This window comes from Ascidiella aspersa, chromosome 1 (assembly GCF_963924565.1).
Source record: "Ascidiella aspersa chromosome 1, kaAscAspe10.2, whole genome shotgun sequence".
In the NCBI taxonomy this organism is placed as follows: domain Eukaryota; kingdom Metazoa; phylum Chordata; class Ascidiacea; order Phlebobranchia; family Ascidiidae; genus Ascidiella; species Ascidiella aspersa.
The window spans coordinates 34,893,515-35,021,031 of NC_139447.1; the positions used below are offsets into that span (position 1 = coordinate 34,893,515).

The 127,517-nt window shown below is 36.5% G+C and overlaps 9 protein-coding genes and 1 non-coding gene across 13 annotated transcripts in view; 2 read left to right on the forward strand and 8 right to left on the reverse strand.

The window, feature by feature from the left end:
* The window catches only part of LOC146170235 (flotillin-2-like), a 13,313-nt gene extending 11,125 nt beyond the window's left edge, over window positions 1–2,188 (reverse strand). Inside the window, exons 1-3 of the mRNA XM_083392212.1 lie at window positions 1,308–2,188; window positions 589–670; window positions 129–219 (exon numbers count right to left, since the gene is read on the reverse strand). Of these exons, the coding sequence (XP_083248338.1) occupies window positions 129–219; window positions 589–670; window positions 1,308–1,356 (222 nt within the window). The 5' untranslated portion in view covers window positions 1,357–2,188. The remainder of the gene's footprint in view (window positions 1–128; window positions 220–588; window positions 671–1,307) is intronic.
* Window positions 2,189–9,559: 7,371 nt separating this feature from the next.
* LOC146170236 (choline-phosphate cytidylyltransferase B-like) lies at window positions 9,560–18,937 on the reverse strand. The gene is made up of 9 exons (XM_083392364.1): window positions 18,752–18,937; window positions 18,394–18,487; window positions 17,208–17,324; window positions 16,733–16,884; window positions 16,126–16,204; window positions 15,653–15,795; window positions 13,233–13,412; window positions 11,796–11,896; window positions 9,560–10,587 (listed from the first exon to the last, which is right to left on the reverse strand). The coding sequence occupies exons 1-9, from the start codon at window positions 18,884–18,886 to the stop codon at window positions 10,515–10,517; spliced, it is 1,074 nt and encodes a 357-aa protein (XP_083248490.1). The 5' UTR covers window positions 18,887–18,937; the 3' UTR covers window positions 9,560–10,514.
* A 2,229-nt stretch (window positions 18,938–21,166) lies between these two features.
* Window positions 21,167–39,934, reverse strand: LOC146170237 (ATP-dependent RNA helicase DDX3Y-like). Of its 4 annotated transcripts, none has more exons than XM_083389197.1 (18): window positions 39,810–39,934; window positions 39,025–39,079; window positions 38,417–38,554; window positions 37,902–38,087; window positions 37,250–37,399; window positions 36,547–36,615; window positions 35,704–35,845; window positions 34,599–34,698; window positions 31,802–31,937; window positions 30,942–31,102; window positions 30,232–30,413; window positions 28,847–28,941; window positions 28,308–28,502; window positions 27,829–27,904; window positions 27,035–27,140; window positions 26,201–26,318; window positions 25,446–25,707; window positions 21,167–24,166 (listed from the first exon to the last, which is right to left on the reverse strand). In XM_083389197.1, exons 1-18 carry the CDS (start codon window positions 39,843–39,845, stop codon window positions 24,052–24,054), a joined length of 2,322 nt encoding a protein of 773 aa, XP_083245323.1. In that variant the 5' UTR covers window positions 39,846–39,934; the 3' UTR covers window positions 21,167–24,051. The 4 variants fall into 4 exon arrangements, with proteins under 4 accessions (XP_083245323.1, XP_083245322.1, XP_083245321.1 ...); XM_083389196.1 differs by having other exon boundaries at window positions 36,547–36,624; XM_083389195.1 differs by having other exon boundaries at window positions 36,547–36,624; window positions 37,250–37,405.
* A 2,457-nt stretch (window positions 39,935–42,391) lies between these two features.
* LOC146170238 (gamma-tubulin complex component 3 homolog) lies at window positions 42,392–61,015 on the reverse strand. Its single transcript, XM_083383292.1, has 19 exons — window positions 60,876–61,015; window positions 60,144–60,254; window positions 57,162–57,298; window positions 55,964–56,108; window positions 54,489–54,653; window positions 54,040–54,110; window positions 53,614–53,721; window positions 52,943–53,068; window positions 52,177–52,369; window positions 51,079–51,245; window positions 50,373–50,601; window positions 49,612–49,795; window positions 47,809–48,013; window positions 46,733–46,880; window positions 46,162–46,241; window positions 45,732–45,862; window positions 44,673–44,814; window positions 43,746–43,865; window positions 42,392–42,786 (listed from the first exon to the last, which is right to left on the reverse strand). The coding sequence occupies exons 1-19, from the start codon at window positions 60,946–60,948 to the stop codon at window positions 42,637–42,639; spliced, it is 2,685 nt and encodes an 894-aa protein (XP_083239418.1). The 5' UTR covers window positions 60,949–61,015; the 3' UTR covers window positions 42,392–42,636.
* On the reverse strand, window positions 50,862–50,935 carry Trnat-ggu (transfer RNA threonine (anticodon GGU)). Its single transcript has one exon. It is a non-coding gene; the product is annotated as a tRNA-Thr (tRNA).
* Window positions 61,016–78,440: 17,425 nt separating the features above from the next.
* Window positions 78,441–79,409, forward strand: LOC146170240 (uncharacterized). Its single transcript, XM_083390791.1, has one exon. It carries the CDS (start codon window positions 78,484–78,486, stop codon window positions 79,207–79,209), a length of 726 nt encoding a protein of 241 aa, XP_083246917.1. The 5' UTR covers window positions 78,441–78,483; the 3' UTR covers window positions 79,210–79,409.
* Window positions 79,410–79,561: 152 nt separating this feature from the next.
* On the forward strand, window positions 79,562–80,707 carry LOC146170241 (peptidyl-prolyl cis-trans isomerase-like). Its single transcript, XM_083389250.1, has 2 exons — window positions 79,562–79,999; window positions 80,404–80,707. The coding sequence occupies exons 1-2, from the start codon at window positions 79,581–79,583 to the stop codon at window positions 80,531–80,533; spliced, it is 549 nt and encodes a 182-aa protein (XP_083245376.1). The 5' UTR covers window positions 79,562–79,580; the 3' UTR covers window positions 80,534–80,707.
* Window positions 80,708–83,076: 2,369 nt separating this feature from the next.
* On the reverse strand, window positions 83,077–90,287 carry LOC146170242 (uncharacterized). The gene is made up of 13 exons (XM_083389249.1): window positions 89,988–90,287; window positions 89,228–89,800; window positions 89,026–89,136; window positions 88,706–88,841; window positions 88,386–88,495; window positions 87,886–88,142; window positions 86,874–87,070; window positions 86,223–86,339; window positions 85,982–86,119; window positions 85,701–85,820; window positions 85,034–85,267; window positions 83,628–84,527; window positions 83,077–83,338 (listed from the first exon to the last, which is right to left on the reverse strand). The coding sequence occupies exons 1-13, from the start codon at window positions 90,285–90,287 to the stop codon at window positions 83,082–83,084; spliced, it is 3,450 nt and encodes a 1,149-aa protein (XP_083245375.1). The 3' UTR covers window positions 83,077–83,081.
* Window positions 90,288–95,439: 5,152 nt separating this feature from the next.
* On the reverse strand, window positions 95,440–102,770 carry LOC146170243 (translation initiation factor eIF2B subunit gamma-like). The gene is made up of 11 exons (XM_083389026.1): window positions 101,836–102,770; window positions 100,967–101,115; window positions 100,528–100,684; window positions 100,347–100,438; window positions 99,312–99,439; window positions 98,806–98,924; window positions 98,160–98,335; window positions 97,894–97,971; window positions 96,800–96,948; window positions 96,016–96,119; window positions 95,440–95,640 (listed from the first exon to the last, which is right to left on the reverse strand). Exons 1-11 carry the CDS (start codon window positions 101,981–101,983, stop codon window positions 95,585–95,587), a joined length of 1,356 nt encoding a protein of 451 aa, XP_083245152.1. The 5' UTR covers window positions 101,984–102,770; the 3' UTR covers window positions 95,440–95,584.
* A 962-nt stretch (window positions 102,771–103,732) lies between these two features.
* LOC146170244 (ATP-dependent RNA helicase DDX54-like) lies at window positions 103,733–119,233 on the reverse strand. The gene is made up of 17 exons (XM_083383922.1): window positions 119,048–119,233; window positions 118,517–118,587; window positions 117,319–117,507; window positions 116,250–116,437; window positions 115,546–115,729; window positions 115,054–115,185; window positions 113,794–114,004; window positions 113,142–113,276; window positions 111,069–111,192; window positions 110,145–110,242; window positions 109,436–109,509; window positions 107,813–107,946; window positions 107,136–107,199; window positions 106,196–106,335; window positions 105,637–105,721; window positions 104,404–104,638; window positions 103,733–103,925 (listed from the first exon to the last, which is right to left on the reverse strand). The coding sequence occupies exons 1-17, from the start codon at window positions 119,205–119,207 to the stop codon at window positions 103,762–103,764; spliced, it is 2,388 nt and encodes a 795-aa protein (XP_083240048.1). The 5' UTR covers window positions 119,208–119,233; the 3' UTR covers window positions 103,733–103,761.
* Between the last annotated feature and the right edge of the window lie 8,284 nt (window positions 119,234–127,517).

Sequence of the window (127,517 nt, forward strand, 5' to 3'; positions counted from 1 at the left end):
TTTTAAAATAGGTAAACACCAAAAGTTAAACGGTTTACTTAAAAATGTCATGTAGTACTATACTTTTAAATTATACTGTTATAAATCAAAGAAAATAATAATGTTGCTATATATGTAAGTGTTTTAACCTGTGCAACTCCAGTAACTGTAAGTGGGACACCTTGAGCAGTTTCCACATTATCACATTTCGGATTCAATGTCATCACCTCCAATGAAAGACTAGAAAAAGTAAAATACAAAAGTGTTATTTGACTAAAAAGTTTAACAAAACTATTTAAGTAAAATTACTTATAAAAACTAATAGGAATGCTACTAGTCTAGAATTAGTAATTAAAAAAATAAAATTGCGCTTTGCAAAATTTGCAATATAAAAAAGTGATAAACAATGATGAAGTAACAAGCTAAATCCACACTTTGTAACAGACAGTTATTAACTGAAGCATAATGTAGCACATGTCTAGAGAAACTTGACAATAACAAGAAAAGGTTTTATCAAAATTGCGCCTGGTTTAAAATTGAACTTGGTGGGCCATTCTTTGAATTCAATAAAATTTGTAACACATGTTTCTGAACCAAGAGTTTACTTACAATTGTACTTCAGTGACACAGCACCAAGCCCAGGCCCAGCCTCCGATCACATACTTCTTACCATCAGCTCCACAGCATCCACCTATACAGAGGCAAAAAAAATTAAACTTGGCAACATGGTCATAAGCTAATTTCTCTGCCAACATGATTAACTTTTGTGAAAATTTGGGCGTGAATTAAGATTCTGTAGATATCTTGTTAATTTTAGGAAAATCTTCAAGCATGGACTATCAAAAAAAACTAAAATACTACTTTAGGAATAAATGACTTTTTAAGAGGCTACATGTGTTTTAAAATTGAAACAGTGTGTATTATTACGCACATTATATATGTATCTACACAAAAATGAATTGTGTTAAAAAGAGCAATAGGATCTAAAATAAAAAAAAATGTTTTTTAGGCTAAAACCAATGAAAAATAGTATTTTAATAAGATTTAAAAATTAATGGATCCGAACAAGATATAACATAAAATTATTAGGACCATGAAAAGGCCAGTAAAGAATTGAAAGGTTAAACAATGGTATGGTAATTGGGGTCTATTACAAAACTAACAATAGGAACAATGCCCAATTGAAACTGAAGTGTGGGTACACAAGCAATAACTATAAAAAAAAAATAAAAAACCAAACGATCATATCGACCTGTAGAAAATACCCCAAACCAACTTTCTACATAATTTTTGACATAGATTTACAAAAGTTAAAAAATGTAGTTTACCAGAAACAACGAGAGCTTGATTAGGTCCAACTGTATGGCAGTTTCCCATTGTGAATGTAAAAGTGTATTTAACAGTTCTAGCACAGAACAAAATGTGCAATAAGTAATCTGCAAAAGTTATTAACCAGTTGTAAATGGAATAACTACTGATTAAAAAATAACTAGTGGAACATTGCGGAAAAATAGATGAATCAGTGTAACTAAATGATAGTTGTCTTTCATGATTTGCATTTTATTAGTGAATAAAAGTAGAAAGGTCGCTGGCCTAAAATCCTACCACAACGAATAATATTTGGGTTAGGATGCCGGTTACCTTTAGGGTTTGGGTGGGTTAAGCATTATTTTGAAATAATAATACTTTACCAACCCTCACACAAACACTATAACCCACACCCTAACCCATATATTGTGCGCTTTTTTAAATAGTTGTTATGCGCCGAAAATTATATTGCACAACATATGTGAGATAATTACAATTTAAAACAGTATTATATGTGTTTATATTGTGTGCAAAACAAGTAACAGTAATGTGGAGCAAAAACTTTGAAATACAACACTGAACACATTAAGCCAGTTGGTCAACGACCATCAGTCGACAAGACGTACTGCATGTTAAGTTAACAAATAGTTAACTAAAACGATTGACGCTTTAACGTTTTTACTGCCATAGCGAACATTTCGCCCAGAGCAAAAACAATAAACAGCATTTACATTATGCAAACTATACTAGCTTAGCAAAAAAGTAAGCAAAAGTTGACAAGGTAAAACTAAATTGTAGTAAGCATTAGTCAGCTATCTATAGCAACGTAAACAAGCTGGAATTTGCACGCATTCTTTACGAGAGAAATAAAAACCGTCACAGAGTAGTTGCACTTCGATTGGCAAACATGGCCAACTTAAAATGTCAGACGCGGCCTGGGTACGAGTGAATTCACGTGACGCTTCGCTCCACCCTGAAGCAGTCACGTGACCACGTTGCGATACCGCCGATGGAAAATTCTTGGCAATGTTTTCGGGTTTTCTTTTTCGTAATGAATCTCGTGATTTGTTTGTCGCTAATCTTGTGATTTTGGTGCACGTTTATTGATACTGAATGACGACTGTTTATTTCGTGAATATACTCTTAAAAAATAATTTGTTTGTGATGTGAGTAATTTGTTAAACAAACCGTTTATCGGAACGCAGGGCCAAGTGAGGTTATAACTCTTGTTTCAAAAATGGTAATATTCGGTTTAAAAGTACTGGCTTGTATTGATAAATGGGCTTTCAGTTGGTGAAACGAGTCTAATTTAAAACCTAATTCCAAGTTCAACCAGGGCAAGGTAATCATTACGAAATGGTTGAAAAAAACATTTTGTAACAGCAGTTTTCAAGTAACGCCCCTCTCCAATTCTTAAACGTGTTGTGTAACAAGGTTCGTTTGGGGGTGGGGTCATAGAAAAATTGGGGTGGGTTTCATTGGGGTGGGTCAGAGCAGAGGCGTAGCTAGGGGGGTGCGGGGGGGTACATATGTCCCCGGGCGCCAAGGTAGAGGGGCGCCAAAATGAGGCTTACACATTTTTCACAACAAGGGTAAAAAACGACCACAAGCAAGATAGCACCAGCGGCTGTGGCAGACGTCATCTGATACGACACCAAGACCAAGACTGATACTGTTGCCAGCCATCACAGCAGCCAACATACTGATTCTGCGTGCAGCTGGTTTCGTCTAGCTAAGTGATTCTTAACCTTTATTAAACCGCGCCCCCTTTTGGTAATTGTCCTGCGCTTTGCGTCCCCTACGAAAAGCAATTCGGTATTTTGGAATTACATATTAGTTGGACAACATAAAAAAGAGTAAATGTGTATCGTTGGTCGCAAGTAGCGCGAAAAAGTTCTGTTAAACATGCAATGGTACTCACAGAGACTTTGTGCTAAATACAACTGTCAACAAAACAGAAAAAAAACGAGAAAATAAACGAGAACTTTTTTGAAGTTTCAATCGTTAAGTTGGGCAAAAAACCGAGTTTGTACAGGCGTAATAGTGGTGCCCAACCAAATTGCACAACTATACCGTATAATTGTTCCGACTAAACATAGCCCTAATTAAATCGGTCGTAAAAGTAGCAATTATAGTCCAACAACTGAAAAACTATTAAAAATTAGTAGCAAAGATCGCAAATCGCAAATCCATGAACTATGTCTTCAGTCACCTACACTTGTAATTTCAATGTAAAGTATAGGTCTATAGGACATCATAAAAATCAGAATGAACACAAAACTAAACCATTAAAATCACTATAAAAGCCAAGACTCATTTCGTGATGGTTTAAGCCAAGTTGCTGTAACAGGCTAAAACAAAACAATCGACCTGGGGATTGGGGTGGACAAAAGATTCAGGCGACGTAAGAGAATGCCTAGAGAACTGGCAAGAGATGCAGGGCTTTCATCAGAAGAAGAAATTGTGCGCGTAATAGAGAATGTATTTGATTGGCTTCAACATGAGATGTCAACACGTTTTTTCACTACTAAAAGACCTGAACAATAAATTTGGATATTTGCTGGACGTTAAAGACTCTTCTATCTGACACACATGAGGATGCAACGCGTCGAAATTGTGAATATTTTGCAAATTTTTACGACACGGACATCAATGGCAACGATCTTTTCATTGAAATTGCTGATTGCTGAATGCTGCTCAGTAACTGAACTGAAGCGCTACCAAAAACTCCTTTGGAGTATCTTGGTTTTATTGTGTTTTATTGAGATGGCGTATTTCCAAATATGCAAATTCCGCTACAAATTCTGTTAACAATAGCAATTTCAATTGCAAGCTGTGAGCGGTCGTTCAGCAAATTGAAACTTGTTTTGTCTTATCTGCGTGCATCAATGGGTCAGGATCGTCTCAGTAATCTTGCTATTCTTAGCGTTGAACGAGAAACATTGGAAACAACAGATTTCGATGACGTAATTAACCAGTTTGTGACAGTGAAATCAAAAAAAATTAATCTATAGTTGTAAATCATTCATGTTTGACAGTGACGAAGTGAGTCATACGTGTAGTTTGCATAACCAAAACGCTTCTTCTATAAATACATTGTTTCTACTATTTTGAACCGTATAATTAAGTACGGTATATTATGTTAATCAATAAAAAATGTGATTAAACATGGAAGAGGGGGCGCCAAATTTATAGTTTGTCCCCGGGCGCAAAATACCCTCGCTACGCCTCTGGGTCAGAGAAAAAATCCTGTTTGGGTTAGGTTCGACTCCTTGCTGGTTATAAAAAGGTGAATGTATACTTTTGGAGAGTATCAATTGAATCAAAAGCGAGTTGTTGTTTGACACACACCTCTCATATTAAATAGCTGTTTCGTGTCACGTACGCACCTAGTGTAGGTTAATGTACTGTAGTAACCGTTTTTTGGAAACTTTTGTAGACTGTATTTTCTTTCGAAATTTTAACTTACATTAAAAAATAATTAATATAAAATGTATTTCTTTGTTTAGATATTTTGCCAAACAATAAGAAAAATCGGGACAAAATGGCATCCTTTTTGAAAAGACATGTCCTGCTAAATTTGGTAAAGCTTTAACAAATAATGTTATTTAAAAATACAGGAACACGATGTTTAGGGGAAACATGTTTACTCTAGTCTACTCGTACAACATATAAAAAGGCTAACTGTAAACTGTTCGCCATAAATGACAATTACTTTGAACTGTTTGCGGGTTAAAAACAGACAACTTATTCTATAGTGCGCAAGAGGGCAGAAAAGAGCTTGTAGCATTGCTGTCTTGAATGGACACCAAGAAAGCGTTTTTGATTTGTTTTGTAAGGATTGTGTGCTAAGCAGTGTTTTAAAAAGTCATTTTGAAACGACTTACGTCCAAGTCAAGTATTTTGCTAAAATAGCAAGCCAAGTCTCAGTCCAAGTCATCAGATGCCCAAGTCAGGTCATTTTGAAAGCAAGTCAACTTCAAGTCATGACAAAATAAAATATATTAAACGTTTAACTATTAAAATTGGCAAACTCGTTCGACTGTGAGCAATAACTCAACTAAAATTAATAAAAACGCAATATACAGGTAGCAAATTTTTCGACGTGTAAAAATGAAGATAAATAACCAAATTTTATTGAAAAAAAATTATTGAAAACACTTAATTTAAACCCAAGTTATTTAACACAATGACTTAAGTCCAAGTCAGGCCATTTGTACCAAAGACTTAAACCAAGTCAAGTCATTTTGGTCAAAAGACTCAAGACAGTCAATTGAAAAAATTGATTAAAGTGCACTTAAGTCAAGTCATTGACCTAAGTCATTACAACACTGGTGATAAGCATTGCAAAATAGAATGCCGAAATAAATTACATGAGGTAGACCAGTGGTTCCCAACCATATATTTCCTATCTACGGCACGCCCCGAAAATGTTGCAACACCCCTACTAGAATTCACATTAATCAGTTTACTAGAATGTGTTTCAATTACTTAAACTAAACTGGAACAACAAAGTCAACTCATACGCAATGTAGGAAAGTATCATTTGATTTACTGTATTCCAACCGTGGACAAAGAGTTACTTCGAGGCTTACCAATAAATCAAAAGTCAGACTAAAAAAAAACTTCCAAATATCTTTTGGCACCCTTAAGTGGGGCTGCGAAACCGAACTCTGGAGTCGACGAAGTTGGTTTGTTTTTCTGAATTCAGACTCGAGTAGGACAACGTAAGACTGACCGATTCCCGAGTCCGATGTGCGCACCAAATTTCGAAATTAATAAGGCAACAAACTGTAAATGTGTAATAGCAAATGTTGCAATATTTTCCAACCATGTATTGTGGTCGGATGAACTATATATAATAAATTAATAACCCTATGAGTGGATTGCTTAATATCCACGTTATTTTAGTTACGTAAATAGGTGAAACGCTGGCGTGAGAGTCAGAGCCGGACTCGGGACTTGATGAAATCGCGCATTTAGCATTTTATTTTAAAATTAGGCTGTAAATAATTTCAAGTCTTGAACGTAAAGCGATTAGATTGCGTGCTTTTCTTGACTTTAATCAGTGCTCATAAGTCGAATAAGTTTACATAACGCGTTGCCAGCGTTAACGGCAAATTTCCCCGCTTCTAACCGAAAGCGTCAAATTTGAAATATTTCAACTTTCCCGCAACCGAAAGCGTTTTTTAAAAACGTTTTACGTTAACGCTAGACGCGTCTGTTGTGAACCAGCCTTAACAATTTTAATGGTTTATCGTTTTTTTATTATAGCTGTGATTTTACTTGAAGATTACTTGAATTGGGTAACTGATATCTTGGACTGCGACTTGTCATTTTTTTAAGACTTTAAGTTATTTCACAAATGACGTATTTACAACATGCCAACGTCTCGCTGTAAACTATAGTATACCGCAGGCGGCACTAAAAGAATATGTTGCGGCAACCCTTGGATTTAGTAGCATTGTACCCCATAAAAATAAAGTACTATTTTAACTATAGCCAGTGGGATTAACTCGACGCTCAGGAAATTATTAGATGTTTAACTTTACCAGATATTTCTAACTTTACTACATTTTAACCTCACACAGTTTGTGTTAACAAGCCGCCAGCTTGTTTTAAACTCCATCCTGCTGAAATTGCCTAAAAAGTATTAAAGCAATATTCTTTACGCATCAGGCTCCAATTTTTTTTATAGGACAGCAATCTGTGGGCACTATAATTTTAATTTCCAAAACTCACTAAAAAAGTCGCGCCCAGAATCAACGAAAGCACGGTCAGCAACAATACGACTCTTTAATTATATCATTCGAAGCCACAGCGTCGAGCATTGCACGGTGGAAAGGGGTAGCGTGGAAGAAGTGGAAGTCTGTATGTACAAGAGAAGCGATGAAGAAATCAATTTCGCAAGATTTAAAGGGCGCACTGTGCTGAAACCAATTTTCCAGACTTCAGTTTTAAACTGCTAAGGCTTTTGAAAATCCGTAGACGATAAAAAATTAATGTGTTTACTGTACAAAAACGCTCGGGAGTCAGTTGTGATGTTATAGCGTGCTGACTACGTAGGATGTTTAAAAATATGGCGTCGGAGCTCATACCGGATGCTAAGCGATAGTGTCGGTATTAATGTGATAGTAAGGTGGTGTCAGTGCCTTTTCGACGCCCAATTAATTTTAAACAAGGTTTGCGGTCAGTAAGCTTTTTCTCCTTAAAAAATAATTTCAGTACGTTTTAATTTATCTACGCTTCACATTTTTTAGTATAGGCGTCACTTGGATCAGATCGTACTTTAGCCTAAATATATGGTTCAGTAGAAATTAAAATTCTAGTACCGTAATATACGCAAAAGGCGCCGAAAATACTTAATTAATGCAAATCTTGAAGTCGGTTTAAAGCATCGTCAATAAAAAGCAAGCTAAATAGACATAAGTTCTTCAAAACATCAAAAAATATCTAAGGGGCCTTGGGTAAATTGCAATATGCATCATAGTGTAATAACTCTACTTGCGTAACGCCTTGGGACAAGAGTAAACCATAGCAACACTACAAAAACGCAAATACGCACATTTGGTGTTGGACGGTTGAAATTGCAACAACAACGCAGCATTTAATCGCTTCAAATGCTGTTTATACTTGTTCGTAAAAAAATTTAGGAAGAAGGCTTATTCGTTGTTTTGATTTATAAAAGTTAATCACCAATCTGAAGATCGCAGATTAAACAAAATAAACAAAACATAGTAGGGAATTCGATGGTGGAGGTTATTGGTGCGTCCCAATTGATTTATGGCATTTCAGTTTCAATGTTTGTCAAAATGACGTGTTATTAGTACAAAGTGTGCGGTATTGCGCAACGTCACACAAGCACAACAGTATTACTGTGAATAACAACGGTAAATTGAAGCAGACAAAGAAATATAGGATATATGGATAATATACAGAAGCGCCAGAACATTCGGCAAGGGTTCACAAAACTGCACTTAAAACTCAAAACACGCACGAATACGTATAATACAGGCGAAAAAGCTTATAAAGCGAGGTGCGCAGGAATAGAAAGTTTTGCAGGTTTTACGAAGACAGGGACAGAAAATTTGTTTTTGAATGCCCAAGGCTTAACGGCAAAAATATAGCAATTTTAGTTTCCTAAAACTTCAGTAAATGTAGCATGAGGTCCCAAAAAGTGCAGCACTTAAAATCTCAAAGAAAAAAATTAGGCATCTCATTCCGAAAAAAAGCTGTCCAATCCTAAACACGCCATGTTCGAAGTCCAGCCAAATAAACAAACTTTATCCCCTGTGGCGGCATCGAATAAAAAATAAAGTTTTTTGCACCCGGACCCGAAAGTGGCGATCGAAACAACAGCAGGGACTTTGGTCTGATCTCAAAGGTACAAAGGTGCCCTGAAGTGACGAGACTGATTTACAAGGCGGACTTTGCACATTGGCCACGTGCAATGAAACTTTGTCGGAGCCGATCAGTTACTTATTACACGCCTCTACGTGCCGGCGATTTGTTAAACCATGTATTACGGACAAAAGAGCATGAAGCTCTAATTTTTCGGCGTCTACGCGTCGCTATTCGAGCCCGGACATATAGTCAAACAAGCCAAATCCATTGCAAAACAATCTGGCGCGGATCACGGATTTTTTTTTGGGGGGGGACATGAATGTTTTTTTCAGGTATGATGTAAGTTACGCCACAACATGAAAAAACGTTTTAGGTTGGAGAGGTGCGATTAAGGACGGACTTAAAGTGGTAGTATATATCAGTTTAACAGTTGTGTGGCAAACTACCGGAGTGTGCTTCGCCATCAATGCAACTTATCTCATTGTAAATGACACCTATCAGAAATTTTCGGTTAATTTTATTGATGTCTATAACTTGGTAAAATGGCCCCATTACATTGGACGCACGCATTAGAAAACAAATGGTAATATTACTATGTTGGCTTTGGTTGAACGTCTAGGCGTCGCCCGAAACTGGAGACCTTAAACTGTAATGATGGGTTACTGTGTCTGCAAGCAGTGAAGGCTGCTTATTTGCTTATATTGGTTTCGATGTTCGTTTCAGGATAATGGCAAGTCCGTGCAGTAAAACAGCCCTAGGAGGCTGGGAAGTACCTCTCTTTAACTTTGGGCATGTCTCTAATTTAGTACCCCGTTGTTTCAGGATATGTTTTTTTCTTCGGAATTTCCGCCCAAAAAAAATTAGGCGAGACCAAGAAAGGAAGATTTCACATGCCGCGCTACTGCTTCGATTAATATTGTTTTTTTCTTCTTAGCGGGTTGTCTAAAGACGCATTTTTAATAGAGCGAAGCGATGAATAATTTGCCGAAAATCTGCAACAGTCTGAATATTACTAAGTACAACGCAAAGCAACGCATTTGGTACTAAAAAGTATAGTGGTGGTAATATACGCTACGCGTAAGTGAAGTCAAAAATATAAATATGGGTTTAATACGAATGAATACCAATCATTCCTATGGGATTTGTGTCGAAACGGTATAAAATATGGATTTCGATTTTCTTTTTAAAAGCGGAGTCACCTCAAAAAAAGCTCAGTTTGGTGACAGTCTTAAAAGTGTTTGTAAATGCAGAATGCAACTAATATACATCTTGAGTAAATATGATCAGCACCCCAAAAACATACAAAATAATCGAACGTGGGTATTTCACAAATAAACGTATGTAGGCCTATACAATCCGACGAAAAAATATTTTTTACAGACAGTATAGCATTGCAAGTTCTACATTACTTAGCAGGTAAAGCAGTAATACCTTAAGTTCGCTTCATCAGTAAAAATGGGTAGATCAATGCGTTCCAAGGGGAAAAAATTCATTTAAATACGCTGAATATTGAAAAGCGCGATGAGCAAACTTATGCGCGTTTAATCAAGGTAAAAAACAGCAAAAAACACACTCTCTTGAAACGTACAGAACAGTCGTTATACCCGGGTTTCGTCACACAAACACAGTTTCGGTGGCAGTGCGCCACATTGCGTTACGCGAGTACGTCACACAGTATTACGTCACAGTTTGTTACGTACGTAGGCGCGTACTTGGTACGCAGGCGGTTGCCGCGTAGTCAATCCTTGAAAAACGGATGGTAACGCAGCTAGGCGTAAATACAGTATACTATGTTGCGCGCGTAATCGCGTGCGTAAGGCGACGTACTGCCTGCGTAAGCCATTCAACGTAGTTTTACGCAGGTGCCTGTAGTCCTTCTATTTCTATTCGTCCTCGTCCGTAATTTCCAACATCGCCCTTGCTGCCTCCTTTACAACGAAACTAGGGGAGCTGGGACTGGAAATTGTAAAATATACCGGTATTAGAAAATTGAGCTGAAAATCAATAAAACTACTGTCTGGTAGACTAGGCGATATTGCTTTTAAAATCATAAAAAGCACCACATTAAACTAATGGGACTATGACTTCAATACAGCGCGATGGTTCAGTAAAATGAATGTAGATGATCGTTTTGAAACTGGGCGAGATGAGGCTTAAAACAGTGTTACAAAAGTTTGGTTAGCAAAATAAAAAACTGACGTTCAAAAAACATAAAGACTAAAAAAAAAATTGAAAAAATGTAAACTAGTGAAAGGAAACATTAAATTACAATAATATAAAAATGAATACATAAACTAGGGGAGGTTAACGCCAAAAGTGGCTATTTCATTAAATTTTTAGCGAAAACTTTTACGGGATATGACTCTATTTAATCAGCTTGGTTATTATTTTTTACGAAGGTGTATGACAGATTACAGATAGAAATGCGGTGTAATACCTGTTATTAAATAAAAAAAATAATTCCTTACAATAATTAATTAGTCCTTGTTTAATTTATTTTATATATATTTTCAGTTTGCCCCACAAACTTGAAAAGATTTCCTGAACAGGAGGCTTCCTTTAAATAATAAAGCCAACCTGCAATTTTACGACATTTTACCCATATAACACACATGATTTGAATTTTCAATTGCTTGCATACACTACTACTTCAAAAAACAATCCCTAATTATTACCAACATAAAATAGTATTCACCAAAATTAGTTTGAAACAGTCTTACGGAGTAGCTAAAAACTTGAAACAGTCTTACTAAGTAGCTAAAAAAACACAGAAAAGGACCTTCAGCAAATGTTTGCATGAACTTTGGTGGAGGCCAACAGCAGACTTTTGTTAAAAATAACTTGGGCAAATAAAAGCTGGACTTTGCCCATTAAAGAAGAAGGTTGTACAAATTAGTTTTGCTAAACAATTGAGAAATTCAAGCAGTGGGTCATTAAAGGTGGATTCGAAAATCTCAGATAAAAAATAGGAGGCTTGTGCCACATAATGAATTTATAAGGCGTTCATGTAAAACTTTATATAAAGTGTTATTTTTTTCTAGTCTAGAACTTTTTAAATTATCAAAAAAAAATATGTTATAACAGTAGGTAAATTAAAGGAACATAGCAATGAGGGATATAAGGCAGATTGAAAAACTAGGTAAAATGTTTTAATAGTTATTTACTTGTAATCGAAAGCATTCTCTGGGATTCCATCGCTACCATCAGGATCTGGACTAACACGTCCAGGTGAAATTGCTTCAAATATTTGCTCCTTGTATTGATTCTGGCGATTAAAAAATAAACTTTTACAACTGTAGGACTTTGAAACAGCAAATAATAAATTTAACACAAAATACTAAGGATATTATTATTTTTAATATTCTGGTAATTAACGAAAAAAAATTAAAAACATTTATGTAAAAAAATAAAACAAATGGTAATAGATTTGATAAATATAAAACGATAAAGAATTTGGCTTTATATATATATAAGTCATTCCACAATGATATGGTTATGGTAGTTGTGAATACAACTTAATAATTTCAACAGCAGGCACCATATGTTGAGAATAGCCTAGAACAGATTTGATCACACCATTCAATAAATTATTGATTTTCGTTCACTTAAATGGGTTGTAATAATGAAAATTTTCTTTGTAGACTGCTACATTATTCAAATAACAATGAAGAAAATGTGGCAGTGCATGCCTGAAGGCTAAATATACATTGGTCAAGTGACTTTTCTCTGACAATCCGCAAAGGAAATATGTCTTCTTTTTAAATGTACAGTAACTTCGCTCCATGTTAGTTACCCTTAAGTGTTGACAATAAACATCTTATTAGCATATATATAACATGCCTTTCTTTAGAGTAAACACAATTAAGTAATATTACAAAAAGTCGTTTTTGTTTTATGTTTTCTAGTCACGGGCAAAAGATAAATCAATTAAAAGGCTTGACAAGCTGTAAGAAATTTAACTAACAAGCTCTGTTAAAACATGTACTTCAGAAGCTTTTTTTAACTGTTACAATAGCTTTAGTTAATCTGCAGTAAGCATAAGATAGTTTCAATTAAAAAGTTTCAATTGAAGGAAGTAAACTGTTCGAGCAAAAAAGTGTGAAAAGAATGGGTATGTGTGCCTTGAAATGTTAGTCACATGGCATCATCCATTGTGAAAGGCAAAATAAAGAAAATCATTCATCAGACTTTATTGTGTAATTTGAATAGGGCTGTTAAATTTATGATATTAAGTTCGTAATTAAAAAAGTAATTAGTCCTACTAGCAGTAAATTTCATTTAGCCATACTAGGTTGGCAAAACTCAAATTGTTATTGCTCCCAGGGCATACACTGTGTGCCCTTAAGCTAAAAAGATTGACTCAAACCGCAAGCATGTAGATGAAAGCCGAAAATTTTGTAGTAACTCAGTTGGCTAATATTATGTTACATGACATTGTGCACAGCTGGCAAGAGGTGTCTGATGGAATGATTTACATGGGCATGCCACATTGACCTGTGGGCCTTAGGTTGACGACTCCCTGTTTAACCTAACATACAATCCAAGCCCTTCAGTCTCTACCTTTTCTCTAAAGAGTAAAAACACAGAAAAACTCCACCCACCATCGTTCCATACATCTCAATGAAATTCCTGACAAATTCGTTTGACCTTTCCTTCCACTTATCCAGCATCTCGTGACTGCGATCCTCGATTCGACCGACAAACTCCTTGTATTTCTCCCCCATGTCCTTCAGTCGATCCTTAACTGTGTCGACAGTGTTCTGAACCTTAAAGGTTTTCTCCTGAAAAAGATTTTGAAATTTGAAAATGAATAAAGAGGTATTCGTAACTTTCAAAATGATAGCCACTTCTGTATGGGCTTTGATATTCTTATTACGTCTTACTACAACCTCCAACCTTTATTCTCCAAAATTTCTCAAATATTTAAAACAAATTTTTTATATATATACATATAGGTTTGGTGTCAAACTTTTAGCAGAGGTTATAAACAGCTGCCTTCAATTATGGATTGGTTATGTTCTGTTCTGTTTCAGTTATAGCTTGAGCTACAGCTGTGACTTGTCATTTAACTAGGCACAGAAAAAAACATGGACCCAACAGTTTGTTTTTTTAACACCTCAGTTTTTTTAACAAACACAGAGGATTTAGTTGGATTTGGCTGGGCAATTTAGCAACCAGTTGAATATAAGTCAGTATGGCAGAATGCTGGCGACTTGTTGCAACAAAATAATTTTATTAAAAAGAAAATTACATTTTATAAAAACATATTACACCAAGATCACTATTAATTACATTGCTACTTTAAAAATATTTTAACTCTTAGATAACTGATGCCTAAATGTTTTCTTGTTCATTGCCTAAACATGACAAGGTTTATTCATATGTTAGGCTAACACAGTATTTAACTTTAGGGGACAAAAACTAAAATTGGGCGAAAAACGCTTGTCAAAAGAAGGCTGACAAGATTCTGCCAGCCTAAGTAAGTTATTCATTGGTTGGTTTAGTTCTGTATAGGTATTGGGATTTTACTTCAGCTACATCTAGAAAATAAATCTATGCTTCCAAAAAAAGGTAAGTGTTCACAAGCAAGTCATGGCACAGCAAAGGTAACAGAAAAAGTAGAGTTGTTTTGTTGTGTGTTGTATGATTTATTTGTTGTTGTATGAGTTTTGTAATGAGTACCAACAGTCATCATGTTTTGCTAAGTACAAAACTGGTTAGATAGTCCAAGTGGAATAGATAAGCTACTAAAAGGAAAGATGACCGGAGAACAAAATACAAAAGTCCAAAAATAAAAACTGAAACGCTTCTATTGCAATGATGAACCAAACCAGTTTAACAAGTGGCCGAGGACTATTAAAAGCTTTTTTCAAATGCCAACAGCATATTAATTTTATTACAATTAACAACAAATGTTACACTCAGGAAAACTTCTTGAATAAACATGGCATTAATTTTCCTCCTGTTCATCACGTTACTAGATGAATTCCTGTGTGGAACATTTACCAAATGTATAATAAACAAATGATTTACCACACAGAGTAAACAGCTTCACTCACATCAACACAAGGGCACAATTAGTCCTTTGGGACTTAAAATTGAACAATTTGTCCTCACTTTAAAATCGGTTAAGTTACGTTTATAGAAATACTTTCTTAAAGTGATCAGTGTTATATTAAACAAGTGACAGTAATGGAATATGTTGATTTAGAACAGAATGTTAGTTCACTACAAATTTTGTATGCAAAAATCTATTATACTTTTAAATATATTCTGTCAAACAGTACAATCCACACTGCCAATACCAGTAAGAGAGAAAAATAGGAAGTTGTTATAAATCCATCCCAATGAGGTTTTATATTTAGGATCAATAGCACCAAGGGACATTGCATGACCCGAAAAACTGTCTGGTTTATAATGACAATGATATTGTAGCCTAGACTTTTCTGCTTGACAAACTGCAGACATGGAAGTATAGCAGACCTGGGCAAACTACATCCGGACTTACTTTTTATAAAAACTTTTTAGGTAAAAATAGGCATGTAGGTTTTTTTTATTAATTGAAACATTCATATACACAATGTGTATAATCTGTGTTTAAGTGTTTATTTTAAATTTTAGAGAATTTTTTAAATAAATTACACTTGCAAGGAATCCCAACTTATTTATAGCACTTCCAGCTTGCCAAAACTCGGGATTATTTTCTTTACAAATAAATAACACTTTATTATGTGTATTTCAGATATCCTCTTTTGTTCAGTCCAGTAAAGACAATTTCTGTTTCTTATGCGACCCCCTGTCAAAAATAATCGGCCACCGCTGATTTACAGTTAAGGTTTAATGTGACATGAAAGAGCATCACAGTATTAAAAACAAGTAAATTAACATAATGGTAAACAAAATTGGTTTACCATGTCCTGAATAGAACAAATTAACTTCAATTCTAACCTTTCTTTTTTTTAATAATGCCCAATGCCCACATTGAATGTAGGTGCAAACAGTTAAGACTTAAATAAACTACCTTGATGAAACCAAGATTGAGTTCCTTCGCAGAGTAACCTCTCTGAAGGTTGCGTCTGACATACATGTCATAATCCTTTACTATCCTGGTGATGACATCTGACGTGGAAATACCCTCGGTACGTTGAGTGGCACAAAACATGCCTGGAATCATAGGCAACAGATTAAGTTGATAGCATCTGTTAAAAGCTTTTAAGCAGGAAAACAAACATATAAGTATTGACAGTAGATATGTATAAACGAATATATGTGCAAGTATGTTAGAAAAATATATATGCAAGAATCCATTTAGCATTTGTAATAATTTCAAATTGAAAAAAAAAAATACTTAAAACAATACAGAAATAAATTTCACTGTTTTAAAAAACTTTTATCATTTAGGCAAATTAGAAAGTGACTCCACAGTAACTGGACTACATTTAAACAAAAAATACTATTTGTCAATTTATTTTAAAATTGTAAATAATTTCGGACCTTTTGCCTTGATATGTTTGTAAACATCATCTGAAGAAGTGCTAGCATAGGGAAGGTCGTCGTGTGCCACAAAATCAATCTGAAAATTATAGATTAAAATTGATTACATAGATTAAAACTTGATTGTCAACATTGGGTCTGGTTTGGTGCTTTTTAACCCTATCCTTTTTATGCTACCAGGCTTAGGATCAATTTTTTTGGCACTTTTTCTAACCAACAACTTTACAAAAGTATGCCCACATTTATAAATACTAGTCGGGTATAAAATGCCCTTCAAATACAATTAAAAATGCTTGAATTTAAAATGAAAAAAATTCTGATTCAAAAACTGTTGCCTTATGAGTTCACATTAATTTAAAAACAAAGTATGTTTAGTTTTATTGTACTCGTGGACCAATGTAACATTTTTAAGGACCACTGGTTGATCAATAACTGCGAAAAAACAATATTGTATTAAAAAGACTCAATTATATGGCATAACAAATAAAAACATTCAATCAGAAAAAAAAATCAGGTCAAGGGAAGTTTAAACTTGCCAAACCAGCCAAAACAAATCCAAAGTGCATTGCAAAGCAGCTTTATCTTAATGAGGTTAACTCGTAAACACCTTATGTTTGTCCAAAAACTCTTCGTCTAAAGTCCAAGGTGCATCTGTAATGACTTCGTCCACATATCTGCAATGTAGGACTGCTTCATATCGTTCCCTGTCCGTCATAACTGTTCTGCCCTTTAGCCGATGAGTCAGTTCATCATTGCACACTGGGTGGGGAAAAAGACATTTACAAAATTTTACACAAATTTAATCATATTGAAAAAAAGCTTTTTTTAGAGTCTTTTTGTTTTGAATGTGTATTACAAGCTCATGTAACATATTTTGATAAGACATTTTTTACATTATGCTTTCGTCATAAATATGCATACACAATATAGACCGCACTAATAATATTCTTAGGTACGTTTTTTTTTCTTGTTTAAAAATTAATGGGGTCCTCCGTTATTCCAATGTACCAAAACGGGACAAAAAAGTTGACAACAAATGGAACAGAAAACACATGTCGGGTCTACAAAGGACAAACACCTACTTCCAACCATAAGATGAGTGTTGGGAAAGAGGTTTTTGGCCTGCATCAGTGCCCTGGCGTGACCCGAGTGAAACATGTCGTAAATTCCATCTGCGTAAACCCTCGCTGGCCTCGAGTCTGCAGAAACAAAAACAACAGTTAAACTTTAAACCTGATTTATACGTTGTTGTGCACAATGTTTATAGGCCTTTTGCACAAGTTTACTACTTAACACACACTGTAGGACTAAAAGAAAAACTAAAAAAATCGTAAAAAAAATAAAATCTGCAGAAACAATACAACAGTTAAACTTTAAATATAATTTATATGTTGTTGTTGTGCACAATGACTTTGATTGGCCTTTTTTACAAGTTTACCATTTAACACACACTGTTCCTCTAAATAAAAATAACAATAAAACCGTAAAAGTATAAAACACAAAATATAAATTTCTTTTTTTACTAAGCAGAACCTCTACTTCTACTACCATTCTACTGGCATTAACCATATTTAAACAACAAATGAATGTTTTTAATTAATGTTGTGATTTCATCCCAAACGTTGATATTTACATTCACAAATGTGAGTTTATTACAAATAATTTGTGAAATGAGGAGTTTCGTATGTCAATTTCCACAATTTAATTAAAATTTTCCAGCCCACTATTTAGTAGTGTTGACCATTTACTGCTTATACATATGAAAGTCAACCGCCTAATGATTTCCTGGTGTTTATAAGTTCAGTGGAAAAAAACAAACATGCTCATTCCTAATGAAGTGGGGTTGATGGGCCATATGGCTCATGTGGTAAACAAATTTTCGTAAATTATCTACTCTTATATCAAACCTTATTATGACAGATTGGTAAATAGGGATACAAGCTTATTTATACCCAGGGCAAGTGCAAATATTAAACATGTATAGTTAATTATAAGTGCTAAAACACCAATCAATAAAAAATATTGACTTTTTATTAAGTAGTCTGGTTGAATCTCTGTATACATGACAGTTCAATCGACAAGGTTAACTCAAGGTTGTTTCAAAGACATAGTACTTCCTTAAGCAAAAACAAATTGGACAACATAAAATTGAAAACACAAAAAACAAAAAGAATGATTGATGCTAATGCATGTTGTCAAAAAAGACAAACAATATCTACAAAGCCCAATTATTGCTAAGAGGAATTGTAAGAATGCATTTAATCTTACTTCCAAGTCTTGCTTCTTCTTTAGTTAATCGAACATATTTTCCAGCAAACAAACTTCCTTCAGCTGGTGCAAATACAGCTGGTTTGTACAAAGCCTGAGACACAAAATATTTATATTTATATATTATTGTTCCACCTCTTAGAACATTAAAAGGCCTTGTGAATGTACACAGTGCAACCATACAACATATGGGAAAATCAGGGCACATATTCAATTTTTATGGGGTACCGTTTTTCCCTTTAAAAAACCTTTCCTGAACACTTTCCCTACTTTCCACAGTGGTAGTTGCATAAAACTTTAACAGGTAGTTATTAAAATATAAATTATTTGGGAAGTTTTTTTTAAATAGTTGATTTACCGTTTCTCGAGTTGCATCAGCTGACAATTTGCGAAGTTTCGGTTTCTCAGACAAGTCGTCGAATCCTTCACCATTGCTTGCATGATTGATTTCATTTGGCAATGGCCTCTTTCTTGACTCAACCTGTGTGGACATTATAAACCGGTCACCTTCTCAAGTTGCCAGTACTTCTTAAAATTACTGTAAACCTATACCTGAATAAAAAAAGAGTTAAAATCAACCATGCTGTTGTTGTAATTATCCCATGACAATAGTTGTTACACTTACAGCATGGTAATTAATTCTCTTTAACAAATCTAAAAAGGTCAATTCCACTACACCTTGGCGGCGCTGGTCTAGAATCCTACAACATTTTCATACATAGGTTATATTGCAAATATTATTTGGGTTACGGTGTAAGTTAGCACTTGGGTTTGGCTGGCTCAAATATTATTGCTAGATTTATTTTTCCATATTTACTTCTTCCTTGTAATTTAAATTATGAGAACCCATTTCGTTAGTCAGTTAATGTAAAAAAAGTGGTAGGATTCCAGACCAGCGCCAAAAAACGTAATAAAACGTTACCTGAAGTAGAACTTTGTCTGTTTATATTATCTATCACAAACTCAACCTTAGAGATGCAGAGCTTTATCCCTGCCTTGAAACAAACGGTATCTTGTAAAAAAAAACTACACACCCAGAAAGAACGTTGTCTTAACATTACCAATCACGACAATCACTAGTCGCTATAGACTGGTCGCCTTCGTATATCGTGCAAATTAACGATAAAAGAACAACATTACGTTGAGAAAACGAAAATTTTGTCAACAAAGAACCACCACCAGTTCGCTAAGGGTATAGTTTTCAACTAGCAAGAATCGCGCCTTGGATAAACCTTATCAGTTTGCCATTGCTCAAAGCAGTTCGCTAAGGTGGCTACGAATTTGACAACTGCAAGCATAAGTCGTTTGCAGGTGGCTATATGCAACTTTCAATGACCTGTATATGCGTGCTATGACTGCTACGATTCTGTTTTCTTGTCTCACCAGGAGCAGCTGATCGACCCCGGCATGTAAGTGTGACCAACCGTGACGCAGTTAAGGGTCGGTAAAAAAGAAAAAAATGGCTCCGAACACGTCATAAGTGAAACGCTGGCGTTTGCCTCTGCCTAAAAAATAAACTTACAACAGACTTATTCGAGCGTTCGATTTGTTTTGGTCGTCAACTGACGTATATTAATTAGATTTAATTAGATTTAGATTTATTAAGGATAGTTATGATCAAAATTGCTCGAAAATTTAGAAAAACTGCGAATTTTATGCTATTCGTTTTTCGTGTTTTATCGCTTCAAGTTGACAGTATGTTCAGTTAATTGAATTGAGTTGTGACAAAAAGTTCGCAATTATACTTTTTTTGTGTTCCTGCTTCCGACTCCGGCCAAAAACTAGACCCGAGTCCGACTCCGGTCAAATGTGCGATTTTGTCGAGTCCCGATTCCGGCCCGGACACTGCAGTCTGTATTGCACCAATTTACGTAACTAAAATAACGTGGATATTGAGCAATCCACTTATGGGGGGTCATGTAATTCATTCAATCACAATACATGGTTGGAAAAAATTCCGCCATATAATAGTCCACCATTACAATTTCCAGTTGGCGGCCATATCAGTTTTAAAATTCGGTACTGCGCATGCGCATTGTCGGACTCTGGTAGTTTTACAAGGTCTTACTCGAGTCCCGAGTCTGACTCCGCAGCCCTGGTTATAAGCACGCTACTGTTAACTCGGAGCAAATCTAGGATGCTTTTTGGAGAAGGGATTAGAATACAAATAATCCTAAAAACACTGCTAGTTCTCTGTGCCACATGCAGCTTAATCGCACGAAGCGCAAAAAATGCGTATGTTTGTTGAGAATTGGCAAAACGTTTAATTTAAAAAAAAGGCGCAGCCGGGGTTTACCAAACGTTTATGTAATTGTAAGGCTTGGCCATATGGGGGAAGGATAACTGTAAAGACTTACGATTGCGGAGCAGATAAAACATTTTTTTCGAATTTTATTATTTTGATTGTCGTTAAACGAAGGGAATATAAGAAACCATGCAATAAAAACTGTAGGGAGATATAATAAATTCTAAAATAAGACAAACTAAGCACACCACTCAAGAATAAGCAAACATCCTAGAAATAAGAACGTTTGGTAACCCTGCTTTCTAATAATTCAAGTCAAATTCCAATTCAAGGCCTTTAGAAATCGTGTACTTGACACATCCCAACTTAAATGCCAAACTTACAAATTCTTTAAACGCTTTCCGGTGTGCAAAATCTCACAAGAGAAAAGAGGAAAAACGAGACAAAAAGCAAGTTAACAACTTAAACCTTATGGATGCACATAGCTTGATCGTACAGAACAAATACTGCTAAAAACACAACAGAATATACCATATTGTTTTTTTTATTTCCATCATAAACGTCACAGCAACAATAAATTCGATTGTGTGCATGTGCGCGAAAAAACATCGAGACCATGTTTTTCGTTTTGTTGTGTGTGCAATTTAAAGTTGACAACGTCGGCAAACCACATGACTGCACGGAGTGGAAAAAAAATCACCCAATAATTAAAAAAAAAATTTGGAGTTCGGAAGGCAATTTGGAAACCGATTTTGAGGTTGAATCTGAACGGCCTTGACACGTAATGCTCAAGACGTGCGATTAGTTTTGGTGCAGTGCCGTGTTGAAGGTGCTTTGGACGAAAATCCTTAACATACGTATGCTGCTCTGTCGTTTCGGTTGCTCGAAAAAAAGCCCTATTCTCAAACCGGCCGATTTCGCGAAAACAAAATGCTGTGTTAACTCCAGAAACGAAAAGTTTTGTCTCAAAAGCGTGTTGGTGAACTTTGGCGAGTGACGAAGAAAAATTGAACACCTCGTAGTGGATTTTTAATAGTTTATAAATAGATAAAAGCGTCCCTGGAGGCCGTTTTCGCGCATCAAGCACAACCGGCGAGAAACGAGCTCAATTCCTCTCCGCAAGATTTCTCCTTTCGCGAGTAAAAATAAATAGCGTTAAAATGTAGAAAGGGGGGCACAGTGTTAACGTTTCACATCTTTTCTCGTAAAGCCGCGATAAAACGGCGTATTTTGATCGCGGCGCTTCGTTATCAACTTGGAACTATCCAGAAACGTAAAAGCAAGTTGAAAATTACTGTCGGGCAAAAAATATTATTTTTTAGTTTATTTTCTGTGAAAACAAATAAGGCTGAAAAATTCGAAGGCAGAACAAAACTATTTTTTTTTACAACGTTTTATGTCGTGGATGGCTCCTTAAACTGAGGTAATTAATCGTGTGAGCGTGTAGCGTGACGTAAGAACGCCGTCTGTCAGTTTAATTGTTACGTCACTGAAATCGGAAGCAAATGGTGCCGTGGCCCGCACAAACAAGGAATAGAAAAAAGATTTAAATAAAAGCACTTTAAATTTATAAGCGTTGAACGCCAGTCTGCTTTCAAATTTCTGGCGAAAATCTGTGCAAGATTTAGCAGCGCACAAATAAAAAAACTTGGCACCTTTTTGGCGCTTTTAAGCACACAAAATAGTACTAAAACGTTTTAAAATCAACACCTTATGAAGTAAAGCTCATTGCCAAAGCAACAAGAATAAGAATGTGTTTAGGGATTGTGTGTGCGGGGTTCGGGTAAAATAGGGGGACTCGGCACGTCCGAAGTAACACAACAAGAAAAATCTATGGGAAAATTACAGAAAAGTGGCAAGACAACGCTCACACTACACTTGGCTTTCGGCGCAGCAAAATTTTCCCACGCCCGTGGTTACTTCCGGGTCAGTTTAGCAGCAGCGCCCCTTGCGGTGACTTCGAACTTTAACAAAAATCGAACGTCGGCCCTATTTAGTATTAAAAGTAGGAGAAATATTAACCTAATGTACGTTTGTTGGAGCGGCAAAGCGGAGAGAATGATGACAATTGCAGCAACCTTTAGTTCATCGCGACAGACTCTTGACGTATACGGCGACATCCCAATGTCGACGTACTTCTGCGCTGATTCGCGTCACAAAAACCCTTTTTGTTTGAAGGGACAGGGGACGCGCGATCAGCCTCTAAAACGCGCATCCGGTCGCGCGTTAATTGCGCACGTAAAAAAGCGGCGCGCCTTTTTTTCTTTTCTAGCTCGCGCGCGTTTTTTTTTTTCATTTTCTATGATAAAAGGTAAAATTTTCGCGTCGCGAGCGAAGTTGTGCGCGTTTTCGCAAAGCTTCGGAAAAGTTCGCGACCTTTCGCGGCGCGAACAAAGTTTCGGAAATATTCGCGAGTTTCCATACATCTTCGCGAAAGTTTCGTTTTCGCGATGCAGTTTCTTCGCTGTGCGACATATTTTGAAGAAATGAGAAAAAAAAAACTCTGAAGCACCAAAAAGTGGTCAGTCGACAACACTGCACGTCGCACGAATGGCGGTGACTGGGCCGAGGGGTGATATAAACAGAAGAAAGGGGGAGATATAGCAATAATAATAATAATAGGTCAATAGGTTGGTCTAAAAAGGCAGGGCAGTCGCCGGGCGAGATTTATTTTGGCGACTGCGAACCACTACAGGCCGATTTAGGCCGTAAACACACATTTCTTACCCTAAGAGATACTAGTAAGCACAGTCATGTGGTACAAGGTTTTTTCGGGGTGGTGTAGCTTTCTCTCAGGCGAGAGAAAACGAAAAAGGAAAAGGCTATTTACAAAACGAAAACACGACACAGGATCCGGTTTTGTCCGGTTGAAACCGGTTTTTACCGGAACCGGCACAAAGCTTCTGTACAGGCGGGCGGCCATAAGGTTCAGGTTATATACATTTGGGCAAATTAAATGCTGGTCGTTGCTACTGACAGCGTTAAAATCAACTGGCAAAAATCTTCGAAATAAACTTAAGAAACGTAAAACCGCTGCGTTCAATCGGCATCTGCATTTTTCGAACGAGAAAACAGCAGTTAGGCCAAGGCCGCAATAAAATTTGACCCTTATTTTTAACCTGCGGTTTTAAGTTTCCTAAATTTATCTATTTATCGTAAAAATTGCCCTGTTTCGGCTATTTAAACAAGCTGCACGTGAAAACAAATATTATTACAAAAAATGTGACCCTCATTTTTTACCTGCGGTTTTAGGTTTCCTAAATTCACCTATTTATCATAAAAATGCCTTTTTTTCGGCTATTTAAAACAAGCCGCCCGCAAAAACACAAATGTTATCACATATACGATTTATTTACAGTTATTCCGTTTCGGCTCGCCCCAGTAAGTGACATCATGGGGTCCTGGGGTGGGGCTTAGTTGCCGAACCAGTCGGGGCCGGAGGACTGGTTACCACCGAACGAACCCCCGTAGTCGTTACCCCGGTAAAATTGAGGGGGCATTCCCCAACTACCGCCGCCGCCACCACCACTGAAATTATAAAAAATTAAAATTAAAAAATGTTGTAAATTAAGAATGAATTTTCCTAGGTCTGAATAAAGCGATCAGTCAACAGTAAACTGTTAAACATATATAGTATATACTTAAGTAAATATACAAATTTGAAAATTAATTGTCTTTTATACTTATTCAGAGTATAATCCCAATTCCCAAGGTATTATAGAGTATTAGGTTTTGAATAGGATATCGAACTGTAGTATATTTTGATTAAATTCTTTAACTTTTGTGGGGGGGGGGGGGGGGTATTAATCATTTTTCTGACATATGTATAGTGCTATAAAAAATAAACTTTCCAGATGCAGGGTTTTATTCTTGAAACAGAATCTTACTGTTTTTCTGTCAAGTACCGCAAAAATACGGCTATGGCTATGCTATTTGGAAGAAATCTTTACATTTATCGTTGGTTAAAACTAAAAAGTGAGTTTTTTCTTTTAATAACTAGACTTAAGTTTGTAAATGGCCGTATTTGTCTAATTCTAAACAGGGTAAACAGCCACTATCTATTAGGGCGGGTCGCGAAAACACTTTTTTTTTCAAATCCTCTTGCCTAATATGGATTTTGATAGATAGACACCTAAAACCGTTGTATACAAAATTTAAGCTCATTTGAACATGTATTGGAGTGAGGAAATCGAGTTGAATTTTTGCCGAAAATCGCAAATTGCGAAATTTTAGGTTATGTTTAATCGATGTTTTTCAAGTGAAATTAATTTGCTATGATCGTATAATTGTTTTAGACAGATTATGGAATTGCTGAAGCAAGTTAGATGGGTAGAGATTGCAGATAACATTTATTTGCAGTAGTATTAAAAGTTGGATTTTGATAGATAGACACCTAAAACCGTTGTATACAAAATTTAAGCTCATTTGAACATGTATTGGTGTGAGGACATCGAGCTGAATTTTTGCCGAAAATCGCAAAATTTAATAAAAAAGGCAAAACTTTGTATTGTCTTCAATCGGAAATTTCAAGTAAACAGGATTTTAAATTATTGTTTATGGAAAATAAAGACTCTTTCCAGATGGATATAGAGGCACGAGACTGCGTTTTAATACAAATTGTACCAGTATTAAAAATTGAATTTTTTGTCAAAAATGTCAAAAACAGTAAAATTTGTAGTGTCAAGTCTTGCCTGTCACTGCAAATGACATACAATTCTGCTTTGATTCAGATGATGCATGGAGTTTTCGGGAGTTCAACTTGGAAAGAATCATTCCCATCATATCGACTTCATAAAAAAAAACTTACCGGTGCGCCACCTGGCCTCCTCCGCGTCCGGCGCCCATTCCACCGCCGCCGCGGCCCATTCCGCCCCTGTTCTGCTGCTGGCGGTAATCGCGCGATCCAAAACCGGTCGAAAAGCGCTTTCCACCGCGGGGACGCCCCTTCTGGTAGCTGAGGGCGTGCGTTTCAAGCCACTGCGGAACTTCCTGCGACGCCTCGATCAAAAGATCGACCAGGTCCTTAGCAATGTTCAGGTTCTTGTCGTTGTAGAAGGAGGTGGCAAGACCTGGGTAGAAGTAGGTGTAATTTGGGGTTATAAAGGCCAGTTTCGCATGAAAACTGTGTTAAAATGCATTTGCCAGAGTGTTGTCGTTGTAGAAGAAAGTGACCAGCAGACCTCGGATACCTTTTTGCAACCTTTTTCCGCGACGACCAAATACTAAGCCTAAGAATGAGAGCGGAGCTTTGGCGCCTCAAGTATCTTCACTAACACAAATACGGAAATAACTTTAATCAATTCGAATTTAATTGATATGAATCATTTGCTTTGACAATTTTATCACAATTTGGAGAAATCTCAGCTTCGAACCAATCCAAGTAAATATAACCACATATAACTAACGCAATCGACGACTTAACCAACGACGACCTAACCAAATCAAACAGTCATCCATAGCTGAGAAACACTTGTGTTCGTGTCCAGTGGTTTAAAATGGTATTTTTTTTCTCTCTAAGCTTCCTTAAAGATTAAGTTCCAGGCTTAGTTGTGTTGCCCTTACCAATATTTCCCACACGCCCGGTTCTTCCGATTCGGTGCACGTACTCGTCAATGTCACTGGGAAGGTCAAAGTTGATCACGTGACGAACGTTGGGGATGTCGAGACCTCTAGCGGCAACCTGAAACCAAAAAGGGTGAAAACGTTTACGTTTAAGAAACAAACTGAAGGAGCCACCGTAAAGGCTTTCTGAAAACAGCGGAAAAGCGAGGATTTTCGTGACCAAGGTATAGTTTACAAAATAAAAATCTTTGGTGACATTCAACGTTTTGGGTAAACCGGCACTGTCGCATTAGCGGTGGGATAGATTGTTACGGCTATTACGCATAAATAGAATTATTAATTAATTGACATATGTAACGAAAATTACGTCGCTCTCGCTGGTTTTGACAACATAAGGCTTAAACTAGTCAGACTAACCGTTGATAACAGCACAAATAACTAGTAATACTAAACACAAGATGCCTTACGCAAAGGCTATCCCAGTGTTTCCCTATACCTTTTTCGCAGCGGCACAAAATCTAATGCGCAAGTACAAGCGAAACCTAATTCTCTATACTGAAATTTTTGTTAAGCAAACAGAACATAAAAAATAGCATTAATCAAGTTAATGAGAAATTCACAAATATCCACTAGACAATAAGACAAAAGATGCCCTCAAGGAATGGCTAACGGCTAACCGAAATCACCACCCGACCTAATCAGTACTATACTTCAAGTAAGGCGATACTGGAAAGGTGTAACCGGCGGCGAGATTCGAACTCACGAGCTCGGTCCAACCTTGACCGTGAAAAGCAAAGTCTTGTTTTTTTGACGAGACCAAGGAAATCAACTTACAGCAGTGGCGACCAAAATGGGGTAATCCCCGGTCCTGAAAGCCAGGAGGGCTTCTTCTCTCTCTCTTTGTGTTCGGTCGCCATGGATACTGGTCGACTTGTACTTCCTAAAGAAATAATAAAATTCAGTCAGCAAAAATGTAAAAAATGAATGTACGATTGTACGCGTACGTAATAAAAATCTCAGCTTTGACATTTTAGGGAAAAAACAGTTTTAGCTATTGCCTGTGAAAACAAAACTTACTCAACTTGTCCACTTTTTACTTAATATGTAGTGTGATGTTTAAAATCAAGATTGTTTTTGTAAATAAAATTGCTGACCTACTGTACATCTTTAACGTATCTTAGGATTCTTAGGAATATAAAAAAGTAACTTTTATGTATGTAAATTTTTGGCGTATAAAAAGCGAAAAAAAAAATCACTTCCTAGTTCAACAAACGTTTAAAAATAAGGCTGCTTCCTTCTTTTAAAAAAAATGGCTTTGAACAGTAGGACAAGTGTTATAAACTGTGTGCTTAAAAGTAATTTGTGGATAAGAGGGAATTAAATGCAGCACAACCATAATAGCAAAATGCTATACGCTAAAATTGTGAAAGCTGGTGTAATTTTGTTACTTGAAACAAGGGCATCGGTCAAGTTTACACACGCCATTATCAGTTTTCGCTTTGTGTCGTAATATTAATATATTACGGCATGACGCCAATATTTTTAGAACTGAAAATACGTCATTCGGCGCATGAACAAAAAAATCAACAAACACGAAGAGCGAGGCAGTTAAATTTACAAGCACAAACCTGGAGTATAGGAACTCGTCCAAAGCATCAGCTCCCTTCTTGGTTTCAGTGAAGATTAGAGTCAGCGACTTCGAATCTGTACGACGAAAATTATAGTTGTTTTCGCACAATAAGAATATATTAGGTTCGAGACGGGTGCACGGGCATTGCAGCATTTCTTTCACACTTTAATATTACGACAAGAACGATAGACACAAGTTTCTACAAAACATTTAAAAAATCTAACTTTTGTTTCCATTTCAAGTGAGAGCTTTGTGTATAGGGTCAAATAAATCATACAAAAATAACCTTGTTGAGAAATTGTTTTTAAATTTACACTAATTGCTTAGGAAGCATGTCGTAAAAACTCTTTTTAGCACAATCATTAAATACAAACGCTAATTGGTTAAGCATGTCGTAAAAAATCAAACAATACATTCAGAGATTTTTTAACAACACTAAATAAATAGGCATAGCAAATCCTACACGGAGGATCTTACCAGTTGCATTGACAAGGTCTAGTAGGAACTTGTGTTTTTCCTCATCATCAACCCAGACCACCTTCTGCGTGATGTTGGTGGAGGTGGATCCGACTCTTCCAACAGCCAGGAAGATGTAGTTGTCCAGGAAGTCGCGAGCCAGCATCTGGATTTCCTTGGGAAAGGTGGCGCTGAACATGAGTGTCTGACGATCTCCTGCCAACGGAAATTTCAGGGTTTAGACAAGAAAAAGAATGTGTTTTTTATAAACACGCCATTTAATAACGCGGTTATAGAATCACAGGTTGGCAAGTGAAAATATTTTGGAACGGCCATGCGCATTTTTTGTGTGTTAAGAAAAAATTAAAAAAGTGATTTGTTTAAAAATAAATTAAACTTTTAAATCTCTGCTCATCTCACCAACCATTCTCGTGTTAAGGTGTTTCTTTACAATTTTTTTTATAAAGATATTAAAAAATTAAATTTCAAATTCAAAGAAAAATTACTTCAGCAACACTTCTTATTTTTTTAGTTAAAAATAAATTTGAAGCATAACTAACCCTTGTGAGTCATGTCCTTGTTCTCAACGATTCTTCTGATCTGGGGTTCAAAACCCATGTCAAGCATTCTGTCTGCTTCATCCAAGACAACAAATCTACAGAAAAAAAAAATTTATATTGAAGAACTCTTTCTCATAAGTTATTAATTTATCACCAAAAGCTTAGTAGCCAAAAAGTAACAAAATAAACATAGACACAATACTTCCAATGTTCTGGCTTGTACAGCACAGGAGTGTCCGTTTTTGCAAAAAAACAAAAAAAATTGAATATATATACTTACATGAAAAACGCACAGTGCTTCATTTCAGGGTTAAACTGTTTTATCTTTGAACCATTTATAAAGATCCCTATAACATTGCGAGAGTCGGGTTTTACTATTAGGCAGTGGATACCAGCATAAAAAATTCAAACAAAGGTTAGGTTCTTTTGCTTGCAGCCTTGAATAGGAGTGGGTCAAGTATTATATTTATTAAGAATAATAACACTTGACTCACCCATACTTAAACCCGCACCCTAAACCAAATAATGTTCGTTGCGGTTCAGTATTCCTTTTTATTTTTTTTTTCATTACTTATAATTTATTCTTGCTTTACTCTGTTTATTCTTAATATATAATATATTTTTAGGCTTAAGTCACTTTCCAAGTATTTATGGCAGTTTCCATTATAATGAAAAGTAAAACGCGATTCTACAAAGCTCATGTTAACTACATGTCAAACTTTAAAAGATGCTACTGGTTACCAACTCAGAGGATGCACAAACGTGGTAATTAAATACCAAAGCTATCGATTTCAGAAAGCATTTTTTTCTATGCTAAAGTTATAAATACTGTTGTAAGCAGAGCTGGGGAGCCGGAGCTGGAGCCCGGAGCTAAGCATTTTCTCTGGAGCCATTGTTTTTATTTTTGTGGAGCCGGAGCCGGAGCCGGAGCCATTTTTATTATTTTTGTGGAGCTGGAGCCAGAGCCGAAGCCCTTTTTATTATTTTTGTGGAGCTGGAGCCAGAGCCGAAGCCCTTTTCATTATTTTTGTGGAGATGGAGCCATTTTTCAATTTGTGGTGCTAAAGCTAAGAAATTATATTTTGTTCCATCTCCAACGTTAGTTAGCCAAAAGCAATTTTTAAAACTTGCCATTGAATAAGTGACTGGTGGCACCGGAGCTGGAGCCGGAGTCATTGGGTGTGTGTTTGATGGCTCCGGAGCTGGAGCCGGAGCCAAAGGATATAAGTTTTACTACTCCGGAGCTGGAGCTGGAGCCAAAGGATTGAGTTTTACGACTCCGGAGCTGGAGCCGGAGCCATTTAATAATTGTCTGATGGCTCCGAAGCTGGAGCCGGAGCTAATGTTATTTTACGGTGGCTTCCCAGCCCTGGGTGTAAGCATACCTGATGTAGTTCAGTCCGATCTTGCTTCGCTCGATAAAGTCCACCAAACGACCCGGAGTGGCAACGAGCACGTGGCACCCACGATCGAGGTCCCGCATCTGCGCCCCCACATCTGCACCCCCGTAGATCACACAGGCCCTCACATGCGAACGGTACGAGAACTTGCGAGCCTCGTCGTAGATCTTTTGCAAACATTGCAGAGTTAGTTGGTTGAAAAGTTTTTCGATTTACTTTTTTGACATAACAAATTACCATTGTAATATATGGTCAAAAAAATTGTTTTATTTACATCTGTTTGGTTTGCAAAAGCATAAAAGTTTTTTTATGATGGTGACTTCAAAACACTAAACATATAACTTTTTTCAAGGCAGAAAAATTCTTTAAAAAAAAAAAAAAATCTATCAGTATATTTTCACAAATATTCCGAGGTGCAATATTTCACTAAATCTGCTGCAAAGGACGATTGCTATTAATGGCTTTAATGCCTCCTGAGGGGAATGTATACAGTACTGCTCAATAATTTTGTTTTGAACTGTATGTATTTATTTCACATTTTATCAAATCTCATACAAATTTTGAAGGTTAGAGATTAAAGCCAACTAAGTTTGGTGTTTACTTATCAAGAATTTCTTTAAAAGAGTATTTTTGCCAATATTGCTATCATGTAAACCTGCACCAAAGATAAGAACTCAAAACCCAAGCCACAATACCTGTGATGCCAACTCTCTGGTGGGAGATAGAATAAGGGCAAGTGGGTAGAGCTTACGACGTCCGCGGCTGGATTGAGTTGAAGCCTGGTGTGACTCACCGGGACCCAACGAGTAAAGCTGAGACAGAATCGGCAAAAGAAAAGCTGCCGTCTTGCCAGATCCTATTGAAATAATTATGCCATTAAGTTGATACAAGGTTAATTTTTGATTAAATTAACAATTATGATGTTCCTCTAATAGGAAATCATGTAATTACATTTTGAACAAGGTTAAATTCTAAACAAAATTAACAATATTTATGTTATAATTATGTAATTGAATTGAAACAAACCTTATTTTGTAAAAGATATATAATATATATTGTGAAAATAAAAAGTATATTTTGTTACAGTTAGTTATCAGTCTCTAGTCTAGTCTAAAGAAACTAAACCCAATAACGGCATTTGAGCTCTGAATTTCTAAAGGGTATGTAAATCGTTGTAACAAGCAATTTTATCAAAAACAACACTAGGGGAAACCAGACTGACAGCATTTCCTGTCGGTGTTTCGACATTGATATTTCAATTGCAGTTAAATCTATGTTTTACATACACGGTCCCAAAGACATATACAACATACAATACCCAGCTGTTGGGCCAAAGTTGCAAAAAAAATGATTGAAATTGGGGGTTAAGTAGAAAAACTAATATAATGCTAGTTGTGAACAATAATTTTTAGGTTGGGGTCTTATTTTTCCTGGAATAAAGCGAATAAAGCCTTGTTAATAAAAAAATACATTGAAAAATGCCATCTTTAAACAATACATCTAAGATAGTGAATAATACAATTTGTTGGTCAAGGTGAAATATTAACAAACATACCAGTTTGAGCACATGCCATCAAGTCTCTCTTTGCCTTCACAATCGGGATTGCGTACTTTTGTACCGGAGTTGGCACGCTGTAGTTGCAAGAATCCAAGTTTTCGTTGATGATTTCACCCAATTCAGCTGATTTAAACTAAAATTCAACATAAAATGTTTAACTAACTTAGTATCCATGGTAATTTAATAACACTCAAGTATTGACAGTATACCACATACAAAAATTTAACTGACAAAATGGCAAAAATCATTGATATGTTTTAAAAAGGTCAAACGCTTAAAAAAAGGCATTAAACCGAACTTTTAGAAAATATTAAAGAAATTATAACGATACTATATGGATTTAGGAAACATACCAAATTCAGAGTTACATATATTCCATAATTTGAAACTACACAAAAACACAAAAAGTGGTTTGTTTCGTGATTAATTAAGTGTGTGGTTGGTTGTCTTACTTGACCGTCTACATAAAACTTTTTAAGCATAAACAACAGTAACAGCCCGAAATGTATGTGTGACCAACAGCACTACTACATTAAGCGAATGATTGGGCAGGAAACGCTGACGAATCTTCCAAGTTGGACAGGAACCACCAGCCACAGGCATATCTATGTGACGAAACACGTGTCACACGCCACAAGTTGACTTCTGGCAGAAATCAGTTTGTAAAAATACTACCGAGGGAAAAAGGGGGCAATTTTTCGCCTGCAAAGAGGTTTTCTGGCGGAACAACTATTTTTAGCACTATTGGCTATAAAATTTCATCTAAAAATATAATAAGGCAGCAACCAAAAATGTATCACAATGTTATGCTAAATTATGATGAACAAAATTTTTAAAGACAAAAAAAAATTAATCAGAAACTAGTACCAAAGCTAGTATAAAAAAAGAGATATTCAAAACATTCAAAATATTACCTACTTCTGTATAGGCTTTGATATTCTTACTGCATATTTTATTAACTTTGATTTAAAGTTAGTAAATCTTTTCTACATGCATCACGAAAATCTGTTTCAAATGCTTGCTGATTGTAAGTATATATATATTCTATTTTGTCAATAAAATATCAACAGCATTGTCTCCTAAATCTACAATCATCCCTGGCCTGAAATACTAAGGCAACAGGGGTAATTTTTTTCGCCTGCCAAGAGGTCTTTGGCGAAAAAACTATTCCTTAGAACTGTTAGCTATAAAACTTATATAAAAAATATAAGGCAGCAAAGCTAAATGGCAATTTATTTGCTAAAACCAAAACTGTCCTACAATACAAAATGCCATACAAACAGGTATAGATATTATTGTTAATTAATCTGAAGTTTTTACCAAAAAGCAGGGTAACACATGTTACGTTAAAATGTGTTTTTGAGAGACTTAAAAAGTATCTATGGATTAATTAGGGTGAACATTTTTAACTGTAGGGTGTAGTTTCGGAAGTCCCGTATAATTAACATGGCTTGATTTTTAGTATGGGAATGTCTAAATAAATGATAGGATAAGCAGTAGCCAAAAGCAGAACGATCATAAAATTTGTTACAGCCAATGTTTTACTTATTGACCTTTTGTACCTTATGGTGCCTGAGAAAAAATATCTGGAAGAGCAATACACTGTATAAGCAGGATGCAAAATGTTTGAAAAGTTCCAATCCGGTCTAAATGACCATATGCTAACACAGGGTTGCCACATGCTTGTAGGGAAACCATTAAAAGACATTCAAACAATTCAAACAAAATTTATAGTTTTCCTAAGACGTAAAATTTGGGCCCCTCCACATTTTTTAAACATAATTTGAAAACAACAATTTCTAACAACATACCTTCAAGTTACACATAAAACAAATTCAAAGGCAGGGTTTTTTAAAATCATTTCAAACACTTTTAACGACTGAAAGACTTTGCAAACCCTACAAATGCCTAATAGCTCAAGTACAATGCAATGTCCATGCTGTGTATGAACTGAGTTTCACCCTAGTTTGTAGTCAACTGAATGGAGTCTGGAAACAATATCCAAGTAGAGCAGTAGCTCTCAAGCTTTAAGAGCTGCGAACCACAAATGTTCATTTAAGCTAAAAAATGAACTAAAATACCTCGCTTCAAGCACTAGTTGCATATTTTAAATAATGGGTCGATTTAGTGGCAAGGAGCAAGTGGAACTCGTGGCATCTTGATAATATAAAATTTGCGTTAATTTCCCTAAACTCCGGATAAAACCATAAACTCTGGGGAAAACCAAAAAGCTGGTCGCATACCAACTGAAAAGCCTTTTAGTAGCACTATTGGTATGTTTAACACAGGTTGAGAACCTTATCATTCTTATGTAAGCTCTAGGGATGTCCTATAAAATCTAGTCTGAGCTGATAACTAATGTGGTAGTAGCGGTACTCGTCCGATAATAGGGTGGTATTGGTGAGGATCCGATGCCAAAATGATTTATAAATGTTAGCCATGATTTGCAATATTGAAAGGTAAATTGATCAAACGATAGAAGGTCAAAACTGAAGGTAAATGAACTTCATAATTCTAAAGCATATTTTGGCCTAATAAACTGATAAATAAAACCTTCCAAAGCTATATTGTTTTTCTATGTTGCGTTTGTAAGCACAGTAATGACAACATTTTGGATAATTTTTGTCCATATATCAGGTATCGGAATAAAATGTCAACTATCGAATATACCTATTAAGCACTTATTGTGCATTGCTTTGTGTGTAATTTTAATATGCTGCGGTTCTATTACCATCAACTGCTTTGAGAAACTCAAGTTTTCGGATATTGTGTGACAAGTACAAGAGGAACTTACACAATCAATGTGATCTGGGCAATCCTCTCCAGTTGCTTCAACAGGGATGTCTTCGTACTTGTCAAAGTTGATGCCAGTGTTAGAGCCAGAGAACAGTTGTCTATTTGGAAAAAATTTGAAAAGTTGGCTTTGCAAGACAGTAATTTAAACTATTGAAGCTAGGCCATATTAAATCAAGAAGCAAATGCTTTTTTCAGAAAATTATATTTTGTCAGTTTCATTTTGAAAAAAGGATTTATTCGTTTTAAGCATTGATCATCTTTTTTTTTTCGTTTTAAGCATTGATCATCTTTGAAGTGTTTCTCAACTCGCAACCCAAAATTAGGTTGTCAATTTGGGTTCGCGGTATGATTTTGTTTGGTCGCCAACTGCGTTAGTTTTATATGATTTAATTTGCTGGGATTGGGTTCTGAGCAAGATCTTTTCAAAATCTGATAAAATCGTAAAAGTAATACAAAGTTAAGGCTAATATTAATTGAATTCAAATTGATTAACATTCTTTTCCTATTTATGTTTTGTCCACTTCAAGCTTGCAAAAAGTGTGGGGTCTTCTAGTAATTTTTAGTGGGCCGCAAGCTAAATCAGTTTTATCACGTAGTTGTGGGCCATATGATAGTCATACATTCATTGCACTGTGTTTTAAAAAGTTTGTGTGGCTAAGAGTGTTACTTTTAGCTCATTGCTTCATCACAGGACCAACAGGTCATGTGTACCAAATCAAACATTGTGACGTCATTCTAAAAATTTTCATGACCCCTCAAAAAAAATCATGAAACCACCCCTGTTGTCGTAGTGGTTTCACATAGTGAAGCGTTTCTCAACCGTGGCCCTTGGCCCCCCAGTGGTTCATGGAGCAGTCTTCAGGGGCCCATGAACATGTCTTAGTTTACCAATTAGCCTGTTAAACTATTTTTTGGGGGTTTTCGTTACGTCTTTAGAAACCTCTCTTTAGATGTTATTTGAAGTGTTTTTCGTATTCGTAAGCAAGGGGGGCTGGGGTCACAAAGTGTTTAGAACCACTGACCTAATGGGCCTTCAATAGCTCTTGAAATAGTGTTTTGGGCTGCGAAAAAAAAGTTTGCTAACCACCGTCATAACTGCTCACTTTTCAAGGTCCTCGTTTCTAGTGGTCGGCTTGCTCCAGTCGATGTCGTTGAACGCATCGCCGCTTCCCTGACGGTCGTCCCACTTCTTCGCCAAACGGTCGTCACCTTCCCGATGTTGCCCGTAGCGACCACTTGCCATACCTAATTAAATTGTTGTAAACAGCTTTTTTAGGTATGGCTTTGTTGGCGCAAGAAGATTTAAAAAGCTGACTTGTTGACTACAAACTAACTATGCATTCATTACTGTAGCTACAGAAGTAGGCTATATTTAATGAGAATGTTGCAAGAAAATTACGAGATCATTGAGAATGCTTTGGTTGTAAACATATCTTTACCCGACCTATAGCAGGTAGTTAATTAATAAGTAAATAAATAATTCATATATAAGAAAACTATAAGTTACATTTTATTACAGAATAACAGCTAAAATTGCCTGAATAACATCTAAGCATGTCGGAATAAGTTCTAAATTAATTGGAATAAGTTGTAAATGGACAAAATGATGCCGGAAACTGTAGGGAGAGGGTATGGGATAATTAGGTGACAGCTGTCTGGCATTGGCCGTTTTTCTGTTAACGTTTTGGGGGTCTAGTTCAAATAGCCCTGTTGGGGAATTGCTGTTTCAGGGGAAGGTAACGGGTGGGGTTAGAAATTGGGTTAATTATTAGGGGAGTTGATGATAAAGGTATGAGTGGGGTTGGGTGGGATAAAATGTTGTTTCAGCCTTATTAGGTCTTCTTCTAATTTAGATGTTATTAGCACTATTAGATATTAGTCCTGTTGAGCCTTATTCCAATCAGTGTTTTATTCGGGTGTCAATGTAATTGGGTAAGAATTCTCACCACCATCATCAAGTCGGGCCCAGCGATCAGGAACTTGCTGCTGTGGAGGTCCTTCCCAGTATCCACCAACTTGACCACCTTAATGCAAGTAATTGTGTTAAAATAGACCAGGGCTGGCCAAACCGTGGCTTTTGAAGCCACTAAGCCAGTGTTAAGCTGCTCTCACGTTTAGGTAGTATTTGATCTTTTTTAGGATGTCCAGTGCCTTTTTTTCATTCACTAAGTTTCTTTCAACTTTAAACATTTCGAAAACAAAAACTTTTGCATAACTCTGATAAATCTCTAATATCTATCCATGTCATAGCATGTTTTTGAAAAACCTTGTCGAAATAAAAACGCGAGGTATTTTATGGCTTTTAAGGGAGAAAACCCTTTGGCGCCTTACCCTTGAAAATCTTATGCATCCTTTTCGTTGCATATTTGCACACAAGACTAATTTTATGGTGTGGCATGTTTTTTTTTTTGTGTGAATAAAAATTGAAAAAAAAAGATAGGAAAAAAATTAAAGCCCACACAATATTGTTAGTGTGCAACATTAATATTAAATTTAACTTAGCAAAGGTATATACAAAAGTAAGGATGAAGCAGGGTGATATAAATTTTGGCTAAAGTTCCAAAAGAGTCATTTCAGTTTGTCACTAATGAACTTAACTACAATGTTTGTCTTAAATCAACCACATAAGTTAAGTTGAGCATATCTTACCCTGGTTCCAGCCGCCGCCGCCTCCACCCCTGCGGTCGTTGTATCCTCGTTCGTTGAACCCTCCACCTCGGTTGAAGCCACGGTCGCTATTATTGTTGTAGCCACCTCCGTAGTTCATGTACTGCTGCTGTGCTGGGGGACGATACTGACCTGAAACTGCACAGGGTTAGTGAAATATTTCAATGTTTTATCGACAAGCACAAGACACAAGGTAGAGCGATTATGTAGTAAAACACTTTTATTGCTTCTAAAAAAAAAAAAAAAATTCAGTATTGACTTCTAAACTTAAATGTTTCGTTTGGGCATGATATTTACTTTAAATCTTAAAACAAAAGAATTTAAACTTGTTAAAAAAACAAATTTGACTTTCTTGTTAAATATTTTTTTCCCCTTTGTCTAACATATCGGGAGTCAAAAAGTCAAACAGAAAATTTAATATCCAGCCCGCAATGTTAAACCTATTCAGTAATTTGGCTCTCCATGAAATGTTTTGTGACCCTTTAATAAAAAAACACGTAAAAGTATTCTTGTCAATAATTGAATAACCTTATTTTGCTATAATTTGTCATTGTTGATATCTAAGCAAAATAACACACTTTCAAATTGAGTCAAAGTTCTAAAAAAAAACTCATTCAGTAACCCCTAATTTCACCTTTGTCTGGTGGGTTTTGATATCCACCCCGATCATTGTAACGCTGCGGTTGTTGTGCTCTATCGCGATTCACCCCATTCGTATAAATTCCACCCCTTTGGGGCGGGGCACTCCCATAACTGTTGGGGGGTCCTGCGGGCATAGGGCCGGGCGGAGGTCCGGGCATCATGGCACCGTAGCGGATTTCTGCGATACGGATACAATTGAGAGGCTAACAAAAAAGTGGTGACCAAACCAGATAAAATGAGAACCCATCTTTTGTTCAACTGTGCTTTGATCGGGTTTTAATTGTAAATTTAAACACCCTCTAACAGTTTTACACCCATTAAAACAAAAAATAGAAAGTCAAAGGTTTGTGGTATGGACAAACCTGAAATGAAGTCAAAATGTGGGTTAAAACTTTCTAAAAAAACAGCCTTCTATTTTGACAGTGCTTCATTGTAAATACAAACACCCAAAACATCTCTTAAAGCCATTAAAATAAAAATCATAGTCTGTTTTATGTAGTGTCTTACCACCATTGGGCCCAGTCATGGGAGCGCCGCCATACGTGGCCTGAAGTCCAGGTTGCACAATAGGGGGTCCACCTCGGCCCATTGGCTGGTTCCTCATGTGCGGTGGAACATAACCGCCACCGCCGGCACCGTATCGTCCTATTTATTAAACAACACTGTTACTTAATTACTACCAGTTTTAAAACTACTTTTCACCTATGGCAATACCATTCAGTTAAAATATAATTGTGTTATTATTTGAAAATAAATAATAATTGTGTTATTATTTGTTTTTAAAACCAATTCAAATTTTCATGCTAAACAGGCTAATTAACAAAACATTATTTTGGTTGAAATTTGAAACTATTAACTTTAAGAGCAACGCAAGACAAACAATTTTTTCAAGTTAAGATTTATTTTGGTGACCATTACAAATTTTAATAGACAGTTGCCCATTTATAAAGAGTAATTTGTTAATTTTTGTATGAGATTTTTTCTGTCGCTTAAAAATCACTTTACATGTAAATTTCAATTCATACAAAAACGGGTATTTTTTTTAAGTAGTGTTCAATATTCTGGCACATTGTGAAGATGTAATTGCATATGTAATGGTAAAATAAATTACTCACCAGAGTTGGCACCACTTGCCCCACCTCTTCCAACATTAATGTCAAGACCGGCCATCTAAAAGTAAATTAGCCTTCACAACAAAACACTTAAAAATTGCTTTAGATTTCGAATCAGTGGTTTACAACCTGGGCTACATGTACGATAGTAGTTTAAAATTTTAACACAAATTTGTAAATTTTAGGGCACAGTTTTGTTACAGTGAAAAATTTGGGAAGATTCTAGACTAGCGCCATTTTAATATTAATGGGTATGGCGATTTAAGCTTTTTTCCGTTTTTTTCGAATTAAATCAATCTAGAATCTGTGGCTATTATTTCAGGGAGTTGGGCTTCTTTAATTTATCTTTCACTTGTGATCAACAAAATATAATCAAAAATGTTGTTTCTTTTGAAGCCAGATGGTACTCATTCACAGTAAAACGCCACTAGGCCAGACTGCCTTTCATAACTTGTAGCCGCAAAATTGTATTTTGCCGACACTCCGCGATGTACAAAAGGCTATTTTTTATTGCAACACAGCTACATTTTACTCTTAATAATGTCATTGGTATAAATTTTGGCTTTATTTCATGCCAAAGATTCTTAACAGGAAGGCACTGGGATGCAATTGGGCCACTGGATGGTTAATTACTAAGAATAGGATCACAGTCACTGTTTAAAATCATTGATGCCTGCTCAATTTTACAAATTAGATTACATAGGAGTCATTTAAGGTAGTTTAAGTCACTTGCTCTTTATATAAACCTTAAACACGCAAAGTAAAATTTGAAAGAAAATAAAGATTACCTGTTGATCCAAAGAAGGTCCATTTGAGTGAGCCATTTTTGTGTTTGCTTCTCAATTAAAAATCAAGAATTCTATTTGGAAGGGACTAAGAATTAAATACTTTGGCCCTAAAGTGTTAATTTATCTAAAAATGGTTTGTAAAAAAAGAAAGATATACCAGTAATTTACAGTTTAATTCAAACTAGTTAAAATCAAATCAACAGAAATAGATATAAAAAATTATTGATATATATATTTATTATCAAATAGTAGTGTTTCGTTTTTAAAAAAATAAGCTACAGCTCATTATAATAAAACCTCAAAACATACTTAATGAAGCAAATAGTTCGCTTCACATTTGGAACAAGCCATTTTTTAAGCAAATTTTTAAACCACGCTTTCTGTCCTCGCACTGCTAATTTATCCACTTACATTTTTGAAACAGCCAGGCTCACTGTAAATTAATCGATTGATGCGCTTATTTTCGTAGGTATTTTCTGAATCAACGCGCTAAGCTTTTATTTCGATTTGACGAAAACGAGGAATGCCGGTCGCGACTTTTCTTTCGTCACGCCAGACAAAAAGAAAGACCGACTCGCGTGCTCTTTTGCCGTTAGAGAATTTTTCCGGACAAATAGGGGGCTGTGTGAATTTTTTTTAGGAACTTTTTTGACCGGTTGCAGAAAATACTTCCCTACGCCGATTTTTTTGATGGTTATTTGCCGACACTGGTTTTTAAACATGAAATGAGCAAAATTATAATTAGAACTTGATGTTTAGCATATGACGTGTCATTTTTCCTTCATGCTTTATTTTTGTTGCAAAAACGTGACCTTTGAAGATCACGTGACTAACCATGGTTTATCTTTCAATGTTGTTTCGGGGATTGGGCAGTGTATCATTAGTAAGTAGTTTACCCTAACTTACCACTGCGTTGCCCAACTTGACGTCACTAAACACGTAACCGGTGTCCACTGACGTGTGACCAACACCCGAACCGAGCGTGATCAGCGTTTCCCGATTCCATTCTACTTGATACGGCTTATATACTGGCGGCCTAAACCGTGTTTTCGTGTGTACTGAAATTTGTCAATATATACACTTAACGAACAATATCAACTCAGTGAAGTGACTCTGTCTAGATTTAGAGTTCAAGAAGTTAAGGGCAGGTATTTTAACGGCCTGCTCCGTGGAGTCAGGTGCAACAAGGAACGTGCAAGAGACTTCGGCGGCCGCCGGTCTCCCCTTAAGAGCCTAGCAACTGCTTCTTCTAATCCAGTGTTTCGCAACGTTTTGTGGCTTGCGGCACTCTACAGAAATTTAAAAAAGTGTAGACTATAAACTTGTATGGAAAATGAAGCACGCCCTAATGAATTGTATCGTCAGTTGCTGCAAAATCGGCTAAATGTATAAACAGTGGAATGCTCTGTATATGGTCAATTACATAACGGTATGGCTAACTGCCAGTGCCAACGTGTTGTGTTATAATTTCCGTCGGTTCATTATTGTTTTGCTTAACAACAATCGCCAACGAGATGCAATTACAACCGACGTGGTTTTATCCTAACAAAAAACTTTAGGCTACAGAAAATGCCGTTTCGGTGGCAATTAGTATATTACCAGGACGCCGTCCCGGCTTACTTTAATCTTGGTCACTGTTATTACCATTCTTTAGTTGGCCTACTGCAAGTTTTGACCTGAATAAGTGACGAAATGGAATCACCTTTTTTCTTGATTGCTACTTGTAAAACTTGCTTACCCAGAACAATTGATCAAGTGTCTGTTTTAAAATTAACTTAGTAATGAAAAAACAGACCGAGTAGAAAAGTAAGTGTGTATTGTTTTCGTTCATAACCCCAGAATGAAAATCCAAGTCACAGAGAAACGGAAAAACACAAATTTCAACTTTAGGTTTTCGGAACATGCAGCAGCGCGGACAAGATTCAATTCACACAACTGGAATGCCACATGCACAAAAAAACTACGATATAAGCACAATTTCGCTAATGTAGTGCGATCTAGGCCAGCGTATTCCAACCTGTGTATACAACGCTGAAGGTTGCCGAGACATATTTCAAATTCTTAAGTTTTAATTTTTGTCTATTGTTTATTATCTTGATACACGTTTCGTGTACGATTGAAGTGCAACAAATCTAGATTTTTTTTCAAACCTGGGCCTGTGTGTACAGTTCATGTGTACTGTTTCAAGTCCAGTTTATTGTAACATCATAGTTAATCACTATAGGCTAAAATTTGCCTTTTCCCAACTATTTAATATTTTATTTTTATGATTTTAAAGAGTGTGGAAAACCCAAAAAGGTTAGGAGCCATTACTATTTAAGCCGCTTTTAGCGGTCAAAGAAGCGGGTAGCTCCAGCGTTTAAAAATCAGGGTTATATATTAGAAAAGCTGTTTAACAATCTAGAGCACCATATACGAGCAAGGAAGTACTATGTAACAAAGTTACTGAACAGTTAAGCTTCGTGGACACTGGATAAAGTATGAATTTTGCGCGTAGAAATACAAAAGGGACTCTACCAACTCTATAGTCAAGTCTTGAAATGTTCTAAAACACAAATTTGAGAAAAACACATGGAAAAGGTTTTTGAATTATTTTTCTCGTTATAAATCGATATATTTAGCACGTCATTGTGCTATGCTAATAATTTTAACACATGCAAGATCAACTCAAATAAACGAATATTTTTATACTGTTCCAAAAATACTACGCTTAACATTCATTAAAAGTCGACTATTTTTGTTTGAGGTTAATTCCAGTCGTTCTACTTGGAATCCAAGACTGCTTAACAGAAAGAGCGAGCGTTAAGACCAAGTGTCGCTACTCCCGTCAGCGCTGTTTGTTGTTGCGGGACTTTCCCGCTTGCAGAGCGGTGTTCCTGGATCGATAGTGCTCGTTGAAGTCCAACCTCCAGCTCAGGTTACGCAGGTTTGTGTCACTTTCCTGGTCCAGCTGACGCAGGAACATTACAACCATGTCCTGGGGGGAAACCAAATGTTTAATATATTATGTTTACCTATGGCAGTGGTTTTCTTAAACTTTTTAACGCAGACCCCTAAAAATTATTTTTGGTTCGCGTTGAATAGGGCTTGGCATGAATTTTTTAGAGCCGCCGTTATAAAAACAAGTTGACCTGGAAAACGTGCTGTTTCGGTCCAAAAAATGTGAAACTAATACGCGGTAAAAATACATTAAGAATATAGTGTTTGTTTTATTTTTGAAAATGTGTCACTTTTCAAGTAACACAAGTTAGATATACTTTAATTGGGCCTTAAACCCTTCATAGACCCCATAAACCTAGTTGACATACTTCGTAAGGGTCACGGACCCCAGTTTAAGAACGCGTGACCTGTGGTATTGTCTAATTGTCAAAAACCTGGAGACGTTCCGATTTAATTGTAAACGTTTCCAGCTAAAAAATATTATATTAGCAGCACATAAAAGCACTTTGTTATAAATAATCTTCAACATAAAAAAAATGATCCAAAATTACTGACAAAGGTTTATACTTTTGACGTTGCGCATGCTTTCTTTTAAAGGTTAAGTAGTGCAAGTATACCTTCGCCCTGTACAAAAGTAATCGGCAAATGAACGGTTTACTAGACAGCGATTTCGCCGACGGCCGACGACCTAAATATTCACCAACATCCAACCAATGCCCCATTCAGCCACAAACCTGGATCAGTGACCCCTCTAAGTTACTCTACATCTCTCGTCACTAAAATCACTGGTGTGTTAATTTTTGGTGGGGTAAACATTAAAAAAAAATATAGTGTATACTTTTCAGTAACACTAACGGTGTAACAGATGGTTTGATGCGACCAAAACAACACTAACTGAAGAACCCCTCTCTTTCAAAGAAAAAAGCTAGTTAAGTTAATCGAATGAAGGCAGGGTTGCTGTGACGATCGTAGACATATGTAGGACGGCTATGATACCTGGTAGGAGCAGGTGCACACTTTAAGTCGCGCTCGCATCTCGGGAATGGTGATCTTCTTGAACGATCTCCTCCGCGCCATTTCCTCCTCCTCCTTCTCACTATCTGCTCCCCACACTCCCTGCGCATCCAAGCGTGAGAAGAGTGAGATCGACAACTCGTGGCAATTACACTTAGCACCACTTTGTGGGCAAGTAACGGGATTTTCGGTTGAATTTTATTCAAAGGCAGGTTTGTTTGTTAAAAATCTAGACGAAAAAATGATCAACAAAAAAATATTTGTAAGCGCGATAGATTAGTTGATAAATGCATAAGACTTATTACATCTAAATCTTACCAATAAATGCAAGAAAGGGATTGTCAATTCGTGTAAGCCCCACTTTGCGAGCAAGCAACGGGTGGGAGGTAGGGTTTATTAAAGAAATCGTTAACAAATGGACGGGAGGCACTCCGTGTGCAGCCAAAGCGTGAAAAGTGTGAGATGACGGTCATTCCATGGGAAACCAACCTACCTATGTAACCCATATGTTTTCAAAACTGCTGAAATTTTGTACATATTCAGAGTTTTCCTAACTGATAACAGTAAACCTTATTTTGTCAAAATTGCTTAACTTAAGGGGTTAAAAAGTTATGTATTTTTGAAAATTGGTATTTTGCTCGCTACAGCGTGAAATTCATTTATTTTAGCCACGTAAATTTAATCTAACACAGCTTTTTAATACATTGGAGTTATAGTTTGAAATCAAGTTTATTTGAAAGATAATAACTTAAAGTTTTATTTGTTATACATTTTTGGTGTTTTAGACATAAGATCACAATCAGGTACAGGTCAAACTATTGCATATAGTTTGAAATATCAATGATGCCTAACAAAACTTTGAAGCAAAATATCAATTCAAAATCTGTGGAAATACAAAGTCTACCCTACCTTTTGTTCTGCTTCATCGAGCTCCCTGTCGTATCGCTTCCTTGCGCGTAGCTCGGAGCACGATTGTTCGTAGATGTCCTTCTGGAGGTGTTCGAACTTCACGATCTGGTCGAAGATGGTGCGAAGCTGCATCAGAAGGTTGCTGGGAAACAACAGGGCATTTTGAGCATTTTTTCAGGGCATTTTTGAAGGAGAATATGCGTAAGTTTTAGGTTAACACAGTGTTTCTCAACCGGGATGCCGCGGCGCCCTGGTGAGCCATTTCTAATGCTCAAAGGTGCCGAGGTATTTGAGAATTTTTAATAATCTGATTTTTGTTCAATTGATAAGCTTCTTGAAACAACTATTTGTGTGCGATTAGAGACCATTATATCAAACGACATTTTCCTACATGTTTTAAATTGACTGTGTTGTGTGTTGTTCCTGTCAGGGCTGCGGATTCGGTTAAAAATAACCAGAGTCCGACTCCGGTCAAAAAAATAAACCCGAGTCCCGAGTCCGACTCCGGTCAAATGTGCGATTTCGTCGAGTCCCGAGTCCGGCCCTGACTCTCCAGCCTGTATTCCGCCAATTTACGTAACTACAATAACGTGGATATTCAGCAATCTACTTCTAGGGGTGTCGTATAATTCATTCACTCACAATACATGGTTGGAAAATATTCACCATTATGCTATACCACCTTTACAATTTCCAGTTGGCGACCATATCAGTTTTAAAATTCGGTACTGCGCATGCGCATGCCGGACTCGGGACTCGGGTAGTTTTACGTGGTCTTACTCGAGTCCCGAGTCCCGAGACCGACTCCAGCAAAAATAAACCGACTCCTTGAGTCCGATTAAAAGTCAAATCAGTGTTGTAAAAACAAAACAATAAAAATGGTAAACTCGTGCGATTAATTGCAATTATGAGCAGTATATCAACTGAAAAAACAAAAAAATGTTGCAATCTAATCGGTTTACGTAAATTCAATATTATAATATAATTTATAAATAGAGTTAGCTCCACCAGGCAACATATCAGCCGATAGAAAGAAACAGGAACACTGTTCTCTGCTACCTTGAAGATTGGTCGAGGAGACATCGCTTCATAAGAGATTGCAGGAAGGTGTGGTGGGCGTCAATCACTTCGTCAAAGTCCTTCGACTCTTCAAGTTTCGTCTGTAGGTCTGCCCACGAGCACTCAAGAACCTGAAAAAAGATAATGGTTTGAAATAAAATGTAGGTGAAATTTCTCTAAATCACAAAAAAGTTTGTCAAGGTGAATTGCTAACAATGTTTTATCACATGAATATCAAGTTCTAAAAGTGGAAATTAAATCAAATGATCTCGAATGTAAATGAATACGGAATCAATCACATATATATTAAAGCTTGACAAATTTGCGGACATAAGGCTTTGAAAAACGAAGACAGTTGAATCTGCAAATCAGGCAAAGTGCCAGGATTTGATGACATCCATACATTTTCTCACATACAGTTGTAGGTTACCTCGAAAGCAATGTAATACTGCATCTGGTGGACAAAGTGGACCATTTCAGCAGCTAGTGTGTGGCAATGGTGAAGCACTCCTAAAGAATAAAATAAAAAGCTAAAAGTTACGCTTTATTAGGTACAATAGTCCCCTGTAGTAGGATTTTGAAATATATAATGGAGGAAATGAAATAAAGAAATGGGTAGCATCAGAAAGTGTACTGGTAGTGTACTGCTTTTAAAAGCCGCTACACTACGAGTTATCGTAAAAGTGTTTATTTATTTTAGTGCAACTGAAACGTTCATATGCGTGCACAATGTATATTTTGTGATCAAGCCCTTCTGGAGTCGTACTGGCCAACGATAACGGCATCCATATAAGGTACACCGGATACCTACAGAGGTACCAAATGAGGCAGCCTGGCTGAATCCGGCAAGCCTTTCCGTAGGCATCCGTGTCATTTTAGAAATTTAAAGCAATTCAATGAATTCATACCTTAAGAAAATGCAACGATTTGCGCAATTACGTATATCACCGTATGTTGTTGTCCTAATCTAAAGTTTCTTTTCGTCGAATTGGCATCTATACCTTGCAAGTGCTTGAGGTTGGGAGCCAGGCTCCTGGTCTGTTCCATGGAGCTCGTCCATATGAGTGAGAGCTGGTATTCCATTCGCTTTGCTCGCCACAGAAAGATGAAGATGCGCAGGTAAACCAACATCACGTCAGGGGTTATCAGCTAGAAAAAGCCGGGTTTAAGTTTTGTAATACAAAGATTTATTCACCGGACAAATGGGGGACACGTGGCCATGGTCCCTACAAACTGTTTTATTTGCCTACTGTAACTGCGCAAATGCACTTTTTGGCTCCGCGCGAATCTGAATAAAGGTTTGTATAGTATGTCTTAGCTCATTTTAATAAAATGACACAAAATTAAGCTGTCTTTCATGTCCTCAAATAGAGCGGTAACCTAACAGTTAATAATTTTATTTTTTTACTTGCTTAATACACACGAATTTTTTAGTTGTGAATTCGTAAAATGTATTCTTACCCTTAGTCAAAATTTATAATACTTAATATTTTCACAGCCAAGCGGATATTTCAAAATAGTTGCGAAATAATCTCAGAAATATCACTTTCTGATTTTTTTGATCGACACTAAAAGCTAACCAAATTGCATAAAATATTTTAAGACCCAAAATCGAAATCCATCGCAGACTAACCGAATCTCGATCAATGATGCAAGCAAGTCAGGCTAGAAAAACAACTAGCCTGCAGTGAGGTTCGAACTCACGACCTCCAGCCATACCGGGACCGTCGCTCTGCCAACTGAACTACACACCGGCTCAGATAGGAGCGAGCCGAGCAACAACTATGACGCCAATGCTTGCTACATTCTGTTAGTACAAGCAACTTCACATAAAAGGGGAATTGCAGTAATATATTATTCAATGAAAGATACACAGTAAATTTGATTTTTTAAATTGACGTAGCACGGTCAATACTGACCCAAACGGTTCGTGGATTTTTTAGACGCAACCTAACAATTTCACCACCGAAATTCGACAAAAAAGTGTTTTTTTAACAACCCTAATACACATTACACAAACATGTGTGTTCAACAACTGTGATCTACTTTCTGACAGAACAAACCCTGAAGCACTCACAGTGTCCAGCGGGGCGTCGACGTGATAATCGAGGCTGAACACATCCCATCCAAAGTCGCCAGGGTTGATCTCGAGAAGTCGAAAGTCCAACCTCGCCAGCACATCCTGGTCTTCGAACTGTGCGTTTGATGCCCTTACAGCCGCCTCCACTGGACCGCTGAGGTTGTGGCGATACAAGGTCGAAGCTGGTTTGTCCAACTCGTCCCTGGATAATTCGGAAGCTATAGTTATTGAAACTTCTACTACGTTTTCTGTTTTAAAAGGTATGTGATTTTTGCACTCTTGTTTTTCTTGTTGTAGTGAATTGTATAAGCCAGTGTTTCATAATTAGGTGAATGGTTCACCCCAGGGTGAATAAAAATTTTGCAGGGGTGAATACGGATGAACCATCAGAAATGGATGATAGCTTGCGAAACAACCTAGGTCATTTTGTCGTGTTATAAACAAGATAGTTTTATCATATCAATGAGACAAGGGTGAATGAAATCTGGAGATAGATGCTAGGGATGAACAAAACTAAAAAAGTTTAAGAAACACTGGTCTAAGCTATAGTTATGTACGAGTAGTCCGTCTGTTTGGAAAAGCATACGATTTTACAGATTTTTTTCTTTTTTTTTAAGTTGGAGGTTGGAGTAATACGTAGTGAGAATATCGAAGACCATACAGGAGTAGGCACATTTTGAACGTTTTGAATATCTCTTTATTTATCTTCAACAATATATTTTTTTCCACGAATGTAATTATCGATGTCCGATTCGGTGCTGATCCGAAACTAAATTAATTGTCACTATTATTTTCAACGAAGCGATTTCTACTTTAAACGGAAATATCGTTTCGAAAGTAGTAAATTAACATTTGAAGGTAATAAAGCTTTTGAATGCGAAAGCAAAATATAGATTAAAAAACCAAACAAACGTTACTTTTGTCCCCTCTTTCCTCTTTTATAAATTTTGCCTATTTGTACATAGCAATGACGACATTAGGTATCGTTTTGACAGCTTTATTTTTTTTACCGAATATATCGAGTATCGAAATAAAAAACACGAAGTAAAGGGCAGGGATCATCAATTTTTTTTGATAAGGCTTCGGCGATCGCGGACCGGATAACCGTAAATATTGACTATTGCGGGCTGGTATAATTTTGTATTGACCTTATTTAAGTTACATAATTATGAAACATAGAGAAAAATAATCACAAAAATCAACAATACATTTTGTGCGAGCTTTGTGAAATTGTCGTTTAGTTTGACATTTCTTCAAAATTTGGCTGAGTTTTGTATTCGACAAAAGTTAATAAAGTATTCGTAACAGTATTTTGAAATCATTATGGAAATATGCGCCGGGCGGGCTAAATTTAACCGGCTTGTCGGATCTGGTCCGCGGGCGTTAGATTGGTAACCATAGGGCAGTGTTTTTCAGCCTTTTATGGCTTGCGGCGCCCCTCAGAAATAATAGACATATTGCGGCACCCCTACAAGATTTTTCTGTACGTTATTCACTAGAATGTCACAATAAACGGAACTGGAACAACACACATCTACACAGCGTAGGAAGTTATAATTGAATTTATTCCACTCTAATCTTTACAAAAAAAATTTGTAAGAGTTGAACAAAAATTAGATTCTTTAAGATTCTCAAATATCTATCGGCACCCTTGAGCATTAGAAATGGCTCCCCAGGGTGCCGCGGCGCCCCGGTTGGGAACCACTGCCATAGGACATTCTCAAAAGTAGCTGTATTTCGATATAGCTCGAAAAGCGGGAAACCATGATTACTTAACTCAAAAAAACCTCAATCACTTACTGCAGGAAGTCGAGCAGATGCCTGATAAAGTCTCCCTGTCCAAGCAGAAGGAACTTGCGTAAAGCGTGGAGGTGAGTGAGCATCTTGTAACGATCGTTGAGCACTTGCAACAGGTGCGAGCTGGTCGCTTGGTAAGCGCGATCGACACGCACTTTTAGGTCGCTGGCAAAATCGACCCCGTAGCCTGGATAAAAAAAGAAAAAGGGGCTTGGTTGAAACGGGCAGTATTTGGTATAAATTTTTGTTTACGAGTTCTATTTTTTTGTGACACATTTGACTGAATTTGTGGTCACAAAAATGTAGGTAGTTTTTGAAACTCTTCCAATTAACGCCTGGATAAAAAACACAGAAGTGGGTGGGGTTTAAAAAGGGCAGTATTTCCTATAAATTATTATAGAAGTTCTGTTTTTTTGTGACACATTTGACTCAATTTTTAAAACCTTTCAGATTTAAAGGTTTGTCGATTGGCAAAATTAGAAACATTTTTAAGTTGTTGATTTTTATTTCTTTAGGCCTATCAGGTTTGTCATGCAAGGCAAGATTATATAGAGAAATCTAGCCAACAGTGAGATTCAAACTCATGACCTCTCAGCACCAGCAGCATTGCTCCAACCATCCGGACGGCACCGCTACGTCCCTAGTATCTGACGAGTACCGATACAAACACTTGGCATCAGGTATGGCTCCAATATCCGAGACTATGGTCCATCCCTACCCTAACAACCTTTTTTCAGGATCCAAACTACTCAAGAGTCCATTACCCTTCTTATCAGCCTTGGCGTCGCCAGCTTGTGCCAGCCTCTTATCCTTGTTGTTGATGGTGGATCGATCCTTGCAGACCAGCCTGAGGAAGTTGATGGACTTGCCGACGAGCAGGATCTTCTGCGCTTGCTCCATCTTCACGAAGGAGGGGATCATGGCGGTCCGCATCCGATACTTGTCGTACCACAGCCGCTCGTTGCTCACTCCTTGGTCGGAAGCCACGAAGAACTGGAAATTACATTTTTAGTCTTCGGTTTAAGGCAAAATTTGTTAAAAATTTTGGGAGGCTGGAGTTTAAGGCAAAATTGTTAAAAATGTTTTCTAAATGAAAAATACACAGATATGTGTTCAACAAATGTGATCTAGCTCTTCTGGATCTGCTTTTTGACCAACGATTACGGCTTACATATCATAGTACACTATAAGACATCGCAGACTCGCCGAATCTGTCGATCAATGATGCAAGCAAGACAGGCTAGAAAACAGCTAGCCTGCAGTGAGGTTCGAACTCGCGACCTCGGCCATACCGGGACCGTCGCTCTACCAACTGAGCTACATAGGCTCATAGAGGAGCACGCCGAGAAAAACCCATACGCCCAATGCTTGCAACATTCTGCTAGTGCAAGCAACTTCACAATGAAGGGGGTTAACCAGACCGTATCAATTATGTTTGTCTGTTTTTCATTAATGTTGGACTGGACAAACCTCGTGAAAAGGGTCATGAAGTTCCCCGTCGTAGATCCAGCGATCCACAATGTAGAAGATGGGCTGGGACACGACGTTAAGGATCCGCGTGGTGATCGCCCTAGAGTTCTCATCACCTGTTTGCATGTACGAGTGCACCATACTTGCCAGCGCGCCTCCTTTCTTGCCTAGAAATATATAAAAAAAAATTTAATAGAGCAGTCATTAAACCACCAACCGTCGAAAAAATGCGGCATGTCGTGTTAAATCTTTCGGCCTTTACCATATTGCAGTAATCAAGCTAAAATACGGTTTAAATTAGTTTTTTAAAGGAAGCGATATTCGGATGCAAGCTCAAACTGATACTTAACAAAGAAACGCAATTATTATTTTTTTCATTCTGCCGTGATTTTCATTTTTACAGTAATACAGCCCACGACTTAATAAATAAAAAGTTAGTGATCCCTGCTATCAGGCAACCTGGTTTTTCATTTAAGGAAATTTATTTTTATAGCAAAAATAATTAAGAATAGTTCAAGGCTGTATATAAAAGGAATTTATAAATTTGCGTACATTTACCAGCTCTAAATTGACCAATCATTCCCATTCATTTGAAGAAATACTGGCTGTTACCTACCGCACATTTTAAATCATGATCGTATATTTTGCAAGTGGTAATGTTTAACATTTGGCAAAATAAACCTAAGTGATCCGTAAGAGTATTTTCCAAAAATATACGTACAAAATATATTACATATTATACTTAGTGGAAACTAAACAAATTTTTATTTCGTGATCTAACTTTTAGGGATTTTTTTTTATTTCGTGATCTAACTTTTAGGGAAAAAAATCCTTTTTTAGGGGTTTCAGTTAGGATTTTAGAGACATTCTAGCCAAGGCCATATTTTCCAAATGTCTATTCTAATATTGATCAACTGTTTGCTTTTGACTTGAACACAAATCAAAGTTCGCCTCAAAATGGCAAAAATGTATATTCCCCGCACCCTGACAGTTGTCGACAAGAGTGGCAAGTGCCAAACGCGTTTTTCAAATGCCTATTATAATATTTATCAACTTTTTGTTTCAGACTCGAACTTAAATTAAAGTTATTCCTCGCACCCTGACAGTTGTCGACGAGAGTGGCAATCCAGCGCAGTCTCTCCATAGGCTCGTAAGTCCACACCACAAGCTTGGAGAGCGTTAGTGAGCAGTCGTCCTCGAAGCCAGAGTCGACCTGCTGGATCTGGGACTGCAGAACCGAGAGGAGTCGGTAGTACTCGGTCAGTTCCTGTTGCAGAGCCGCACAAAACGACTGAAAAAGCAAGGTTGAAAATTAAAGGGATTTTAGGTCAGTCCTTTTCAATCGGGTATATTTCCAATGACTTGACTTAAGTCATTGAGTCAAATTAGTTGGGTTGAAATTACAAGTGTTTTCATTTACTATTTTATTGTAAAATTGAGCTATTTATCGCAAGTGTTGAAAAATTAGATTGCAACATGTTGTTGTTTTTGTTATTTTTAGTTGAACTATTGCTTAAAATCGGGAAAAAGTTTTACCAATTTTAACGGTTTATCGTTTTATTATTACATTAGTGGTTTGACTTGGAGATGACTTGCTATAATAATGACTTGACTGGGAATTGACTTGCTATTTTTTAAAAAGACTTGATTGGGAATTGACTTTCTATTTTTTAAAAAGACTTGACTTGGACTTAAGTTATTTAATAAATGACTTGACTGGGACTTAAGTCATTTCAAGAGGACTTGTTTACAACAGTGTATATTGTCCACCCCAGGGTGTAACAGAATTGTTAGAGGGTGCACCACATTGGTGGGGTGCAGTTAGGCATTTTCCTCGAATGCAAATATAATCATTAGAGCTCACCTGGCCAACCAATCCGAAAGCTTTATCCTTATTGTGTGTGTCGATGTACTTTTTGACTTTGTTGTGGAGCCAGCCAAGCTCTGCCAATCGATGCACAGTTTGCTTGTCACGCTTGTCAACCTCCAACTGTACAAAGTCAATAATATATCATACAAATTCTAGAAAATTCCAACCTGGGTGTAAGTTCATGTTAAACTTGCTGAAACAGTTCATAATGTATTTAGAGTATTTTTGAGTAGAAAAATTATTTGTTACACACAATAAATAAGCAAAAACAAAAGTCTTGAACATGACAAAAGCTAATCAAATGTTACAAAAATCTCCCTTATGTAATAAATATGCAATATCACCAAAGCAGAAACACATGAAAAAGAAATAAAAACTGAGAGAAAATGCAAATTGAGGTGAGTACAAGCTGTACTTGGTGTGGGAAATTAGGTCCATAATCAAGTGCTATTAAAAAAGAGTTGGAAAGACAAGTTGCATTTTTGTTTTATGAAATTAACAAACACTGAATTTATAAAAACCCAATTGAAATATAGCCAAAAAAGCATTAAATATTAAGCGTTCTACCAATAGCAACAACAAAATGCCAGGAGTTGCTTCAAACATTTTCTGGTTTGCTCGAATCGTTTTATTGCTATGAAACATTTGCAAAACAAGTGACCTACCTCACTGCCCAGACAAAATGCATTTTCCCTTGTGCTGTGCTTGATGTTCTTCGTCTCTATTCCTTGAAAGACATAAAGCAGCTGGCGGACAAGACTGCCTTCAGTAACCTAAAAAGTTTAAAAAGGGATTCAATAAAATCATCATATGGTCTTTACAAACGGTAACAAATATTTAATAAGCAAAAAAATATTTTGATGGCAACTGAACAATATCTAGCTTGGGCCATAATACAAATATTTCATATCAAATGTAAAAGCTGAACTAATCTCAATTTTAAGACCTATATTTTGCCAAAACTTCATAGTCTTAATCATGGCACCTTATCACCAACAAAAACCGGCTAAAGTTTTATTTGACTGTTTGATTGCAATGTAAAAAGATAACATTTTAAACCTATAGTTATACATAAACAACAACTTTTTTACCCTGTCTCTTGATGTTAAAGCGGAATGACCACGGGTTGCATTGTTGGTTATGTTTTCTAGTGGAATTTGAGCTGAAAACAAATTTATAATTTTTTTAACGAACTGTTCACAAAGATAACATAATATCTGGATGCCTTAATAGGTCGGAACCAAACAAAGTTATACATAAAATTTGCCTAAAAGTGTTTCACAAAACATAACTGTGCCTGTTTTAACGATATGTATGTATTTTCATTTACATACTATTGTTTTATAACATGAAAAAAAAGTTAATAAAAGGCTGGGTATGAATGCTAACCTTTCAATAGTTTTGAAAGATTTATTCAAGAATAACACAACACTGCTAAACCTAAAGAAAATAAAAATATAATAAGCATGAAAGTAAATATTCTAAATAGGGTTTTATTTTAATAACAATTTTTTTATTCTTGACATTACAACAAGCTTACTTATAGATGCAGTCCTGTTTTGCCTGGAGCTCAGTGTGTTGTTTGACGAGGCCGGGGTTTTGGTCCATGCCAATCGGGACGAAAGGTTCATTGAGGAGAAATCGGAGCGTGTGTTGTCGATTGGTGTTCGGATCTCGCTTGGAAGCTGGGATACGGTTCTGTCTCCTGCGAAAAGTTTTACAATAACTACCAGGCTAGGAAAACAGGGTGTTAATAAGTCTTAAAATAAATCCAACCCAACATGTGTATATAACATGAACTTTTCTGAGAGAAGAATAAAACAAACATAATAATTTTTTATTGATTTAAAAATAAAAATCACAATATTAATAATTTGCAATTGGCAATGAGCAACTCTAATTTTACTAAAAAGAAATATTTTTTACTAAAACTAAACTTCCTATAACAATAATCTGTTGTTTACTTGTTATTGGTTAAAAATTTTGACTTAATCAGCTTAGTTGAAAACCAACTTAAATTAGGTTCAAAACCAGCTGTTCTGAACAAGGTGGGTCAAAGTTGCAGCATGTTTGATAAGTTATCACATTTTAAAATGGTTTGAGGTTTATTTGTTATGATTTGAATATTTGCTGAATAATCTATTTTGTTATATACTTTATAAAACTTTAGGTTCTATTGGAAGCGTCTTTTTTGAAAAATTAAGTGGTCCGTGACCTTGTATGAGGGAATCAAAAGCGATCCATCAAGAAAAAAGGCCAAAAACCAAGGCTTTAGACAGTCGAAAAAAAAAAATAATAAAATAAAATATTAGACCTACCACTGGTTATTTAATCACTTGATTAAACATAGAAAGAAAGTCATTTTGTTGTACACAAGTTATTTTAAAAAGAATTAAGTTGCAGTCAAGTAATCTGTAAAATAATAGTCAAGTCTTTTTAAATAAATGACAAGTCAAGTCACTGTCCAAGTCATCAGTTGCCCAAGTCATAATTAGAGCAAATAATTTTCAAGTCAGGTCCTTGAGAAAAAAGAAACGCTAAGCAAATGGAATTGTTAAAGTCTTACAATTATAAACAATATCTAAACTAAAAAAAAATAAAACGGAATATATAGCAAGCAAATAATTTGTGTGTAAAAATTTGGATATATAGCTCAATATTTTTAACAAAAATGCTTAAAGAAAACACTTCATTTCAACCCACTTGTCCAAAAGACTTAAGTCAAGTCAAGTCAATTCATTTGAAAACAGTGACTTAAGTGCACTACAAGTCATTGACTTCGGTCATTGCAACCAGGGTTTTTTTAAGGTTTGGTTTGGGTGACCGCTAAGTAGTTTCAAGAGACCGCAAGTGTTTCAATTGAATACCAAAAAATATCCATATTTGCTTAAACGAATTATTTATTGGGCTAGTGGCAGTTGCAAGTCCAAATTTTGGGAAACCGCTGGATAAATTTGTCCTCCGAAACACCTTAAAAAAAACACTGATTGCAACACTAGGAACATGAGTGTATACCCCCTCTGGAGCTAGCTGGAACAGCAGTCCCAAAGCCGCTGCTTGATGTCATGGAATGCTGGGAGATTCTTCCACCAGATAAATTAGCTGCCGGAGTGGATGAAGAGGCAAGACCTTGTCGAAAAAGTAGGGATCCACTGCCAAACTGTTGCTGAAAATGCAGAAATCAAGCGAATAAAATATTGGAAATAATTTTTTGAGATAAAAACTTTAATGCATACCTAAGTGGTTACCAAACTGGTGCCACACCTTATGTGCCTATTTTAAGGGTAAACTTATTTTTTATTATAATTTTTCTCTATTGGTAAGCTTTGTGATACATTATTTTCTAAAAAAATTGTACATGATGCACAGTCTATAAGTGTTGTTTTTAGTTTAGTTTTTTGTAAGACTACTTCCCATTCCAGTAAGGGTCCCAAACCTATTTTTAACTTCTTCAAGTTAGAAAATATTTTATTTTAAGTTGTAAAACCCTTCTGAACATTTTTCCACAAGTCATAGTCGATCTCATCAATTTCAATTTTTAAATGTGTGAATATGCGCAAACATTTCATACTAAAAGCGGCGGCATTTCATTTTGTTTTGCCTTTTTGAAAAAAGTTACCTAAGGGTGAAATGCCTTGTTTAATTGGGGGTAGTAGACATCGGAACTGAAGTGTTTATTTAAAAAAAAATGCCTAAATGTTTGCAAAGATTTGTGGTACGACTTACTTTGACTGGTAAAACATTCTTATTCTAATGGCATCATACTTGCATTTGACCTAAAAAATCAACCACCAATAACTAAAATGCCATTTAAATCGACAAAATACAAGTATGACAATGACATGTCAGGGCGTATCCAGGGGACAGGCAAGTCCCAATTGTAAATGTTAATGTGGAATACTTTCCATTGAACATTATTTTGGAACCTGACGAACGTATTACATCGCCCAATAGAAGTAGAAAATATAGTCGTGACCAGTTTTTTTTTAAGGTGTTTTGAAATTTCTCCAGCGGTTTCCCAAATTTTGGACTTGCAACTTTTTGGTATTTAAATGAAACACTAGCGGTCTCTTAAAACTACTTTGCGGTCACCCAAACCAATCCTTAAAAAAACCCTGGGCGTGACGATCATAATTTTGTGTCTCAGTTAGTGTGTAGAGAAGTCCCTAAATAACCGATCTATAAAATAATTAGAAACTCCCTATTTTCCAACCTTAGGGTTTTTCTTGCCGGAAAGAGCGTGAAGTAAGTAGAGTATGGACCATCTGTTTTGTAAAAATTCGCATTGCTTCAATCTTCTGTGAAGAACCGAAACCTTAACTGCATCATCCATTTTTCCACTTTTGGTCACTTGAACACAAAACAAAAAATTAATCGACCACTTAGTTAATGGTTTTAATAATAAATGCTAACTAGACGGGGGTGCGGCTGTTGTATATTTTGTCAGGGGGTATATTTTCAGGGCTTAGTGTTTGTTTTCAATTTTTACTTTATTTTATTTTTTTTATTTTATTTTATTTATTTATTTTTTTTAATATTTTGTATTGTGTACTTTATATTATATATTTTGTTTTTTATTTTCCTTAACTTGTTTCTGCAAGCAAAAACAGATATGGGCCGAAAACTTCCCCACTTAAAATATGCCTTTGATACGAAAGGGGTTCAAATATGGCGTAGAATTTGGGGAATGATCGAAACATATATTTGATAAATAGAATTTACGTAGATAATGCGTATGGTCATTTTATTAAATTTTGACCAGCTTACGTGTTTGAAAAGCAAATATTATTATTCTCTTAAAGACTAAAAATGGTTTAACGCCTATGGTTTGCAATACTTTTGCAAACTTTTACTCGGTAACTTTTTACCATGGCTTGGGCCGAGCAATCACTGTTAAAACAGGCTTTAAATCTGTAGTTTTAAACAATATGAAAAACACTATTATGTTCTCAATACGCAAACTATTAAATCGAAAGTTTTGCTAGATGTTTAGGCCTGATGTTGGTAGTATGCTGGTTGGAGCAAGATGCACGACAGGTGCTAACAGAGAGGCGTAGACTGCCTTAAAATTTCGCATTTAAACTTGCGGCGGTAAATACACCCTATTGACACTTAATTATTAGGCGAAGATTATCGCGAAGTAATTGGTCGCCCGAAAAAAAACTAACGCCGCATTAAAAGCAAGCATTATAAATGAGTCGCCGATATTCTGCTTTGAACATCTCTACTCGCAATGCTTCCCTCCGTTAATTGTACGGTGGGTGAAACTTTATTCACGGTCTTACCTCTTTGTGTATTACCGCGACAATACGATGAAATACGATTTGGAGAATATTGGAAAAATCGTATTTGGAGAATATTTGCTATTTGCACCTGTATAGTATGTTACTCCAATCCAACATATCAACACACAATTTTAAGTTGTGTAGGCCTGGTGTTGATATGTTGGATTAGAGTTGCCACCAGATTTCGCATTTAAATTTGCGGCGGTAAAATGAGTTGTTTCTTAACAGCATTAAGTAATTTTACTAAAGAGAAGCCTCGTTTTAAAATGCAAGTCGCACGAGCCCAGTTTAGGACGTGCCACTTCGCACAATGAAAGTCTCACGCGCTGGACAATAAAGCCCAGCAGGCGGTAAGTCGCTTCGTCACTTCACAAGCTGGACAAAGCAAGCGAATATGAACGAATTCTGTGTGAAAGTTTTTCTGCTGCTAGATGGCAGTCGTTAGCTACAAAGTGCTAAAACGCAATATTTCAGGTTTTTACCCCCCAAGCAAAGGCCCCTGGGGGTACAGCCTCATAAACTTCTGCAAAGCACCTACATACCACTCTACGCCATTTCTGAAAATTTGAACGTTCTACAATGTATACTTTTTCTATAAAGCTTCGGACAAAAATCGGTCTGAAACATACCATAGGAAACCAAAAAAGAATAGCGGCAAAAACAAGATATGTCCCGAAAATAAATTTTCGGCCCATATAATACATATTTGGTATCATTTCCCATATAACAAAATAAAGAGTAGACACCATAAAATATAAACAGCATTTTTTATAACTATTTTAGTACAACTTATAATTTTTTGGTGGAACAACTTTACAATTTTTTGTATGTGTAATCTGTAAAGCTTTTCAACTGTTTTTCATGTATGTAGGGATGTTCAAAGTAGAATCCCAAGGTATTCTAGAATAATAGGTTTCGAATCTAGAATAACGAATCCAGAATAGCGAATCCTAGTATATTTTTATTAAATTATTATTTAACCTTGATTTTGTTTGGGGAAGGGATGAATCTTAATCTACCCCACAGGGCCTACAATCACATCAATAAATCGCCCAAACAATTTTCTAACATTCGTATATGATAATAAAAAAATCTCCCATATGTTTAACATTCTTAACAAGTGTCATTTGAAGCAGTTCTGTAAACTGTAATATGTTAACTGTCGAGGTTGTTGTCAAAACTTATATTTTTGCCAATAGTGAGTACAATGAAACACTGTCCATAGAACTCTTTAGCAATTCGGTCCTGTTTTTTAAAGTATTGTTGGGTCTTAGTGCTTTTTTGACTAACTTGATCTGTTATGCAGTCAAATAATGTACTGCAAAGAATACAAAGTTATTATTGACATAACAAATTCTTGACAATTACGTTGTGCATAACTCCATAACTTCGTTGAATATTGGCCTAAAGTTGAACTTCAGTAACCCTATAGCGCATTTTGTGGACGGTCAGCACGTTTTACAACGTAATATTACTTTTGCAACTTAACGCATTGCGAACTCCACACCAGACATTGCACGTTAGTCGCTCGCCCAATAACGCTTGATTGGCATCTAATTATTAGACGAACGTTATCGCGAGACGCGGTAATTAGTCGCCCGAAAAAACGCTGACACTGCACTACATCGTTACATTTAAAGCAAGCGCCATAAATTGGTCGTCGCAACAACAGGCCAACTTACCACACGCGTTTGTACAATTAGGCGCAACAATCGGCGGTAAAACAGTAAATTATATCGGTTCCAATTACATTATATCGGTTCCAGTTACCCGAAATAAACGGCAGAATTGGATTCGAATCCAGATGGGATTCGAATCCAAGGATTCGATATTCTACTTTGAGCATCCCTACCCATATGTGACCTTTAAGATTTTAACTCAATTTAGATTATATAAAGAATTTCACTTACACTGCAGTTTAACTTTTTCAATCAGACCAGTTTCATCAATATTTGGAACGGTGTGCTGGCCACAGTGAGAAAGCATGCGGAAAGCATATTGTGCGGTTTGTTTTATGGCTTCTGAATTAGAAAATATTAACTTTTAAATAAAGGATATTTTAGAAAGGTTAATATTGGCTGAATTCGCAGAAAGCATAGTTCACCATCAGTACATCAATATTTATACTTGTACTTGCCAATAGTGTTAGAACTTATTTAAATCAACCACTTAATGTATTTAAATGTCCACATTTAAAACTTTTAATTTTCGATAAGGGAGGTGTCTATGCAGTTTAAAACTTGATACATCTGTAAAAAAATTCCTCCTAAAAAAAAAAAATCCTGCTAAACTTGCAGTAATAAAAACAAGTCGGCAGAAACTGTTGCTTGAATGTTAATAGTAAAATCATAGTGTATATATGGGATAAACATAAAAAACTGATTTTTCATTTTTGTAATTAAATTTGGTCTAAAAGGCTTTCAAGTAAAGTCCCCTAGTTTAAGAAATTATTACAGTAATAAAACTACCCCTAGAATGGCGAGATCGAAGTTTTGCAAGTTTAATTGACTGTTCATAGCTGAACAGCTTATTTCTATTAATTCACTTGATCTGCAATATTTCACACCTAATGACATCATTGGTGTGGTTTTGGGCAACATTCCGTAAAAAGTTTTTACAAAATGCAATTAACAAATACATACCTGGGTCACCACTGCCACAAAGCACTTCACATAGTTTGTGAATAAGAAATTCCGGACTAGATGTATGAAGCATCTTAACGTACTAGCAAGACTTATTACTAATTTGCAAGAAGCATTAATTTATCTTTGATATGTCCCCGTTTCTGTGATAAATATATATTTTCTTGTTTACAAGTTGCAGTACTCATTTATTTTGCGCATCCACGCACATCTCTTGGAATCCACGTACATCCCTTTAAGTTTTAATGAACTTGTTAGGCTATTTTAAATTATTTAACAAAAGTCGTCAATTTTACTTTAAGTTCTTTCAAACCCAAACATTTAAAAAAAGGATTAACGGCAAACCTAATGCAAAGTTTAAGCCATTTACTCAATGAAACTGTAACTACAATGATAAAATTCCTAGTTCACACAATTTAATTATAGGGGTGTACGTTAGAATTTCAAGTGTTGAATCACATAATGCACATTATTTGCGCGGCACATTGTATTTTTGCATCAATTCGTTTTAATTTTAGTGATTGTTTGCATGAGTAAATTTCTTAATTCGCATGAATAAGCAAGAAAACAAATTTTAATAGAACGCTTAAACGATTTGCATGAACTGACATACCAAAGATATTGTATTCTTTTTGATGCACGCCAAAGACGTTAAATTAGAGGTAAAAAGCTGTTAAATAAATCGTTAGTTTTACCAATAGTGCACAATCGCATATCATTAAAAGAAACATTTATACCTGAAAAGAGTAAAATCCTATAAACATTACCCTAATTTATCAACTTGACGCAGTGACAAGGGTAGGCCACTTACAGCAATTAGTCGGGTATACCACTTTGCGTATTAACAGTTCATTTGTGATTAGAAAGAATGGTGAATTTTAAACAACAGCAAGGGCGAAGCAAACGGGGGGAAGGACGATGCCCATCGAAACGGTAATTTTTACCTATTTTAATTACGAAGAAAGATGATTTTGCGCTCTGCTTAAAACTAATAATTCGGTTTAACAAGGGAAAAATTCTGCCAAAATAGCCAAAAAAACAAATTTAAATTTAACCAAACTGTAAATTTGAACCCAGAACCAAAAAACCTTATATTTGCCTTTGTGGTAGGCCTACGAAATAAAAAAGTCACAACACAAAAAATGTTTAGGTCGCTCGATAAAACTGGTTCAGGTACTAACGTGACAAGACAGAGCTCGATATACGTCGTAATAAAACAAAGCCAATCCTTCCGGTGTTCGGTTTTAAGACTATTTCGGGCTACAGACGAATTATGTGTTTTGGCGACGTGTATCTTTGTCGCAGATTAAGTTTCATTACTTAAAGACCGTCTTGTCGCGTGTCTTTATTGTTGCGAAACACAATCTGGGAAAACTGATTTACGCTAAACGAAATGTAGCCTACGTCATATTGGAACGTACAGCTAATTAAGCCAACTGACGTAACCAGTCCCAAAGCGGTCGGGTCCATTTTTTCTCGTACTTTGGGAGGTGGGTCATCGGCCACTCTTTCATGATGACAACGCTTCCGGCGTGTTGTAAAAATAGCACAAAAAAGGCAGGTCGTATTTGTATTGGACAAAGGCACCAAGTAGGTGCCGACCTGAATGAATATACGAAAGTAGGCCTAAGTTTTGAATATATATGTAGGACTATTCATTTCCATGACCTAGCACTTAGGATGAAATTGAATAAAACGATATTCGAAACATTCAAAATCAATGCTACCTACTTCAGTATGGGCTTTTCTTACTTGCTCAGTCTGTGAAATATCGTAGGCTATATTGTTTATTCGATTCGTTGAACTACAAGTTCCCGTTATCTCGGTAACAGGAGCCGTTTTTGCGATTTTAATTACGAGCAGAAAATCTGCCGGACGCGTATATACACCTGAAAAATTTAATACCTGTTTTTTTCGCAAGGCTGTTAAATTAATTGCATTTTTTCAATAATATACCATGAGTTATACCATCCTTTTTTAAACAAAATCATTTCTTTGTAAATTCGAATTTCTGCGCCGCGTACTACGGCAGCAAAATGTGGCCAAAAAAACCCGGCCCTCTTCTAACTGGCCTTGAAAACAGGCCAACAATGTACATCGCTCTTGTTGTACCCTGACGCCATACTTCTTTGCTGCGCGCAGACATATTGAAACCCAACACCGTGATGCCACCTTTGCCACAGTTCTTAAGCGAAAAAGCAGACGGCTCTTATCATTCCAGACGAACGATTACAGAGCGAAAGGTCGCGTTTTATCCAGAGGATGCCCTATTACACTTCCCTGCCGGGCCAGGTCGCCCAGAGCGAGCGGTTTTTCGACGACGATGTCCAGCCTTCTGTCCAGCAAAGGGTCAACTCTATCCAGCAGTTTCCAGACAGCTCTCAGAGAGCACAGAGGACGTTTGTACGAGAAGTCCTTCCAAGCAACATCAACTTGGCCTCGGGCGCTGCGCCTTCGTTGTACGTCCTGCCCCAGCAGCAGCCGGCCCCTGTTCCCATCCAGTACCTGACGCCATCCGAACCGGCGCCGGTCCAGTACCGTGCTCCCCCACGTGAGGCCTTCGTTTCTGTGCCGGCGCAAAAGGAAACGGTGGTGAGTTTGTCACAAAACACCCTATAAATCATTAACATTTTGAGGAACGTTGCCAGGATTATCAACAGAGGAGATTCTTATTTATACTATAGTTATGCTAAGCTAAAAAAATGTTTTAAACAGCAAGATCTTCCATTTGGTTAAAACTTTAAAATCATCATGCAGCGAGTTAAAAAAATATTTTTAGCCCCCAACCACAGCCTATAGTTGGTACCACACCGAATTAGCCTTCAAACCTTTATAGTTTATAGCCTAAAAAATTGTATAAGTGACATGTTAAAGCGACGCAAGTTCACCGCAAAACTGCGAATTACTTTCAGGAAACATATAAGAGGAAAATCTCGCCCAGATTCTGGGTTTCCCGTATTTCCCAACTGCCTTCTACAGTAGAATGCAGATCTAAGCAGGCTCGGAGTCGGTAACAATTGTCCGACTCTGGCTAATAAAATAAACCCAAATCCGACTCCCGATTCCCGAGTCCGACTGCGGCCAAATATGTCTCCGACTCTACAGCCTGTCTTTTACCCATTTACGTAACTGAAATAAGGTTGATATTAAGCAATTCAATCATAGGGGTGTACCACAATAAACACAATACGTGATTGGAAAATGCGCACGACGGACTCGGGACTTTTAGTTTTACGTCGTCTTAATCGAGTCCTTAATCCAACTCCGACTCCACAGCCCTGGTTCAACGACCACGAAGTCATACTCATGCCTTGGTCATGTTACCTTGTGTGCCTTTTCCGCCGAAACTTGTAGATCGACATAGAAACTTGTTCAAATTTCTCATTGAATTACACTTTTCATTGAATTACACTTCATCATCTTGAGATACGTATCTGTATAATTACTATTTCATATGACTGAAATATATCTAAACCAGAATTTTAAAAGGTGTAGTTGCGTATTCAAACTTCTTTGTTAAGATGATGTCGATTTACTCGACCTTTTTGTCTTTGACATTCATTATCAAGCTACATTACAGATCCGTGCATAGTGTACAAAAGTGCTATTCAATGGCTTTAAGATTCAAATATCAAATTACACTCATGTTTTTCAGGTTTCTTCCTCTGGAAGTTCGAAGACCTGCGCGATCGTGTCCCTCACCATTCTTATCGTATTTATGATTGCCGGCGCCGGAATCGGGCTTGGACTCTATTTCAAGCTTAACAATACAAGCAACGCCGCAGGTAGAGCACCCGACAAAAATTTCCGTTGGAAACGTGTTTTTTTTGCAGTATTATGAGCAACTATATTCATATATTGTAATAATGGTATTGATAAGATAAATCGTTTAAATTCAAGAACACGTAGAACTTCGTGGCCCGCGCTTTGGAAAACATTAAAACGTTTTTAACAATTCTGTTGGTCAATATAAAAATGAAATTAGAACGAAAATAGTCAGTTGGGTTTGATCCTTTTTCCGAGGTACTTTAATCGATGTAAAGCAGGGGTTGCCGCCGCAGACTTTATTCTCAAAAGGACGGATAACTGTGACGCCTGGCGATTGCGGGACGGATAGTTGTTGGTGTTGACGATTTCAGGCGTATATCAAATATTGTGACAAACTTATTAAATTGATTACATCGTTAAGGGAAGAAATAGCAACAAAAAACTGTAGCAAGCTATAATAAATGTCGTTCCGCTTAAAATTTTGTACAGATTTAGACTTAAATTGCATTTGATAACAATTTAACTGCATTTTAAATTCATTTGGAGATGTAGGCCGCGAGCCGGTAGAATTAACTCTGCGGGGCCTGAATTTGGCCTACAAACTGTATAGTTTGGACTCTAATTTAAGCTATAGTCTCATATAGATAAAAGGATATTAAAGTTGTTTAAATTTTTTGTTGAGGAAAAGCTGATAAAAGAATCAGACGATTTAATAATTATGGTTGCTTTTAGTGGGAAGCAACTTTTAAACAATCCTAAGTCCTAAAATGGACCCTTAGGGGTCCGTGAACTAGTTTTAGGGGGTCCATTAAGGTCTAATTGAAATATTGTTGTTTATTTAAGAAGTAATCAATTTATTAAAGAAATCAATTTAATTAAAAATAAAACGGTTTTGCACTGAATGTATTTATACTTCATTTCACTTTCACAATTTTGGACCAAAATCAGCAAATTTATGAAGTCTATTTGTACTGTGACGTCAATTTATGATGTCATTTTTTAATTTTTTTTTGCCTACAGTGGTCCACGCGAGATGAAAGAAAATTTTAGGGGCCGCGGTAAAAAAAGTTTAAGAACCCCTGGTCTAACCCGAATATTAGTAATCCTGTTTTCCTGATTGTATGAAAATATGCAGCGGTCTTAATTGTTACTTCGCTCTATACTTTTTCAACTTATCTTATTTTTTCCACAGATACAGCAATATCCACCGAACCAGTCAATTGTCAGGCGTGGATCAGCAAATATGGAGGAAGTAAGTTTAAACCCCCCCCCCCAAAAAAAAAACAAAAAAAAAACTAAAAAAAAAATTAAATAACAGGTCGTAGGGCAAAAAGTTAAAATAGTAAAAATAAACAGCAGGCAACTCACTTTCCTCCAGGTAAAATGTGTCCTGAAACAATATTTATAACTGGGGCACAAAAGTATTTGACAAAAAAAGACCACTCTAACTCTACGGGTACGTAAAGGGGTCACCAATCGGTCAACAATATTAACTGTACAAAAATACTTTGCACAAAAACAGCTTCTGTTAACTCCGAATTTTTTCAAAGGGTCACAAAGCGACACCGACAAAGAAGACAACATCAGCATCCTGGATGCCATGGAAACCGTGGCGGAAGCCTGCGGAGTTTCGACCGACGACAGCACTCAAATGATCAAGGACCTGTTTGATACGGTCAGCAAGGAAAACAGCGAATGCGTAGAAAAGGCCAAAGAGGCTCTCAAGAAAAGTTTCGAAGATGATTTTATTGATTTCCTGGCAAGCATCGTATGGAGTGTCATACCTGACACGATTAGAGACACAGCTGCGACAAGCGACACAGCCGCAGCGATAAGCGACACAGCAGCAGTCACAAGCGACACTGTCCATAGTTTGGCGATATGGCAGCAGCAATGGTTGGAAATCTGCGACAAACCAAAGGACTCGTGGTACGGAAACAGTCCAACCTGGCATTGGCCAAGCAGTTCAAATACCAACACCAACACTAACACCAATAATACCAACACCAACACCAACACCAACACCAACACCAACACCAACACCAACACCAACACCAACACCAATAATAACAACAATTCAGGCGGTGACAGCACTTCTACCACCACAGCACCGACTTTTACAACTGCCTCCGCCAATGCCACAGCTCCTACGACCACTACCATAAACATTTCAATCTGTGTGTAACATTACTACCTTATTTGCTGGTTTCTTGATGTACAAAGACTGCCACGTGATTTGGCTGGTTTAATTTGTTACAAATTTCTAAAAAACATTAGTATTGCCTTAGAATATTATCTTTTTAGGCTTTACAGTGATCCTTTTTACGCTTTTCTTATAAAACATCTGCTCTGCATCAAACAAACTATCTTACAGATTTTTGGTAGATGGTAGTTTTTTGTTGTACTTTATTCATCTTGTTGACCGCGGGAATATGAAAAACAGATGGAAACAATTGTAAAACTAGACGGGGGTGCGGTTGTTGTATATTTTGTCAGGGGATATATTTTCAGGGCTTAGTGTTTATTTTCAATTTTTACTTTATTTTAATTTTTTTTTTTTTAATTTTTTTTTTAATATTTTGTATTGTGTACTTTATATTATATATTTTGTTTTTCATTTTCCTTAACTTGTTTTTGCAAGCAAAAACAGATATGGGCCGAAAACTTCCCCACTTAAAATATGCCTTTGATGCGAATGTGGTTCAAATATGGCGTAGAATTTGGGGAATGATCGAAACATATATTTGATAAATAGAATTTACTTAGATAATGCATATGGCTATTTTATTAAATTTTGACCAGCTTACGTGTTTGAAAATCAAATATTATCATTCTCTTAAAGACTAAAAATGGTTTAACGCCTATGGTTTGCTATACTTTTGCAAACTTTCACTAGGTAATTTTTTACCGTAGCTTGGTCCGAGCAATCACTGTTAAAACAGGCTTTAAATCTGTCGTTTCAAACAATATGAAAAACACTATTACGTGCCTAATACGCAAACTATTAAATCGAAAGTTTTGCTAGATAATTTAGGTCTGATGTTGGTATGCTGGTTGGAGCAAGATGCACAACAGGTGCTAACAGAGAGGCGTAGACTGCCTTAAGATTTCGCATTTAAACTTGCGGCGGTAAATACACCCTATTGACACTTAATTATTACGCGAAGCTTATCGCGAAGTAATTGGTCGCCCCAAAAAATGCTGACGCCGCATTTAAAGCAAGCATTATAAATGTGTCGCCGATATTCTGCCTTGAACATCCCTACTCGAAATGCTTCCCTCCGTTAATTGTACGGTGGGTGAAACTTTATTCACGGCCTTACCTCTTTGTGTATTACCGCGACAATACGATGAAATACGATTTGGAGAATATTGGAAACATCGTATTTGGAGAATATTTGCTATTTGCACCTGTTCTGTATGTTACTCCAATCCAACATATCTACACACAATTATGAGTTGTGTATAATAATATAATAACTGATGGCTTTGAAGCGAAGGGGGTTCAAATATGGCGTAGATTTTGGCAAATGATCGAAACATACATTTGATCAATAAAAATTTACGTAGATAATGCTTACGGCCATGTTATTACATTTTGGTCAGCTAGCATGTTTAAAAAGTCAATATTTTCATTCTCTCTAAATGATTTAACGTCTATGGTTTGCTATACTTTTTCCAACTTTTACTGTGTAAATTTTTACCATGCCTTGGTCTGAGCAATCACTGTTGAAACAGAGTTTAAATCTGTAGTTTTGAGCAATATGCAAACACGTTTATGTGCCTAATAAGCCACGTTTTATATTGAAAGTTTTGCCAATTTAAATCCAATAAACGCAAGATTTATTTATTTATGACGCCATGTTATGACGTAGCTTTGTAACGTCGTCGTTAAGAATGCGTTAAACTTAAGCTTTTTGTTGTTGCGGCCCTTGTATAATTATATTTGCTTAGACCTGGTGTTGATATGTTTGAATGGTGCAACAATTACAACATGTGCTAACAGAGATGTGTACACTGCCTGTAGGATTCGCATTTAAATTTGCGGTGGTAAAATATTTTGTGTTGTAAGAGCAATAGTTTTTTTTACTTAGAGAGGCCTCTTTATGAAAGGCAAGTCGCATGTGCATAGTTTTACTAGGCAAGCCACTTCCAACACAAATGTTGCACGCGCGGGACAATAGGGCGCAGCAGGGATGCCAGCAGCCGCCTCGTCGCGACGCGAGCTGGACAAAGCAAGCGAATATGAACGAATTCTGTATGAAAGTTTTTCTGCTGCTAGATGGCTGTCGTTAGCTACAAAGTGCTAAAACGCAATATTTCAGGTTTTTACCCCCCAAGCAAAGGCCCCTGGGAGTGCAGCCTCATAAACTTTTACAAAGCACCTTCATACCACTCTACGCCATGTCTGAAAATTTGAAGGTTCTACGATGTCTACTTTTTCTATAAAGCTTCGGACAAAAGTCGGTCTGAAACAAACCATAGGAAACCATAGGAAACCAAAAAAGAACTAGATAAGTTTAGGCCTGATGTTGGTATGCTGGTTGGAGCAAGATGCACAACAGGTGCTAACAGAGAGGCGTAGACTGCCTTAAGATTTCGCATTTAAACTTGCGGCGGAAATACACCCTATTGACACTTAATTATTAGGCGAAGCTTATCGCGAAGTAATTGGTCGCCCCAAAAAATGCTGACGCCGCATTTAAAGCAAGCATTATAAATGTGTCGCCGATATTCTGCCTTGAACATCCCTACTCGAAATGCTTCCCTCCGTTAATTGTACGGTGGGTGAAACTTTATTCACGGCCTTACCTCTTTGTGTATTACCGCGACAATACGATGAAATACGATTTGGAGAATATTGGAAACATCGTATTTGGAGAATATTTGCTATTTGCACCTGTTCTGTATGTTACTCCAATCCAACATATCTACACACAATTATAAGTTGTGTATAATAATATAATAACTTATGGCTTTGAAGAGAAGGGGGTTCAAATATGGCGTAGATTTTGGCAAATGATCGAAACATACATTTGATCAATAAAAATTTACGTAGATAATGCTTACGGCCATGTTATTACATTTTGGTCAGCTAGCATGTTTAAAAAGTCAATATTTTCATTCTCTCTAAATGATTTAACGTCTATGGTTTGCTATACTTTTTCCAACTTTTACTGTGTAAATTTTTACCATGCCTTGGTCTGAGCAATCACTGTTGAAACAGAGTTTAAATCTGTAGTTTTGAGCAATATGCAAACACGTTTATGTGCCTAATAAGCCACGTTTTATATTGAAAGTTTTGCCAATTTAAATCCAATAAACGCAAGATTTATTTATTTATGACGCCATGTTATGACGTAGCTTTGTAACGTCGTCGTTAAGAATGCGTTAAACTTAAGCTTTTTGTTGTTGCGGCCCTTGTATAATTATATTTGCTTAGACCTGGTGTTGATATGTTTGAATGGTGCAACAATTACAACATGTGCTAACAGAGATGTGTACACTGCCTGTAGGATTCGCATTTAAATTTGCGGTGGTAAAATATTTTGTGTTGTAAGAGCAATAGGTTTTTTTACTTAGAGAGGCCTCTTTATGAAAGGCAAGTCGCATGTGCATAGTTTTACTAGGCAAGCCACTTCCAACACAAATGTTGCACGCGCGGGACAATAGGGCGCAGCAGGGATGCCAGCAGCCGCCTCGTCGCGACGCGAGCTGGACAAAGCAAGCGAATATGAACGAATTCTGTATGAAAGTTTTTCTGCTGCTAGATGGCTGTCGTTAGCTACAAAGTGCTAAAACGCAATATTTCAGGTTTTTACCCCCCAAGCAAAGGCCCCTGGGAGTGCAGCCTCATAAACTTTTACAAAGCACCTACATACCACACTACGCCATGTCTGAAAATTTGAAGGTTCTACGATGTCTACTTTTTCTATAAAGCTTCGGACAAAACTCGGTCTGAAACAAACCATAGGAAACCATAGGAAACCATAGGAAACCATAGGAAACCATAGGAAACCAAAAAAGAATAACGGCAAAAACAAGATATGTCCCGAAAATAAATTTTCGGCCCATATAATAACGGCAAAAACAAGATATGTCCCGAAAATAAATTTTCGGCCCATATAAAAAAGAAAACATGTTTTTAATTTTGTTAACGTGAGATTTCCTTTGCACCTTTGTAAGGTCGTGACTAAGTTTTTTTAACAAAGCCCGTCATAAATCACGTTCAAGTAGGCAGGAAATTGCCCAAACATCGTTTTTTATCTTTGATGTATCTGTTTCGACAAAACACAATCATTTTTTCGTGAACCGTAGTTTCTTTCATTTGTGCTAGACCTTATATTTGCTGTTGTAAATCATCACTGTATGGCAGCTAGGTTAAGCATAATAGGGTCAGGTGTAGACAGACCTGGTTCGATGAACAATTCTATTTCGATGTGTGCATATAGTTACTAAAATATAAAAACGTGCTTGTTCGCACCAAAATGACATTCGTGTAGCAATGCCTGCGCCGCAGGAAACTAAATTCTCAGCTGCCACGCTTGTTGTAATTCGGCCACAGAACTATAGAGTTGCGTCGTTGTATTAAAATAGGCAAACATTGCATCAAGGTATTGGCATTCAGAAATACTAGCTATGTGCTCAATTTAACACTTTTTATAGTACGGTTCGAGGAAGGAATTAGCATCCAGTTTGAGTAATTTCCAACTAAAGCGCTCCACGTATTTAAAAGTTCAGTTTAAAACAGTCATCTTGTCTGTTATTTTGGTAGATTTTTAAAGGCTTTTCAAAACAAATGTTTAAGAAATAAAAAGTTTAGAAACTGCTAAGTAGTAGCCATCGTATGTCATACAGCTTAGTATTTTATGCTAAGTATATAAAACACTAACTTAATATCGAATGGTAAAATACTACAGAAGCTTCGCAGCAAAAACCGCTAGCTATAACTATTACTGATAGTCGTATTTGGATAGCTACTGTCTTTAGTGTTACCACTTACCCCACTGCATAGCTTATTTGGTTTTTCGTTTTCTATTTTTTTCCTTCTTTAGGCTATTAGATGCAAACCGTAGCACAAAGTGTTAATTTTCGTTTTGGGTGAGGAGAGGTGCTATTTCATGTTGAAGTATTTTTGAACACGACCTTTAAACTTTTCCGGCACTAAACTTACTCCAAAAGCGTAAAAATGAGACACTTGTTTTTGGCATTCGCCATAGTCGTCATTTGTGGCACTGCCATTCTGCTTAAAATGGAATCCCTGGCCCCAACGCGACCCTATCGCAAACGGAGCCATGATGACGTCACCACAAGATTCGCGACGTCACAGCCGTTTGCCACGTCATCAACGGCCAACGTAACAATGACGTCATTAAAGGCGTCGCCGCAGCCAGTTGCAGTTGAGTCTCGCCCGAGCTTCGCCAACATTTCGGTAGATGACGTCACTATTACTGTGAAGACGACAAAGCGATATTACACGACGAGGATCGAGCTGATTTTAAAAACATGGTTCAAAACTGCCAAAGGACAGGTTTGCGTTTTTCGTTGTTTTTTTACTTCTTTGAAATATTTTCTTTTAGCAAAAGCGGAAATCTTTTTTTAAAAACCTGCTTTAAAACTGACAAGTGTAAGTTATCTTCCGAAAAAATATTCTTTATTTTTGCCCGTTATATCTTTAGTTGGGCTTTTTGTTTGGGACTTTTTGTTTTTAGTATTTAGTATAAGCATTGGAAAAATACTTTTCCCAAACGATTTTAACAAATAACAAGTAAGGTCAAAGTTAAGGTCATTATAGGCCTACTGCCGTACTTGTTAGTCTAGTCCTACATATGTACATATATATATAAATTGAATGCAAAAACAATCTGCTTAAATCACAATAAATCAAAGTATAAGCTATTTACCGCAAGGTCCAACAAAATACAAATTGTGCTTTATTTGTTTTGCGGGAACAAAACGGTGTCTCGTTATGTAGCTTTTAAGTCAGCTGTGGCGATTTGTACAGACTTAAAAATGTATTTGACCATAACGATTAAAATGATCAGCTAATAAATTGCAGCCAGCTAAACATGCAAAAAATGATTTGTTTTTGCAGGTCAGCTTTATATCAGATGCTGTGACACCGGAATACGCGAAAAAAATTGGTAAAACATTGTTTTATGTGTGATGTAACAAAATAAATTTTTAAAACAAATTAGTTTTACGCGTTATTTCAACAATTTTGCCACTAACATAATATAAAAGTAATTTGGATAAAGAATGAACTTAACGAAATTTCACATGAGCAAATACTGTAAAAACGTGTGAAGAACCTCCTTCTTCTATCCCTGTATACATTCAACCTCTGAATAAAAGTCTAAAATAACGCAATGCTGCAAACAAGTCATTTTGAAATGGCTCAAATCCCAATTAAGTCAGTTGTAAAATAACCTAAGTCCAAGTAAAGTCTTTTTGAATAAATAGCAAGTCAAGTCAAGTCATAAGACTTAAAGTCAGTTAAATAATTTTGCCCAAAAGACTAAGTCAAGTTATTTAAAAACAGTGACTTGCGTGCACTTAAGTCAAGTAAACTGACTTAAGTCATGACAACCATAATATATCGTCTAACGGTCCCAATTTTTTTTTATTTCTTTAACAGGCCACGGAAACCTAATCGACGCAAGATGCGGCCAAACACATAATTTGTAAGTGTAAGAGAAATTTAAACACGCTTCTATTAAAGCTAAATTAGAGAATTATAGACTATTTAAATATATGTGGTTGTTTTGAAGTTAATTTCAATATGAAAATATAAAGCGAAATTTTTATTTTCAGATCAGACCTTTGCTGCAAAACTGACGTAGAGTTTACTCGTTTTTTCGTCACCCCGAATAACAAGTCAGTTATTTTTTTAATTAATTTGTCAATTAGTGTTGTGATTATAATAGGTTAATAGTTAAAATATGAGATGATAGTTACAAATATATATTACACGTTTAACGTACGGCAGCTTATGACAGATTGTTAGGTGTTGCGGACGCCAATAGTTCGACTACTATATGCACAATAACACGTACACATAAAGCTTGTTGCGGAAATGGCCAGTTCGATTGATTTTGCTTGTATCACACGATATATGAAAACATATCTTGCTGTTTACCATTGATGCCACCTGATAAAATCGGAATTAACACAGAGTTGTAAGGGTCCGTAGGAACCATAAGCCTATATATGCTGGTAAAGCAGGCCTGCAAGTGATGTGTAAACCAACTGGTTACTTACATTTATGTTCTATGTTACGCTGTTGCGGCGGCTTTGTCAGCAATTAGCCAGGGACGCCGGAGCGATTTCAGGGCAAGGGGGGGCGACTTTTTTGGTTAGGGCAACATAGACCGCAGGCGAGCGTAGCGAGCCGAAATATTGGGGTGTCGGGGGGTGCTCCCCCGGAAAAATTTTTGCGGCCACGCCCTCTAGATTGGCTTAAAATGGTACCAAAAATGTTTTAACAAATATCAACCATGTCACGAATTTTTTTGCGTTTTTCCGTAGCTTTCCGTAAAAAGCAATTTATCATTTTTCATGAAAAGGGTACTTTTGCCCCCCTTGCCCCCCCCCCCCCCAAAGGGCAAGAGGGGCGCTTGCCTCCCCGCGCCCCCTCTCCGGCGCCCCTGCAATTAGCCATTGATAAAAATAGTTACACACAGATAATTACAGATTAGGGACCTTAGTGTACCTCATTGGGTTCAAACATCCGTGCATGGTATGGGCACCGGTTACCACGTTATCCATGGCGCGACCATCCAGTGACCAGCAGTGTTGCAAACAAGTCTTTTCAAAATGAAGTCCCATTCAAAAAACGCATCATATATCAAGCAGTTTGTTATATGTGAAAATTAATATATATAATTGCATTTTATAAAAAAAATGCATAATGAAAACACCTCAATTTAACCCAAGTCTTTTGTCAAAGACTTAAGTCAAGTCAAGTCATTTGCCAAAAGACTTAAGCCAAGTCAAGTCATTTTAAAACTGTGATTTAAGTGAACTTAAGTAAAATTGACTCAAGTTCTTACAACACTGGTGACCAGCTTGATGAGGTCACGCGAATGTCGTCCATATATGGATATAGCTATTAGGATATTTTTGTGGTTGTACATTGATGGTTTTAAAGAAGATGTGTGATTAATGAAAGCAAAGGTAAATCAAACCGACTCTGCATTTTGTTCCACGCATGTAAAGTCCAAGAACGCTGCGGTGCTTCGAGAAAAAATGGCGCTACATGGGGTAAAGAATGTGAAAACCTAGACCACCACCCTTTATATTGGCAATCGCAAAGTGTGAACCGCCATTACAAAACCAACCGAACAAATAATATCATATTTTAAACCTTTACGGGTAAAATACGAGCGATGCTATATTGTTTTTAGATGGTGGTGTCATTTTGACGACGACGTGTACGTAAACGTTGATCGTCTGATCCAGTTTCTTGCAGAATACGACTGGAATAAACCCTGGTACCTGGGAAAGTTAAGCAGGCCAACTTGGGTAAGTTCAAGCGACTCATAGCCTACCAGTGTTGTAAAAAAGTCATTTGTGAAATAACTCAAGTTCAAGTCAAGTCTTTTAAAAAATAACAAGCCTTTGTTTTGCAGCGCAACATATTCCTGGGAAGAAGATACAGGTTCCAGTTTGGTACGGGAGGTGCCGGGTATTGTTTGTCGCGTAATCTTATGCTGCAGATGACACCTTGGATAGGGTGAGTCGTGATGCTGTATAATGACTGTAGCCTACCTGAGTCACTGTTTTCAAATGACTTGACTTGGCCGTAGTTTTTTGGGCAAGATGGCTTGACTTGACTTAAAGTATTTGAATAAATACTTTGACTTTGACTTGAGTCATTTAAAAAATAAAAATATTTCACAATGTCTACGTCAGTAATTCTCAAACTTTGTTCCTTGAGGGATTTTCAAGTAGGCCGCTATTCTTGGGGGGGATTTTCGAAAAAAAAACTATTATAGCGCGCGTTTATAAGCTTCCAGTTTCAATAGAGCGTAGTCCAAAGTTTCTTTATGTGTCACAATAATATACGTACTTTATCCGCCCTGACACAGTCCGTATTGTCACTAGAACCAAATCTAACTTTGCACACGGCAAATAAACCATTTGCATGCGACGATAAACAGAAATCAGATTGCCTATACGTGGGGTACGGAATGTTTTCCGGCAGCCCTGCGCCACCGGCCAGTTTCAAGTAATCATAGCAAAAAAACATTGAAAAAAGGTAAAAACAATGGGGCAAAACTTCCGCACGTTTAGGTATGCAAGCAAGCGTACGAGGATTGTTTTGTAGAAGTGATGGTATGATGTTTACCTATACTACGTTACCTTGTTTTCGGTCTAAGTAACAATGTGAAGTTACAATAACATTATTCTGTAAAACAGATAACGCGTTTTTTATATTCTAAGAAGTTTTCCGCAAGTTAAAAAAGTTTAAGAACCACGGCGTGGTCTGCATGACAAATGATCAACCTAAAAAAGCGAAGGTTTCAGGTACGGGAAACTCCCCGTCACATGTCGAGTGGGTGACGCTGCGGATGACGTCATAATCGGTTTGATCGCGATGGGAATGACGCAATGCCCCTTCACCGAGTCGTTGCTGTTTAACGCACACAACCGACCAATGAAGATAATTAAGCCAAGTGAATTGAAAAACCAGGTAAAAAAATCAGCAACCTGACTGTGGATTATCTTGCTGAGTTGTCTTTGTGTAGGCCAGTGGTTTTCAACCAGGGTTCCGCGGAACCTTAGGGTTCCGCTTGTACAGTTCAGGGGTTCCGCAATTTCTAAATTCTTTAGCTAATTGAGGTGTTTTTATTACACTGGGGTTCCTCCAGCCAGTGGAATTATTGCACTGGGGTTATTCGAGCCAGTGGAATGTTTCCATAGGGTTCCACTCCAGCAAAAAGGTTGAAAAGCACTGGTGTAGGCTATATCGATTATCCAAGTCATAGTGTGGGGCACGAGATTAGTAGTTTAGTTGAAGTTCCTGAGCGAAACACCCAGTTGAAACTATAGAAGGCGGACAATCAACACTGTTAACAACACAGCGCTGCGAACAGCACAGCGCTGTCAACCGCACCACACGTTAACTGAGAAGAGGCCCAATTTACAAGCGGACAGCGGCTTAAGTAGCCACAGACAATCGAACTGCTGACCGCCAAGATAATCGCGGAACAGCACATTTAGCATTTACACTTTGGTGCGAGTAGACAATAAATCTGGGGCATAAGCCGTTACAGCGTAAATTGCACAATAAACACAAAATCTCTTAGTCGGTCAATAGCCGTGCGCTACAATAGTACTTTAGGTTTGCTGTTAAAAAGTAGGCAGTTTACTTGCCTAAATGTAACTTAATCTAGTCATTTTGCCCAAACGACTTAAGTCACGTTACTTAGGCTAACTTAAAAACAATATTTAATTACGTCAATTGATCTGGTAAGTTTGTTTTAAGGCCGACAAACACTATAAGAGTTTTTAAACATTTCAACCTACTTTTTGTACACTTTTGGCAGGTTAGCGTTGCTTATTCGCTTCAAGGCAAAGTTCCAAACGTTGTTAACCTGGAGTCACTGAACCCGCGGTTTAACAAGACTGAAGACCCGACAAGGATTCTTTCTTTACACTGTTATATTTACCCTAAAGACGATATCTGTAGATGATCGCTCTAGCACAGTGTTTCTTAACCTTTTTAACGCTCGTACCCTTTGAGCTTTCATGAATTTTTTCTCGTACCCCCCTTTCTACGATGGTCGACGGAAGTAAATAAAATTGTAATAATAGGAATAAAACTCAGTGTATTTATAAATTACGTGATAAATGCATGCATTAAAAACAGTCTTGCAAGTTCAACAATATTTACGACAAATATAATTTTTCACACTGCATGTCGTACCCCCTGATTTGGTGCTTCGTACCACTAAGGGGTACATGTACCCCTGGTTAAGAAACGCTGCTCTAATGGGAAAAGTGGATTTTTGAGCCATTTTACTGTTGGATATATTCCCTTTGATATTCACTGGCATAATTTCTAGAAACAAACAAACAAGGACCGTTTTGTACGTTTTTGCCTCATGTTGTGTTTGACGCTTGGATTTTACCTCATACCTCCGAGGCTAGGTTATTGCAGTATCCTAGGTACATTGAAAAGATTTGCATTGTATGTAACCACGACTTTGGAAATCCTCCTACTTTTGTAATTATGCCATTGTGATGATTAAAATTAAAACCAATAGTGTCTTTTTAGTTTTACCAACGACATAGAAAAAAAAATAGTTTACAAAGTGACCGCTTCTACACTTTTGTTTCATTTACTGGTAAACTAATGTAAAGTAGTAAAACAAGTTACTAGAAGAACGCTAGTCCTGGTTAACAACTAGGGCAAAAAACATTTTACTAACGAAACCCTCGTTTCCAATAATTTTAAATTACATCAGCTGTCTGCGGTTATGGTTGAGTGCACAAAATAGAACTCGTGCGTTTTCAGCAGAAAGCTTCAGGTAAAATGGTACAAAGTTTGCAAAGAATATAGTCATTTAATTTGGGATTGAAGGCCTGGTTTACGGTAAAAACTGTTACTTCGGCAATACTAAAATAACAGTAGAAACTGTCACAGAAAATTAGAAGTTAAGTCGTACTTTTAAAATTAAAAATTTTAAATTAAAATGCAAAATAGCAACTGTTACAATTATAGCTTGAAAAATTATTTTTATTATGTTGTTATATTCTGTAAAATTATACAAAAATATTTTATAGATTTGTGTTGCTTTTGTAAGGCAAAATCCAAGGTATTTTATGCAGTTGTATGCTGCGTTTTATAAGGAAAATGAGCAGTACACAACGAAAAAGGTTGAAACCATCTAAAAATCTTGATAAACAAACAGGCGATGATCAAACAGTTGTCACGCCAAAGAAAAAGAAAACTAATGATGTTGGGAAAGAAGCAATTTTAGACTCACTTCCAAAGCGTGATATTGACAATGTTTTTCTATTTGAAGATAATCCAGAATTTCGTCCAAACTTGTCGCCAAAAGAAGTGCTGCAAGCTGGCAGTTTCGGTGGCACCTATTTTCGACCCATCAAATCAGGGGTAACGAAACAGTCGTACGGGTCGGAGGTGTGGAAAGAGTTGCCGCAAGACTGGTTGGAGGGCTTGAGCATCAAAAAACAGGTTGCTTGCCCCGATTACGACGTCAATGTGAACAAGTACAAAGTAAAATGTGGGGGTTCGTTGCAAATGTGGGAGGACTCAAACTGGATTGTAGCGCAGGATCCTTACGGTTGGTTTCAGTGGTACTGTCGCTACTTTCAGGGTCGAAGATCAAGCGATGATGAACGACAAATTAGCCGCTGGAAAAAATGTACAGGAGTGACTGGCCGATGGAGGAACAACTTGATAGGAAAAATACATCGCGCTGGAAAGGCGTACAATGACCGCTCCGTTTCGCCAGTTATTAGACAGGTTTTGCTTCATTGGGCTTATACCCTGACAAAAAAAGACTTTGATGCAAGGGTTGCGAAGTTAAAGTAGCAGGATGGCATTGATAAACAAAATCTTAGCTTATCATGTTTGATAAACTTCTGTCGGTGCATTATCTTGCTATATTTTTGCTTGCCGCATTTGCTAAACTTTTGTCAAAGGATTATCTTTATAAGTTGTTAAATGATATTCACTGTGCTTGTGTTTTTTATCGTCCTATCTATTTTTTGCAATAAATCTTCACTATTACACTGCCCTTTGGTATAAAATCAGTTAGTTCTGTTACATACTGTCTTTTTTAAAAAAAATTATAAAAAAAAAGAGTTTAGTAAGTAATATTATGTGTATATATGACATGCAATGTTGTGAAACAATATTCAAGTCTTTGTATTCTTTCAGTGCCCATAGGTTTTACTGTAAACATGATGTGCTCGAGAATCTTTAGGTGCTTCTCCTCCAGTGCCACCGGCAAGAACCCAAACGTGTTTTTTGACATCAAAATCAACGACCAGACCGCCGGACGAATAGTGATGGAGTTGCGAAAAGATATAGCGCCCAGAACGGCCGAAAACTTTCGTGCTCTCTGCACAGGTGAGAAGGGTTTCGGCTACAAGGGTTCTGCTTTCCATCGTATTATTCCCGGCTTCATGTGCCAGGGTGGGGACTTTACTTCCGGCAATGGCACAGGGGGAAAAAGCATTTATGGAAGAACATTTAAAGACGAAAACTTCACGCTCAAGCACACAGAACCAGGAATCCTTTCAATGGCTAACGCAGGGCCTAACACCAATGGGTCACAATTTTTTATTTGCACAGTGAAGACAGATTGGTTGGATGGCAAGTAAGTTAAAATTAATTGTTATATTTTGTTTTTCCTACCCTATGGGTCGCCAACCAAAACTAGCTCTGTTTGAGTTTGCTTCGGTCACTCCTATTGTAGAGTTCACATTGTTTTTTTGTGATTTGTTCTGAGCAAGATTTCCCTAAATTTGAGAATATTGTGTGAGCAATACAAAGAAATGACGCATATTAGTCTAATTTGAAGTAAATTTTCAAGCTATTGTATTATTTGCGTTTTGTTTACTGTAAGCTTGCAAAAAGTTTGGTGATAAGAAAACAGGTCACTAATGCTTCGCTGTTATTCTTACTCTTATGTTTTGTTTCACCGTGTCAAAAGGTTAACAAACACTGTTTCAACCTGTTATCGAATATTTTCTTTGCATTTTACCATCAACACATTTTCAGTCACACAGTGTTCGGCAAGGTTATTGAAGGCTTGGACATTGTGAGGAAAATGGAAGAAAAGGGTACGCCACAAGGAACTCCCAATGGAAAAGTTGTAATAGAGGAGTGTGGAGAAATCAAGGAAGACTGATGTTCAAACTTTTCGTTGCAACTGTAACACTTGAAAAAACAATGCAGTTAAGGAGCTGCACAACTGGAGGTTCAAGCCAGTAAAAATTCAAACCTGGTTAAGTAGCAAATATTTTAATCCTAATGATGCCATTGTGTGTTTTTCATCGCTTTTTGAATACAAAAATTCGCTGAATATAGTTGCAAAAAAGCTAAAAATCTGCAGAGATAATGTTTGATTTGTAGCCCCTAGGCAAAAACAATGAAGTTTACCCAGCTTTTATGGAAATATGATTTTAAATCTTTGTAAAACCAGCTCTAGTCAGCACCATGTTTACTAGGTTTGACTACAGAGTTTAATTATAAATTATGTACAAATTAATGCCTAAAGATAATTAAGATAGAATAGAGATAACATCAATTTGCTTTCTCAAAGTTAGAGCCGTCGTTTTAAGTATTCAAAATCGCAGTGCCAAACATCTAAACTGGAACAACACAATCAACTTGAAACATTTAGAAAAATGTCATTTGATAAATAGGTCTCTAATCGTACAAAGAGTTGGATCTAAATGCTTACTAATTTAATCAGGTTTCTAAATAACACAAATACCTATCGGCGCCCTTGAGCATTAGAAATGGAACCGCGTCACCCTGGTTGAGAACCACTGGTTTAAAGTATTAGGGTTTCGGTTCAATACTTAACTACGTACAAAATAAACTATTTCTGTTCTGATACTAACAATCTGGGGAATAGAAAGTCAAAGAAATACCAGTATGGTGCCTTGACAGCCAAAACAACACATTCCGTATAGATTAACCTGATCTCCGCTTTAATGCAGCGAACAAATAAACAGATAGTAGGTGTGCTTCTTTCTTTAGCCCAAGTTGAAGTCTTGTTAATGCACAATGCCAGCAAATATCGATAACATAGGAGTCATATGCGACAGCAAGCCAGACTTTCACCTTATTCGTTTTAAGTGATCCATAGTGAACCAAATTTGGACAATATTATTGTTTTTTAGTTCGTTTGCCGCACACACTGAGCAGTGCACTCATGGCCAGGTTTTTTTTAGATAAATAGTCGTAAAGCACTCAGAAATGTTAAATATAAGGAGGGATCAGTAACCTGGCTAAGTACAAGGTGGCTTCATGTTAAACAGATGTATTCATAACTGGGTGTTGCAGGGAAATAGCATTAACCAAAGCAGGGCTGCGGAGTCGGTTACAAATACCTCGAGTCCGACTCCGGTCTAAAAAAAATAAACCCGATCAGGCTCTGACTCTAGACCAGGGGTTCTTAAACTTTATTTACCGCGGACCCCTAAACTTTTTTTGCTTTGCATGAATCACGGTAGGCAAGAAATGCTCAAAAATGACGTCATAAATTCACGTCACAATACAAATAGACTTCATAAATATGTTTATTTCGGCCCGAAAAATGTGAAACTCTATAACTGTACATTCAGTGCAAAACGGTTTTATTTTAATTAAACTGTTTGAAAAATTAATTACTTATGCACTAGTATTTTTTTTTATTATTATTACCCAAGGGGTCCATGGACCCCAGTTTAAGAACCCCTGCTCGACACCCTGTATTCCGATTACATAACTAAATACGGTGGATATTCAACGTTCCACTTATAGGGGCGTCATACAGCTCATCCACTCACCACACATGGTTGGAAAATATCCACCATGTTCTATTCCGCCTTTACAATTTACAGTTGGTGGCTAGGATTTAAAAAATTGGCACTGCGTACGCCCAAGACGGACTCGGGTTGTTTTACGTGGTCTTAATCGAGTCCCGAGTCCGACTCCGCAGCCCTGAACCGAAGGACAACCTGTATTGTGTTAACGTACGTATTTGTGTTCACGTACTATCGTACATAGTATACTTTTCGCATTTCATGACCTAAACTACGTTAAAGGTAAAGTCTGGCTTACTGGTTATAAAAATAATATTTTCTCTATTTACTGGCAGGGTAAGTTTAACAATACTTCACATTGTTGGCTTCAGAAGCAGTGGTAAAACATTTAAGAATTGTAATTAGACACACCAAATTTGTAAGTCTACTTGAAAACAGATTAGACAAATATTATAATTATTAATTAGTCCATTAAACTAGAATAAATACCGAGCAGACACAAAAACTCAACAGAACTGTATTTTTTTAATATGTTTTAAGTTTTTATTATTGTTTTACCGTTTTCATGCATCTTTAGGACATTTGCTTGAAGATTTATGTTTCGCCTTATATGTAAACCAGTGTCTATTGACTGGCTAAGCACGAAGAAATGTCCTTCGTTTTTATTTGCGTGTCAGCGATTTTGCGTTCAAATGAATAGACTGTGATTGCTATTGAACTATGCGATACCTAGGTTGACCTGAACGACACAAAGCATTCCCAGGTTTCTGACACTAAATCTCAAAACAAAAACCCAAAGTCCAACACGTTGTCCTGCAGTGTAATGCGCGGGAAAGGGATAGAGAGCACAACAAAAATAATGTCGTAAAAATAGTAAAAAATCTTTAACAGCAAAAACACGAGCATTTGGTTTGGGGGAACTCCCTAAACGCTTTCACCCGTGGGTAAAGAGGGGGAACTCCCGTTTGTTTCACCCACCACTTTCTTGATGATGTGCATAGGGGCTGGGGTGAGTCTGGGTGGTGCTGGGGTTAGTTTAGGGAGCTGAATTGTCCTGGTGGGGGCTTTTGCATCGTTGGGGGCACCGCCGCGTGGAGCCAGGAGCGGGGGCGCCAGCGAGGGGGCCTTCATAGCCCTGGGGTCATAGGGGGCCGAAACTGGGGTAGGCGGAGGGGTCGTGGCTGTAAGCAAAAACGGACGATGTTAGACTACATATTGATGTTTTTTTAAGTTTAAAATCATAAGTTGTTATCGTTTATCGAATTAAAGATTATATTTTTGAAATAGGTTTTATGTTAGAGAACTAATTATAACTTTAATGTAGCAACTATTTCATGTTTATTTTTAAATATGCGCACTCTATAAAAAAAGTTACAACAACTACTTAGTTATAATTTAGTTAAGGCAAATGATAAATACCAGTTCGCTGCTTAATTAAATCAAAATCTTGTAAGAATGGTTGGTACACACCTGGTGTTGTCGTTTTACTAGCAGCAGCCGAGATATATCGGGGGTCGTAAGGCGCTATTGTAGGAGGCGGTGGTTCTGACGCTTTGGGCGCCGGTTCCGCAGGGGTAGGGGTCTTAGGACTGAGAGAAGATGGCTTACTCCTGGCCATTAGCAGCTTGGGTAGGCTGGAGAGCGGGTCTGTCGGTGGATGGCTGAGCGCAGGGGGCGACTTTACCTTGCTCTTCAGAGCGGCCACGTCGAAGTTGAGTTCAGGCAGACTGGGAATGATTGAAGAAGGGGGCTTTGTAAGGAGAGCGGCGGGCTTAGAGGGCACGCTGGGCCGCGGAATATGCGGGGGTGAGCTCTGGCGTGTAGGGGTCGTTTTGCTCATTGAAGTGCGGCGACTGAGACGCGGGTCGTTGGGTTTGGACTTGACCCTGGGGTCTGCGGTGGGTGAGGACTTTGAGCGCAGCTGCTGGCCCCCGGAAAGGCGCGGGTCCTTGTCAGCGATGTTTGGCCGCGCGCCGTTCGCGTTGTTTAACGTCACTTTGAGTCCTACCAGCTTGCCGGTGGCTATCATCAGTTCCTTGCCGAAATGCGGGAGTGGAGCGCGGAATTCAGCACGCGTTTTGCCGAAGAGACGACTGAGCGAGATTCTGGGATCGGGGTGCGCCGCGTGTACCGATTCCACCGATTGTTTCGTCACAAGCGGGATGACAAGGGGCTCTTTGTTGAGCTCGCTCGTCGAGAGACGACGCCTGAGAGCCTGGGGCTGGTGGAAGTGGGGCTTGGAGGGGTGAGTGCCCCCGCCGGGGCTCGAGCTGCTGCTGGTGCTGCTCAGTTTTCGCTCGCGGTGATGAGGGGCTGGGTGCTGGGGCGGTGACATCATCGGCTGGGTTGAGTGGGGGTTTGGGGTGGCGCCTGTTTGAAACAAAAGGGTGAGATGTTGTTTATATGTTCGCGGGTCAAATTTGCATGAGTATATTCAAAACTTGCGAAAAATATCGACGGGAGATAAGAAAAAAGGTTACAGCTCAGGTTTTAACATGTTGTATATGTTTATTGTTTAACCACAAAGTAGTGTTAAATGAAAAAATAATAATAATAATAAAAAAATAAAAAATAAAAATGTAATGAAGTTTGCCAAAAGTCAGTGTAAATACAAACTACTAATTTAGACAAATTAAGTTCATATTCAACAAACACCTTCGGTACAATACGCACGGATCTATAATGTAGCTTGATAATTAATAATAAATCTCAAAGCAAAAAAGGTCTAGTTAATCGACCTTGATAAAAACGTTTCGACCCAAATCATCTTTAGTTAATATAAAGATGACGTCGATTTACTCGACTTTTTGGCTTTGTGATTCATTATCAAGCAAAATATTCTATTTTAAGGAAATAAGTTTGGCACTTATACGCACTTGGCATCGGTGTATTCATTCCGATTACGCTTGCAACCTTGGACAGCAAATTGGTATCGACGTCGCTGGGATTTTTGTTGGAGATCATTTGCATGATTGATTGCACGGAAGAAGAGGAAGATGATACGGGAGCACCAGAGGTCGTCAACTTCTTACTACCAGACAAACTGCTCCTGTGTGATCCGGAAGATTCATCCTCATCACTTGAATATGTCCAGTTGGCGGTCAAGTTACCTTTAAAATTTTATTTAAATTTTGGTTTTTTTATTGGACACTGCTGCGATAGAACTGTGTTGTCTAATCCGCCGTAGTAAATCATTTATAAAAAATTTCTAAACTTTTTAATGAAGTGCACCTTTGATTTTAGGAAATCTGTAAAGTGTTAGATAAAAGGTTCTAAGAAGTAAAATAAAAAACAATAGCAGCACAGGGTTAAAATTTTTAACCTACTTTGTGTCTAGTAAACGAGTTAACAATCACAGAAAATAGTATGGCCCCAGATGCTAAAAAATTTGTGGACCAACCTGGTCCAGAAAGCTGTTTTTTTTTAGGATTTCACAAGGGAAATTTTGGTTGGTAAAAAGGCATATCCCTTTATTTCAGGGTTAAAAGATTTGTAAAATCATTCCTAACTACAAAAATTGGTTTAAATTGGGACAATACTAACCTCTCGCGTTTTGAGCTATTTCGTCATTGCTTTGGCTGTCATTTGATGATTTGCGCGTCTGTTGAATTCTCATGAAAAGTGCTTTTTGTTTGGCAGGAAGGAAATCAGGAGCTTTAACAGCTGTAGAAAAAATATACAATGGTTAAACTGTAAGTATGGATACCCAAGCATCTAGCAACAAATTTAGTTAGTGGAGTGATTCAAACATCTGTAAATGCTTCCTAACAAGGAAGTTTTTCTTCTCATCACAGTATTTTTACACTTTAATTTCATACACTTACCCTTTATGACATCGTGGTCATTCATTCTTATCACGTCTTCATCTTTCTCACTGTCATGATCATCATTGTCATGGTAATCATCATTATCGTGAGTATCATGAAACGTGTTTTGTTGAGATTGGGAATTGTCCAAATGGGCTATTAAAAAAAACAAATATTTAACTATTAAGTAAAAGAGGACAAACTAATTTAAAGTTAGATAATATTCAATTACAAGCTGAGGCTTAGAGATGTAACATACATTCATTGTCATGGCTTTCCATTTGTTCTTGCTGCTTATCCATGGTTTCCATTTTTTCAGGTTGCTTAAAGTAGGGACTGTTGAAGGACAAGCTCGGATCCATGATTGGTGGAGCCACTGTAAAAAATAAATAAGCCTTAATAAAAATATTAAAATTTGGTAACATGGATCTGTATGTGTTTTGGTAATCGTGAATCATGAAGCCAAATGGGTCGACTAAGAACCAATTTTCTACCAGCCTTGCAAATATAAATTACGTTCCACGCTTTATGAGCGAGGTTTGGATATATTGCAGACACAGTGACTGATGATGATACAAGTAGGTATCTAAACGCCTTTATTAAGATGATGTCGATTATTTTCTCAACCTTTTTGGCTTTGATGCTGAATTATATGATTAAAAATGTTTCCTTGTGTAATTTTAATTTAAACATAAATAATGTATTTTTTTGTTAAACCCAAGAAAAAACGTAAGAGAAAATAAAGGGCTGTGGCTTTAGTATCTTTCAAATGTATCGAAATTTGTTTGCCAGAAAAGACTGACAAGTCAGTAGTTTCATTGAACCAAGTCGCAGTGAATGTTTTAAGCTACAGGAATATTTTGATTTTAACACAAATGGTGAGAAAACATAAAACATTAACTGCATTTACTTTGTGGGGGTGCAGCCAGGCCAGGAGGCATGCCCAGCAAACTTGGTTGTTGATAGTAGGGGTTTAGGGGTGGGGGAACATTAGGGGTTGGGAGGGGCAGAAGACCCCCTTGATGACCATAGAGGGGGGTCGGGTGAGGGAGACCACTCTGGTGGGCAATCAGCTCTTCGTCAGTCATAATGAGGGAGGGGACAGCACTACACAAGAAACACAATTAATTTTACAAATTAAAATGCATAAAACACACAGAAAACAATTGTTTAATATTATATTAAATTAAAAACTTTCCCAAAATAGTTAAAAAAATGTTTTTTGCAAAAAAATCTTTAAAAACTTTACATCTGTGCATAAATAACATGAACTAGTATAAAGGAGGTTTATTTTGCTCCTTTTACTTTCTAAACTAGTTATAAAGGAGGTTTATTTTGTTCCTTTTTACTTTCTCACTAATATATATACTTAAATATTTCAGACTGTTTAATTTTAAGCAATTATTAACACTGGGCCTGAATACACATTTTATTGGGCATTTACCTTATATTTGGTGGAGGGATAAACCTTGCCATCCAAGGGAGAGGGGGTGGCGGTAAAGGACAACTGAAATACATTTGCAAACTCTTGTAACTGACACTAATCTACATAAATTCCAAAATTAACTGTAACTTTACAAGTAAAACTAAACTGATCTTCAGCTATACATCTCATCTAGTTAACACTGTGCTGCGGCCACAAGTACAACTTACACATAACTTGAACTCCATAAAATTTATTGACTTACGATTTAAGATTATATTTTTCTGACATGATTAAACTCTTAAATTACTTATGATTTTCTTCTAAAATTAGGCTTATATTTTTCTGACGAGATTAAACTTGTAAATTACCTATGACTTTCTTTTAAAATTAAGCTTATATTTTTTCTGACGATATTAAACTCTTGAATTAATTAGGATTTTCTTGTAAAAGTTTGGTTTACATTTTTACCCCAATTTATCACCATGAAACCACATACTTGTTATTAATTCTTTCTTGCATTTCTGCAGTTGGTTGCACGCTGATTTCAAACAGCGATGGGATTCCAGTGGTCCGGGGCTGATAATGATTGGGAGGGTGAACAGGCAGCTTACTGGGGGACACTAGGGCCTTGTCGGCCGGAGGGGTCGGCAAAAGCCCCATTCCGGGAGGAGGCTTTCGTAAAGGCTTCATTCCGACTTTTTCGAGAGCTTCGATTTCTTCAGAATCATCGATACTGTTGTAGATGTCTTGCCACTGTGCAAAAAAATATTGTACTTTTAGAATTAATTTTAGAAAACACAATAATGTAATTTTTTAGTAAGTAATAAAATTACCAAAAACATGTGTCAAAATCATATTGTAGTTTTAAAATTAAATTTTAGAAAATACATTATTGTAATTTTAAGTAAATAACAAAATTAAATAACAAAAATATTTTGGCACAAAAAACTTTGGTATCAATGATGAACAAGTAATGCATTGAAATATTTATCATACTTTTTGCACAATTTGTTTAGTAGTGTCGTTCATTGCTTCATGAGAAAAGAGACATTTATCTCCAGCCAGACACTCCGTTCCAGTGTGGAAATATTTGCAAGGGTATTCTTGTGTGACGAGAGTTAAGGATAAATGTGAAAAAAACTAAAATAATAAATTTTTAATACCTATGTCTTACGAAAATACCAACTTTTTGTACAACAATGCGTATTTTTAAAATTATTTTTATAAAAAAAAATTAGTCAAATCCCATTATGTTAAAGACATTTTATCTGAATATAAATAAAATAAAAATTATGTAAATGTTTTTAAAAGGATATCATGCATATATCTGCATTTGTCAGGGTTTTCGCAGTTGCCTGTCAAGTAGAACTGACAGAGTTCCAGGGTTTTCCTGAATCTCGGCTCCCTCTGTCGGCGACTGCTTTGCTGATGAATGTAGGGGCACTTATCCCCCTGAAAAACAATTTTTTTAAATTAATTTTACAATGTTTTTTTTTTAATTTTGAATATTTTTTCAATAAAATACTAATATTTAAAACAAAATAACTTAACATTATTTTGCAAAGTTAGTAAATAATTATGACATACTTTAACGACGTTGGAATTGTTAATTTATTTAGGAATTTTTTAAAATTACCTTGCCACATTTGCCTTCCTGGTAAAAGCGACAAATTGTTTGTTCGTTGTGGTTGTTGTTTGGTGATAAAGACGTTCGTCTACGACTGCGGTTTCGTCGACGTTCTGAATACTAAAATTGATAAAAATATAACTATTATACCAATAGTTTGAATGGTTTAAAAACGCTGCTTTGCCACACAAGTAAAAAATTATTTACTTACCGAATTATTGTTTGAAGAGCGTTGTCTTTGGGAAGATCGGTGCGAACGATTCGCAGATTCCCTCAGGCGCTTTTGTCTTCTAGTTGTGTCGTCATATCCAACACTATAGTAATTGTCGTCGTCATTGTTGTTTTCAGTGGTTTTACTTGTTTCGAGAGAATTCTTCTTGTAATTTTGATATTGCGCTAAATGCGATTCAAAGTCACTGTAATAAGAGTCAGACCCAGAAGAAAAGTCTTCTTCCTTAGCATAACCTTGCGAGTTATCGTAGGTTGTGTTGCCGTAAGCGCTGCGCGACAGTTTTGAACTGTTATAGTCAGTGGTCTGGTTATATTCTGTTGAATAACTCTTCTCATAGTTACCAACAGTCTCATATGAATTGTACCCATAATAATCCTGCTCTGATGGCAATGGGGGTGATTCGGAGCCCTGGGTAAGCTTTGCTTCCTGGATTTGATTTTCCTTTTCTGGAGACGAACTTGATTCTTCCTTCTTCTCCCTTGAATGTTTCTTCTTCTTCTTCTTTTTCTTTGATGGAGGACTATCACCACCACTTTCACTTGCCTCATCACCCTATAGAATAAAGTAAAGGGAAGATTATATATGTGTGATAATATTACAAGCAGAATTTTTTATGGATACAATAATGTTGGCCATATAAAACCTAGGAGTCGCGAATATTTATTTTAATGATTTTTAAAAAATTTTAAACTGTTTTATTAATTGTTAATCAAGATTAAACTAAGAGGGTGTTTTAAACCTTGCGCTTTTTGTGTCTGGATTTTTTCTCTTCAGACTTCCGGTCTTCCTTGTCATGCTTTCTCTTCCTACGCTTGTGATGTGACTTTCGGTGGTGCTTCTTCTTTTCATCATCTTCCTCATTTGAGTCGTCATCCGCACCTCCCGTTACTTCTTCAGGAGCAGCCTCAACAACTTCCTCCGTTTCTACAATCTCTTCCTCATCAAGTTCACCGTCTTCGAGGATTTCACCGTCCTCTTCAACTACATTGTGCAATCCAGCGGCCAAGTGATCTAATTGCCCGGAATCCATGCTCAGCATTGTGTGAAAAAACCCAACATAAACTATACGACTTATTCTATGGAGATAAAATGTAACATTGGTGAAAAATTGTTAACAAATTAACATAGTGATGTTTAAATAGCCTTGATTATTTAATTATTTGTTTAATTGTGTGTGAAGATATTGTGTCCTGATGTCAATGATGTTTTAATTATTAGACATTGTACAAGTTGTGTTTAACAGATGACATGCTAATATTGTAATGCTATAACAAAAGTAGTAAAATATTGAATATTTGCTTGTGGTTTAAGTAAATTAAAGGTGAATCTGCGTTGCAATAAATATTGTTTAAATTAGTGTACTATTTTAAATCTGTAGTTCTTTGTTTGATTAGCATATTTCTAGTTTAAACTTAACTTGTTGTAAGAGCTATGTTAATATTAACATTTACAAATAATTTTCAAAGATACTGATTAACAAAAAACTAACTTGAATAAATACTCCATTTCATGTTCAGCAATAATAATAAATAAACTTGAACAATGCTACTTTTGATCATTTACATTTAACAGGGGAAATCGTTATAACAACAGAATATATCAAAGCTCTGTTGCTAAGTGATGTAATAAACCCATACAGGTCTTAAGGATTGGTTAAATGGTGTGGTGACATTGGAACAACTGTTGTGTTATTTGTAATAGGAGAGGTGTGAACTAATTCACACAGCATGTGAGTGAAATGTATAATGTCAAAACGAATAAATTGCCGTGAGGTGTCGCTGGCGAGTCGCACAGCTTCGCAAAACCGCGCTTGAACTGTTTTCGGAAAACGAGAGAAAAAAGCGGCTGTGACGTGATTGGAGAGCGCTTAGTGGGAGGAATAACAGCCCGCCTCCTCTTTTCTCTTTAATTGGCGCGCGCACGGGAAATTGCGTAATCAAGGGCCCGTTGACATTCCTAACGGGAGGGGGTCACTTTAATGAGCCGACTGGATAGATAGCATATTCCAAGTGGCGTTTTACAGCTGCCAAGGTCAAACCTAGCTCGCTAAAAAACAACCTTATAAATAGTTTATAAGCGGTTACTTGGGCTCACAGTGGAAATAGAATTTTAAGGCTGACTACGGTCACGCAAAAACACCAATGACCTATTTCGCAGTTTGACGGTATCTATTCCCACACAAACGGCGATATTGAGACAATTAAGAAAATAGCCAACTGGGAAGGAAAAGTCTAAAAAAATCGTGCCTTAAACTGGCTGGAACACAAGCCCGGAGTAGGACAAGAAAACAGCTAAAAACTCGACACGAAATGTTTTAACAAATTCAAGATCTGGTCAAAGTGCACCGTCGAAAAATCGGTACTTTGGGTCGCTAATAAAACCGGTTATGTTATATACGAGCTCGCAAGCTTTGCGTCCGCTCAAAAACATCTTTGGGATTGGAATGGTTTTAGTAACAATTGGAAAATACGTTGTGCAACTGGCCTTGAAATACAACGACCATCCAAACCGTTGCGAAATCATTACTCATTCAAACAGCTTTGAATCTGCGCTGATGTTACTCTTATAATTATTGACAATTACATTCGTATTCATTTGACATTCAGTACAGGAAATGCCTACTCGGTGGGCCCCTTGACGAAACTATTAATTGGAACCCTGAGTTCATGGTTATATGATATGTTAAGTCCTTTGGGGGCAAACCATTTGTGGGCTTACAATTATTTAGGCCAATGATCGTAAGTCCCATAAGGAAAACAGTCCCTGTTCGCTTACAGAGTAAGGCAATTTAAAAAGAGCAAATTTCTCCCGGCAAAATAACCATCACTCTGACACGTATGTCTTATTTTTTAGAACTTAAAATTATAAAAGTTGTTTTTTTTTGGGGGGGGGGAGGGGGGATTGGAAAGGTAATTAGTAAAACGACGCCGAATATCCATAAGTTTATTTAGCCTAATTTATTTCACAAAATAACCAAACTATTTTAGTAAAAATCAATATATAATTTTTTCGAATGGGGGGTTGTGGTTTGAGAAGAGGTAATTATTGTAATAACACCCAAGATCATTAAGGTTATTGAACCGACTTGTACGTGTCCAACCAAGGTAACGATTGTAAATATAATATTTTTCAAAAAACTGCATCTAATTTAAGTGGTATGTTTGGGGTTTTGGGAGGAAACTTACAAAGTTTCTTACCACGAAACACGCTCAAAATAGTATTTTTAATTAATTAGCGTTTATAAACGACTTTATTTCACCAAAAACTCTTTAAAAACAATGTATTTGAGTACTTCTTTAACAAGTTGATTTGCCAGGGATATTGTGACATGCAATATCCATTTGGTTCAGTTTTATGACGTCATAATTCGCCATACAAATTCCATAACATTTAATGCAACATTTTAGCACCAAGAGAAAGATATTCTGGCCCAAGCCATCCCGAAAAACTTCCGAGTAAACATAACACGACAAACTAGTGATAAAAATGCCCCTACTACTGTGAAGGAGTTTTAACAATGAAGCGACAGCGCAACGTCTTTTGCACAACAATGAAGTTAAGTTGGAAATGATCAAGTCACGGTTCAAAGTTATCCCATATCCTAATTAAAACGTATAACACCATGGCCATTTTGCGAAAAGGCAACTTTCCAAAATCCTATCTCTCATAATATATTTTACCCATTAAAAACTGTTGATACAAGCTTTCAATACGCCATTTAACAGCTGAACGAATGCCGACTTTAACAATCTTCCTAGCAAAGATCACCTACTAAGTAATACACTTGATTTTGTCATGGTTATATGTTGCCGTGGAATAGACGTCTTACAATGGATAACTGCGATGTTTCATCGATTTTGAGAACTGACAACGCAATACAATCCAAAAATGCTGCAACAGGAAAACGGCCGAGTTCGTTAAAACAAAAATGCCACGAATCACGAGTCAGACAAAAGGAACAAACAGGCCGTGACGTATATGCCCGTATAACGCCAACGGGCAGGTTTGATTGGTCGAGCCGTAGTGACGCAATTGTACAACCTTCGTGGTGCCCGTAGAAACAATGGCGGCCGAAGGACGTTTCGCGGGAGGCTCGAGCCTCTTCGGTTTTGTGTTTTCTGACCTTACCTCATCAAACGTGAAGCTTGTAACTATTAAGATACTTGAATACAAGAATTTCCAACTCACACGGTATATAAAATAGTTAAATGTGCAGCAGCAAACAAGCATTTTAAGCCGCACCGAACTGTACCTTAGCTTGACTTGCAGTTGAAAGAGAGCCAAGGGCGGATTTATCTGCACCACAAGCATATGGCAATGCTAATGATATATAAAACCAGCAAATTTATGTTATTCGAACACCGGAAGCTACTTTTAAACCTCTGCCTACGTTAATAACTTTTTAAGGATTGTGTTTCAGCACTTTGAACCTTAGAAACTTGTGAAAAATCGGCAATAAAGTCCCAGTAGTTCGACCGATGTGATAAAACTTATCGCTGTGCCCTCGTGACGCGCTGAGCAAAAATAGCGAGAGAGACAAAGTGGGTCGCTGGCTGCGCTGAGCAAGCCACGAAGTGAGAAAATATCTAGGGCGCGTCTTGCAGAAAAAAGAAGGGGGATCCAGCCGGCCATTGTTTCGATCAAAAGTTGGTGGTGCCGACAGCTGCCAATTATGTTTTGCCATGAGTTAAGTTGTTACATCAATTTGTTTTATTTTACAACATTATTCAAGTTACATCTTAAAACGTGTATTTTGTGATTTTTGCAATAAAAAGCGAACTACTACAACTAACTTTTGTTTTATTTGTCATTGTGTGGCGGAATTGTTGTCCATTGTTTTCAATTACAAACAGTGTATCGTCGACCAAACTATGTTGCAAAAAAGCTTGCTATTGTTGACAGCTCAGTAATAAATCAAAACCTTGGCGGTTTACTGTCTGGCCTCAAATCCAATCCCAGCTAAATCACTGACGACATCTACTGGCAGACGTTTACTAAAGATAAAGAACTGCCTTATGCAAAACTAAATTATATTGTGTTATTTCGGCCAAACCAGTCCAACCACTACGTGGCCCATTTTTATGAATTATTTAACTATAGCGATTCCTTACTTTAATAACAAGGTTGAATGATAATGAAAGAGTTTAAAATTCAGCAGAACTTGGTGATGAAATTTTCACAAATACTTGGTTCCGGCAAAACTTATCAAATTGCACATAATCTTAAATATAAAAAAAACTGTTACTCTTGTTGGTAAGACCTAATTTTGTCACTATTAAGTGAGATGAACTTGCGGCTTGCAAAAACGTTTACAAATTTATGAAAGAGTTTTATCAGGTATATTTCGGACCCTCTTTCTCATACAAACAGTAATAAATATATTCAAAAGAAGAAAAGTTGCACACATCTGCAAAGTGATGAAGACAATTTTCGCCATTTTTCAGTCGTCAAACAAATCCTTACCTATTTTTGGTAGTCTATTCGGTCAACAAAGTCTCTCGTGGGGCAGTAAACTGATGGACAGCCCCGGGCGCCAAATGTACTTGAAACACCGACGACGTGTTGAAAGTCACGAAAGTGACGGCGAACGAAATTCATGTCGACGTGCACGCCGGGGCAAATCATTTACGCAACTGTCAAATTTAGCAGATGAGTTCTGTTATCTAAAAGATTTCTTGTTGTGAATGATTGAGAAAATAATATACTACAAATAGCAATATAGATCGATTGGTTTCCCGTTTATAAGAATAACTGCAGAAAAGTCGAGCATCTTATTTTTTTGTTTTTAACCCAAATTGAATATGATCCAAGCAAAACAGTTACTTTTGTTAAAAAAATGAACTAACATTTATTTCGTATAGTAGCAGTTGTGGAAAGTAGGCTAATTTCGCAGGTCAAGTTTTTCAATAACTCGTCTTAATATTCACACTTTTGACTTGATCTTTTTCGGCAAATTTATATGCTTTTTACGAAATAGTGCAATCGCTGCTGAATCATAACTCAACATTAACCACGAAATTGTTTCATGCTAAATTTTGTTTCTTGTGAAACAGGCCCATGGTGTAAAGGCACATAAACCTGTGTAGTACACGCGAAATATAATTGTAACCTGTTCAATAGCAAAAGAATCTTAGCACAAAGACAGGAACGGTTTAAAAAAAAAAAACATCAATAAATAACTGTTTGGGATGTCCATCTTTTCTTTTACTTTTTTTCCGTCGGCGAATGATACAAAAAACGCAATCACTTCACCACAAGAGTAGCACATAAAATGATAGTTCATAAACACGCATAGCAACAATTGCAATAAAATAACAAGAACAGCAAAATATCGGTTTATTCGAATTCCATCATAGCTTCGCTGTCCACCAAAGTTTCCCTCGAATATTGAGCTGCATCAAAAAACAAAACGATTAGGTGTTCAGCAAAATAGGGTGTAAAATATACAGGCATCACATTCAGCTCACAAAGTTAAAAAAATTGTCATAGGTATTACATCCTTGAACCTTTTTTGTTTAACAAACACCCATATTATGTACTGCACAAAAAAGGTTTAACTAAAAACAGAAAACAGAAGGCCCAAAATCGTTAGGTTTTCACGAAATTTGGCCACACGTTTCTGTTTTCTGCAACCAACGTTCTTAAGACCTTTAAAAGCAAAAGTACCTGAGTACATTACTGTTTTTTTTTGATCAACTGCCAAATCGTTATTTTCACAAATGTAAATGCGAGCACCCTTAACATTTAAAAATTATAAAGTGACTTACATTGAGGGGGGATTTTTCTCTGCGAACCAACGAAGCAATCTTTTAATTCGCATCCGTCGCCAACATTAACGTCTTGACACAGTACGCTACCGCTTATGTTGCATCTGGAAATAGAATTTGAAACATTACGCATTAATAAAAAAGTAAAAAAAAAAAAAAAGTAAAACAGAGCATGTAATGATATTCAAGTCTCGGTATCGATTATTGGTAAAAAAAAATCAGAAAACCGTTTTTTATATTATCCAGAGACTTTGGTTGCCAAATACAACGTAACTAATCGCGTCAGCGAAATAAAAATTCAAGGCGATGTATTTCTTTATCTCAGGAAATTATATTTTAGTCCCATATTGTTGAAACAGCAAAACTATAAGCTAACACGAGATACAAACGTGATTAGGTTGGGTCTATGTTACCGATAAATCGATAAAAAGATTTCATTACAATCAATAAAACAGGATTATTTATTAAACACTATAAACACTTATAGTTACATATCTAACCCAGGGTTTGGTCGTCACCCAAATTGGTTTGCTGACTATACTAGCTCACATGGTTAGATTGAGATTAATTCTGGGAAAGAATTGAGTCGCCAAAGCATCGTTTTTACTTACGCTTAGCACCTAGGTCGCGTTGCGAAACATTTTTTTCTAGACACAAGTTTAAAAAGTTAATTTTTTTGCAGTTAAAAAAATGCCAACCAGTTTAAACAAGTTAGCTATGTACGAAAAGGGGGTCTGTACGTTGGACAGTGCCCACAAATGACAAACTACAAGGCCTTACTCACCCGCTTGCAACACGAACCCTGTCCATGATCACGCAGTTTGCGATTTTCACGTTGGAGCCGATTACGCAATATTTGCCCACAATCGACCGCTTGATGGCGCTGCGCTCACCCACCTCGGTGCGATCTCCAACCAAACAATCGGCACCCACCTGAAAAGGGTTAAAACGGCGGTGAATTCCCTTCAATTAGGCACATGTTGTACTATGCAAGGTGTGTTATCAGCCAACACCATAAAGCAGGGGCTCGTAAACTTGGGTTCATGGACCCCTTGGGGGTCCGTGAACTAATTGTAAGGGGTTCATGAAGGCCAAATTGAAATATTAGTGTATATTTAAAAAGTAAATTTTTCAGCGAGTGATTAAAAATAAAACGTTTTAGAAATGGATGTATTTAGACTCCATTTTACTTGAATCATCAGCATATTTTTTAAGTTTATTTGATTGTGAAGCCAACTTGATTGGAAATTTCTTGCCTACCGTGGTCCACTCGAAGCAGTAAAACAGTTTAAGAACCCCTGCCATAAAGCAATAGCAGGTTTCTATCTAAAAGTGAAACACTGCTTAAAAAAGCATTTTTACAATATTTTAAAAGGAAAAAAAAATTGGTTTTAAACTACTCCAACACTCCCTAAAAAAAGTTTACCTTAAAACACAAATTTAAAAAAAAGTTTTTTACTGTATAAATACCAGAAATTATTATATAGGGAGCGCGCTACGCAATTGCAATACAAACTGACGAAGTGCATTGGTTCACAATAAACGGAAGAGTGCCACTGGAAACGAAATACTTATATTTCTCACTTAGTTTCTTTTTGTCTAAAAATAGGGTAAAGGGTAAGTGAATTCTCTTAAATTTCCGGCCTTAATTGTGCAAGGCTTGTAAAACAGAATGTAATATTTCGTACTGGATAACACACTACCAAAGTGTTACTGTTACTGGTTCTATATTACTATATTACCTAAATTATTTCTATATTACCTAAATTATGCCAAAATTCGACAGAAAAATATCAACATAGGTTTAATCCAAATACTCATAAAAAGACATCAATTTAACAATATATAAAAGCTAACTACATATAACTTAAGACTCACCTGGGATCGTTCATCAATTTTAGCCGTTGGTGGAATTCGATTGGCGGGCGAAAGAAACGTTGATTCAGGTTTGGATACCTGGTAAAATATATTTAAAAAAATATGTTTTTAGGCAAACATTCATTGGTTCTCCGCATAAGCATCCACGCTAATTCATTACCAAACTATTCTAACCAGCAAAAATATACAAAATAAAATATATAGAAATAAAAATATTGTCAACGTGAATTAAACCACATCAACTGAAGAGATATGGTCATATTTACATGGCGGTTTGCTTCCATAAATAAAGACAAATTATTGACGTTCATGCAAATTCCTTCATCATAGACATAAGCATAGCAAGAAATCCTATTTGAAATTGAGTCTTTTTTGTTTAACGTAAGACTTAAATCAGTGACATAGTCTTTCTCATTGTCATGATCACAAAAAAAGAAAATATCTGAAAAATAAAACAAATAGTTACTAATGTAACGTAATTTGTTTGAAAAGTCAAATTAGTTTTGTTGTAGATTGAAACACTTGTTGCCAAAATCAGAATTTGGTAAACAAGAAAAATCATATTTAAAAAAAATATATTTATGTGTGCTCCAGCCAGATGAAATAATAGTAGCAATTAACATCAAATTTACATTAAGCCCAAAAAATGCAATTTTGCAGAGTTTCAAATTTAGTATTAAAGATTTTTAATCATGCAGTTCATCTTGAAAATTAAAAGACTGAAATGTTAATGTTTGGTTAAAATTTAATGTGTTGCACAAATTTTATTCAAATATTGAGACAATAAAAGACAGGGCAATGAATATAAAATAAAATATCCCATCTATTGACTTTACTAAAATATATTTTGATAGTAAAACAAAATTTAGATTAACAGAGTTGTTCAGATATGATTTTTATGAGGCATAATACCTTTCGTGTCGCATTTTGGAGTAACATCCAACTCATTTAAAGCTGCCTTTTCACAGCTTTTGGCAAATTGCTTTTGAACAACATATGGCAAAACTTCACTTCGAAAAGAGCTCCTAAGTCTTATTGGATAAAAAAAGCTATTTATTTATCTTGCACAGAAATATATAAAAATATAAGGCAATTGAAAGAAGTTGTTTGCAAGTTTGATACTGATTTCCAAAATATTTCGTTTTGCATGCTGGTTAAATTAAATAAAATGTTCATCTGATTACATATATAAATTAAAAAATTAAAAGGTGTGTGAACTCTTTTTTAGGTTTAATTTCAGTGACCACTGGAAAATTAAACAAAATCACCTATTTTATCTAACCACATATAATAATTATAGCTGTATTTTTTTTTTTTAGAAGAAGGCTATATCATGGTAAGCTGATTTGATTCCTCGAAACACCAATAAAATAATTCGTCAACAAAGACAAACGATAGTGACTAGCCTCTGAACTTACTTGTTGTGAGAAAGGTAGTCGATAATCCACTTTTTAACGATGTACATGTGCGCGTCATGTAAATCAGTTCTGACTTGAAACCTTGGAAATCTCTGCAGCAAACTTTGACGCACAGGTAACACATCATTCTAAGTAAAAAAAAACATTTTTTACAATAATTAAAAGGTTATTTGTTTAACAGTGAGAACTTAACACATACCAACCAAAATCACAAAGATGCAGGCAAGGCAGGCTAGGAAAATAACTAGTCTGTGGCGAGGCTTGAACTCACAGGCCATATTGTGTTATTTGTACTAATAGTGTGCAGCAAGCAATGGTGTCATCGCTGCTTCTCCACTTGCTCAGCTCTTTAGCTGGTAGAGTCACAGTCCTGGTAAGACCGAAGGTCGTGTGTTTGAACCTCACCACAGGCTGGTTAGGTTTCTAGACTTATTCTTTAGAAGGCTTTAGGTGTACTATGATACGTAAGCTGCTATCATTGATCCATAATGACTTTAGGGTAGGGCAACATTTTTCTAGTTACGGGCCAAAACCAAACTCAGACAACGTCACTGCTTTTACGCATATTATTATAACAACTGGAATAACTGTTTATCAGGGATAAAACTAGTTTTTTTGCAATTGAAAAGGCTCTAACTACATGCTACATGCAATGCAGGAATAAGCTGTAAAAAAATTCGCCTTTACCCAGTTGGCATAGCCTATAAATTTGAATAATGGCGTCATGTCCAGATTATAAAATGGGTCTCAGGGCGGATGATATGCATTGGCGGGCCGTAGGTTGCCAACCCCTGAACTAATCATAGTTGTTGTTGGGTATATGTATCTTTATTTTCTGTTTACACATATTTGCTGTGTGAAACAAATGTACCAAAATAGCATACATGATATTTTTGGCTGGCTAAAACATAGATCGGTACTCACGTAAAGAAATTAAAATATTAAAATGTAAATTGAATAAAAATACATTTAAAAAAAATAATTTAAAAACTATATTTTAGGTTTTAACACAGATTTAAATAGGTTGTTGCCTACTTCTAAGTCTGCTTCATTTGCAAGAAACAAAACTCTGTGGTTTTGTCTGTCATTTGAACTCATGCCAATAAATTCTCTTTGTCTTTGTTGGCCTGGGCAGAAAAACAGGAACAAAAAATTATAAAAGTGTCCAACAAATGTTTTTTAAAATAAAACACACATCCACAAACAGAATAAATACCCTTTTTCTTTGGTTTAATGCCAGGCAAATTGTCCAAATCAGCCTTAGATGGACAAAGTAGCATGGTTATCGTTGAGTCATTTAGGCGGTGAACGTCAGCAATCCGATGAAAAGGTAGCTCAGTGACAAGGTCACAACTCACAATCAATATATCTGTCTATAAAAAAAATTCTTTATGACACATTTAAAAATGTAGCGATTTAAAAAATATCTCAATTTTATTGAATAGTCTAGAATTTAAATTTAATTAAAATAGCTTCAAAAGCTATGCATTTCGTTTAAAAAATATTAATATTTAAGTGTTAAACTTTAACCATGTGTTTATTAACTTTGATGCAATGCCACACTGTTTGCATATGTTTTTTATATAAAATTATTTAAAAAAATAGAACAAAAAATATGTCTTTAACATGTTATAGTCGTAAAAACATATATTTACTTTAATTCTGTCCTTGACTAGAAGAAGTGCATCAACAGTGTCCATTTCAGATTCTTCCAGTATTACAACAATTTTTATTTCCATTTTGAACTCTCTCATAACAATCTCAATGTCATTTTTAATGCTGTGTAATGTCACCACAATTGCCTCTGCAAGAAAAACACATTATTAGAGCTTCATAAATAGTGTTTAGTTAGAAATGTGCATGAATTGTAACCACATTGTTTGTCGCACTTTGCAGATTTAAGACTCATAACAGAAAATTTCCTTTTAAAGCTGTAATTGCCTTTGCTTTTAATACATAATTATTTTTTTTTAATTTAGATAACCAGACAGATAACAAAAAATGGGGCTACAGAAAGAAAAATCAGCATATATTTTTTAAACTTTAATCCTAAAGATATATTTATGCACCTATAATGCATTTGATTAGATAAAATATTCAAATTTACATGAAATATGCAACTATGGTCATTGCTAAGGGTGCAAGCAATACACATAATTTCTCCCAACTTGGGGCAGCGCACTCTAGGGTGCCATTTTTAACTTTCAAGGGTGCCGAGAGATATTTCAAATTCTTTAGGATTCCAATTTTTGGTTTATTCGTAAGCTTCTTGATACAATTTTTTGTGTGCGATAAATGTGCAAAAAATTTTCAAGTTTGTTGCACAGTTAATGTGCTGTTTCAATCTTGTTTATTGTAATGTTAAACTTACCACTCAGCAAAAATACGAGCAAGGGTGACGCAAACTATTTATAATTTCTGTAGGGTGTTGCAAGCCAAAAAAAAGTTTGCAAAACACTGCATTAATACAAAAAAATATGTTGCCAAATAGACCAATACAAATATGTTGCCAGTAGACTTTTACCTGTGAATCCGGCATTCTCCAGCATTTTAATTGTATACCAGATCAAAGGCTTGTTTCCAACTGGTATGAGCGGTTTTGGAATAGATCCGGTCAGGTCGAGCATATGGCTGCCTCGACCTCCGGCCATCACAACAGCTTGCAACTCCATAGGATTTTTTTTATAAATATCCTACTTAGTGTATCATTGGCATAAAGTTGTGAATGTCCAAATGTAATCAAAGAGAATTTTAATTTTAGGCACCTATGTATCAGATGGATAATCCTACCACTTTTTTTATACAGTAACAATACAAGTTGTCAAAAATGAAATGGCAAGAAAGACATATATGGGAGAATAATAATGATACTTGACCCACTCAAACCCAAACACTAACTTGCACCTTAACCCAAATAATGTTAGCAAAATAAACCAGAAGTGACTATTTAACTAGATCGCTCTTCAACGGTTGCACCTGTTGTCCAGTCTGGAAAGTATGGCAGATCTTGACGAGATCTCACGTGTGCACAGGCGAAAAAATTCGGGTTACCGGGTGTACTTGATTTCCAATGCACTGTAAACGTATGCCGCACAAGCGTCTTACAAGTTTGGGGTGCAGTTCAGACTTTTTCGGTGTGCACTTTTGAAAGGTTGATAAAAACTCGCGGGTGCACTTGTCATACTTTCCACAGATGCCTGTTAGTGGTTATATATCAATTTAAACCTTTATTGTCCGGGTGAATAGCTTTTTCCATATAAATCCCCGGACTAAAAAGGGGGAAGATTCTAGACCAGCTCCTAAAATTTTAATATTGTGTGAAGTTTAATAAACTATTAATTGTTTACTTGTTGGCTTTTGCCACATTATTAAAGTAATCCAAACGCTAAGCGGCAACCTAAATTAAACTGAAGACGGTTGGTAGTGATTTAAGGTTCAGATTAGACCCCTCTGGTTTACGTTATGTCATTTTGAGGGTATTCGGTAAGCTCTTTTTACTAATTAAGCTGTTGTAGTTATTAAAATACAAACCTAATATTGAAACCAAAATTGCATGGACAATGCCATATTTATTTTCGGGAAACTCCCTAACTAAGTTACATTCTTAAAAACACCGTAAGTTTGCGCGTTCTATGCAGGGAACCGAACCAAACCGAACCCGAACCGGTACTTCATAAACCGGTTTTGGGCTGTGTGTTTTTCGGACCGTAACCGAATCTCAACCATTTTTTGAAGATTTTAAGGAGCTGTTCTGGCACTGAACCGAATATTTTAAAAGAACATATGATGATATGACCCTTAACCGACCCCCGACCAATTGAAAAAGCGGTTCACTCCAGCATGACGTCAAATTTATATTTCAAAGTGTCAATTTATACCATGGTCAATTTTGGTACCGTTAACAAAATATTTCCAAGAAATGTTTTTATTTAATTGAATAAATTAAAAATGCATATTCAATGAATAAAACGTTCTTATTTTATTGTTTTAAGATTTCAATGATTAGCTGCTTGTTTTCTAAATACTTCATAGAACTTAAATTACAGGTTACAATTGAAAAAGCGTTCCATACATTTATTGACCCACAGTTTTATTTTAGGTTCAACGAAACTCGAACCGATCCTGAAAAGCCACAGAGCTTATTCATTGAAATGTTAAATAACCAGCTGTTTATTTTAACACTGTTAATTTATTTTAACCAAAGTAATGGAAAGGATGGCAGACTAGAAAGGTTATGTAGGATCATCTAGTTAGGCAATGCTACTTCCACGTGGTGTTTTCGCAACAAACGCGTGCCTAGCGTTATTTCATATGCAAATATATTTTTTTCCCTGTTGCCGAAAGTTATGCAATCGTAGAGTTAAACAGGTAACCTTTATACGACATAACAAACAAGCTTCACAAATTGTGCGGATTTAACAAGTTTTATTGACAGCAAAGCGCAAAAAAATCATCTTTTTCTTCCGCGCTTTTGACTGCGCTTGTTCTTTTCCTTGATCTTATCTTGTTTGCGCTGTTTCAAAATCTGCTCTGGCCTCTTCAGCTCGGACTTGGCTTTCACTCCTTTCCCGCTCGTTTTCGCGTTGAAACGACCCGTGGATCGTTGGCGACCTCCTGCGGAACAAAAGTGGGAATGGTTAGTATAAAGACTCGGCCGATGTTAAGCTGTCTTGTTTGTTTTTCGGTCTGCAAAAAGCGAGACCTGTGACATTTGATCTTGTCTACTCGGTAAAATTACTCGACTTAACTTATATTTTGCCAAATGACTGGACTTTGACCGAAGTCAACAAACTAAACTACTTGGGTTGAAATAAAATATTTTATTCTAAAATTGAGCTATATTTATCAGAATGTTTGCACGTGAAACAAGTTGCTTGTTATATGTTGAATTTTGGTCTCAGAATGACTTGACTGTGACTTAAGTGTTTTTCAAAATGACTTCTTTACAACAGTGCTCATCCCTGGTAAAAATGCCTAACTAAACGACATCGATTCGGCTCTAATACCATAAAATAAAAATACCAATATAACAATCGGGTATCGGTTAATTATCGTCACCGATCCGATACTATCGGACGAAAAAAAAGCTCACCTCTCCAATCGTCCTTCTTAGCAGCTTCATCATTGTTCCGCTCTTCGATCTTAGATCTTTTCCTCCACTCCTGGTAGAAGTTCTTCTTGTTTTTCCCGGAGATGAAAGCGCCACTCTCGTTCTTCATCTTTTTGTTTAGAGGTCCTCCCGCTCCTCCTCCGAGATCCTGGGCATTGACGAAGCGCTTCCTCTTGCGATCCCACACCTTTCTCTGTTGAGCCTTCTGCTTCCGCATCTTTGGAAGAATATAAGTGATCAACTGACTGAAGTTGGTCTGTTATGAATCTTTCATGTGATGATGACTGTTTTTGTTGACGTTATACTCGACAAAAAATTAGTTAGAAGACGATGGTTTCCATGGATAAGAAGCAAAACGATAATATTTTGGTTAAAATGTGTATTTTTGCGCTTGGGGCAATGATGTGCAAAATTCTGTTCATGACAGATGGACTGGTTAACACACAGATCTGGGCAAACTATGCTCCGCCAAGAAATTTAAATGGCCTGTTGTTTATCTTCCATAAAACTCCTTTTAGGCAAAAGTAAGCCTCTAGGTCAGGGGTTCTTAATGGTACGCACCACCAAAGCAAGGGGTACAACATGCAGTGTGAAATTATGCGCTATTAAGGCATATTTGTGAGGAATGCATATTTTATTCAAAGCAACAACAATAAAGGCATTAGTAAATTGATTGATTGTTCATTTTATCTACTTCCGTCGACCATTGTAGAAAGGGGTACGAGAAAATTTAGCGCTAAAAAGGTTGACAAACACTGCTACGTGTTTTACCTAGATTTTAGAATAATTTATTGATCAAGTTATACTTGTAAGCAGAGCTGCCGAGTCGATGAAGGACTTGATACTCGACGAAGACGGTTTATTTTGCTGGAACCGAACTCGGGACTTGAGTAAGACTACGTAAAATTACCAGAGTCCCGAGTCTGACGACGCATACGCAGTACCAAATTAAAAAAACGGAAATTGCAACAAATTGGAAATTTTTGTTCAAACAAAAATTTTCCAAATTGTTTAAACAATTCTATTTACAGCTTTCTTTTATAACGATTCCTACTTAACCCGGCCCTCCAATAAATTTTCTAACGTTTTAATACGTTTAATATTTTTACTCATAGCAACAAAAACCGCTTGTTTTAACTCTCAAGTCAATCTCGTTCACTTAAGTTGGTGAATTAAGGTATTACAGTGCTTATAATGTTTGAAAGCACTTCTTACTTGCGTATCGTCGTCGGCCATTAAGTCCAGGCTTAAGTTGGTTGCCTCCTGCGTGAAATTTGAAGCCTCTTTCTTCATCGAATATCTAAAAATTTAAATCAAATAACCGGTTTTGGCGAACATTCTCAAAAGATAGAGCGATTTATACGGACAGGTCATTTGGAATAATAAAGATTTATAGGTAGCTTTTTTCGAGTTGTAACCCAGATCCAATAGCAACTTGCGGGGAAACGTTTTTGGTGGGACCGCTATAGAAAAAGATTAAGAAACACTGTCATAGATCACAGTTCGATAGTAGGGTTGCTGACTGTACTAGTTATATATAGTTTGAATACAGCGCTAAACATGTCAATATATAATATAGGTTCCTTTTTTCGAGTTGTAATCCAGATCCAATAGCAACTTACGGACAAATGTTTTCCTCATTATCAGATCACCCAGTTAAACCAAAAAAACATATATTTAGTGTCTAATTTAACTTATCATGTCAATATTGGCAATAATGGGAGCCTAGACACTTCAGAGACACTACTCCATTGTGACGTCACAAAACTGTTACCCCGCTTCCGAGTGCCGATCCTTGGGGGAATACCCGATGTAGAACTCGTCGTCACGAAAGTTCTTCCGGTGCGATTTGCGTTTTTTCGTTTTGGCGACGAACGGTTTGCTGGAAGGTTGGATCACGCGACTGAAGATTTCCTGTGAATAACAAAGAAATATGGGTTTCGTAAACTTTACAGGGGTGCCGCCGACATTAATGAAAAAAATTCAAAGACTTAGGAACACAGTGCACGGATCTGTAATGTAGCTTGATAATAATATATTTGCTGGAAGGTTGGATCACACGACTGAAGACTTCCTATGAACAACGAAGAAATGTGGGGTTTGCTTGTATTAAGTCACGGTTTCTGAAACTTTTTTAAAGCGGACACCCAATAAAAACTTTGGGTGGCGTGGACCCTGGTGGGCATGAAATTATTACAAGAAAACTTCTGTTTAAAATGTGAAATTGAAACATGGTCTAAATAGATTCAAGAAGAAAGCGCCGAAGCGTTTTATTTCAATAAATGTGTTTTCTTTTAAAACTATTTATTTTAATTTCAAATAAAACACTTATATTTTAAATACGCCTTCATGGACCCCCTATAATTAGTCCACATACCCCCAAGGAGTACATGGACACCAGTTTACAGACTCCTGAATTAAACAAAGACCAGAATAAAAAAAAATCGAAGTAATTTTTTTGAAACTACTGATAAACAGTTAACCAAATATTAATTAAGAAAACATTCCAAAATATTCAAACTGAAATTTTGAGGTGGTTGGACCTAAATCCAATCAGAAAGATTGGATCATTTTTATTTGAATGATATTTCCGGTTTTCTAAAAGTAAAATGTCGAAAACCAACAGTACACGGTCAAAAATTAAAATTAAACTTTTCAGACACTTATTTATAGAAGTTAATACCAATTTCATACTTCACTTAAAGCTTACTCACCTTTAAATTCGTTTCGTCGCTTAAGGGCAATTCGCTAGATGGTTTGTGTGTAGGCTGATGCATCCTAAAAAAATAAATACAAAATAACAACAACTCTGTCGGACAAAGGTCTGAATCCTTATTGTATCCACAGATATCGTAAAAAATAAACAATAAAAAACTTCAAATTGCCCACTTAAAGGTTTACCTTATAGCAGTGTTTTTCCATCTATCGGTCGCTACCCCAAATTTGGCCGCTGTTTGATTTGGTTGGACCGCCTGAGGTACTTTTATATGTGGTTAGATTTATTGAGAATGGTTCTCAAAAAATTAAAAAAAATTGCGGAGGCAATTAAATTCTCATTTTTTCTAAAATTGACTTTATTAATGCTACTGTCTAATTTCTTGTTTGTTCGCTTTAGGCTCGCATAATATTCAGTGAAGGTAATAAGCTTCGCTGCTATGCGTATGCTTAGTAGTTGGGTCGCCGCGAACAAAGGTTAAGAAACACTGCCTTATAGTTTGTTAGGCTTCAACCAACATTGTCTAAGAACGCAACCGGCGGACATTGTTTCTAATCTCTAGAACCGTTCCATTAAAACCAGGTGAAAAGGTTCGGTGATACTCTGTCTCGGGAGACCGCGTTGCAACAAAACAAACAGTGCGTTTTTTAGCGTCAAAGTATGTGAAAAGCTTACGTTTGTTTGTTGGATTCTCGGATGACGCGTAGTTTTTCCTGATGTTTTGCGACGAACCTGGTGTGACGATTCCGCGTCTTCTTCATAACTCCTGAACCCGTCGCTTTGGCGGTTGCACCAATCTCGAATATCGTCTGCAGATTATTAAAGTCAGTAATTTCTCGAATAACGTCTACAGCGCTATAAGCAGGAGTTGGAGTTGGACTGGAGACTCCAGTAAGACTACGAACAAGTGATTTTTCGAATATCGTCTACAGATCAGCAATATAAGCAGGGCTGCGGAGTCGGACTCTTAACTCGACGGAGTTGGTTTGTTTTGTTGTAGTCAGACTCGGGACTGGAGTAAGACCACGTAAAACTACCAGAGTGCCGCGTCCCGCGTGCGCATTACCAAATTTTGAAACTGAAAAGACCGCAAACTGTGAATTTTAAAAGTGTAATAGCAAATGGTGCAAAATTTTCCAACCATGTATTGTGGTTGGATAAATAATATGATACCGCTATTGGTGGATTGCTGAATATCTATGTTATTTTCATAAATAAGTGAAATACAGGCTGTAGAGTCGGAGCCGGATTTGGGTCTCGACGAAATCGCACATTTGGCCGGAGTCGGGGTCGGGTCATTTTTAATCGACTCCGCAGTCCTGGTTATAAGTCAATGATTGTCAAAATGTCCAATTGTGTGCCTCGAGAGATTCTTAAATGTACTGTGAAACGTATCGTAATTTAAAAAAAGTAAATTATTGTATTACAAATGGGCATACCATACACCCAAGCATTTCAGACTTGAATACGCACTATCCTATAAAATAATATTATTAGGACATTTACATTTACACATAGTTTGTAGTGTGTTAAGGGCGATTGTAAAGTTACTCTATTGTTGTTCTGAACTAGATACAACTAAAAAAGTTGAAGAAGCAACTAAAAAAGTTAAAGAAGCAACTAAAAAAGTTGAAGCAACTAAAAAAGTTGAAGTGTAAGCGCTAGAACAGGGATGTCCAATTTTTTATTATAGTGGGCCGCATTGACACTTGAAATAATTTAATGGGCTGCAGAACCTATTAAGTTTCAAGATTAAGTATTGCTCTTTAGAGTTATAACGGGCCTTTAGAGTTAATATATATTTTTTTACTCATCCTATACTATTAGTTCGCCCCTAAAAGCTGACTGGTACATTTTAATTAGGCTAATATTGAAGGTTTAAAATACTACTTGGGAGTGAAAATGCCTAGCGGGCCGCACAAAAATTTCAGACGGGCCGCAGGTTGGACATCCCTGCGCTAATATATGATCATATAGTTAGGAATTCCTATACTCAAACAAGGCGACCCGGTACATCCTAGTCCAACTATTTCGTTTCACGTTCATGTAGAAGGCTTTAACGTTTAAATAAGGGGTATATTGTTCATGTTTTTTTTGCTATGGGAGTCATGCTAACCTTTTAGTCTAAAATGAGAATCTACTTCACTCAACCTATTAAACATGGCAAAGTTAACTTCGGAAAAACTAAAAACTATAAAAATAGTCTAGAGTTAACAACGCTTAAAGATCACGGATAAAACGTTAAAAAACGTACACTCTGTTTTAAAGAAGAAGTCAATTTGCAAAAACTCTACTCACCGTACTTGGCTTGTACTTCCTGACGCTAGAAAGCAAATCCAACCGGGCGCTTTCTGAATTATCGACAAGGTTTTCTGAAAATAAAAACACCGAACTTTTGAAATAACATTAAAATCGTTTAGGTTTTTTTTTTAACTTGAAAACTTGAAACTTTTGAACATCAAAACAATTTAGCTTAATAATAAATTTCAAAGCCAAAAAGGTCGAGTAGATCGACAGCATCTTGATTAAGACGTTTCGATACGAACTTGTGTCATCTTCAGTTAGTGTGGCTGAAAATAAAATCAAAGCTTCACTTATAAAAGGTAGGACGCAATTGTTATCATCAGAGTTTTTACAGTTGGAGCCTTTAGGACCTTTTTGGCTTTGAAATTTATTATTAAGCTACATTACAGATCCGTGCATAGTGTACCCAAAACAATTTAGGTTTTTGTATTTCAACAATAAAAAAGCTAGGAGCATATTTTTTCTTGAAATGCGTAAAAGCACTACAATCATTTTATTTTTGGAAATCAGTAAATTTTCAGTTTTTTTACAGAGCACCCTGAAACACATTCTGTGGTAACATTTTTCATCTGACTGTAGATCAAATGTCTATAGTTTTTTGTAATATACGCGACATCTATACGCATTACAGTGACAATCCTAAAATATATTTATTTTCCACAAAAAGAACGTAACACAACTGACCCTTAACGCTATTACTCACCGAATATCGGGTGAATTCCCATCTTGGTGGTGAGCAATATTTCCTTGGTTCTTTTAATCGATTCTGCCGCGGCTGAAGGACGAGACTTTAAATATTGCCTTAAAAACACAATCAAACATTGCACGCAAACTCCAAGTTATCTACATTAACCCAACTATATGTTTTGTAATTCAAATGGCCAAAATGAATTTCAATTCCCAAAAAATTGAATAGGAAAGTAAGTTTTAATCAATTGCCAAAAAATTGAATAGGAAAGTAAGTTTTAATGGTATATATATCAGTGATTCTCAACCTATGGGTCGCGACCCAAAATTGGGTCGCTGTTTGATTTTAGTTAGGTCGCCGACTGCAGTAGTTCTAAAGATTCTCCGAAGTTTGAAAAACAATGCGTATTGCGTAACCAACACGAAGACATAACATTAATTACAATTCGAATTTATTATTACAAAAAGTTCAATAAAAAAATGGCGCCGCCAAGTCTTTACTGTTATACTTAGCATAATGTTTGGGTGACAGCGAAAAAAGGTTGAGAAACACTGATATATATGAATATAAAAAAAAAAAAAAAGAAACACTGATATATATAAATATCAATAAAAAAAAAAAAAAAGAAACACTGATATATATAAATATAAATAAAAAAAAAAAAAAAAGAAACACTTGTAGCGAACCTACCGATGTACATCCACGTTCAACGAAGCATGCAGATCGCCTTTTTCCTATTTCGCAATTGTTCATTTATAAACGCGTGTTTGTGCTTGTGCTGCCCCTTTTACCTTGACTTAACCATCTCGCAGCTGAGCAATAAAGCCTCAACCGCTTTACACTGATATATATAAATATAAATGTATACTTGGCCTGGATTGTTAAAACTACTTAACTCATTAGGAAAATAAGATAAAAATGTAACCTGTACGAACTTACTTGTAAGCGTTTTGCGAGACTTTTAGTAGAGCGTCGATTTCGGCGTTGTTCCCAACAGTTTGTAGCGATTCTCGTTCCTCGTCGATTACAAGCTGAGCAACGCTACCGTACAAAGAATCCCAAGCTGCAGGGAGTAAAAAATCGTATTAAAAAAAAAATCGTATCAAAGGATACATTTGGAATACCGTGTAATCTAATTATCTAACAATCTACAGATAGAACAATTTTCTATGTAAGTCAAAATAAGTAGCACCATGGGCTAAATCAAAAGCATGTTATTGTTAAGTAAAACAAAATAAAAGCTGTTTTTTTCTTTTGTTACTTTTTGGTTGGCCTACCCAGGGGTCCGTAAACTTTTACCAGTGGCGGACCAAAAACAAATGTAGAAAGGTCTCTGCAGATCGCACTACATTTCAACTGAGAATTATGTCATTAGAACGCGTAATTTTAAAGCATTTTATTAGAACAATCGTAAATCAGGTGGATCTAGGATTTGTTTCAATAAACAAAGGTCTAATGATAATAAAGAAGGCAGGAAAAAAGTTTTAATAATGAGGGCCGGTAATCTAGTTTGTGATGTAATTTAAATAGGTCATTAATGTTAGTTTAATATTTAAAAGACGTAATAAACTAGTTCAAAGCGTGATAAAATGCAATCAGTTATAATAAGTTGGCGTCTAACTCGTTATGTTGATAGTTCTAGAAAACCTAGGCGCATTATGCTAAAAAGATTACCTCAATATAACGTCAACGCCGATATAAGAAAAAGTGCGAAACATTTTTGGATAGTTAAAATTACCAAAAAATATGACGCACGTGCCAAGTTTGACTTTGAGGTTGCGGCTCGAAAAAAATTACCACGAGCTAATTTTTATATTATTTGCGTATAATTGCTAGTATTTTATTATTATTATTTTTTACACGTTTACACATCTAACTCTAGTGGTTCAGAATTATCAAACATTAAAAAACGCTTGTTTGTGCCATATCTGTCCTTACCACTGTTATTTAAGGTGGTAGGGTTCTCAGACACGTTGGTGCTTTAGGAAAGTCTCAGTGACAAGCATGCAAGGTCTCGGCATACCTGCGTACCATACCTTTCCATGTCATGTTAGTGGCAATACTGGCACGGGGATCGAAACCACGACCTCAGGTTTTAGTGACGAGACACTTACCCACAAGTCTAACAGGACTGTTTGACATTTCAACACAGCATGCAATTACGCTTGTTAGTTATAAACTTAAGCTTACAATAGCGACAGATTTATAATTTCAGCAGGCTATATACAGTCTACAGAAAGCCGATGGCGAGCAAATTACATTTATCGGTAGAGCGGTTAATGAATATGTTTATCAAAAATCAAAGACGTTGGCCAAAAGGGCCGTTGGTAAAGTTATATACGTGTCCAAAAAAACACCCATAAAAATGTTAAAAACGATTAAAACAGTTTGGTTTAAGTGAACAATGTACATTGAATCCCGGCTAAGCTAATATTTTTTTCCATACGTCAATTTTTTTCAATGCGCTCGAAAACAAAATGGCGTCTGAAAAATGGAAAACAAAAATGACACTCTTTGATGTAAAGCAGTGGTTCCAACCTGGGGGTCGCAAGGGGTTGTCTCGGTCGGTGTAGTATTTCACAAAGAAAAACTTTTTAAGAAATAAGCAATATGAACTAAAAGTTTAGCATTATAGGAGAAAAACCAATCGCCAGTTTAACATTTGTGTTTATGTGGCTTTTGCTGCAGTGAACCAGTCGTGTTTATGACGTCACGATTACACTTTTCAATTAATGAATCTAGCGTAGCTTCAGTCAAACAAAGTATAATAAAAATGAACGGACGCTCAAACTGTAACTTTAGCTTGTTGTTCAATACTTAAATCCGGACATTTTAGTTAAACTTCTATACAATTTGTCTAGATTTTTTCTCAATTTTGAAATGTGTTATTATTGACTTTGTTTTATCAGACACTATAATTGGGGGTCGTGCAAGTTATCGAAATCTTATAAGGGGTTGCAAGAACAAAAAGGTTGGGAACCACTGTACTTGAAAGGTCTTCCTTCAACTTACCATTGTATTTTACGCCCGACTTCACAAAGGTCAAAGGTCGGCCGAGAAAGAGGTGAAGGTCAATGACGAAGGGCAACTCGTCGGGACACACGAGGGAGTAGGCCGAGCCGGTTCGACCTGCGCGCGCAACGCGACCTGCGGGTCAAAGAGGGGAAGGTCATGATCTTTAAACTCGGTGGTCTGTGGCTAATTCAGTTATCGGTATGAACCGTTGTAAGGCGGATCTTGAATTTTAATTTGTTTAAGGCGGTTGTGAACCTGCGATCAGCTATAAATAAATCAAGAACTTTAAAATAGGAATGTTTCGTTCTGAAACAATGATATTAAAAGGTAAAAAAGTAAAAGATCTGATATATTGGACAAAAAGTACAAACGTAAGATAACTACATTGTTAGGGTCAAGCAACTACTGCCTTAGTGCCTTGGATCGCTTTCCAGAAACGAAATGAGTATTTACTTGGTATAGGGCTGGTTAGGATGTATTATAAGTGAAAAAAATATTCTTGATGGTTCCGTAATTTTACTGACCAAGTGTTATGAATGTTGAAATGGTAATTTTTCATTTCTTTCTATTTATTTGACTTTACAAAGTTGGAAAAAAAGATTGAAGTTCCCGACGGCACTTTGAATAAAATCGCGCGCGCAAAATTTACCAACTCTGTGCAGAAAGAGCTTAGACTTGGGCGGAAAGCTGAAGTTGACAACGTTGTCCAGCATCGGGATGTCCAGTCCGCGTGCGGCCACGTCAGTGACCACCATCACCTTGGACTGCTTGCTGCGAAACTTCGAAATGTTCATGTTGCGAGCGATCTGGTCCAAACTGCTGTAAGAGTAGGACGTCTCGATCTCGTAGGCCAGCAAAACCTGGGAATATTGCAAGTGGTTATTGATCTAGTACAGTGTTTCTTAACCTTTTTTTACTTTTTGTTTACTAAATTAAATTGTAATAATAGGTATTAAACTCAATGTATTTCTAACTTCCGTGTTGAATGCATGCATTAAATACAGTCTTGTAAGCAACAATATTTACAACACACAAAAAATCAGTCAGTTTAATATTGTTTTTTTTGTTGCTTTTCGTACTTGCCGAAATGCAAATATGCCTAAATAGCGCATAATTTCACACTGCATGTCGTACCCCCTGCTTTGGTGCTTCGTACCACCAAGTAAGAACCCCTGATCTAGTAGGAATATCCGATCCATATGACGTCATTATTTCAAATTTGGGAAAATTATTTTTTTAGGTTATTAGACCAAAATTAGCCAAAAAGTAAGTTTTGTTACCTTCTGTTGTTAAGGCCAACAACACCTGGGAATGTGTGCAACTGGTTAAAAAAGAATGCTGGGTCTTGAAATATCTGATCCGAATGACGTCGTTATTTTAAATTAGCAAATGAAGGTTTTTTTCAGGTTATTAGGCCAATATTTGCCAAAACAAAGGTTTGTTACTGTGTTTCAATGTGTTTCAAAAATCGCTTTCGGGTGAAAAACTGTAAAACTTAACTTCTGTCATGTGCAAGGTGTGCTCTTGGTCTCAACTCGTTAGCCACTCCTGCTTTATAAATTAAAAAGTGATGCAAAATTAGTAAACTTGACCAATAGATTTACTAATAACATCGACCGATATATCGGTATCGGTAAAGTTTGGCCGATACTTCAGTACAAAATATGATATAGTTGTTTTGTGAAATACAAACAAGTTTTTTTTTCGTACAGCATTAGCAAAATAAGAGTTTTTCAAATTTAGGGGGGTGAAAAGTGATATTTGGATTTTATTTTTAATTAGTTAAAATTTTGACCATTTGTTGGGTATAAAAATCGATATCGGGGTATCGGTCTAAAATAGTTGTATCGGTCGAATTCTATAAATTAGCATCATATTTTACTGAAAAAGTTTTAACTTGAATTTTTACCTCTTTAATGTACTCGACGTGGTGCTTTGTGGCCACGAACACAACTGTCTGTTCCTCTTCTTTAAAGACGTTCTTGAGAAGATGTAGTAGAGTTGGAAGTTTGTCGTCCAGGCGACAATGCAGGAATGCCAACTGAAGAGAAAAAAATTAGTTTTCCTATTTTCATTGAGTTTTTGAATTTTTGTATGACGGATTAGCTATTTAGAATATTACGCCGTAAAATCCTTGTTTGTCTTAAAAATACGTTGCGCTACACTTCCACCATTTTTCAGTTTGCTGATCAACTAATACAATCATAAAACATGTTCTTGGTATAACTCAGATCAAAATTATTAATAGTCTATAAGAGTGAGGAATACGTTTAAAGTTCATATATTGGATCTTTTTGCAAATAAAGCTGCTGAAGTTGATAATAATTTATGATGCAATCGTCAATAATTCAATTTAGAATGCATTATCGTATTTCATTTAAAAACCTTTTTTTTTATTTACCTTAAGTTGTTCGCTAAGTTTCGAGTCTAGGTCAAGTCTCACAAGGGTAGGGTCGTTGAGCCCCGCTTTTGCGAACTCGATCAGTTGTTTAGGAAGTGTGGCTGAGAAGAGCAAGGTGTGGCGGTCTTCGGGAAGTCGCTTTAAAATCTCGTGAAGCTGGTCTTGGAAGCCAAGTTCAAATAACCTGCATTTGCAGAGGGTTTGTGTTATTTATGTAAAGGGTAGCTTCAACACTTATGACTATGTGTCGGAAGTATACAAAAACAGCGAAAAAAATTCTTCTTTAAATCGGGGGATCTTTCAAACGCAGGATTGCAAACGCAGGACATATGAGTCTGAGACCACAGAAATTGGGTATGTTTAAAAGAGTCATTTTGAGATTTAAATGTGGTTCTTGAATATATCTTATCATTTTGAGGTATTCAGCTTTCTACAATTTAAACCCATTTGAGCTAAAATGCAAAGTATAACTGTCCTATATAATTACTACTATTTCGTAAATCGAATTTGTAAACTTGCCATTTAATGATTAACATAAAAAAATTCGGTAATAATTATTACTACTTTTAACCACCAACCTTTTTTCAACAAACTTTTACCAAAAATTGCAATGCAATTTCGTCTATTTTTCACTCTGACAACCATATTTTTATCTTTGCGATAAACAAAACGCAAACAAGTGCAATTTCCAACTCAAAACAAACCTGTCAGCCTCATCGAACACAACATATTGCATGCACTTCAGCCGCAGTTCCATCTCCATGAGAACGTGCATGAGACGACCCGGTGTGGCCACTATGACGTCGGGATTCTCATGTAGGGCTGCAAACTGGTCGTCCATCGAATCTCCACCGAGTATGCAAGCTACACGCAGACTGGTAAAACGGCCGAGCTGGAAACAAAGTTTAGAGTGATTTACAACAAAGTGGAGATCGAGCGGAATCACTTTTTCAGACTGATCGATTTTTTACGTTTTTGCCTACCGATAGCCGATATTGATACCCATTTTTTAATATACCTGTGATATAGTCAATAACATTTCACTGTAGTTTTGTTTGTTTAAAACTCTATGCTACACAAAAACTGTTTTCTAAAAAAAGTTGTCGCCCCTAAAAAATATGCAATTTATTTGATTTTAGGGAAAAACTAAATCATAATTTTGTAGCAAAATATCGGCCAAAATGTGCCGATACATATATCACCAGCAAAATAACGGCCAATATTATCGGTCTATCTCTACAAATAACTGGCATAAAATTGTGGCAAAATTGTGTTGCTGCAAAAGTCCTTTGTCAAGGGTAATATTCTGATTTTATTTTTAATGTAATATTCTGATTTTATTTTTAATGTGTTTATTTCACTGTAACTGTTACGATTGTCCATAACAGTAATTCAAAGAAAATTGTTGCAAACGTTTAAAAAGGTTAAGCTTTTTAAGTACGAGGTTTAAAATCACCATGTTGTGCATCTTTACCAGGACATAAACAAATCAATGTTGTTAGAATGCATATCTGTGTAGCAAACTATTGATTATTTTCTCCAATAACTAACAGATATTTCAGCAAACTATGCAACATGCAATTGGCTTTCTGAATACTTGGAAGAACACTGATTAGGGTTGCGGTTTGACATAAATACTTTGGTGAGACAATTTTATTATCACCACACTTAATCTAAATAGGACATTTTTTTTTAAACTTTAAAACAATGTGATCTACTTTTTTTTACATAAAAATCATATCTAGCGCCATTATATATCTTACTACAAATTACCTCTTTAAAAAACTTCATGGTCTGAAGAGCGAGTTCTCTTGTTGGAGAAAGAAGGAGCGCTCTTGCTCCCAACGTGCTCTGCCTCGTCTGCAACTTTTCAAAAAGTGGAATGAGGAAGGCTGCCGTTTTGCCACTTCCTGTTCTCGCCATGGCAACCACATCCTTGCCATCCATAATCAGTGGAATGCACTGTGAAAAAAAAGGAACAAGTTATAATGTATTTCACACTAACCTGTGATGTTTTTTTATGTGTTATGTGGTAGATGGATTATAGATAACCATTTTTAAAAGATTTTGTCATCTATTTTTGTATTAAAAAACTTCTACATCTGGTTGAGGTTATATTATTATGTAAAAGTTTCAATTTGAGATGATTTTCTAATTCTGTGCATTTGGATAATTCTTGGAAAACATTATGGTGGCTCCATTTGCACTCATATACATGTGACACTTCTTTGATAAATATTTTAACTGTTAAAACCAGGGCTGCGGAGTCGGTTAAAAATAACCAGAGTCCTACTCCGGGTAAAAAAATAAACCCGAGTGAGATTTCATCGAGTCTCGAGCCCGGACCGGACTCTACAGCCTGTATTTTGCCAATTTACGAAACAAAATAAGGTGGAAATTTAGCAAATATAAGGTGGATATTTAGCAATTACAGGGGTGTCATATAATGCATCCATTCACAATACATGGTTAGAAAATATCCACCATATGCCTACAAAATTTAAAGTTGGCGGCCATAGCAGTTTCAAAATTTGGTACTGCGTATGCGCACATCAGACTCGGAACTCGGGTAGTTTTAGGTGGTCTTACTAGAGTCCTGAGTCCGACTCCGCAGCCCTGGTAAAAACTACAGCTGTCAATAAACATGTTTGACTTTGAACACATTTTAATAGACATCAATTTTTTTAAATAGCTGTTTTAAAACATTAAAGTTTGCGTTCCCTGCATTTACTGTCTCCTGTTTCTAAAAAAGTTGGCATTGAAAATAAAAATTTAATAAAACAAGTCCACAAAATAATTGTGAAAACCAATTAAAATGACATAAAATTATATTTGTATTTTTTTAACAAATGTAGTATACCTATCAAACAAAAATCATATAGTAAAGCACAGTATTGCTTACCTTATACCAATACACAAAAAATAACATGCCTCACTATAAATCTATTTTCTATATTTTTCTCTAACCCACCTTTCTCTGGATTGGTGTTGGAACTTTGTAACCTTTTTTGATCACCCCTTTGTAAACATTGTGAGAAAGACCTGTGAAGAAAATGAAATTGGTTATATTCAGGACTAACAAAATGTAAACATTCTATGCACAGTTTGCTCGGTAAGATATTGACAAAAGACTCTGTGGCAAGTATAAATTTTATGACTTTTTTTTTTGAGATCCTTTCTTAGAGAACAAACATACTTTACAAAATGTATTAATAAAATTTACGAGACCAGGTGTGCACATCAGCTGCTAAAACTAATCTCAGTGATATCTGCCATAGAATGCAGTCATGCTAGTTGGCGTTATTCTAATATTTTTAGACATATTGCTTTTAAGTAAGGAATTCAATATAATCAACAGATATATTAGGTTTTTTAGTAACTCGTCTTGAGTTATAAGTTTAATTTACCCTTTGCTTTGTATAGTTAACTGTTATTATAGAAAACTAAAAGAGGATAAATCATGTTAATACAAGCATTTGACACATTGTCCTAGTTGTCCTACCCATTGATTGAAAGCCTCCAGATTTTTTCTTTTTGCGATTCATTTGGGAAACAAGCTTTCTTGTGTCCAGCTCTGCCTCAGACACATTTCCAAGGTCGTCCACCAAGGACAAAAGGTCGCCGATATTTGAAGACGTTTTATCGTCTTTGTCTTCCTCCATTTTTCGGCCTAAATTTTGTTTATAAAAAAAACTAAAAAAACATAAGAGGTTCTACAGAGCATTAGAAATGACACTCGAAGGTGCCACAGAAACCCAGTTGAGAATAATTTTTCAATATATTAACACAATTATAAAGGTTAAAAAACAGGCTGAGTGCATACCATAATTTGTGACCTCCAAAGATTTACGCCAAATTTTTTGGGGGCTGAATCGTACGTCAAAATAGGACAACATATATGCCAAAAACGACCATTGTTTTCGGTAAATTCACCGGTGATATTCAACAACAAAGATGACAATGGCATGATTTTGGGTAAGCATTCCACTCCAAAGTTTTCTGGCAGGAAGGCAGTGCAATCAGGACAGTCTTTGTGGGCCATATTAGAAAAGTTGGACTGCAATTTAGTAGAAAAAGTGCTGGTAATCTGGTTCATCCACACCAACTTCTTAAAGTGTTTGGTGGGACTTCATTTACAGCCACGCTCACTTATCTCTGGAGGCGCTGAAACAATCCTACCTCTTTTTTGTAATAAAACGAGAAGTCAAAATTAAAATTGAAAGGAAGAAATAAATATGGGGAAATATAATAATTTGACCCATCTAAACCTAAACGCTTAAACCCAAATTGCACCTTAAAATAAATAATGTTAGCAGCTTAAATCTTAGAATGAGCGCTGGTATAGAATCCTACCACATTTCGGTCGAGGGGAGGGGGGTTATATTGCTAACAATATTTGGTTAAGGATGAGGGTAAGCTTTTGGGTGGGTCAAGTATTATTAGTATATTTATTCTTACATATTTATGCCTCCTTGCAATTTTTACTTTGACAACTTTCGTAGAAAAATGTCATTATTGATTTTTAAAAGTGTCTGTTGAGGGGTAATACTAATTTACGGAATGATGAATGGTCGGAATGGCCGGAACGCTCACTAATTTACGGAATGGTCGGAATTGTCGGAATGGAATGAATAGGGCCGAAACTAATTTGATGAATGGTCGGAACGGAATTAACTGTCGGAATGAAAAGAACGAAGCTGTAGGAACAGAATGAACTGTCGGAATGAAATGAACGAAGCTGTAGGAACAGAATGAACTGTCGGAATGAGATGAACGAAGCTGTTAGGGTTAGAGTTAGGGTTGGGGTTAGGAATGAACTTTAGGAATGAAATGAACGAAGCTGTATGAACAGAATGAACTGTCGGAAAGCTTCGTTCATCTTATTCCGACAGTTCATTCTGTTCCTACAGCTTCGTTCATTCCATACCGTCAGTTCATTCTATTCCGACAGTTCATTCTGTTCCTACAGCGTCATACATTCTATTCCGACAGTTCATTCTATTCCAACAGTTCATTCCGTTCCGACCATTCATCAAATTAGTTTCGGCCCTATTCATTCCATTCCGGCAATTCCGACCATTCCGTAAATTAGTAAGCGTTCCGACTATTCCGACCATTCATCATTCCGTAAATTAGTGTTACCCCTGTTGAGTGACCTGGGCGAAGTTGGCGCGCTGGATTGGTTTTGGGTAATATCTCCAAAAGTTGTGACGATACAAAGTTGAAATTTCTACACAATCCTTATATTGCTTACATCTTTCCAGCAATCACACTTTTAACAAAAAAATATTAATATTCATTTTTATGAATATTAATATTCAGCTATATTAACACCTAATTTTCAAACTTTCTCGCTAATTTTTTCACGAAATAAACTACAAGACATACTCTTCAAAATGAGCCATCGCTTGTAGTCAATATCAATCGGGCCTTGCTTTAATATGCGATCAAAAATTTCATAACTGCTCAAATTCGACATATGGCCTTTCGATTTCAAATGCCCCAAATACCATCTAATATTCACGTTAGAGATCTGAAATTTTCACACACGCCTTATAATAGCTTCAGCAATCCAGCAATCACACTTTTAATATTTTTTCGTTAAAAGTGTGATTGCTGAAAGATGTAAGCAATATAAGGATTGTGTAGAAATTTCAACTTTGTATCGTCACAACTTTTGGAGATATTGCCCAAAACCAATCCAGCGCGCCAACTTCGCCCAGGTTGTTGAGTGCCATCAATGGAATATTTGGTAGTAAGGCTTATCGAACATATAACCTTATTATAAATGGTAACCCTTGTAATGTGTTATTTTTTAATTTATTTGGGTATTCAAAGCTTACTAAACAGAAATTTAAGAGAAACAACTGGATAACAACTAACTAATACCTATTGCAAAGAGAGGCATCCAAGGTAAGTTGTTAAACGCTTTACCTATTATATATGCCGGCCTAGTAAGTAGCAGGACAAAAACTCGAGATTTTTACTTAGTTTCAATCATTAATAGGTAACCAAATTATATAGCATTACAATTAAATTTTTTTTTGTTAATATTTGAAGAACAATTACGTTTCAAAAACCCGAAAACTGCCCAAATGACCCCCAACATTTTATGATTTATTCTTCTTCCACATGTGCAATATTATGGTTACTTTTACCACTACATTAAAACCTTCTTTAGTATCGATTAATATAATTCGATGGTAATTTTGTTAAATCTGATTTCTATAGAAATATAGTTGTTATTCTGCCAAACACAAAGTCGCTTGTCACTAACTAAGAAAGCATTATTCGCACAAACAGGTTTCATATAACAAGTCGAATTTTATTTTTCACAAGCGTTAAACACAAAGCAAACCAACGCGTTAAAAACTACATTTATCCAAATAAATTGAAAAGGAACATACTAATGTAATTGGCACGATGAAATATATATATTTGGCGGTTCTAACAAGATTCAATTCAAATGCAAATTTGGTTTGCTATTGTCAAAACTAATCCGTAAAGTAATTTTTCAAGTTACACTTTCACAAGCGCCAGTAATCTTTATTAACATTAAGGGGTTATATTAAAACACGCTTTAAGATTTTGCTGGTAGGCTACATTGATCTATTTAGCATTGAGCAACCTTTACAACTACATGTATTAAAAAACATTTCGCTTCAAGTTAAGGAGTGTAAAGCATATAGTCGCACAAAAACGACCGCCCATTTTCTGTTGCATTTACGTTTGGCTATACACAGACTGAAATTAGCGTCAGTATTTACAGCGAGGTCACAATCCAGGCTATTTGCAGGTGTATTCGACCGATATGTACTTGGAGAAGCCTTTGCAGGGATCACCAAAGACTGTGCTACTTGCCACGAGGCGACACGACTGCTTGTCGTTACAGGCTTCCTTGATGACGCCGTCGGATCCGCAGCTTACGCAATCCGTCTTGTGGTGGATTCCTCTGGGGCAACTGTATCGATCAGACAAGCAAAAATACCAGGTTATTCATCTATTGTACTTTGTAAAACATACAATTTGTGTCTTTTAGGTTATTACCCCCCATAAAGAAAAAAGGGGGGCATTGCTGTATATCACGCAAGTAGTTTTTGTGTTGACTTAAGTCAAAGTCAAGTCTTTTTGAAAAACAACAAGTCAAGTCATTATTCGAGCAAGCAAATTTCACGTCTAGTTCTTAAAATTAAACTAATAAAATGGTAAACTCCTCAAGGCCTCAACTAAAAATATAGCTAAAAACCAACAACATGTAGCAATCAAATTGTTGTATGTGCAAAACTTAGGATAGAGAACCGAATTTTATAAAAAAAAAAATAAAATCACTTATTTTCATCCAACGTTATTTATTTAAAAGATTTAGGTCAAGTAATTTGTCCAAAAGACTTAAGTCGAGTCAAGTCACTTTGGTAAAATGTCATGTCAATTGAAAACAATGTCACTTTGCTGTCTTAAGTCAGGTCAATTGAAAACAATGACTTAAGTGCACATAAGTCAGAACCAATATGTGAAAACTCAAATAAGCGATGTAGTTTATACTGCGTTTGTTATACATTAGTGTAGTTTTACTAATTTTAGACAGTTTTTGCTCTTTAAATGTTTTTTGGGTATTACGTTAACACACAGTAAGTTGCTGCTCGAAACGGTTTGCTAAAATTGTTATTTGTGTTCGTTACGGCAGTTACTACAATGACAAAAGCTAAACAAAACTGTTCAAACTTTTTGTCATCCCCCAAAAACAAAACTTTCGGCTGGCTACGCCACTGAGCAAGAGTGGAAGAGCGGCAATCCTTTTTATCTAAATAATGTAGAAAGTTGAAATATCTGCTACTAAGTGAAACGTTATTCTTTCGATACTAAAGGTAGATCGATAACGATATAATTTCAAATTGTATTGTATTTAAACCATAGTTGCCATCATAGGAAGCATTAACTTATTAAGAGAGGTAGAGTTTTTCTAAAACAAAAGTGTTACAATTGGCCACAACTTAAGTAGGCTACTGTAATTACTCATGATCAAAATACGTTACAATTTGTTATTTAATATGTTAGCAAGATATCCCACTTTTAGCCCATAACATTGGCATCAGTCTCAGATAAAATCCGAAGTAACCGACATCCGTGATTTTTACTAATCGACATAACGCGGGTCTCACATTGTGGTATCTGTCCGTCCGTAGAATCCCTTCACGATGTCTAACACCTGACCTTCTGGGCACGTCAACGTTTTTCTAGACCTCTCACACACAACGGCTTTAGAGATTACCGGTACTAAAAAAATAAGACAGCAAACAGACGACTTAAAACACTGTTGAACAGTTACAGAACAGCCGAGTCTCGTTTGGTTAAAACCAGAGCTGCGGAGCGGATTAAAAACAACCCGAGCCCGACTTCGTCGAAAAATACACTCGAGATATACAGCAATCAACTATTAAACATAGGCTACATGTTCCGCCATAAGTAAAATAGTATTCCATACGATTTTTCACCTTTACAACTTGTGACCTTTTTGGTTTCGAATATATACTGCGCATCAGGGGTGCGAAGTAGAAGTCGGACTCGGGACTAGCTACTCGGGACTCGACGGAGTCGATTTGTTTAGCTGGAGTCGGACCTGGAGTCGGGACTCGAGTAAAAACTGTACGGGTCCCGAGTCCGACATGCTCATGCGCATTACCAAATTTCGAAACTGATAAGGCAGCAAACTGTGAATTGTAAAAAGGTAACAGGAAATGGTGAGATATTTGCGAACCACGTATTGTGGGTGGATGTGGTGAATTATATGACACCCCTATGCGAGGACTATGGTCGGAGCCGGACTGCAGACTCGACAAAATCGCACATTTAGTCAGAGTCAAACTCGGATTATTTTTAACCGATTACGCAACCCTGCTGCGCATGCGCACTTCGGACTAGGGCAGTCTTACGTCGCCTTACTCGATTCCCGAGTCCCAAACCCAACGTAAATCACATTTTTAATCATAATGCTGAGTCGCCAGGTAAACATAAAAATGCAAGTTTCCGGCTTTTGTTAAAATTTCTCAAACAAAACAAAAATGTATTTTAAAAATGCTAAACAAAAACACTTTAGTAATTTTTTAATCAAAGTTCGGGAAATGTTAAAAAAACGAACTTCAAACTTTATATTTTTTCCAGAGGGGTTTCTATTAAATACTATGCAAAACGATTGACCTGTTTTTACAATTTAGTTGGTAAAATATTTTTATCATCGAATGCATAAAGATAAATGGTAAAACAACAAACCCATATACCGAGGGCCGAGGCGTATTATACGTGAGTGTATAGTCCTTGGAAAATTGCAATTAAACGTAACGTTTTCGCTTCAGGATCATAATTGCCTATATAATTTTTGTCATAAAGTAGACTTGTAGTAGTATGTATAGGCCTATGTATTAATTTTAGGCTGTGTAAAAAATATTTATTAAACAGAAAATGCCCCACCTGCAGCTCCATTCACCATGACTTGTGAATTGTACATAAGCACAATCACGACTATCACGAGTTTCATATGCATCGTCAGGTTCGCTTAACAGTAATACACGGTAATATTAAAAAATATATCTCCTGCCTTAAATAAAAGAAAAACATGTAAAAAACAGGTTGTTGGAAAAAATGTGAAAATTACTCTTTATTATAGGTTTGCTACAGTGTTTTAAAGCTAATACGGTAACAGACTTATTGAACCCATATACTTTATCTCTTACGAATAAGTTTCTGTCCAAGGCCTGTTATAGTGTCGGCTTATATTCTCCTCTGGCCCAAAACTTAAATTGAGTTGAACAATCCCAATTCAAAACAACTTGAATATTTCATTACGCAACTGTGAAACACCACGAAAAGTAAATAAATTCGAATCGCCATCATTACTTTTGTGTCCAATCTGTTCTGTCACCCTTTCTATTATTTTTTTTTGTAATACATAACTGGCCTTATAATTAAAAACATAATATAAAACTTAAAGTTTTAAAGCTGATACTTTGAACGTTGCCTTAAGAAAGCTATATTCCTTTAAATTGTCACGTATACATTGCGCTGCAGTTTTATACGCGCTCTGCAACTAAACTTCCCGTAAGCCAAATAGGCAAGGTTGTCTGTCAAGGCGACTATCAGGTTTGTGATTGGCCAAACATTAAGCTCACCTGACGCTGATCGACCAATCAGAAAAGTGCTACCTGGTGGACCCAAAAGTGCACGATGAAATCACGGACCGGAAAAGTAGAGGAAGCTGTATAAAGACAACGTGTGGTTTTGGACCGTACTTAACGGAAGGAATGCGTAAAAACGGGTCTAACGTTCAAGCCCAACACTAATGCAACGGAGTTTGGTTCAACTTGTTTGCAAATTTGGGCTGTTGCTCTGCAATCTTTATCCAGCAACAGACCTAAAGCGATTTGACTGCACCACACCTGTCGATCGACAATACACAACATCAGCAAATATTCTATAGGCAGCCAAAACATAAAATGAAGCGATTTATGATGAAACGCGCCGAATTCGCTAAAAAATATACTTTTTGCGTTTTTGCAGGCTTCCTAAAATTTCTTAACCCGGTCAAGTCCTAAAAATTGTAACCCCGCGCAATACCTGATTAGAGAACAGAGAGCTTTAAATTGCATTCGAAAAATAAAACCTGACCTTGGTGTAGTGACTCTGTATAGGTCTGTTTATAGCGGTAATACTCACATTTAATTAGATTACGCCACTACACCTTGGTGCAGTGGTCGGCAAACTTTTTTCGTCGCGGCCCAAAGTACGCTTTTCGGAGCTATTGAAGGCCGACTACGTAAAATCACCACAAAAACCGTGTCAGGTTATTTGTTTTAAGTTGGAGGCATAAGAATGGCGTCACAAAGTTAGAAACACTCGTTTTTCTCGAACGAACTCGTGCGCAAATATGAAGCTAAAATGCAGTTTAATTGCGCGTAAACAAAAATGGGTTTATTAGTTTTAATTTGTCAAAACTTCAATTGAAAGCGTACGTGATGCATATGGCACAAGGATTCGAATATAGCTCGGCATTTATAGTATAAGTTAACAGAAATTGAACTGTACAGTATACGTATAGGCTACGAACGAAATTATTTTAGGGTGAATAGATTTAAGTACAAAACTTATAAAAGTACATAAAAATCCCTACATTTGACGTCACAAGTAACGTCGTATAGTTTAAGTAATTTAAGAAACATGTTGTTTTTAACCTATTGCGCAACTAAAGCAAGTTTACGCGCGAAACGTAACAATGCGTTTATTTTTTTTGCGAGTCGCTCAATTTAGACGTGTACTAACTTGCATAAAAGATTAACACTGTATCATCTCCACAGCTGAATGGCGGCACCCGCAAGCACGTAAAACGTTCGCACGAAACACATAAAAGGAATCCATTAGGTTATAAATCTTGTTTTAAAATTTGAAAAAAATGTTACTCGTGATAAAATAGCCATTTTGCAAAGTGGAATAAAAAAAAGTGTATTCAACTACATATATTTTAGTAAACATTGCATTTTGCAGGGAGTCTATGTTCACACAGCGTTAGGCTGTTGAAATTAAGAAAAGGTGAAATATTACACGGCGCTTCGAAAAGTTTTACATATTGTTGAAAATGGCAAAGAATATAATTAGACAGGCACTTTGGGCCACATTTGGCAAGCGGGCCTAAACCACGCTGAGACAATATAAAAATTAATATACGCCGGCTAATCGGCTATCAAGCGGTCCACAATTAAGACTAAACTATTGAAAAGTAACTCGCGGCCCACTAAAAATCGCTCTGCGGCCCACAGTTTGCCGACCACTGTCAATTAGTGCTTTGTACTTTTTTACTTTTCGCAACAGCTGCCAAATTTTTATACAACACATCTACAATAATATTTCTTGTGTGTTTCGAGCGTATGGGTAATCTCCCTTATCACTTTGGGGTAAAGTTTGAAAACATTTGTTGTATGTTTATA

What these genes read in the sequence shown, in the direction of transcription:
- LOC146170242 (XM_083389249.1), bottom strand. Translation starts at nt 90,287, where the DNA reads ATGCTGAGCATGGATTCCGGGCAATTAGATCACTTGGCCGCTGGATTG. An exon ending in GCTCTTCAAACAATAATTCG is followed by an intron (nt 89,137 to 89,227) that starts GTAAGTAAATAA and finishes TATCAATTTTAG; the next exon opens with TATTCAGAACGTCGACGAAA. An exon ending in CTAAACAAATTGTGCAAAAA is followed by an intron (nt 88,143 to 88,385) that starts GTATGATAAATA and finishes TTTTTTGCACAG; the next exon opens with TGGCAAGACATCTACAACAG.
- LOC146170240 (XM_083390791.1), top strand. Translation starts at nt 78,484, where the DNA reads ATGCTGCGTTTTATAAGGAAAATGAGCAGTACACAACGAAAAAGGTTG.
- LOC146170237 (XM_083389195.1), bottom strand. Translation starts at nt 39,845, where the DNA reads ATGGCTCACTCAAATGGACCTTCTTTGGATCAACAG. An exon ending in CATGACTGGGCCCAATGGTG is followed by an intron (nt 38,088 to 38,416) that starts GTAAGACACTAC and finishes TCCGTATCGCAG; the next exon opens with AAATCCGCTACGGTGCCATG. An exon ending in GGAGGCCAGGTGGCGCACCG is followed by an intron (nt 24,167 to 25,445) that starts GTAAGTTTTTTT and finishes TTATAATTTCAG; the next exon opens with TGGTGGTGGCGGCGGCGGTA.
- LOC146170243 (XM_083389026.1), bottom strand. Translation starts at nt 101,983, where the DNA reads ATGGAGTTGCAAGCTGTTGTGATGGCCGGAGGTCGAGGCAGCCATATG. An exon ending in TAGTCAAGGACAGAATTAAA is followed by an intron (nt 100,685 to 100,966) that starts GTAAATATATGT and finishes TTTTTTTTATAG; the next exon opens with ACAGATATATTGATTGTGAG. An exon ending in GAGAAAAATCCCCCCTCAAT is followed by an intron (nt 95,641 to 96,015) that starts GTAAGTCACTTT and finishes TTTTTGATGCAG; the next exon opens with CTCAATATTCGAGGGAAACT.
- LOC146170238 (XM_083383292.1), bottom strand. Translation starts at nt 60,948, where the DNA reads ATGCTTCATACATCTAGTCCGGAATTTCTTATTCACAAACTATGTGAA. An exon ending in CTTTAACATCAAGAGACAGG is followed by an intron (nt 53,722 to 54,039) that starts GTAAAAAAGTTG and finishes TAAACTTTTTAG; the next exon opens with GTTACTGAAGGCAGTCTTGT. An exon ending in CATCTGCTCGACTTCCTGCA is followed by an intron (nt 48,014 to 49,611) that starts GTAAGTGATTGA and finishes CGAATTATCCAG; the next exon opens with GGACGAGTTGGACAAACCAG.
- LOC146170236 (XM_083392364.1), bottom strand. Translation starts at nt 18,886, where the DNA reads ATGTCCACACAGGTTGAGTCAAGAAAGAGGCCATTGCCAAATGAAATC. An exon ending in AGAAGAAGCAAGACTTGGAA is followed by an intron (nt 17,325 to 18,393) that starts GTAAGATTAAAT and finishes TTGTTTCTGCAG; the next exon opens with ACTCGAGGCCAGCGAGGGTT. An exon ending in GAGAATGCTTTCGATTACAA is followed by an intron (nt 10,588 to 11,795) that starts GTAAATAACTAT and finishes TACAATTTCCAG; the next exon opens with TCCCAGCTCCCCTAGTTTCG.
- LOC146170244 (XM_083383922.1), bottom strand. Translation starts at nt 119,207, where the DNA reads ATGGAGGAAGACAAAGACGATAAAACGTCTTCAAATATCGGCGACCTT. An exon ending in CCATGAAGTTTTTTAAAGAG is followed by an intron (nt 116,438 to 117,318) that starts GTAATTTGTAGT and finishes CTTTGTTTCCAG; the next exon opens with CTCGGCCGTTTTACCAGTCT. An exon ending in AACTTAGCGAACAACTTAAG is followed by an intron (nt 115,186 to 115,545) that starts GTAAATAAAAAA and finishes TTTTCTCTTCAG; the next exon opens with TTGGCATTCCTGCATTGTCG.
- LOC146170241 (XM_083389250.1), top strand. Translation starts at nt 79,581, where the DNA reads ATGATGTGCTCGAGAATCTTTAGGTGCTTCTCCTCCAGTGCCACCGGC. An exon ending in ACAGATTGGTTGGATGGCAA is followed by an intron (nt 80,000 to 80,403) that starts GTAAGTTAAAAT and finishes ACACATTTTCAG; the next exon opens with TCACACAGTGTTCGGCAAGG.